The 144,179-nt window shown below is 37.7% G+C and overlaps 1 long non-coding RNA gene across 2 annotated transcripts; it reads left to right on the top strand.

Moving 5' to 3' along the window:
- Nucleotides 1-30,143: 30,143 nt before the first annotated feature.
- Nucleotides 30,144-119,181, top strand: LOC140700064 (uncharacterized). Of its 2 annotated transcripts, none has more exons than XR_012078275.1 (3): nt 30,144-30,277; nt 33,855-33,999; nt 119,078-119,181. It is a non-coding gene; the product is annotated as an uncharacterized lncRNA (long non-coding RNA). The 2 variants fall into 2 exon arrangements; XR_012078274.1 differs by lacking the exon at nt 119,078-119,181 and adding an exon at nt 41,076-41,227.
- Nucleotides 119,182-144,179: the final 24,998 nt, after the last annotated feature.

Raw genomic sequence — 144,179 nt, 5'->3', positions numbered from 1 at the left:
CACTGTCTGCCTTGAGTCTACCAGGACTATCTTCACTACGCCCTTTGTCTACATGTTTACGTCACTCACCACAAGAAACTCCATGTTCCAGGTGACCCCTCCTCTCCCATCAGCACAGCGCATTTCTTCTTCTCACCCCATCTCCCACACACCCTTCACCAAATTCTTGAATCCCTTTCACTGTTCCTTCTGGAATTCAAGATCCATCCTCAGAAAAATCTGCTAATCTTCAACTTCTTTTCTGAAAGTTTCCTTCAGCTTCTGGCTTTACAGAAAACCTGGCTATCTTCTGAGGATGCTTTTTGCCCTGCAGTCTTTGAAAGTGGGGGCTATTTACCACACCCTTTGTATTTATAGACCTGCAATCAGGGTAGATTTCTCTGCAGCTTGACTCTGATGTCATCAAAAGATCTTACTGATTAACTTCATTGGTGGGACCATCTACCTATGCCTGAGCCACTCCCAATTTCTCTATGATTTTAGCTCCTGACTCACTGTCACTCTCCCCAGCACTTTCCCTGTATTAATTTTTGAAGATTCAGTATATAGAGAGATGATATTTCCAACACTCTGACCTCTCAGTTTCTTGAATTCCTTTCTCTGTCTTGCCCGACACCCTATCTCAGCCATCACTCCATGTTGTGACCCGAGAATTTGTCATAACCAGTCCATAAAATCCCTCCATAATCTCCATTTCATGCCTTACCCCAATGGTTGCCATTCATTCCCTCTAGTAGCACAACCCTAGCAATACTTCAGTCTTTCCAGAATCTTGAATTCATTGATCCTACCCCTTTCCCTCTGTTCCCCGTGCCCCCTTACTTAACTTAAACTCCATGACTGTCATTATTACCACTCCCTGCATAATACCTCCAACTCCCTTGCCCCCTCTTCCTTCCTCATATTCACTTGGCAAAACGAATCTGCTGCACCATCCCTCTACTTGTACTTGTACAGCTGAGTGAGCTGACTTCATTTAATCATATGAAATCAAGGCTGAGAATAACAGTGGGCTCTTATGCTCTCTGACCATCACAACATGGAAAGCAGTGGGGGATGGAGGCACGAAGAAATAAGTGAAGAGTCGTGTCCTCTTTGGGGAAAGGGTAACCATATAGATTAACTCTAAATGGTGATGAAAAACAGACGTTTAAATGTATGTTATTTATGAGCAACCACAACGGTTTTTACAAATCGCTCTCCCTTCAGGATGTTACTTTACTCTTAAAGATGAGGACTCTGTTTCTTCATTCTTGAGTTCTAGCAACCTAACCCTCAATAAATGCTTGGGAAATTATTTTTGACCAGAATATTCCTTTGTTATAGGCAGTGAAGTAAATCGACAAAATGATGGTGGGGGTGGGAATGATGGTGATGATGTGAGTGTAGACACTTCTTAAATGTATCTTATCTAAACATCATCCTCTCAGAACTTTGATAGTCTTTAATGTCCTTTTTAAGCAATAACTGGTTGTATGTATGAGGCTAGACTTCAAATTTTAATTCTGAGAATATTGTGAATTCTCCAGTGCAGAAGGCCTAGCTTCTTGGTGAATCTCTGCAGCCCATGGCCCAAATCCATTTTGTTTCTTTCACTCTTGTGACTCTCTTTTATTACACTTTTATTTGTTGGCCCATATTAAGGTATAAAACTACTTTGTGTGCAAGGGATCAAATTGAATAAGAGAATGATAATCTTAGTAATAATCCTTTCACTTAAAGCCTTTCTTTATTAATAATCTGATGTTTTACCTCCTATTAAAATTTTTGGATTAACAACAAAGGTCACCAGCTATCAGGAGGGATAACCAATAAAAAGAAGTAGAAGTAAATAGTCCGCGCACTGACTCCTTTAAATGGCATAGCCTGAGTTATTTCTGAGTTTTTGTCATGTATCTTTGTTGGTGATAGAATGATCTTTCAAACATCCTGATATTGACCTGTGATAGATGGTCTCAGTCTTAGAATTAAGTAAGTACGTAATTATAATCTAGAATCTTATATTTTTTTAAAAAGCCACATAGATTTTTGCATGTGACACAAGTCAAGATTGAAATTTAGCAATGATCATGTATCAATTCATTCAGCACTTATATAATTTATCTAGAATGCATTTGTCTTCAAACTTTCCTGAATTAGCAAGAATTCTAATTTTTTTAGTAACTCACTGAAATATGGAAAATGGTGCAGAAAATAAATGCTAAGCCTTTTGTTTGTTCCATTGTTAAATGATATAGGCTTTGATTATCTCTAATCACATTACTCTCTAAAGAAAGAAATCAGAAAGAAATTATCAAGGCATACTTTTTTTCCCTGTAAAATCTTAGTATTTTACTTCTTATTTCCACATCAGAAATCAAGGTTAGTAATTATTCTGTATGAAAATGTAAAATATATAATACAACATTATACAAATCCATTTAATTCCATTATTTGTCTCCTTTAAATCATAAATCCTCTCTTATCAGAGCTCAATTACTTGATTAATTATTAATTAATCATATTATATGCATATATGATTATTATATGAACATGGATAGCCACAGTAGAATAACTTATAATGAAAAAATTAGAAACAATAAGATCTTGGTAAAGTAACTATGGTGATCTCATGCAATAGAATATTGTGCTGGCACAAAAGTCACATTGTAGAAGAATATTAACATGGGAAAAAGTTCACGATACACATTAAGTAAAAATTGTGGGCCATTGAACTTTATATCTAACTATATAAACTTTTTCCCCGTACAAACTGACAAAACAGAGTCTAAGAACTTTCACCTATTTCTAGGGGCAGGAGAAGAGTGTGGAAAAGGTTGTGAAAATTAATAAAGGGAAACCTCATTTAAAATGGAGTTAAGAAACCCTAAAGGGAGAACCCTCAGGCACGGACCTTCTGTCCCAGCTTACTGCCCATCCCTGAGCAGGAAGAAGCTGACCTTACTACCCTAGCAGGAAGAAGGAAGATTTTTTTCCTTGCCTAGCAACAGCCCAGACAATGAGAACTGCAATAACGCAACCAATGACAAACCATTACCACTCTAAACTCCCACTTTCCTCCAATGAACTTGCATTTCAGAGCAGCCCCTCCCAACTCCCCCTTTTTCTCTAAAAAATAACATTCCTCTCCTTTGTTCTCTGAACTTGCCTATGTTTTGCCATAGTTTGCATGTCCTGAATTGTAATTCCTCTACCATTCCCAAATAAACTCATTTTGCTAGTAAAATAACTTGTTATTTTATTTTTGAAGTTGACAAGGTGTTTAGAATTTGTGATGACTTTTAAATTTTCCTTTAGCTTTTCTGTGTTTTCCAAATTTTCTGCACTGACCATGTGTTATTTCTAAGTAGAAAAAAATTTTTAAACCAAATTGCTCAGATTAAAGTCAGTTTTTGTTTAATTTCATTATCCAAATCAATATTTATAGAACACCAACCTAGTGCAAGACATTGTAGGAAGATATTTTTAAAAGACAATTTTTCCTGAAGTCAAGGAGTTTCCAGACATATTTCAGAAGTATTCGATGTAAAAATATAAAATGTTAAAAAAATCAATAATGTTTAAATAACAAGTCAAGCCAGGAACACAAAGAAGATAAGCACATTTGATTAATTATATTGACAGTTTCTGCTATGGGGAGAATCACTTTTCTGCTTAACATGCCTGCGTTTCATTGATATAGTATAACAAATCCATGCTTTTCTCATCCCTATTTGTACATAAATTTGTACTTAAGCCTAGTCATGTTTCATTGATGACCTCATCATTTGTGGATAATCCTGTCCTTGAGTTCAATTTCAGTGGCATGTAGCAAAGCACAGTTCTGGAACCTCCTAGTTCTTTGACTACAGCTGTTTAGTAACATGTAAGAACTTTACAACATAGTTGTCATTTCAGTCTTTATCCTTTGTCAGAGATTTCAACTTAGGGATAGCATGTAAAACTTTCTTCCTTCCCCTTTTGCTGATGTAGATTAAAAGATGGGGGAGGAAAAAAAAGTCATGTGTTTTTGCTCTGGAGCTCTTGACATATTTTCCCAGCCAAAGAAGGGAGGGTACAGTAAATTAATCTGTCATTTAGTCAATGGCTATTTCTTGAGACGTATGTAGAAATGCACTAATACCAAAACACGATGGTGCACGTCAGTCAGTGAAGTGGTAAAATAAAGAGGGTTGAACTGAGGGAAACTAAATATATTTCAAATAAGACCTAACTTGGTTGCTTTTCTCCCTCAGTATTTGACCATGTTTGCTAATTCTTCTAATGGGGAAGATTGGGAATGAATTATTGTCATTTAGAGAAGCTAATTACACTGGAAAGAAATATATTATTTAGCACTGAAAGAAAATTAGTATTCTTACCTATAATAATGGAAGATGTTGGTTTATATTTCCCTAAATGTTACCTATAGGGTAGGTAAGACAAGTAATGATTGAATCACATCCTTCTGTTACACTGTATAGATTTTCACAGATTTCCTTACAGAGTGATTTTCAAAACCTTGTATGAGAATGTGTATTTCCCCCCAGAGGAGATTTAAACATAGGATAAATTTAAAAAGTGATACAATAAAAGTGATAACAGGGTCTTAATGACACTTCATGCCTGGTGAGCGAGAAAGATGCAGGGATAAGTATTTCCCCACAGCACTTGTGAATGTATTTATCCAATGAAAATTTATATTTTCTTCCTTATCATAGATTTCTCCCTCCTTCCTTCCCTTCCACCCTCCTTTCCTTCCATCCTATTTTCTTCCAATAATTTGTATACACGTGTTTGAAATTAGATTTCCATAGGTACTGCTGAGGAGCGTTTGTGTCTTTTCTCACTGATTTCATGAATACAAAAGCTTATAAATCCTTTTGTCTGGAAACAAAGCAAAAATAGTAAGCCCAAAGAGAAACAACAGTAGCCTCCTGAAAGAGAGAAGCCTATTGAAAGAGAACTTTTCAATGGCTCTTTTAAAACCTAAAAATAATTTATTTGAAATAAAAAAAAAGCATAACCAAATGAGTGCTTTTTTCAAGTGAAGTATTTTTTTATGTAAAAAGAAAATTAAGTCACTGTTTTCCCGGAATGTTGTTTCTCTGAAATAGAAATCTTTTTAAGAGAATGACTTCTTAACACTACACTAACTCTTACATTAGTATAAGCCTGTTAAAACACACAAATTTTTCATTTAGGTGAATACATTATCATTTTCATGAGATAATATTCATTAAGTACTTTTCTATACCTGAAGCTAGAAATTCTGCTTATAAAACTACTGATGGAGAATACAGACTTGTGGTTACCGGGGGGGGGGGGTAGAGGGTGGGAAGGGATAGACTGGGATTTCAAAATTGTAGAATAGATAAACAAGATTACACTGTAAGCACAGGGAAATATACACAAAATGTTATGATAAATCACAGAGAAAAAAAATGTGACAATGAGTGTGTATATGTCCATGAATGACTGAAAAATTGTGCTGAACACTGGAATTTGACACAACACTGTAAAATGATTATGAATCAATAAAAAATGTAAAAAAAAAACAAAAACAAAAAACAAAAAACTACTGATGGAACAGAGCTAAACATTCTCCTGAGTAAGTGATTTCCCCTCCCCTCTCTGGAAGTCACTGTTTACATTATTTACTTGATATGAGGTAAATTTAAGATTTTTAAAAAATGAAATAGCATTTGCTTTTTCTCTGCTGCTTTTGACCAAGCTGAATATTCTTTTGTCTCTTTTGAGTTAAAGTTGATGTATTCGGAAAGATACATAATCCATGGACAGAGTGCAGGCAATCTCACTCAGAAGGGAGAGTGGCCACGAGGTGTGGGAGTTAATTTTTATGAGCTCTGTCTGTAACTTCGTATGCTAACACGTGGGAGGATTATTCCAACTACTTTGGGGAAGGGACGGGAATTCCCAGGAATTTAGCCACTGCCCACTTTTTGGCCTTGTACAGTTAGTCTCAGAACTGTCATGGTGCCGGTGGGAGTGCCATTCACCATGCTAATATATTACAATGAGCACATAATGAAGCTCAAAGTCTACTGGAAGTCAAATCTCCCACTATCTTGGGCCTCAAGGTCTGTTGGGAGTTGAATTTTCTGCCACTTTGGTGTTAATTGCTGTGTCATTACTGGAATGGCTGTGCCCTGCCCCCTTCCTTCCTATCTCATTCCCCTCTCAGAGATTTTACTCCCATAATCTTGTTGGGGTGCAGAAGGGTGGAAGTCTGTCTTCCGTAGCTACTTCAGGGCTGAGTAGGGGCGTTGATCCTGCCTGTCAGGGAGTAAAAATCTCTGAATGCCTAATCTGGGGGCCCCAGGGACAGTACACCTTCTTGTTTTTGACTCAGAGGGTGGTATGGGCTGGAATCCTCGCATAACCATCATTATGATGTGAAATTGTTGTAACCACTCCTGTAACGTTCCTATGAACCTTCTTAAAGATGAAGCATCTTTGTGACAAAAGCTGAATATTCTTGATGTTAATTTTTACCAGAAAATTTTAAAGTCCTGAATAATTTATTAGGGTCTACATTTCCAGAGGACAACAAGAATAGAAGAAGGAAATTCTATGATCTTTCCAAAGGTCCTCTCTGCCTCTTGGAGATCTGAGTGGTAAATGTTAGTTGTGTGAATTGAGGGGCTTGGAAGGAAAAGCACGCTGCCGCCAGACAGTGAGAGCATCAGAGCCGGGGTCTTAGAGAGCTCCTTGCCCCACACCCTCATTTCACACGTAAGGAAAATGAGAGATAAAGGATCCAACTGGCTTCTCGAAGGTCACTCATCCGGCCAATTCCCTTACAAACCTGCACTTCCCGTCTCCCTCATCATCCTCTCCATCACTTGAATAAGTTGGCCCTAAGCTATTTCTCTTGATTTCTTGTGAGGTGAGCAATTCTCTTAAAAGCATGCTTTTTAAAATGTTTTAAGGAATTGGCAGTGTGATCGTGGAAAGCCTTTCAGAGGAACCAGTCTGCTATCCTTCCAGGACTGAACTCCGCCCTAAGTTACCTTTGCAATTCCTATCCTGCTACTTCTCACTCATCCAGCATCCTCCCCTCACCACACTCCTGCTTCTGAGTTGGGTCACTTTGCATGACCACACCTAGTGCCTTGATGCCTTTGTTTGTGCAGTGGCCTCCATACTCATCCTCCTCTGGTCCTGGGAGATGAACTTGCCTACTTTCTGGTATGCCTGGAGAGATTCCTAAGCCTAAGGAGTGGATCTATTCAGGAAGTGTTCTTTCCCTTCCCCGTTCCCCCTAGCTTAAGCGCACAGGTCAAGGTTGTAGGAGAACTGGGGCAAGACTCTAGGTCATCTGTCTCGTAGGCCAGTTAGCTTCCCACACATTCCTTTCAGCCAAGCTCTGAGGCCTCTCACGGTCTTCATGGAGGTTGTTTCCAATCTCCTAGACACACAAGTAGAAGTCCCTTCACTCCGGGTGCTGAGAGTGATGAATCAGAGCTGTTCCCATCTTTCCTTTGCCCATGGAATGAAGTCCACCTCCTTAATGTGACCTAGAAGGCCTGTGTTGACCTCTCCAGCTTTTATGTTTGCTCTTCTCAAACACTCAGACCCGGTCAGACTGACCTAGTCTCAGGTAGCCTGTTATCTCTGCAGTCACAGCTGCCCTTCGTCCCTCACCAGGCGAAGTCATACCCACAGATTTTGTTTGTTTCCACTTCCATGTCATCCTTTTTGGATAGCCTTCCCCAACCTTGGATTTGATGCCCCATATCATAGAAAGTTTCCTAACACTGTATAATAATGGATTATAGACCTATATGAATCCTCCAATCATGACTTCTTTGAATTTTGAAGAGATTTTGTTTATCTCAGTATCTGTAATACCTGCACAACACTTCGCACTATAGTTTCACTTTGTAATTTTTACCTTTTTAATTGAAGTAAAAAATGCATTTCAAAAAGTGCATAAATCATATACAGACACCTGGATGAATCACAATTTAAAGTCATGCTGTAACTAGCAGAAATCAAGAAACAGAACATTACCTCAGAATTCCTCTTCATGCCCCTTTCCAGTCATTAACCCCTCTTATTTCTAACACAGTAGAGTGTTGCCTGAACTTTATATAAATGGAATGATACAGTACTTATTCTCTTTTGTGTCTGTCTTCTTTTGCTCGATATGATGCTTGTAAGAGTCTAAAAGCTTTCTTAAAAAATAAGTAATATTGCAGTGTCTAAGATTTTAATCAACATGTATGAGATGTTTTCCATATCTCCAGTTTGGAAAGAAGGCAGCTATTAAGGGGCATGCGTGAAATTTCTCTCTGGAGGATGCCTGTTCAGCATTCTTTACTGACATTCCTAACAGACCCCACTTTTGTTCCAGTGCCCCGTGCAACCCACGTGACTCATGGTGGGGTGAGCCGGATTGGTAATTGTGCTCCTCCTGCCAGTGATTGGCTGAGGAATGGGATTTTGACCAATGAAGACTGAGGAGAGGCTTCCTCGGGCTCCCAGGAATTTTTTTGCCCACTACTCCAGGAATGCTTGCAGAAATGACCCCCTAACTCTTACTCTGGATGTTGTCACGTGTAGATGTGAGACTCAGACCTCTAAGGATACCCCATTACCAGGCCTGAGGATGAAGTCAATACGAGGAAGATGGCAGTGCTAAGAATCACAAGGAAACAGGCGGGTCTACAGGGTTAACTCATCCTTGAACCTGTCCTACCTCTGAGTTTCCAGTTATGTCATTCAGCAAATCTCATTCTTGTTTAATCCAGTTTGAGGTTTTTCTTGTTTTTTCATCTTTGAGTTTTTGTTGTTGTTGTTGTTTTTTTTGATAATTAAAACTAAGGGCATTTTAACCGACACATCTCCCTAGGACTTGGATGGTTACTTGGAAGGCACATTTAACTGAATGGAGAGTGACGTGAAGCTTCGTCATGGGAATGAGATGCAAGACAGGCAGCCAGGGGTGGGGTGGCATGGGATGGAGGGCTCCAGCTAGAGCATGGGGCTGAGGTGGAAATCCGTGAAGAACACACTATTCTGGCACTGCTTACAGTGCCCTGAGCAAAGGCTCTTTGGATACATTGCTGTAGACTTGAGGAACCGAGTGACTGAAGAACAGTGACGTTCTGGGTGGCAGGGGATGAAGGCAGCTCTGCGTGCCTGCCAAGTAGAGAGGCCTTTCTTCTGCCCGCCCTGTGGCGGGAATGATGGTCAGAGCAACAGCAGTGGTGTAATCCTAGGTAGCCCAAGGGAATTTCTTCAGGGAACAGGGGTTGCACCTGCTGGTAAGTTGCCAGATCTGGGTGGTAGTACATGTCCAAGATGATGAAGGTTCTCAAATAATGGACACGAAGTGTGGCACAGGGATAACCAGACTCTTGATGTTTTCCCAACACCTTAGTATGATAATAAGAGCAATGAGCGTGACAGGAAAGGGCCCCTTGGCTGAGAAAGCAGGTTTTCTGTGTGTCCAACACCTCCAGGAGATAAGAGTAATTAACATTGCCCACAGGAACTGAGAAAGCATGCCTTGGGGTTACTGGAATTACCATGGAGGGAGGGCTCTCCAACGGGAAGGCTGTTCTCTGAGGTAGAGCCTCAGATTGACGTAAAATGAAAATGAAAGGAACAGTAGTTCTTTCTCCCACTCAAGCTGGGGAAGTGGGCTAGATCAGGCTCATTTACATGGGGATATAAGGGAAATTTTGTGAATAAGTAGGCATCGGATTTGACCTGAGAAGGAAAGATAGCCTTTACACTAGCAGTGATAAGGAAGATATTTCAGTTAAAGGGAGCTGAACATGCTGAGGCAGAGGGGCAGGAAAGACAAGAGTGGACACAGCACAGAAGGAGGAGATCAAACTGACACTGCCATGGGATGTATGAGGGTGGGGAGGGCTGAAGGGAGTGGGAGAGAGAAGCTGTGTCAAGACGGAGGAGTGTTGTGAATGCCAAAGAAGAGGTTTGGATCTTATCCTGTAGGTAATGGACAACAAGAAAAGCCTTTTAAACATGTCAGTGACGGAAAATGAAGTGGCCTTCAAGATGATTAGAATCAGAATGGACAGGAAAGGGGAACACAGGACATGGGGAGACCAAATTAGAGCCCAAAGTAAGAGAACAGAGGACAGAGGAAAGGAAGTGAATTAGGATCACGGTTGTAGACTGTAGAGAAGTGGGGGAATTTATGGAGGAGAGCTTGACAGGAGTTGATCTCTGGGTGTGAGTAGTGCATGATTAAGAGGAACTGGATCATTGTCAGGAAAGCTGGTCCCAGAGGTAGAAAATCTTTTCACATCGTGTTACGTTTTCTGCAGAACCATCTTGCTAGTGAAATGATTCCCAATTTACAAGCTATTTTGAGAGCATATTTGTAACAAAATGAAACAAGCAAAAAACAAAGTGATGAAGGGGTACATGTGAAAAGAATCTGCCTGCAAACAGACTCCTCCGTCTCCTGGGGTTAACAGTAGTACTGCTTTTGACCAAGCAAGTGTGTGTTCCAATGACAGAAGAGGAAGAGAAAAGTGTGTTGAGAGCTCTTTGCACCTTCATTGCCCTCCCAGCTCGCTATCAGAACCTGCCAGAGCTGAGTCTCTGATTGCCAAGCAATTAAGGATGTATTTTTTTTTACAGTTTTTCAGAATTCAGTTTATTGGCTTGAGTGCATTCATTTTCTAAACAGGAAAACTGAGCTTGGAACTTGACACCAAAGCATAATTCTTTTTACTATTTAAGAGGAGGAATTGCAAATGTAGTTCTTAAGGAAAGGCTGCCAAAAAGCTTTCTTGATGATAACAGAGGTAACAATACCTTTTAAAGTAATGTTTTTCAAAGAACAGCTTCAATATCTCTCTTCTTGAGGGAAGACCATAAACTCTGTCATAGAGCCTAGTGTCATGATCATACTAATTGCTCCTGCTATAAGATAAATAGCAGGAAAAGACTGTAGCAAACAGAGAAGACCTAAGATGAGAGAAATCCTAAGCAGTGATAGAATTTTAAAAGCTTTTATGCCAGGAGAGCCATCTTGCACTCAGGTAGTTGGAAAATAAATAGATCTTTAGAGGAAAAAAAAAATGAAGAGGGAAGAATGTTTACTCTTGAGGACTCTTTGGTTCACTCATTTATAGGATTTGACTCAAGAGTTGGAATTAAATTTAGAGGAAGATCTCGGTTCCAGAGATTCTAAACAAATTCAATTTGCTCATCTCCTTCAACTATGTTGGACTCAAGGACATTATGAGGACTATGAAGAATCCCCAAGGCCCATCGCTTCTTCCTCAAGAAAAGTCTAGAGATCATAATGATTATTTAATCATGACTTTGGTTGTTTAACTAATTTTGTCAGAGTTACATTGCTTTTTGCACTATAAACTAGAGCTCTAATTTTTTTTAACATTTTTTATTGATTTATAATCATATTACAATGTTGTGTCAAATTCCAGTGTTCAGCACAATTTTTCAGTCATTCATGGACATATACACACTCATTGTCATTTTTTTTTCTCTGTGAGTTATCATAACATTTTGTGTATATTTCCCTGTGCTATGCAGTGTAATCTTGTTTATCTATTCTACAATTTTGAATTTCTAATTTTTTTTAAGTTTTTTTAAAAATTTTTTTTAAATAATTTTTTCCCTTTTTGGGGGGATCATTAGATTTATTTATTTATTTATTTTTAATGGAGGTGCTGGGGATTGAACCCAGGACCGTGCATGCTAACCATGCACTCTACCACTGAGCTATACCCTTCCCCCGAGAGGTCTGTTTTTATGGCATATAGTAGTTAGAACAACTAGCTAGTCTTCAAAGGGTAATCTTGAATATTTGAGTTATATTTTACTTTGTAACCAATCCTGCAGAGCACCAGCAAAGGAAAAGAAGTAGTATTTAATGCATAACAATGAGTAACATGTAATACAAATGAAAATCAGTAAGTAGCAAGGAGATAGTATCCCCCAAACTATGCTTCCAATGCCATCGTTTGCTGGAAAATTTCCAAAAGGACATGGAAATATGAGGGTTATAATTTAGTTGCACAAGGGGGAAAAGTGCTCAACTTTCATAAGAACATGTTTGAGGTAGATGGATTTTGAACCAAAACATGAAGGCAATATTATGTCTCTGGAAATTCTATGTCTCCACCGTGATTTAGCTTATAGGAATCATCTTGGCAAAAGCAAAACATGAATAAGAATCCCAAGTAATTATCATTAATCTGAATTTCAAGCTGTGAGTAAGGGAAAAAGGATAAACTAGCTAAAATTCTCATCCAAGCCAACTGTCCTTTAAGTACATCAAAGCATTCTTAGAAATAACTTCATGAGATGAGGAGCCATCCTAAGTTTGATCTAAAAATCGCTAATAAAAGCTCTTAACTATATAGATTAAACATTTCATTATGTTTCCCTTTGTCACCATTCAGAAATATAATGTAATAGCGAATTGGGTGTAACCTGAACTCCCTTCTTCTCCCTCCATCCTTTCCTCCCTGCCTTCTTCCTTCCTTCCATTCTTTTGAATGGAGGGTTGAAGTAGCCAGAAGTTATCACTTCCGAAAACCAAGACAGTCAATTAAGGATTTTCACGGACTTGCTTGCTGTATCAATGAGCTACTGTTGCATAACAGAGGACCGCAAAACTTCATGGTTTCAAACAACCATTTATTTAGTTCCTAATACCACAAATCAAGCTGGCAGTTTAGGCTGGTCTCACCTGGGCTCCCTCGTGTGTCCGCATGCAGCCATGTGATGGCGTGGTAACTCTGCTTCCAGGGCTTGACTGGCACCTCTTGGCTCTCCCTCATATGATTTATCATCCTCCAGCCGGCTGGCCAGAGTTTGTGCTCAAGCTGGAGGCAGAGGTCCCAGAGAGGAAGTGGAAGCATGAAAGGGTTCTTGGGGACTAGACTTAAAACTGACACAGGCTCACTCTGCCATGTTCTGTTAGCCTAAGCAAGTCAAAAGGCCAACTCAGATTCAAAACGTGGGAAGTAGACACTACCTCTTGATGGGGGGAGAGGCAGAGTCATATTAAAAAGGCATGAAGACAGGCAGGCTGAGAGTGGGAACAGTCAGTGGCCAGTCTACCACACTAGCTACTATTCTTCTAACACTTTAAAACGTTTATTAAGGTATCTTTCTTATTACTATTTTATCAAGATTTTTTATTCGGGACTGACTGTTCCATTTTATTAAATGTCACCTCCCCCCCCCCCCTTTTTCTGCATATGTGACGATGGTCATGGTTTGGAATTATTCTTCTTTGAATCATAGGATTGATTATCTTAACAGATTTTCTGACATTGAAGTTTCTTTGCCTGCCTGGGAAGTACTTTGCTTGATTGTGGTTATAGTCCTTTTACTACACTGATTGATCTCTTTGCTGGTATTAAGATTTCATCTGTATATGAATGGAGCATGGGTTTCTTTTTGTGATACATTTGTCAGTTTTTGGTATTAGTTATAACTCTCTGTTCAGAGCAAAATTTCCAACATAACAGATTTTGTCCTTAAGAACGTTACATCATAGATTGCTAAATTCTGGTTGGATTTTTACTTCTATTTCTCAATCCCTTTATTCTTTACTCGATGACTCACAATTTTTCTATCTCCTCAAACACACCTTTTATTTATTCCTAGTGCAACACAGGTAGTTTCTGACTTGGCCTCCAGAGATGCCCACTTCCTGGTAGTTATGCCTGAGTATAATCCCCTCGCCTTGAATGTGAGAAGGAGCTATGATTTGTTTCTAACCAATAGAATATGTCAAAGAAGATGGAATGTCACTTCCATGATCAGGTTACATAAGAGAGTGACTCCTGTCTTGTCAACAGGAGAGAGTCTTCTCTCCTTCCAGACTCTGATAACACAATTCCCATGTTGGAGAGGTCCACGTGGTAAGGAAATGAGGGTGACCTATGGCCAACAGCCCTCAGTCCAATAACCCTCGAAGAACTGAAATTTTGCCAATAACTGGATCCTTTCTCAGTCAAATTTTCGCATGGGACCCCAGCCCTGGGCAAACCTTAGTTGTAGCCCTGTGAGAGACTGGAAGCAGAGAACCCAGCTGAACCACCCCTGGATTCCTGACTTACAGAAACTGTGACATAATGAATGTGTATTGTTTTAAGCCGCCAAGCTTGTGGTAATTTGTTAGTCAGTGATAGACAACCAATACCCATTGAATAATAGATTCCCAGGGTGTGAAGAATCTTTTTAAAAATCACACAGTTCAACCTTATATTCTACTGTGAATCTCCTCCAAGTGCATGTCTAGCTTATGTTTAAATGGTCCAGATGACAGAAAACTCACTACTATAAATGATAGTCCATTCCATCTTGAGGAAATTATAATGTTTAGGAAATAGTTCATTTTAGTAAGTTAAATATTTGATTCATAGGTCCTGACTCTTAGCTAGGTGTCACGTCCATTTTTTCTTCCACATAAATAAATCTTAAATGATTTTAACACAGCTATTCTTTTTATTTCTAATCTTCTATTCTTGTTTACACTGTAATGAAACTATGAACTTTCTGAGACTGGGAACCAATCCTGTTTTCTTGTATCTCCTGTGCCTATAATCCTTGGCATAAAGAAAATGTTCAACAAATATTGGTGGAATAAGATTCAATTATCAATGTTAAATATTCCCAGCTCTTCCAAAACCCTTAACATGATACGGTGTTGTGTCCTTGCTCATCACCTTTGTCTTCATTTTCTCGGCAAGGTGCCCATAACTGACCTTAACTTTAAGGTTTGCTTTAAGTAGTAAAAGAAACGTGGTATCATCACTTACAGTAATTAATAAACCCACTATTGAAATCACTGTTTACTCATCTTGGACTCACTGTCAAAGAAAATCTTTCTTTCTTGTCTTATATGAGCTGTGCGAAGGCCTGTCATTCCGATGTTACATTTGCTCTGCTTAATTTCAGTTTATTTTATTTGTTCACACCAAGGAGATGATATCTTCCTGGGTGCTAAATAATCACCTCAAGTTGTCTCCTTTGTTCTTAACTGCGCGTTACCCACAGGTTTGATAGATATTTTTAAAACTTCATCTAAGCTTTGAATATAGTGTTTAGATGTGGCCAAGACAAGTCCGTTATTCTGGTTGATAACTATACATCATAGTCTTTAAATAATAACCCTTGTGCAGACTCTTACAATGGCCTTTTAATTGTTGTCTCTACCATTTTCCACCTAAAGTTCCTTCTTTACAAGGCAGCCACCTTATAGTTTTCTATTTCCTACCGATGTCTTCAAGCTTATCTTTTATGTATTTTAACAAAGTCAGCATAGTTCTTTTACTGTCTGCCTCTGGAGTCTTTTGGGGTCGCAAGTCTAGTTTCTTTATATTCCTCATTTTCTTCATATGTAGAGCACTATCTTTGAAAATTATTTGTGGAAACAGTTGGAGGCCCAGATGAAGGTACTCAACTCCAGAGAATTTTTTTCTGCTTTTGCTGGGCTTCTGGGAGCATTTCCATTTAAACTGTAAGTTTAAGTCTTGAGATAACAATTAAATCAGAGGCTTTAATTTTCTTTTGGGCTGTTTCCCTTCTGCTTCGTGCCCATCCTGAATGTGCAGCCCTTTGGAGGAGGGTTCCCAGTTTACTGAAAGGAGGGTCTTCTACTAGATTCTCCACTGTGTCATCTCCCTTGTCCAACAAGGCCATTAAAATGAAGCTTCTGACTTAACCAGACTGGGAAATGCCTTCAGGTCAAAAGCTGTTTCTTTGGCCACGTCCTTTCTGTGTCCATTACCTTCCAAAGTTCTCATTTTCCCTCCATGCTTGGTCTTTTCAAAAACTGTCTTACCTTTTAATGATTTTAAGAAGTTTCTTTTAAGCGTTTTGGTTGTTTCCAACAGGACTATTGATTCAAATATCATAGCCCACTGTTACACACGAATCTGCTTCAAATTCTCACTTTGTTACTTTATAGTTGTGTGACTTTGGATAAATTATTTAAGCTCCATGAACCTCAGTTTTCTCATCCGTAAAACAGGGATAATAATAGTACCTGCATTACAGGATTACATGTCAAGAATGTGATAAGCTGGCACATAGTTAAGTATTTGATAAATGTTAACCATTATTAGTATATATCTTCATACCATCTTATTTATTTCCTTTAGGGCATTTACCACTTTCAAAGATGGCCTTATTTATTTTTTATTGTTGTTATTTTCTCTTTTAATAAAACATAAGCTCCATATTTTAGTATTTACCATCATAAATCAAACAATATCATTTTCAATGAATTAATGAATGTATTCAAGTTTTTCACTGAAATATCATCTTTGATTCATTCCTAATAACCCACAATTGAAAGATAGGCCATTTTTATGTAAGAAAAAGTCTATTCTATAGCATATTCTTTTTAAAATGAGCAAATTAAAAATGCACCTTAATCCAAGAAAAATAAAGAATAATTAGACCAGATTTGACAATGTAATTGCCAAAATCACTTGGATATACAGCATATTACTTCTATGTTTGGACAAACAATGCCCCTCCACAAATTTTAAAGACCAAGATACCTTAGTTCAGGTAACTTTAAAAATTTGCATATGTACTCATTTACAGAATGTCTCAATCTTTCACCATTCATCATAATTCTAGAAACTCTTTCTTCCATGAAGCCATTACTCCATTCATAGGAATTCAGGGATGTTCACCATGTAATTTCTTACATTAGAACCTTTTGATAAAATGACTGCATTATGTACTCTATTCTGTGCCAGTGAACGAAATGGAGTGAACTATAAACATGTCTGATACTGTAAGTGCCTCTCTGTGGATGGAGATGCCATTTATATTACAATTTGGTGGGTGAAAACTTCCCTATCATCTCTGCCTTCTCTCAATTCAGAGTCTCAGAAGGATATGGATATTAGACCCGACATTGTCTTAAATGCTCCTCATTCTCTGACTTGGACACAGATGTCTCTGTTTCATTGTCTATGGGGAGATGATTTCTATGTCTATGTCTATGGCAATGATTTCCTCTGCAAGGAAAGCTCAGGAAACCCCTTCCTCCAGAAAGGCCTCCTCAAGCTCTCTTTAGTTGCTTTCCAATGGGTAACTTTATTGGCTCTGTTTTTTTTTTAATATAGTTCCCTGTGCTATACAGTAGAAAATTGCTGTTTATCTATTTTATATATAATAGTTTGTATCTGCTAATTCCAAACTCCTGATTTATCCCTCCCCAACCCCATTTCCTCTTTGGTAACCAAAAGTTTATTTTCTATGACTGTGAGTCTGTTTCTGTTTTGTAAAAAAGTTCATTTGTGTCATATTTTAGGTTCCACATACAAGTGATATCATATGGTATTTGTCTTTCGCTGTCTGACTTAACTTCACTTAGTATGATAATCTCTAGGTCCATCCATGTTGCTGCAAATGACATTATTTCATTCTTTTTTGTGGCTCAGTAACATGTATATATGTGTATATATGTGTATACGTGTGTGTGTGTGTGTGTGTGTGTGTGTGTGTGTATAAATACCCCATTGGTATGGAGGCTGTAGGTCAAAGCCGTGGAAATGGATAAGATGACTCCTGAGAATCACTGAAATGAGGAGAAGAGGAGTCTCAAAAAGAAAGAATAAGTTGGGGAAAAATAAAGATAAGCAAAAGAAGGTGTGTCTTAGAGGCCTTAGGGGGCAAATTGTCAAAGGAAAAGATTGTTCTAAGAAGGAAGGATTGTCAACAATATTAGGAGTTCCAAAGAAATCCAGTATGATTAAATCCTGCTCAATTCTGATTGGCTGAATCCCCTGCACCTGATTGGACCTGGCCAGTCAAAGGGCACATGTGCAAGAGCAGGTCACACTCATTATCTCTTATTTTTCTTAAATCGATATTAAACAGTTGGAAAGATAGCAAATGAAATTTCCTTGAAAACACATCTCTTCCTAAAAAGTGGCTGAAAATAATATGACACATTTTCTGGTAGTAGCACTATGCATCAGTCAGACCTCTTTAGATTAAAAGTGACCGGATGAAACCAAATCAATTTAAACCAAAAAGGAAATTTGTTGGTCCTCATAATTGAAAGTCTGGGTAAGAGTTTAAGCTCATCTGAACCCAGACACTCAAATCCTGTCATTAGAGATCTGTCTCCACTTCTCAGCTCTGCTGATCTCACTGCTAACCACGTCGCTGCCAGCTTCTGACCAAGGCATGAGGGAAGTGGCAGCCAGCAGCTCCAGGTTTACATCCTGTCAGTCCATGAACTCCAGCAAACAGTGGGCACCTCCTTCCCAGCTCCTTTTGTGCATATCCTGGAGCTATATTTTACTTAATGCAATGGCGAAATAAGGTGTCCATTTCTGAATTAACCACTGAGTCTGCAGGACTGGGCTTTCCCAAGAGGCTCGGCTTATACCACATGTCCACTCCTGAAACTGGGGTTGGGTGTGGGGGTCAACCCCACGAACAGCAGCATCGATACATGTGCTGCATGCCTGTGCTGGGTCAGAGGGTTTTATTTTACAGTTCTGCTCAAGCCCCGTGTTCTCACCAGGCCTTTGCACATGTGGGTGAGGTGGGCCCCTTTTTACCTAACAGTAGATACTGTTCTTGAAAAGGGGAAAGAGATTATAACTGACGTGAAGGAAGTGGCCCCCAACAGGAAAACCAGAGAGACAGCAGAAAAAAGGAAAAGCAAGAAAAAGGAAGCAAACAGTAAAAGAAAGAGAGATTAAAAAACAAAAACAAACATAAACAAATATGAGGATCATTAAACAGCTGTAAAGTTAATCACAACATTTGCCCTGACCGATTCCTGTAGAACACACCCTGCTTTGGTAATAAGCCCCTGAGAATGAGCTGTGTTGACCTGTTCCGGCTCATCCCTGAGGCTGACCTTCTTCTAAGTCTTTTCCTGCTTCCGACTTTCCATCTTCCATCCTTTCTTTACTCCTTCCAACTGCTCGCATCTCTACTAACAGCTTCCTCCTTACGTTTGTGGTGACTGTCTTCCACCTTCTTTTTCCTGGTTTGGCTTCACCTCTGCACAGCAGAATTTTATTTTGCATTCCTCCAAGGAGAGATGGAAAAGAAAAAGATGACAGAGAACTCTGCCAAGCCACTGGCTTAGTGATTTGATTTGCCACGGCTAAGATGGGCTATGCAATTTTCAGGGCCTCTTGTTCAAAATGTATTAAAAACTTCAGGACAGCTGAGCATTAAACGAGGAACCGGGCCCTTCTAGGGCTGGGCTCTGTGCAGCTGTCAAGGATGTGCTCTCGTGACGCTGACCTGGGGCAGAACTCTGCTTGCTTCCCAATTGCCATCCTTGGACATTCCTTCACTTTCACTTGGCCATCCTTTTAAGGAAGCCTGGTCCCATCCTCAAATCTGGGAGAGTGAATTAAGCCAATGGTAGAAATCTATTTCCTTTGCCAGCAACTGGTCGAGGAATGAACATATGATATAGTTCTGGCCAATGAGATCTGATTTCATCTTTGATGAGAAGAGACACAGCAGAAGCAGCAGCTCTTTTCCAGACAGTATCATCTGTGCAATACTGTTCATCTGTGCAATGCTGTAACCATCTTGCTAAATGAAGAAAGCTTTACTGAAAGGAGGCAAAGTGAAAAGAGAGAAGGAACTCATCGATTGGTTACTGAGTTAACTAGCCATGAAGCCTTTGCGTTTTGCGGTTTGTGAAATAATTTTTTTTTAATTAAGCCATTTGGGTTGGGGTTTTCCTCTAGTAGCTAAAAGGAATTCAATTTGTATATCTTAGTAGTCAAAGACATTATTACATTAAAGTAAATTCTTACATAAAAATAGGAACAGAAAAAAATAGACAGAATAAATTGTGGTGCAACACTGAAGGACAAGGCTTCTTGAAAGTACTGCTTCCCCACCGAAGAGACCTAGCTCATATTGGCCACTTTCTCTTTCTCGTGAGATGTTGAGGCACATACATAGAAAGTCTAGAAACAGGAAGCAAAGCAGCAAAACACAAATGAAATGCAAGCCCAGGTTTCAGAAACTGCTTTGATAAGAGAAATTTTGATTTATATGTAAGATTTCCTGAGGGTAACATGTGAGTAAAAGCTACCTACCATTCCAGAAGCAGAAACAATAAATCCTCGAATGTGCTTTTTTGTGTCACCTTTAAAATTACCACTGTTAAGTGACTTATCTAGCTTCAAGAGCTTACTTATTAGTAGAACAGAGATAAACTAAAGGAAAGTCTTTCTTGAGATGTCACCAAATAGGATCTGAAGCTGTTTGTTATAGTCAGGACTTTGTCTGTTGTAAGTAATAAGAAACCTAAATCAAGCTGACGTAAGCTTGCATAGTCAAGGAGGACTGAATTCTGGCCCAGCTGGGTCCAGGTTCACACAGTTAAGGCTCTTTCTCCATCCCTTGGCTCTGCGCATCCTTGAGGGATATAGTGCTCTGACTGGACGGGTTTCCTCACACACCCTGTCCTGGTGTGAGGAGGAGTTTGTCTACCCCAGCCACCTAGACTGAGAGTGGGGGGAGGGTAGTTTCTGAAGGAGAACGTGAGTTTTGTCTAAGAAAACTGGAAAGGATTCCAGGCAATCAAAACCAAGTTGCCTGTGTTACTATTGTGCAACAAATAAATGTTGAAATTTTAGTCTATTAATGGCAAGTATTACAGGAAAGGCAAATGTTACTCAGAAGTCAAAACAAAGAATTCTGAATGGAACACTAATTTATCTTGAAGTTAAGACTTTTTTCTTAACATACCCGTTAAATTTTGAGAATTAAGATTTTAGTCTTTCGTCTTATCATTCCAAAAACTCATTCTATTTCTAAACTGAAGGGAATTTGTGAATTCACACATGTCTAATCTGATGTAAATTGAAAAAGGAGTGAAATTGAAACCCAGAGACATTATGTATATGACCAAATCAAAATGATGACAGATTAGAGATAACAAAGTAAGATTCTTAAGTGAAATTATCTGTTATGCTCCATTCAAGTGGTAATTAAAAAGTCCGGACGCAAAGTCACATAAATTGATTGGGTTCATACCGACATCTCTGACTGCTTGTCAGAAGAGACAGTTTAGTTAAGGAGTTGACTTCATGTATTGGAAAGTAACAATGAGTATCATTCTTCTCTTTCAAACAGCTTGTACTAAAATCTTCCAGTTACAAGATACTGAAAGAGCAGAGTTACTGGAAATATTCCAGAAAGAGTCCCTGTGAAGTGAAAGGCATACTTCAAATTTCAAACGGAGCTTTTTATTTATTGTGAGTTCAGGGATTCACCTTTTTAATAACCAGGCCTCTAGACCTGCACGAGTCTGAGATTGCCTCATTTTCATTGGCACAAAGACAAAGACATTAATTCCTTGTCCCAGAATAACAAGACATCCTTTATTTCGAATAGAGGTAACTTGAAAACATTGCAATAATTTATAGCTACTATGTAATTCTAAGACACCTTGTTATTCCAAAGGCTGAAGAAAAATTAGCTATTTAAGAGGTGGTTTATCTGAGTCAAATTATGGCATTGCTTTGCAAGGAGTTTTCTTACATCTCATGCAAACCCAACTCCTTTTTAAGTTATCACCTGAGGAGCTGTGCAATGTTACAGTCAGTGCAGATGGTAGGTCTTTGGAGTGAAGGTCTCCATCCAACAAAAATATATCTAAAAAAAGCCCAATCCACTCAGAATTATCTTTTAATATCTTATTAAGCAGGCTGTATCCGTCACTAGAACGTACAATAATAGTATGTTACCAAGAGAAAAATATATAACTGAAGCTAAAACTGACTGTGGCCTGTTCTCTCTTATAAGGAAGAGGTGGCGTAACTCATTTCATTAGTTATGAAAATCATAACTCTATAAAAAGAAAAATCATTCACAATAAATCTCTGTGTGGCTCTTTTCTCCTCACAGAGACCATGGAGGAGGGAAGGGGGCAGTGAGACCTGACGCAGGGACCCATCAGTCATAGTCTTTGGCCAGTCAAGACGGGCTTGGTACTGAGTTGGGGGATAGAAGTTAGAGCTGCAGAGTTGGCTCCCACCCCATCAACAGTAGGAAAACCCATTGTTATTGTTGCTTTTTAGTTGTTTGTGGCAACCAAAGAGGGAGGCAGAGCCACAGCTAGGCAACCTGGTGGCGAGTGAGAGACAGTGAAACAAAGAAAGTCTAACATTATGTTTTCAGTTGTCTGTCCTAGAAACCTGTGATGTAGCCTTTTCCCCATTCCTTGGAACCATTAGTGAAAATGGGCTGTACATCAAAATGCATCAGTTTTTTTGAGGGGGAGGGTGTGAGTGGAATTCAATGAAAAACAGCCTGAGTTCCACGTCTAAGGTTGTGTGAATCAAAGAAATGGAGACAAGACACCAGTGAGACTGAGAGCTCTGTGGAGCAGGAATTCAGAGTCACAAATAGAGCCCAAGGTTGGCACAGAAATTCTGGGGAGGAAATGGGACGGTGGCTTCAGTTGACATCTAGGTTACTAAGATACTAATAATTACAAATATGTATTGAGAATAGATCTTGGACAAAGAGCTTACATGTCTTGCTCTTTTGTTTGTTCATTCCCCCCACAATTCTATATGGTTTTAATCAAATCACTTTTCCTCTTTGAAATGAAGAAACTGAGGCATTGAAATGTTAAGTAACTTGCCTAAGGTCATAAATGCTGAAACTAAACAGAGAACAGAGAACTGCAAGATACAAAAGCCCATATTTTTAACCAGCAACTTACACTACATTTCCAGGGTCCCCATCAGCCCCACAGTACTGGTTGGACTGGTTGGCACTCTTAGACCCACACTCCTTTCCTTTAGTATAAATAATTAAGGGCTGCTTTTACATGCTGCTCCAAATTCCTAGCTCTTTTCAGTTTTAAAAGAAATTACTGTTATCAATAACAGTTATTGATTATCTAGTTTGTATGTGTGAGAATTATAATCAAGCTGGATTAAAAAGTATTAAAATAGAAATAAAAAGCAGTATATTGACAGTCCAAACTAAAAACCAAAAGGCTTAGCTAATGTGGGGTACCATAAAGTTATGGAGAAAGATATTGTGAGATTCCCGGGTCAGCTCCTCAGAAGCTGTGTGGGTTTGGGCAAGTCAGTTAACTTCCCTCACTCGCAACTGCCCATCGGCAATATGGAAATGGTCATAGCTTCACCCACCATTGACGTGAGTCTTCAGTGAGATGACAAATGGCAAACTGCTTTGTAAACTGTAAAGGTTTACATCAGTTTTAGTTATTTTAAAGTTCAAGTGCAAACATGACTGTCCCCCAGATATTTAAAAACAGCTCATCTTCTACATCGAAGGTCAAAGGCCAGAAGATAAGACTATAACCAGCAAGTTCAACTGAGACACCACTTTTACCCTGTCACTTATGTGGCGAGAGTTATTGGCAGGAAAGCAGGCAGCAATTGTAGCAAAGAGCATTAGTGCCAGCAAGGAGCGAGAGAAGAGCAAATACAGTCAACCCAAACCCTATCCTCTCCCTCACACCATCCTCTCCTCTGTTTGTTATGGAACCAGGCAGTTTTACACCCTGGATATTTCTCAGATACACCCTTTCTTCCACGCCATCACCTCTGCCTTCCTGCAGGTGCTCGTGGCCTCTTGACTGGGTGTTGCACCAGCCCATCAATCCAATTCTCACAACAAAGATTTTTGTTTTTCTAAAATACAAGTGTGATCATGTCACACTCCAGCTTAAATCCCCAGATTGCCTCCCCGATGGCTGGGTAAAGTGTAAAGTCGAAGCTCAGCAGACCCTTCACAATCAGCTTTTCCCTGTTAGAGCTTCTCCAGTTGCACCTGACAGTCCAACTTGACTCTGTCTTGCTCTTCAAATAAGCCACAATCAAAGCCATACCTTTGCACTTGCTCTTCCACTTTCTTCTGATGATTTTTCACCCAGCCCTCAAGACTCAGTGCAAGAGCAGCCTCTTCTCCACAGCCTTCTTCCCAATCTTCCCCCATCCTGTTATTGCACCCCACACACTCGGAGGAACCTACCCCACCCACTAACACATTATGTGTGTGCCTCTTACAGCATTTCCCACAAGCAGTGTCATTATTTACTTTTCTGTGTCCCCCACTAGACTGCGAACTCCCTGAGGGTAGAGATTTCCTCACATTTGAATCTCTGAACCTAGTACATAACAGCTCCTTAATCAGCATTGAGTGAATAAATGTATTGACACTGACTTAAAAGATTCTCACATTAGTGGTTTTTAAAATGATTGCATTAGCAATATATTATAGAAGCACAGCTTGCTTGTAATTTTCTGTCTCATGTACTCAGCATGGAATTTTTTTTCAATCAGAATAACTGAAGTTGTAATCATTGAAAAGAGGTGACACGAGCTAAATGGATGCTTATGCTTAGAAAAATGTAAGAGAGGGCAGTGATTAACAAAAAATCCCAACAAGACATTTCTTTATCCTCATTTTCATGTCAAATCTCCTTATCTTGGAACCTGCAGTAAAGTTTTGACTCTATTAATTGTGACATTACTGGCTGCTGCTGTCAACTTCAGGGCAATGTCAAAAATGCTGACCTGTGAAAACCAGCAGGGGTGAAGGAGCATGGAAAATGGAATGTTTTAGTATGAGAAACTCTCTAAAGGAAGAAACCCAGTGCCCAGAGACCATTATCTGGTAAAGACATTTGTCTGACTGTGGGTATAAGCCAAAAGCATTTCATTTATAGTGGGCAGGGTAGAGGCAGTCAGAGCAAGATAACTATTTTAGCTGCTTTCTCTGTGTAATGGCAATTCTATAGGAAAAATAAGAAAGATACATTATTCAGTGACTCACCCTCTATGAAGCCATAATTTATAGTAGACTAAGTAATGACACTGAGAGGGCATGACTCCCAAATTGGCCTGGCCTTCTTTACCAGTGGGTTTTTTTTAAAGGGAAACTGGTAGTTTTTTTTTTTTTTTTAAAGGAAAAGGCTTCCGTAAGTAGTGTATTGTACTGAAGCTGACAAGTAAAATCATACTTTCTTATGAAGGCAAGAATTATTGCTCTTTTTAAAAGGATGGAGGAGACCTGATGATGAAAGGGCAGGGCACCTGATGTCTCTTCCCTGTCGTCAGCCTTCAGGACTCTAGCCTGTGCCCTCATCACCCTGGGACTGGACCACTGCACCTGCTTCAGAAACCTCCTGTCATCCCAGCCCACATCACTGGTCCAGCCTTTACTGGGCCACCTAGTTCCAAACAAGTTTACTTTGTAGCACCGGGCACAAGATGCTCTAAGCATCTCTCACTGAATGTTGTGGGGCTTCTCAGATGCGTCAAGGTGGGATGCCTGTGGGACTCTGGGACTCACACTTGTGACCTGAGAGTGTGTTTGCCTGGGGACAGGGTAACAAAATTCCCCTCTCTGCCATCCCTTGGGTAGATAGATCTGAGGCTCTTTCTACACGATTCCATAGGTGGTGCCATTGGCATCAAGCCCCAGTTGCCCACAGTGGAGACCAACTAGGCAACACACCATTAAACTGGATAATACGTAAATATCACCTGCTTTTTCACCCTCCCTGGGTGGTATTTTCCATCTTATTTCCTAGGACAAAAATCCAGGATCTCCTGGTCTAGTAATAGTAAGAGATTGTAGGGAGAAAAAAGACAAATAAGAAAAATATGGTTAAAAAGATTACAAAGATATTATTTTTCAGGTCTCTCCCATCTTTTCAATATCTTCCTACCATTGTCAGCTAGCCCCATTTTTACCATGTCAGTTCTCTACAAAGAAGCCAACAATAGCTTCCAGTTTACTTTCTTTGGTATCTGGTCTGAACTTGTCTTCTCTTCTCCAGCTGTCCTTCAAGTTAGTGTCAATATCCTTGAAGTAAGGGAGAATATAGGGTACCAAAAATTGGGGTAATATTAAGAGAAGGAAATGGGACTAAGGACGTGACCAGAAATAGCCATTCAAGTTTGCCACCATGATACGCTCTTCTTACGTCCTTCACGGGACCTCCTGCAGCAGAAGCAGTGCCTGGTTCAATAACAGAAGTTTGTCTTGAGTACACAGATAAACTACATTTCCCAGCTCCTTGCAGCCATCTGTCTGTGTTCTGGACAATGGAATGTGAGCAGAGTGATTTACACCTCAGCGAGCCTTGGCCCATAAAAATCTTCCATCCTGTCCTCTGTTTACTCTTCTTCTGTGGCAACCTTGGGAATTACACATGGAAGATGATGACATCAAAAGATGGATAAGCTAAGGGCTCTAAATGGTTGGATGGAGATGAATCCTTTATTCTCCCCCCCCCCCCCGCCACCCCCATCACATTAAATTGGGATGTAAATGAATAATTAAGGTTTATTGTGTTAAAGCCTCTGAGATTCGAGGTTGTTTGCTATGGCAATGAATAGTGCTATTTACCAGCCTGCCTTCCTCAGTATTGTGCATACGAATTCTATTACCTAAAATGAGTACTTTCTTCCCTCTGTTTTTCTAATCAAAATCCTACCAATGTGTGAAAATCCACCTGAGGGTCCTACCCAATCCACACACTTTCTGATGACCACTACAGCTCATGGTGACCTATCTATTCCCCTAACTCCTAGGGGACTATTGTCCTATTTGGACCTTAAATAAGTACTGCTTTACTTTACTTTTTGGCTTTTCATGTGCTACTTGCCCAACTAGATTATAAATTACCAGCTGTAGAAGACATTATTATTATTATTATTATTATTATTATTATTATTATTATTATTATTATTATGCCCCCAAAACAATTATCAGCAGTCTATATATGTGGTACACCAGGAATGAAAAGTCAGAAGTCATAAGAGGCTTACAGATGTTCTATAAATATCATTGTATGATTCTAGCTTGGTTTAAATATAAGAATTCAACCCCAGTGATTCTGGCTCATAGGCACAACAATGAATTCTCTGAGGATAAAATTAATTCCTATATATAAATGAGTTGTTCAGAAATACATTTAATTTGCCTTTTTCCCCAAGAGCTAATTACTGTTAGCATTTCCTCACCCTCTCCAATAAAAGCACATTGAACAATATCCCAAATTGTGAAAGGAAGAATTAGTATGTGAGATCTCTTTGAAAGTCCCCACACCACTGATTTTCTTGGCCCACATTTAGCTTCTCATTTAAAAGAAAGTCAGCAGGTTTAGTACCATGTGTGCTGGATTTTATGAGTCTACTTTTTCAATAATACTAACAACAACAAAATAATAATAGTAAATATTTCTTTATGTTCCTGAATTTCCTCTTTCTGACCCTAAATGTTAAACAGTTACATCCATCTTTTTTTCCTCTTTCTTTTTCTAATGGTGATGGAAGAAAAAGCTGCTAAAGTTTATCATGTCAGGTAGCCATGACTTACTTTGCAATTCAGCAAAGGGGTTTGGGAATAACTGTTTTAAGGGTAAGGATTAAGAACTGGAACCAAGAACACATTCACAAATTTTATACAAGCTACTATTTGAAGATGCTGGAAAACATTTTAAACCGGAAAATAAAAAGGTGCCTGTAAATTTAGATGCTGTTGAAATGTACCAGTTCAATAGTGCAGGTACCTCTGACTCCCCCTGTTCCCGGGCTTGGTGCTAGCAATTTGCTTTTCTGTCCAGTCAATGCACTTTCGTTTTGAGCTGGAGAGAATACTCTGCAGTTGTACAGTTCATGCCCTCCAGGCTTTAGTTTCTTTTCCATTGAAACCCCTTGTATAGAGATCAGTGTCTGCTGGCTGTACCAGTGTTTCTAACAATCACACAGCATTCAGTCTCATCCTTTTCAAGTCCTGAGTGCAGCATGTTAATGATGAAGGGTAAGTTTTCTAGCCTTTCAAGAAATAGCTCGAAATGACACAGCATCATGAGACAAAACTCTAAAAAGCAAAGAAACATTTTTATGGGCAGTCTATCACCATTGCATTTTAATTTCTTAGCAGCCATAATTTAACCTCTGGTTGCCAGGAAGGAAAGACAAGAACTAGGATATAAATACACTGGTTCATATATTTTCCTCTTCTAATGTGAGAATTGCCTTTTAATAAGTGGTTGAAGTTTTTTTTTGTGTTTTGTTTTTTGGGTTTTTTTTTTAATATAGCCACCATTAAAGATTTTCCACACAGGTTTTCAAACTGTTTCTCAAAGCCACAGGTTTTCCATGGTAGTAGCTCAGGGCTGCCAGAACTGGGGCTGTGTGTACAGGGTGCTTTTCTTTCCCCCACCTACCCTAGTAGTTTTGCTTTTTATGTTTTACATTTGCATTTCTGTGTAAGATTTACAAGTAAAAAAAATGGATTCTGAGGGGAAAAAATTCTAAAATCCCTGAATGATGGAATCATGGAGACATTTATTTTCTTTCAATCAAAGCGAATCATTGTTCCATATTGAGATACAAAATGTCAGGTTTCAGGAATGTGTGGAGGGTATTTGCCTGGGATCTACTCCCCTTTCCTAGTAGCACCCTGGTTTCCTTTTGGGGAATTAACCTCTTTCCTACTGAATATGATGCTGGTGGATGGTGAATCCAGGGACTTCCCTCCACAGGAGCTGAAGGGACCTCATCCTTCCTCTCAAAGACCCAGGACAGCAAGGGCTGTGCTCCTTCAATCAGATGGTCTCTGACTCTGGAGGGACACAACAAAGGAACAGGGGCTTTATGCATTTCATCGGTGGCACCCTGATCTATTAGGAGATCTTGCTAGGGTCCCTCCTTCTTGTTCTCCCAGAGCTGCCCTGGCGCCTGCACATTTCCAAGGCAGATTGTTCTGCCTCCTGGCAACTTAGTGGCCCCTTGATAATCCTTTTACCTACATGTGTTTTTTGCAGTGTGTCTTCATTTTCCTTGCTGTGGGGCTAGCCCTTAGACTGCCTTACCACAACCCTCCACTGGAATTTGGCTACTGGCTGATCCTTGGGATGGGTCTTTCTCTTCTTACAAGGGCTTTGGTGGCCCACTTACTCTCTGTCCCTCTCTTCTTCAGTACATACACCCACCCCTCTCCCTGTTTTTTGTTTGCTCCTCTGTTATGCTGATATCCACCTGTGTTCCTGATTCTCTACACAGTATGAGTTACCCCAGCAACCATATGAAAGTATGTAGACCTCAGTTGTTGTCTGGAGAGTCAGGAACACCTGCTACCAAGGTGAAAGCGGAGAAAATCAGAAACAACAGGGATGTCAGGAACCTGGAGTGTCACAACACAGACTGAGAGGCAGCAGGTATTAGAGAAGGGGTAGGGAAAAGGCACAAAATCCAGACACAAGGAATTTAGGATCAGGTGCCACTATAATGAGAAATTATTCTGAGGTAATGTCTAGTTTGCACAGGGGTTCTTTGTGTTCTGCGCCAGAATGGGGATTGCTCTGGTCAGGGTGCCTAATGGCCCCCCACCAAAGAAAACAATATGGATTTTTATACAAATTCTATTTGTCTTCATGAAGGCAGTCTTCCATTTTATTAACACAATGGAGACAATACGACCTTCTCAATATATTTTTAAAATAATAATAGCTGTCACTTATTGAGGGCTTACTTTACGCCACGGTCTTTGGTAAAGCGCTTTGAGTAATAACGAGAATTGAGACTGAGGGAAGTTAAAAAACTTGCCCAAGATGACACCCCAAGTAAATGGTAAAGCTGAGATTTGAGCTCATCTTTGTCAACTCAGAGACCATGTTCTTGATCATTGAGCGTCCTTCCTCTAAATGCCATTAATTGGACGGCGTTCTGGAAGATACGCGTTAGCTTTGTCTTCCAACTCCAAGCTTCCTACCTGGAACTTAAAGAGGAGTTCAATAAATTCGTGTTCAACAAACACTTTTGAAGGAGCGTGTTAGCTCAGCGCTCACCCGTTAATCTAACAACGGACTCAGTGGCCACTGTTTGCCCAGAACGGCACAGCTTTCCTCTGGGAAACGCCCCTTCATCTCCTCCCACCATATGCAAATAGGAGCTGCCCTTTCCCTACAGATCCCACTCTCGTGCCTCCTCTGATTGGCCCCGGTGGCCCTGCTTAGAGCTGATTGGAACAGGTTTGAGCCCAGCAACACAGGCCGAGCCAATCAGAGTCCGCCCCTCTGATCTTTCAACTGGGACCATAGTCTCAGTCTCCCTCTGGTGGTGAAACGAGGAGATGTTTGGCGTAAGTGCAGCTGGTGTTTCTACGTTAGGTCTGGGAATTTAAAGTTGATCCGTAGTCAGAAACCGCGGAATTGCGAGAGAGAAACCACAAGGAGCAAAGGAGAGATAGTAAGAATGGCAGAGTTTGAGCTCTAGTATCAAGCTGTTCTCAGGTACCGTTTCCATTCTTGCCTTCACATCCCCTTGCCAACTAGTGGGATTTAGTCACTTCCCACCAAAATAGTTCTGACCAAAGTGGTGTGTTTATAAAAATCCTGACACAGTAAGTTCATGCTTATACTGAGAGAAAGGGGAGAATACATTCTGTCTTCTGTCGCTGCATATGCTTCCTTATCTCTAAACTTAGACTCTGCAGCCCTGGAAGAGATGGTAGTTGTAAGGACTGACGGAGCAGAAAAACAAATTTTTGGAAGCTCACCAATAGCACTCTTGTTCTTTTATATTCTCTCCCGACTGTCAAGACTTTTATATTGCAAGGAGGCTTTCCTGACCATTAGGCAGTGAGAAATAAGTTTTTATAGTATCACATATTTCTGCAGAGATAGCTGGTAATAAAGCTTTTATTCTGAAGAATTTGGGGGCACATAAATTAAGGTTTTTTGCCACCCTGGACATGAGGAAGTGAGCTGAGTTTAATTTAATTCATCATTAAATTATTCTGTAATAATAATTAAATAATTACTATAATATTACTATTAATTATTGATTTTTATAATGGGTAAATTATTAGATACTTCTTTACCTTACAAACAATACATCTGCAAAGATTTGGTTTCAGGATATAAAACACTGCCCTGACAATTTACCAAATCTCCTCTTGTGGGGAAACCAGAGATCATAGTGAGTCCACAATATTTCAATTCACACACAACTTAATAAAAAACATACTTGTTACATGAAGCTAGGCTGCCAAGTACAGGTGTATAGTTTGTGCACTGCCCAATGACACCTGACTTGGAGCACAAATGCGAGCCAAAATCCAGCCCACACTTTTTACCCTGAGCCGTGTGCCCATGAGGCTGCCAGCACTTACTCAATAGCACCAAATAGGCCAGCAGTGGCCCTACCAAAAGCAAAGCAGCCTGCCTGGGACATTGAACTCCTTTGAAAGAAAGAGGCATTCTTCTGAAACACAGAATAGATAATGACAGAAGTAACATTTTTCCCTGTAAAATTTAAGCACATAAATGCCCAATAATTGCTTGTTAAACTAAATGAACACCTTATCCAATAAGAAAGGTAATGATTTCCTTGATAATATGTCAAAAGGAAAGTGACAGCAAATGCCTTAAATTACACGTTCTTCTTTCTTTTCTAGCTTATTTCTTCCTTATAGTTGTTTGTTGGTCCACTCTGCTCAACAGCATGAGGATTGATGACAACCTTATTGTATCCCTTCTCTTGTCAAGTAGGGTCACCAGGAGACTGAACACTTATTTTAACTTTAAAAACATTTCTTATTGATTATCCATGCTTCCCTCCTCCGTCTCTATTCTCATAGCTGCCCTGATCCTCCTGGAACACGGGAACACATGACTGATGGGGAAGTAGCCCCAGTGAGTTGCATAATCACACCCCCATCACACTGGGGTTTCAGTTTATCAGCATTGACAATAAATTCCTCTCTGTGGCTCACCATAGTTTGCTTTTTTATACCACAGAAGGGGCTTGAACATGCTTACGGTGCTTTCTATAAATAACAGCCACACATTCCAGCTTTCAAAGGAGCACATTTTGCTAAACATAGACTGTAGACACAAGCAATCCCTGTTTTTCTTGCTGTATATCATGGGTGCTTATTCAGGTTCAGTTTTCCTTATAACATCTCAACTTGGCCTTGGTTATTTTGGGTCCTTCCCCAGAGGTCACCACATGACTTCTAGTGTCTCATACTTAATACCCAGGCCAGTATTATCTGCAGTCCTGGGATCCTGGAGCCTCACAGCTGCAATCACCATTAACTGGAAAGGCCACAGTCTGTTAAATAGTCTCACGGATATTCCAGTTCAACAACCAGAAGTTTGGGAGTCTCTTGGTAATTACAAGAGCCATAAGCCATTTGAAAGCTGAGGTCTGGATATTGCTGACCTAGAACTTCCCTGGCCGAGGCAGGAAGACAGACGGCCTGGCACAAACAGCTAGAATTATCCCAAGGGCTCTGTGGACTATGTGACTAACACAAAAGGCTGATAGTGCAATTTACTCAGCTCTCCCAGCCAGTGCCAGCCTATAGGATAACACTTTGTTTTTTTCAAATCAATTCAGTGCCAAACTGTATGTGACTGTTGGCCACACTCTTTTTGAAGATGAAGATGGGGCTTCTCATTGATGACTCCGGAGCTAAATGGTTCATTTATGGGCAGATGACCACAGGGCTTTATCTTATGGCTTATAGCCTGTAGCCAAGCCCAAGCAGACCATTGGGTGACTCTCTCCACCCCCTCAACAGAAATTATGGGCCATAATGAAAGCCAATCACGAAATTCTTTTGCCTTCTCTTACCTTACATTGAGAGAGAAATTCCCTTCTTCACTACTTTTTGTGGAAATAAAGGCAAGCAAGCCTGATTTCTAAACAAAGGGGTATCTTTTTGAGTCTTTTAAAATTCTTATTTTCTTATTGAAATGTAGTTGATTTATGTTAGTTTCAGGTGTACAGCAAAGTGATTCAGTTATACATATACATACATACATATATTTTCAGATTCTTTTCAATTATAGGTTATTATAAGAAATTGAATACAGTTCCCTGTGCTACATAGTGGTCCTTGTTGTTTATCTATTTTATATATAGTAATATGTGTCTGTTAATCTCAAACTCCTAATCTATCCCTCCCCTACTTTCTCCCCAGTGTAACCACAGTTTTAAACAAAGGGATTTTAAGGAGAGGCTTTGCTGAAGGCACAAGTTCTCCTATTGCAGAAGTGCAGCCTGGCTTGGGGAGGTGGTACACAGACCTTACTTAAGAACAACAGGCAATATCTGAATCAGGAAAAATCTTTACCTGTCAGTATCATAGGGTTTTAGGTTCCTTATAGGGGATTTTCCTGAGGGCATCTCATCATGATTCCTACAAACTTGTTCTGAAAACTATAATGCGTGGATACAGGTATGTATGTAGCACTGAGGAAGTGCTGGTTCTCTTCTTAATAGTTCAGGATCCATGCACAATCCCAAGCAGGGTAACTCAGAGGAGTTTCGTGGGGGTCCTATTTATAAAAGCATAGACTGGGTACAGGGAGAACCACTGGGGGTGGGAAGTACCCTGGAGCTAGCAACAGCAGGGCCCATTATCAACCTTGGACCTGAGAGGCAGAGGAAGGGATGGTTAAAGGACATGGACTGAGAGCTACAGCCTTCGGGAGGCAAGCAGCAGCTGCCGGTGGAGCCCAGCACTCTCTCCCACCTTCTGATCGGCAGCACCTCCTCCTGTTTACCTCCCGCTGGCCACTTTCTAACAGTAAGGAAGCCCACTGATGCCATTTATAAAGATCTATAAAGCAAGTATATTGGACTCCTAGGGCTGTTGTAACAAAGTACCCCAAACCTAAGAAGGAAAGGTGGTTTAGAACAACAGAAGTTTATCGTTGCACAGTTCTGGAGGCTAGCATCTAAAACCAAGGTATCAGCAAGGCCATGCTCCCTCTAGAAATTTTAGAGAAATCCTTCCTTGCTTCCTTCTGGATGCTGATGATTTTCCAGCAATCTTTGGCATTTCTTGGCTTGTAGAGGCATCTCTCCAATCCTCCGTCTTCAAGTGCCGTTGGTTCCATGGTGATTCCTGTATCTCTGTCTTCATGCATCCTGCGGATAAGGACACCAGGCGTGTTTTTTAGAGGCCCACCCTACTCCAGTACAACCTCATCATAACCAGGTACATCTGTAACAATGCTATTTCCAGATAAGGTCACATTCTGAGGTACTCAGGATTAGGACTTCAACGTATCTTTTTTGGTGAGGACACAATTCAACCTCTGACAGTCATCCTTCCAGGTGGGGAAGAGTGCAGAGCCGACGTAGAGGAACAAGCAGAGGAGCAGCAGCGTACTCTGCTTTCACCATGTCCTCCACCTTTCTTCTTAAGCTTCTAGGTCGTTACTTCCCCACTTCAATTCACTTTTCATTAAAGTGTAAGATATATACAGAACAGCACACAAGTAACAAGGGCATAGCTTGAGGAATTTCTGCAAATTCAATGCACATTTTAAGCAGCATTTGGGTCAAGAAACAATATTAGTTTCCACAGAAATCAGCTTCCACAGAAGCCCCCTTCATCCTCTCCTGCTCTCTTCCAGTCACTGCTTTCCATTAAGGATAACCATTAGTCTGACACCATAGATTCAGGTGGCCTGTTTTTGAACTTCACATAAGTGGAATCACACAGTACGTACTCCTTTTGTGTCTGGCTCTTTTCATACGACGTTGCGTTTCTGAACATCACCGGTGTTGTTGTGTGTAGTTGTAATTAATTCATTCTCATTCCAGTAGGTGATCATACCACACTTTATTTACCCATTCTACTGCTGATGGGCACATGGATAGATTCCAACCAGGGGATCTGATGAATAATGTTGCTATGAACATCCTTGAAGCTATCTCTTGGTGAAAGCCTTTGGTGATAAACGTTTATGCTTGTAACTTTTTGACGCACATCCCCTGGAAAGTCTTGCTCACTCCCTAGTCACAATTATTGTTCCTTGTTGGTGTTCTCAAAGTGAGCCCTTACCACAATATATAGAGGTGCCTGTCTCCCCCTCTACTCAATAACCCTTCTGTAAGTCTGTGAGTTTTGAGGAGGTAAAGATGGTGCCTAACCAGTCTTGTGAGTGAGTGAGTGAAAAAAAAAATGAATGAATAAGGAGGGAACAGGCACCATGAATCAGGATTACAGGATGGGGTAGGGCACGTGGACAGAGTCAGCTCATCTTCAGGAGTCTGACATATTGGCATCATCTTACGTTGTCACCTTCTGGCTTCTACCTCTTTTTCCTTAAGGTCTTGTCACCACTCCCTCCCCACTGCTTCACTCTGGACTTAGGTGTCTCTGAGGAGGTGGTTTCTCCTCTTTAGCAGTGTCTTCACTACACATATTCTTCTGGCCACGGACTTCAGGCATATTGGGCATCCTTCTAATGCTCTCATCTCTATTTTAAGTCTTCTTTTTCTAGTTCTTTCCCTTTGATATTTAGATATAATTTTTCTTTACCATGAAATAATGTTTCTATACTCTATTACTATTTGAAATTTCTATATTTCGATTACTACATGAAATAGTTTTATTTTCTGAATCAATGATTTACATATTTTGTTTCCATCCCATCTTTTCTCTAAATCTGCAGAAATTCTCCATGAATGTCAAGGTCTCTACATTTTCCTGAGACTTTAGGCTGTCAACACTGGAGTGCCTCTTAGTTACTGCCTCTCTGTCCTGTTCTCATCTTTCTTTCCTTCTTACGCAACCAGCTGCCGACTCGTTCAGTACTTTCCCATTAATACCTTTCTTACCAATGCCACAGTCACCACATTAACTAATGTCCTACTCACCTTACACATGTTAGCTGGTCTCCTTAGCTACAGTCTCCCCCATTTCAGTTTATTCTTTACCTACAGAATTATTTTTATCACCTGCTCATGAAATGAAGGAGGCTTCCAATCATCAATCAGAACACTCCTCCTTACTTAGCCTCATATCGGCCCCCACCCGTGTAGAACCAGCTTCTCATCTCTTTCCAGTTGCCATCATCATGCTTTTGATGACTCCTCATTTGACAAGAGCTCTAGACTTTTATGACATAAAATGGACTGGATCCTGAACTGGCCTTCCAATGACAAAACAGAGACAATCTCAAAACACGAGGCAGGAGGGATACTTTGATAACGTTTGCTATTTTGATAGCATTATTATCCTTAATTTATAAAACTTCTCAAACTTAGAATTCAGCTGGTCAAACCTGTTGTTTTGCAACCTTACAAAATATGTTCTAACACTACAACCTCGGCTTTACACATAAACATATTCCCATAATTAGATGACAAATTGAGTTTTAATCATATCAGTCATTTATAAATTATATGGGCTACAGGCTGATTAATGGCCCTAATTAGTAAGTGAAGAAATATGTAGGAAATTAAGTCATTTAACAGTGTCTAAGCAGGTAATCATTTGGTAGAAAAGTCTTAGCTAGCCTAACAACTATATAAAATAACACATCACATGTTTTTGCAAAATTATTTCATTATTAAAAATCAAGGTTAGAACTCAGAGTGTTCTCTTTTGTCATGAATACGTTTCAAGTTTTACAGCAGAAACAAGAGACTGCTTTTATTATACTATTTATGGTAGCCAATTATCTCTTTATAAAAGGAGGTTTCATATAACCTATTTTAGGAAAAACAGTTAAGAGGCTATTTTGGTGTTCAGTGTCCAGAGATTTTGCTACTTCATTTCATATCATAGTTATATATTGTAGTCAGAGTGGGTGTTTTGTGCATGGTTTTATTCAGAGGAAGTTACTGAAATTCAGAGAGGATATTAATCCCTGCCAGTCACCAATATGAATATAGCTCAAGATTGGTCAATGATTCCTTGTACTATTTCTAGGGATAGATTAGAATAGAGCCTGGTGGGAGCAGGGCTGGCTGGGGGCAACTTGGAGACAGTAACTTTACTTCATGAACACTGGGAAAAAATTTAGTATGTGCACATTTGCTATTACTCAATTTTGTAGCCAAACATTGCTTCTTGGATTTCTTGTCTTGTCAATGAAGCCAAAGATGTTCTAGTCTTCATAGATGCTGTCAGTTTGATTCCTGACTTTATCTAAAATTCATTCTAATAATCTCTATCCTAATGTTGGCCTCAGCTGAACTAATTCTTCTTTTTTTTGTATATATATTTTTTATTGAAGTGTAGTCAGTTTACAATGTTGGGTCAATTCCTGGTGTACAGCACAATGCTTCAATCATACATAAACATACATATATTTGTTTTCATATTCTTTTTCACCATAAGTTACTACAAGATATTGAATATAGTCCCCCATGCTATACAGTATAAACTTGTTATATATATTTGTTAGTATCTGCAAACTTCAAACTCCCAATTTATCCCTCCTCCCCCACCCCAGTAACCATAAGTTTATTTTCTATGTCTGTAAGTCTGTGTCTGTTTTGTAAAGAAGTTCATTTGTCTTTTTTTTTTTCAGATTCTACATATAAGTGATATTATATTGTATTTTTCTTTCTCTTTCTGGCTTATTTCACTTAGAATGACAATCTCCAGGTCCATCCATGTTGCTGTAAATGGCATTTTTAAAATATTTTTTAATGGCTGAATAGTATTCCATTGTATAAATATGCCAAAGTTCCTTTATCCAGTCATCTGTCAAGGGACATTTAGGTTGTTTCTGTTGTCTTGGCTACTGTAAATAGTGCTGCTATGAACACTGGGGTGTATGTATCTTTTTGAATTAAGATTCCCTCTGGATATATGACTAGGAGTGGGATTGCTGGATCATATGGTAAGTCTATTTTTAGTTTTTTGAGGAATTTCCATACTGTTTTCCATAATGGCTGCATCAAACTACATTCCTACTAACAGTGCAGGAGGGTTCCCTTTTCTCCACGCCCTCTCCAGCATTTATCATTTGTGAACTTTTGAATGATGGCCATTCTGACTGGTGTGAGGTGATACTTCATTGTAGTTTTGATTTGCATTTCTCTAATAATTAGCCATATTGAATATTTTTTCATGTGCCTATTGGCCATTTGTATGTCTTCATTGGAGAATTGCTTGTTTAGGTCTTTTGCCTATTTTTGGATTGGGTTATTTGTGTTTTTGTTTGAATCAGTTCTTCTTGAATGTCTTATCTTGAGTCAGAGAGGTTACATTAGAGTTGAAGTGTAGTAGCCATGAACACATGAGTCCATGCTAAGCTGGTTTAGGGAAAACGAGGTTGGCTTTCTGAGTATTAAGATGATTGTTCACAGAATCTTGTCTCAACTGAAATTTCTCCATGTGAATGTGTTACAAGTTGAAATTTTAGCTGAAGAATTGAAATATTCTCCTACACTACCATACAAAATTCTCCCTCCTTATTAAAAAATGCACTGTAATGTAACTGGCTTATTGCCTTATTAACAGAGATGTTATCTAAAAAAATTTATAAGTGATGTATTGTCATGCAAACAATAATTATTATTACAACTCTTACCAAGTCAGGACCTCATGGCCAAGATCGTGAAACAAAAGTTCGTATAAGGTATCATGCATAAATAAACACACAAAAGGCCCAGCAGTGTTTAGCAATGTTTCCCCAATTAAGAACACAATGTAATGTCTATAAACAGAGTCCTGGGCCTTCTAGGTTATTTATAAAGTCTGTTTCAGATTGTGATAAAGATACTTCTCAATTTCTGGAGCCTAAATCTCTCAGGACTTGTCCTTTTATTAATCATTTACAGTGTATATGGTGTGTTCTAATGGGTATGCATTCTATCTGACATACTGCTGTAGCCAAAATACTCTAAAAATGTCAATGTATATTTATATTCTCTAGAAGTTGTTCAATGTAAGCATGGACCTAGTTTAGAACCTCCAATTTTTGTAGATCAACTCACCAAAAATCAATACTTTGCAAGACAAGATTCAATTAATTGAATGACCAATTTGCCAAAATCTACTAATTTAGCAAAAATGGTTTTAATATTTGAAAAGGAATATTCAGTTTTAGTTACTGATGATAAAAACATACAAAATTAATGCTGATAATGTCATTTAAAGAATTGGCCAAAAAAAGAAAAATCTAAAAATGCATAGAGTTTGAAGAAACAGAAACTATTACCCCCAAAAAGTAGTCAAAATAATTCCAGTACCTATAAAATGCTAAAAAATTTTGTTTTGAACAAGGGGCAAGTGGAATATGTAGACTTTGTGGCAATTTATTGAAGGGCTTGATATAAAAACCTTACAAAGCATTTGAAGACCCAGAAGGATGTCCAGTGGGAGTACTACAGTGGTCCATGTGATTAGTGTGGATAGAGAAATAAATGAACTAGAATGTGATGGGAAAAACCACATCACCTCTAATGTTGACTACTAGTCATTAAGGAAGTGTTGAAGGTTGATATGCTACCTGAGAAATGGGCAAAATATTTTTAAAACATTACATGATTAGGAAACTGTAAAATGACGTTAAATGAGATTCCTAGTTACTTTATTGATTTTCCCCAAACGTTGAAGTGTTTTGGTCTGTTGTAAACTATATAGTTTTGCTGTTTCCCCTGCGCATTGCACTGAAATGAGTGTAACCCAGTCTCAAGGACACTTCATTCTTTGGCATCCTGTGTTGTCAGCTGCTGTACTCAGCAATCAATGGAATTGAATATTTGTGTTCCAATGTGGATAGTTCTCTCACAGTGGTAACTGTCCCAGAACCCCAATTGCCTACTTCTGGCTTCTTGGGGCTGATAGTTAATTCCTGTAGCCTTGGATGGCTTGGTGACACCAGCTACTAGAACCACCAGTGCTGCTTTTCTTAGTTATTATCAGCAGTATTTATAATTGCTATATAATGTTGTTGGTAGCAGTCGCATTTATAATAGCAGCAGCAACACAGTAACTGCCACATCATTCCAGGGTTTAACCTGAGAATCAAAGTCAGATGGTCAAATTTTGGGTAGGGTAAAAAACTCAAGATTTATGAGTTTCCACTTCCCCTCAAATGCACCAGTGTTTTCACGCCACATTCTGAGTGTTTGGTGCCTTAGTTGGAGATAAGATGACAAGACAGAAGTGCCAGCAGTTATACACAACACATGAATACAGAATTATACAGAACACGTTAATTTGTTTAATGCCTTCAGGGATTTAGACATATCTAATCAAGCATCTGATCAAAAAAGATGGGAAGTTAGCACTGTCAATCATGTCAAATGGAACACCCAATTTTTATTGAAATAATAGTATTTCATATAAAAATAATTAGGTTACATTGATCATATTTCTTTTAAAATATTTTAATGTTTTTAGGATTCTTATTCCAATGTCTCAGGTAGCATTAGTTAATATTTAAAATGTAACTCAAGTTGAATATCATCAGTTACCAAAATTGACAATTTCTTTAATAGTGCCAAGGTTATTAAAACCATAATAGTAAAAATGTCCTGACTTCCAAAAGCACACATAGAAGCCACCAAATGGGTCTGTCTTCTTATTTTCTGTATTTACAGATGATAAGATAAGCGAAGTTAAGGTTGCTCCTACCTGGTGCAGGGTCTGGCATATGGCACTATCCAATAAACGTTTATTGAATTAAATATTGAAATAAATGCTGCTTGGGTCCTGTTGCTAGGTCTTGCAAATGAGTCTCCATTCTCCCTTATAGAGAGACTGCCCTTGTCATCCTCAGAACTACTAATCTGGTTTCCTCTGCCCATCATCCATCAGACATGTCTGGACTCAAACCACAGAAAGTGTTCAGTGTTTTTCCTAAGCAGCTGCTCAGACCCTGTGCAAGTCAGCGGTTCAGAAAGATGGATATTGCCTACTTCCTCTGTTTCAGCCCAGCCAGAAAAACTTGTTACAGATGGAGTGATGCTAACATTCAGGCCTTCTGTAAGGGATAAGAAAAGTGTAATTCTTGCTAAGGATTGTGATTCAGGAAATCAATAGAAATGTGGTTCCAGTCGAGGCAGATGTGAGCTACTGGGCTGTCTTCACAGAGACAGGGTTGGAAACTAGTGGGCACCGAACTGGCTGGTGAGGCCGCCACGGGCACGGCATGGTTAGGCTGGGTGTGGTGGCAGGAGGGACACATTTCCTCACCTGTCGTTCACACACAGAGAACAAGGCCACCTCTGCACAGCCGCTTCTTTTCAACGTGAGAATTTTGAAACCATCTGACAAGCCAATCAGGGAAATTAGTTGATAGTCTTTGCTTCCTTCCCTAGGGTTGAGAGTTTATTAAAGGCCACAGAAAAGGGGCAGAGATCAGGAGAATGAATTTGAGGGAACGTCTTCAGATTGAGAGAGAGCCAAATGGTCCGGACGTTGGGAATTCCAGCAAGTTGGGAAAAGGAAGTGATGCTTTTTCATTTACTGGTGTAACATAAACCTCAATAAACAGTCACATCTCAAAGCAGAATGTACCTTATACTCCCTCCCCACTTCCACTCTGGATAAATATGAGGTGGGGGGGAGAAAGCCAGGGAGTAACCTTTAAATTCTCAGGATACAGGGTACGAATCGTAATCTACTCTATATTTTTATTTTGCTAGAATAAAGGAAATAAAAACTTTTTTACAGTTTAAAAAGTTTAAAAATGGACAAAGTGATTGAACACTAGGGTGGCTTATTGAAGAAAGAGGCAAATTCAGTTATCTTAGGTCAAAGGACCCATCAGGCAGGGCAGATCATAGGCGACATACCCAGATCTGTGAGAATCTCTACCCTTGCAGAAGAATTGTAAGGAGCACTGACCATATGAGCATCAGTCTTTCCAATGAGCTTTGCTGTCTTATTAGGGGAATGAGAATGAAGACATAAAATGTCCAGGACTCTGAGAAATGTGTACCTGACTGTTATGGCTCACATATGACTCCGTTTCACTCTGATGGATCCTGTGGTCCTTGCTAAGGACCCTTTGCTGATCCAGAAGCAAATGCCTCACACCACCCCTTCCTTTCTCAAGATTCATAATTAGACTTGCATCCAGCCTGGCCTCTGAAAGAGACCTGCTGAGCGACATGGGATGTGCAGAGAGCACAGCTGAGAAGCAGATCGAGCAGGTGGCTCGGGTCATCGAGCTCAGCCTTGCCAAGGGATGCACAGGACCAGAGAGACTATCATTTACTGGAATGAATCTTTCTGGGCTGCATGGACTTGATTTTTCAGTGTTTATGAAAGTACCTCACAGGGAGAGGGAAAGCAATTAACTACAAGAGTAATCTTAAATAGCAGCATTTAAAAACTCAGGATAACAAAAACAGGGCAAAGTGGATGTCATCGATGAATCCCTAAGGAAAAAGCAGAAATGAACACACTCTTTTTTTTTTTTTAACATTTTTTATTGATTTATAATCATTTTACAATGTTGTGTCAAATTCCAGTGTAGAGCACAGTTTTTCAGTTATACATGAACATATATATATTCATTGTCACATTTTTTCTCTGTGAGTTACCATAAGATCTTGTGTATATTTCCCTGTGCTATACAGTACACTCTTTTAAAGTGATTAGAAAGTATTTATGAGATGCCTTCTATTTGCTCAACACTTGGGGATTAAGAAACTCATTTAAAACATGATTCCATGCCTCAAGGAGATCGTAGGACTTGTATTTAAGACTTATTTATTAAAGCATTTTAAGATCATAGGATTTATATTTAAGACTAATTTATGAAAGCTCTTTAAGTATATAAGACAGGTATGTTTACAAGTGAGTGGGTTACATGCAGTGGTATATGGGTAAACCAGCTCTCCTGCAAAACAGATAACTCTGATTTGTAATGTTTGTCAATTCCTGTGGCACACATCCTCCCACCATAACCATCACTGAATGCAGAGTTGGAAAGAGATGTGCACGATTGTCTCTCACAAGTCAATCCAAGACAGCACCTCACACATTGGTCATGTGTCTTCATGTACAACATCTTACATGATGTTATTTTATATATTTTTTACTTTTAGCACTAACTTTAAAATTTTTTTTTAGTTGAAGTATAGTTGATGTGCAATATTTTGTGTTACAGGTGTACACTGTAGTAATTCACAATTTTAAAAATTATACTTCACTTATATTTATTATAAAATATTGGTTATATTCTCCGTGTTGTACAGTGCATCCTTGTAGCTTATTTTCTGCACAATAGTTGCACTTCTTAACCCCTCTGCTCCTCTGTTGTCCTGCCCCCTGTCTTCTCCCCACTAGTAACCACTAGTTTGTTCTTTGTATCTGTGCCTTCTGTTTTGTTGTATTCACAAGTTTATTGTAGTTTTTAGATTCCCCATATAAGTGATATCATATAGTATTTGTCTTTCTTTGTCTGACTTATTTCACTGAGCATAATATTCTCCAGGTCCATCCATGTTGCTGCAAATGGCAAAATTTCATTCTTTTTATGGCTGAGTAGTATTCCATTCCATATATATATAAATACCACATCTTCTTTATTCTTCATCTGTTGATGGACACTTAGGTTAAATGGTGTTATTTAGATTGTCGGTGTCCTAGATGTCTGGAACAGGAGGGTCAGCCAGTCAGACTCCTATTGGGAAGGGCTTAATGGTAGAAAGGAGGATTTAAACAGGAGAAGGTCTTTGTATGTTGAACTCTTAAAAGATAAGGCTGTTTGTTTTATTCTCCCCACCTCTCCACACCTTGACACAGCCTCTGGATCTAGTAGATACTCAATAAAGAAATGTTTTCTGAATAACAAAAACAAATGGTTAGACTGAAAGCAATGGGAAGGTTTTTTGAAGCAAAAAATTTTTTCTTAAAAAACAAAAATAAAGTCAGAGAGACCACAGCAAGTATGACCAAACATTAATACGTATTAAAGTTCTTGGTAGATGACTATATCTGGTTATTACATATTTTATTTTCTGCTTTCTTCTATATATTCTGACATTCTGAAATATGTCATAATAAAAGTTACTTAAATCTTTTTTTAAAAGCTGATTCAAAAAGGGAATTATGTGAACAAAGTCACCGAAATGAGCACAATCTGGTGGGTGCTGAGTAGACACTTTGAACTGATCAGAGTGTGGGAGGGGACAGCAAAAATCAAGACTGAGTGTAAGAATGTGGATGAATGGGAGTCTCACCCCAGTTAACTGCTGCCTTCCATACTGCTGCTTTTGGGCTACTGAAGAACTCAACCTATTCTTTATCCTTAGAATCGTCATTCATTTGTTAGATTTTGAACTTCCATATTTGTGGGGGGAAATTATTAACATTAATCAAAATTGTAATTAGATGGGGAGGGAAATAGTTCATCATATTTCATAGGGAAATGGACAGCTTAAATAAAAACATTTGCTAGTGTGAAATGAAATCAGTGGTATCAAGTGGTGTTTATTAATGCAGCTGCCTCCATATTGAATACAATCCAAGTTGTCCAAGCCCCCTTTCCTGCCCTAAATGCACATACATTCTGAAGCAGCCTAAAATAGCGTCCAGTTGGGCAAATGTATAGAATGGAATGGCATAGAGTCCCCCGAATTAGAGTTTAGTGTTCTATTCATTGCCTAAAACAAAGAATAAATCATACATAAATTTACACTCTGTTGGAAGTCTTTTGTGGATAAAATGAAAGAGGCCTTGCTGTAATAATCACAGCAAGCTGGCATTCAAGGCACTGGGAAAAATATAGAAGAGGGCATTCTCCACTTCACTTTGTATATTTCACATCTCTTTGTTAGCATCTTGTAGTATTAAATAGCAGCTTAGAAAATAACCTAGAGCACAAAAGATCTCAGAAAACATTCACTGTATTTTCAGTGCACTCTAAGTAATGCATTTAGCACCCTACAGATATGCCATCAAATTACAGTAATAGGAAAACAACAACAAATGCTTGCCTAAACACAGGATTTCTAAAATTGAGGATGGGGCTTAATTTGTGCTTTCAGGCCCTTATTATCTAAAGCTTGCTTAGATTAGCTACATTAGAATCTGTATTCAAATACAGGCTACCGCGGTAGCTGTCTATAAGCAAATGGGGTCCCAAATTAATCATCAGAAAAAAATCTCCAAAAAGGGGGAATGATAAAAAGTTTACCGAACATACTCAGTATGCATCTGGGACACATTTTAGTGACAAACAGTCATTTGGAACACACTATGCCGTTCTCATGTGTTTTCCTCATAAAGTCCTTGTCCAAGCTGAACCCTATTAAAATGCTCACCAGTCTCCTTTGTACCTTCATACATGGTCATTTCCCCCTTTTTAGACTCTCTGGGTTTGCCTTTATGAAATTTTTAGACTATCTCATGGGCTAGAACTTTTACCAGTTATTATGGAATTTCCAGATGATTTTTCTCCTACCAAAAACTAAATAATGAAAATTTTAAAAGGAGAATCTTCTCTTATTCTTCTCTACGATACTTACCAAACTCGTACATTTTCCAGCCACTGTTTATTTTCCTTTTTCCTCATATTTACAACCTTCAGAGATACATATGAATGAATCCCTAATACATTTTTCTCAGTTAATGTGTTTAATTCTTTTCATTTTATAACCCTATTTAAACCTAGCATCCTTTAAGTGATTCTTGTGTTTCTCTCTGAACTTTGTATTTCTCTTCAACTTTCTGGCACTTGTATCTAATACTATAAAAGAAAAATAATAGAACTTATCTTTAAAAACAGTTTTGGACTGAATACTTAAAGGTAGCTTCTGGAAATACAGATTTAAGTGCAGTATTTTAGATGTGGTCAGATAGGTCATATGACATGATGAGAGAGCTTTCCTGATTGTCTTGAAACAGATGTTCTGACACTCAGCACAGTAAGGCAGCAAAGCTTTCCCAATTATCTCTCCTTCTTGTGTCCCAGGTTCTCTTTGACCTGTTCTGTGGCTACACATCCTTATGTTAAATCATCGTTCTGAAAACATATATCTGCATTTTCAATGCTTTTGTTTTGCTCTTGCTTTTCTCCTAGTTATACACACTTTCTTCAGCTCTCTTTGTTAGGTCCCCAAAACCTTTTTCTCAAAACAACTCTGTATTTGTTAAGATAAGATTTAGCCAGATTTTACTAATTGTGGCATTGCTAAGCTTCAGATTTTGGTGCATTCTCTGACGTCTGGATAGGAGATAACCTAGATATTTCATATACATTTAAATGGAAATAATGTGCCTAAATTAAGATGTGGTATTTGAAATTTCATATTAGGAGATGTTTTCCATTTCTTTGTGTCTTTGCTTCTTGGTAGTCCCATCTTTCAAGCAAAGGGGTGGTATCTGGGTTTTGAGATTTTCACATGTGAAATAGTCAAGCAGTCTCTTTTCAAAAAGCCAGAAGACCTTTCAATTAGGGCTCTTGAGAAATCTGACATCTTTAAAATATGTTTTCTTTAAATGATAGTGCAGTAAGTGTAACATATTTTTACATAGGTTAGATAGAGATTGTTGATAATCTATCTAAGTAAGTATTATGCCAAATTGAAAATTCTAGTTTAAGAGGGATTTTGTGATGGTATATTTTTGATGTTAAGGAATGAAAAGTCATTTAAAAATTGCCATATAAAATGGCGTGTTAATGATAGAACCTGTTCTTATACTGAAATAGTATGACTTATATATTACAAAAATTACAGAGAAAAACACTTGGGAAAGTCATCTAAGAAACTTCCATTAAAGTTCCTTCTGGTCTCTTTCAAACTCATGTCTTCAATAACCTTCACAAGTATTTACCCGTAATTCCCTAATTTGTCTTTCTATCCCAGACTTGTCCCCTAGGCTCCAGGCTATATATGTGCTTGACAGTATCACTTGGATGTCTCAGATACACCTCATATTCTACATGTTCAAAGCTGAACATGAGGTCATCCTCCCCAGACCTGGTCCTCCTCCAGTGTTCTCTGTCTCAGTGGATGGCACCACTCAGTTGTATCATCATGTAGTAGTAGATGTCACATGATATCTACTCTGTTATGCTAGATTGAACCCAGGAGTTAGCCTTGATTTCGTCTCCCCCACCCCATATCTATCTGCTGCATCACTCAGTCCTGTTGAATTGTAGCTTCTAAATATTGAATCTATCTACTTCTCGTCATGGTCACTGCCATCCACTTAAGCCAAAGCCATCATCATTTCCTCTTTATTGATAGGGTGACTCACCATCCCAGTTTGCTTAGGACTAGGAAGGGTTCCACAATGTGGGATTTTCCGTTTTAAAAAGGATCAGTTCTAGTCAAAGCGAGGTGAGTTGGTCATCCTAATTACTAAGCCCCTTGCTTGCAGTTTTGCCTCCCTCCTATCCCTACCCACAATGAAGCCAGGGTGACTTATTTCAAATGAAAATTAATCATAGAGACAGAAAGTAGAATGATGGTTGCCAGGCACTAGGGGTACAAGAGAATGCGAAGTTGTTTAATGGGAATAAAGTTTTGGTTTTCCAAGATGAAAGGAGTTCTGGAGATTGGTTGCACAACAATGTGCATGTGCTTTACTGACCTGTACATGTAAAACTAGTTAAGATAGTAAATTTCATGTTATGTATATTTTAACCACAATTAAAAATAAAATATCTTTTAAAAATTTTAAGTGAAAATTAAAAATGTGAGATATTACTTCATACCTGTTAGAATGTTTAAAATTAATGATTGACCATACCACGTGTTGGTGAGGACATGAAGGAACTAGAATTCTCATACACTGTATATGGGAATGTAAAATGTACTTTTAAGTAAAACACTTTTTTTTTAAACCACTTTGGAGAACTGGTGAGCAGTTTCTTACAAAGTAAACATATACTTACCACTCACACTTAACATTTATCCAAGGAAATGTATGTCCACAAAAAGACTTTTATATTCATAGATGCTTGACTCATGATAGTCCCAAAGTGGAAACAACACAAATGTCCATCAACAACAGGTTAATGGATAAACAAATTGAGATAAAGAACGGAATACTACTCAGCAAAAAAAAAGCATTACTGATACCTACAACAACATGGATGAACCTCAAAAGCATGCCAGTGAAAAAAGCCAGACACAAAAGAGTACATACTATAAAATTCCATTTACATAAAATTGTAGACTAGGCAAAAATAATATATATCATGACAGAGCAGATCACTGGCTGCCTGCGGCTAGGGACGTATCACTGAGACTAGAAAGGGGCATGAGACAACATTTTGGGGCAAAAAAAATATTTATATCTTGATTCTCATGGTGGTTATAAGCATATATACATTTGTCAAAGCTCATCAAGCTGCATACTCAAAGTGGATATGTTTTATTGTATATAAATTTTATTTTTGGATTTTAAAAAATAAAAGTAAATTAAAAAAAAAAACTCTGCTAATCTGATCATGTCACCCTCCTGTTTAAAATACTTCAAATGCTTCCTAATACTTTTAGAATAAACACCAAAATCTAAACATCTGGCCCTGCCTGCCTCTCTGATCCCATCTCATGCCACTGTCCTACGTAACTTCTGTGATTTAATCCCACAAGCTTTTTCTTTGTTTTCTTGGCTCCTCCATACCTCCTACCACAGGGCCCTTGTACATGCTCTCTTTCTGCCTCTTCTTTATACCTGGTTAACACCTACTCATCCTTCAGATAAAAACTCAAGTGCCACTTCCTCCAGGAAACCTTTCGTGCCTCCCATATTGCGTGAGGTCTGCCTATGAAACACTCTTATCACATCTTCTATGCAATAGAAGTGCCTTTATAGCACTTATTACAATTTTAAGTATTTATTTGTGTGAGATAGTTTGATTGTCTGTCTTTCCAGTAGACTTTAAACACCACAATGTTATGACTGTTATACTCACTATTATATCCTCAAACTTACACAGTGCTGGGCTTCAGAGTAGGACTCAATAAATATTTGCTAAATGAATGACTGATCAGTTACAAGTGATAACTATCACTTCTACATTACAATAAAATAGTATCTCAATCAATAGGTCTATGCAATTTTATTACTTAAATTAATTAGTAAAGAAAATTTCAGTTTCAAAGGCTTTTACACCTCACATTAATATTTTTTCACCAAAGCAAAGCAAGTCATTTAGCTACTTAGTTGCTCTATAGGTCCCCAGAAAATTGAAAATTTATAAAAACCAGCCATAGAATAGAATTCAAAAAATCTCTTATTGTTATATTATTAGTCATTTTTGGAACTTGGATTGTTAACCAAAACATCTTTTTCTACTAACATAATACACTAATATTATTGCCAATATAATTTAAGATGCAACTTCCTTGATAACAATTGAAACATGTTCTTACACATTTGGGAATAAAGCACACGTTTGAATAAAGAGGACATATCAAAGTCATTGTATAACCTCCTCAACAGAACTATTACGTTCTGTTAGGAAATCATCTGATAAAAGCTTTTAATGACACTAAACCTAGGTAATCTTTTAAACACATCAGACTTAGTAGTTATAAAATATTTCCTCACGAGCCTTATACATTTTACTGTGAACTATCCTCAGAAGTATGGAACATGTTTTGATTTTGCAAACTATCAGAATAATGAGAACTAAGATATTTTGAACTAATAACAGAAGGATCTTATCTGAAATCTGTTGGACATGTGAACAACCCTGCTACTTGTTCTACAAAACAGAATTAAAAATCACATCTGCCTTGTATGAAGGTGGTTGACCATATCTTTTGTCAAAACATTTGGTGTGGCAAAAATAAATGCATCCTGTGTTGGTGAAAGTGTATCCTGTTTTTGTTGAATTAATGTTGGTCTGTAAGTTACTCATGATGAGTAAGATTTACTTCTAGCAAAAATGTTGCCACTGCAGAAGAACCTTTTTCTCAGAGAACAGTAAAACAAAAATAACAAGAAGTAACCTATGTTTCCATTTTTCACCTTAACTGCCGGAAAACTAGAGCCAAATTCAAGACCCAAGTTTTTTCCCTTTTCAGGTGCTAGGGAGCATTTATTCTTATGGGTCATTTTTATTTTCTTATACTTTATGTTAAAAATCCTTTCTCCAATTCTCTGATAGACATGATAAACTATCGAAGATATAATCCATTACTGAATTAATAAAAATATTAAATAGCTAATTTATATGCTTTTGAATATTTGCAAGTCGTCGGTGAATTGATCTCTTAAGGTGACCTGGAGGATGGGGACTGCCTTCCTGATTGTTGTATTTGTACACACTACAAGGCCAACCAAGCACATTCCTTGACTGTAGTAGGGGCTCAATAAGTGTTGGTTCCAAAATGAATAAAATTATAGAAGAAACTTCTGAAGAACTTTTATAATCCTTCTCTCTTCTACCTGTAGCCCAAATAAGCCATCGTCCAAACTACACTCATGCTTTCTGATTTCGCTAATAAATCCAGGTGGACCTGAATTTTTTAAATGATAAGGTAATCAGCCTCCATGGAAAGAAAACAAAAATGACTTTCAGAACTTTCAAATTAACATCTTTACTGTGGTGGAGTTTGGAATCACGGTCCTAGATAGATCTGTTGTAGTGAATGGGAAGACATTATGTATTTTGAAGCTGAGACTACATTATCCTGCTTGCTGAACTTCAAAATCAAGCAGGCACGTTAGAGCAACAGCATCCTCCTGATTTGTATTCAGTGGACCATTTGGGATGCCCTTGATAAAAACTGTAGAGAATCATAAATCTCAGGATACAGAATGTTCATATACCTGGTGTCTCTTGAAATTCTGCAACTTGGGTCCATATTACAATGGATTCTCACTCCACTGGCAGGACTCGTAAGTGGCCAAATGTACTTGTTTTTACTGGCAATTGTCAATAATTGCCTATTTTTACTCATTTCTTGTAATACCTTGATTGGTTTTAGTGTAACTTTGGTTTATGGAATCATTACTGTGTATACTCAACTTACCAGTCTTCCGTAGATTCCCACTCTCCCATCCCTTCACCCCCATTCTCAGTTATGACCTAAGAACGAAGACCTTCCTTCCAAATATGCACACAGAATAAAGCCATATCCATCAGATCTGGACAATCTTAGACACAGAATTTACATATCTTTCACTCATGTGGATCAGTAGGCAGGCATAAATTACAGAAAGCAAGAACCTAGTCTGTTTTTCAAACATTTCCAGGGAGAGAGAAATTTTCAGATTCTAGAATTATTTGACAGGGAAGTCAAAATGACGACTCTCTCTCTGAGTGTTAAATATTCGTTGAAAAGCTTTTTAAAAACACAGTTCAGTATTTCTTTACTGACTCAAGTAGTGATTGGAGTCCTTGATTCCTTATAATGGCACTTCACATTTGTTATAACCCTAAAACACGTTTAGAGTGCTATGAGCAATTTTCTGGAAATATGAAAATGTGCTATTTCTAATACATTAAGCTACTATTGCTACCAACCATCAGCAGGATTTACTCAATCATTATTTATATATTCGTGCCCAAATGATGTTGATTTATCCACTTTCTTTTTTTCTTTTTATTGTGATAATGAGATTTATTCTTTTGGCAGATATTTAAGTATACAATACGGTATTGTTATCTATAAGCACAGTGTTGTGCATCAGATCTGTAGAACCTACACATCTTGCAAATCTGAAGCTTTATACCCTTGTATTAGAACCTCTCCATTTCCCCTCCTCTCACCCTGAGCCCCTGACAACCACCATTCTATTCTTTTATTTTTCTGTGTCTGTGATTCTGTTTCTGGTTTTTTTTTTTAATTTTTTAAAAATTGATGTATAGTTGGTTTACAATGTGTTAATTTCTAGTGTACAGCATGGTGATTCAGTTGTGTATATATATTCCTTTTCATATTCTTTTTCATTTTAGGCTATTACAAGGTATTGAATACAGTTCTCTGTGCCATACAGTGGGACCTTGTTGTTTATCTGTTTTATATATCGTAGTTAATATCTGCAAATCCCAAACTCCCAATTTATTCTATTCTTTACTTCTAGGAGTTTGACTATTTTAGGGACTTTCTCACCTCAATATCTGCACAGGTTAGGCAAGGATAGCACATAGAATTATTTTTAAAAGCAGCTATACTTGGTCTGGAATTTTAAACTGACGTGTGTTTTATACTGTCCTAGTTTTCCCACATGTTGAGATAGTACACCCGAGAGAAACTATATAGAAACCAGCCAAGTTTGATGACAGAGGAGTCCTCACGTATAGCAAGTCTAAAATTTCATTAAGCGGTGTTTGGGATGCTGTTAATGTCATTACTGTAATACAAACATCAAAGAAAATCAGATCACACACTCAGGGAAATCGTTCTCTGCTGGAAACCCTGTTAGCTGACTTCAATTATGCCGTGCTTTCCCTTGCTCAGAAGGCTGTGTCAGCCCCATTATCTCTCTAAATCGCCTGCTTAATCAAAGTGCATACATTTGAAACTCATCAAATTAAGTAAAATAAAATTCAAATCTTGTTCTTGTTTGGGTTCAGATTGTAGCAATATCAAAGTTACTCTGATTGCTGGAAGTGTGTCTATGGACAGTGGTTAAGAAGATAAATAATACTGAATCAGAATTAGAAACCGAGCCTTTCTGATGGGAAGCTGATAGGCTCTAAAGTAGATGTTTCTTTCAGGATTAACATCTATTTTTTAAAGTACAACCCAGGATTTGTTGAATTCTCTCCATCATATTCCTGAAAGGAAAACATAATCACAGAATATTTGTATCATTTTTTATTTTCAATTTTGTTATGTATGAGAAATGTTAACCATATTGAAAAGTACAGAATAGCGAAGACACACAAACCCATCACAATGGTAAAATAGTTTTTACCATTTGGGCATATTTGTTTCATAAATTTAAAGTATTTTGAAACAGGTTATGAACATAAGGGTGCATCACCCTTAAATACTTCAATATACATCCCTGAAAAAACAGGGTATTTTCCTAAAATCCACAGTTTCATTAAGACACCTTATGAAAGTAACCATTTTTCCTTAATTACATTTAATTTACAAATAATATTCAACTTCTCTCCGTTGTCCCAAAGAAGTTCTTCAGAGCTGGACAGGAAGTACACTTTCAAATATCACCAGTCCAACTTTTAATATAAATGTATTTATGCATATCTTCAAAAAATTTAAGGATACATTTATAACTTTCAATTATATTTAAAATGGGCCAAAGAAAGAAATTCACTACATTATATTTCAAGCATTCTTAGGTTAGATTTATCAAACATTTCTAAGCATTTAATTCAATATATTTTTACTCTTTTTGTTTTACTTTCTACAAAACTGCTATAAGAAGCTAAGGATGGGAGGGTGGGTATAGCTCAGTCATAGAGCATGTGTTTAGCATGCATGAGGTCCTGGGTTCAATCCCCAGCACCTCCATCAAAAATAAATAAACCTAATTACCTCCTCCAACAACAACAAAAAGCCAAGCAGATGATGAGCAGAAATGCTTTCTACTGCTAAATGAGTGGGAAAACTTGCTCACTATCTCAAAATTTATGAAACAAGTTTAGAAACAAATTTGAAAGTAAAACAGCTTGAATGTTGAAACATTATAATCAACCTTAATATAATATATGTCAGTCCAAAATGTTGATTATGGAAGTAACTTGAATAATTCAATAAGTCTTGTGTAGACCCCACTGATTTCACTAGCAGGGACAGAAATGACACACTCGGCTGACTTTGCTGCGTCCCCTGAGAAGTATTCAGGAAAGCCCCACCACTGGGCGGGGCCTCACACCCATGGGGCACGTATATATGCATTTGCCAGGCACAGCTGGGCAGGGAAGAATTGGATGTGTCACCCAACAGGTTCCTCCTAGTGGGCCCACAGCATGAAAACATAGATAGCTATCCAAGGGAGGCCTAGGAACTTGTGCTGCAGGTGAGAATGTTTCCTGTCCACAGCAACGAATTCCTTGTCATTGATCCATTAACTGTGTCAATAGTTTTGTTTCCTTCAAGTCTATAGGTAACCAGATTTTGCAGAAGACACTAAACAAGAATATTCAAATTGTGGTTTTATGTACTGAGATCTTTTATCTATTTGTCATATTCAGTAATGATACGGGCTATAATTCAGAAAAGTGAGGACTTACTGTTAGCTTGGGCAAGATAAATATTTTCTTAAGAAAAGTGTTTCAAGCTTTAAAGTGCTCTTAAATAAGGATATCCTGCTTCTGGTATCATCCTGTGAGATGGTAGAGCAAAGATTTCCAAGTATGAGTTCCTCATAATATTTCAATAACTCCAGAAAAATGAGAAAAATAAGGGCAGGTCTGTGAGTTTTTAAAGTGAACTTAAATTTACTAAAATTAGAGAACCAGCCTCTAGTCTGAGATTTTCTTTTCATTGTGTGTGTATGTGTGTGTGTGGTGTTAAATTTTAGCTTTTTCCATGAGATGACGATAGTTAATGATAGAATTTTAATGTCCACAATTTAAAATTCATAACCCACAATTTAAAATTCATAACCATAACCATATTTAAAAAGTATTCTGTGTTTGGTTATCTATTGCTGTATAACAAACCACCCCACAAGTCAGGGTCCTTAAACAATGATCCTTTCTTTGCTCATGATTTTGTGATTTGGGTAGGACTTGGTGGGAAGAGCTTGTCTCTGCTCTGTATGACAGCTAAGTGGCCCACCTGGGCTAGAGGATCCCTTCCCAAGCAGGTTCACTGCAGTGCTAGGTGCTGGCTGTCAGCTGGGATCTCAGGTGGGGCGGTGGGACTGGCGTTCCTCTAGACAGAGTGGTTAGCGTGGACATGTGACAAGAATTCTGGCCAAAGAGTTCCAAAGAGTTACCCTCTTGGACTGAGGTGAGGTGGGAGTTTCAGGAAGAGTTTATTCACTCCTAAAAGAGATATATAGGAAAAGATGTTTTTTTGTTTTGCTGGATGTTGCCATATCTCCAGGTGATACCTTAAAACCGTGACAGCCGTCATAAAACCAGGAGGGAAATGAGCCTGAAAACAAAGCACACTGAGGTTGGCAGCGCATAAAGATAGAAGGAACTTGGGTCCTTGATGGAGTCACTGGGCTGTTTGAATTAACTATCCTTGGACCCTATCTAGGAACCAATTTTGTGAAATGAATTTTCTTCACTCTTTAAACATGTAGGGTCAGGGTTTTTTTTCCTTTTACTTACAGCCAAAAACATTTCAACCGATAATCTATGTTTTGTTGCTTAAGCCAACACTTAAATAAAAAACAAGAAACTAAAGCCCAGAAACTTCAAGTGTCTAGAATGAGGATAATTTTACAATACTGAGGAACAGGAACAAACCAACATATGAGAGATACATTCCAAGAAGATACTTAAAAAATAGTTGGTCCTTGTTAACTACACTAGATAGTATTGGATCATATCCCCTTTTAATTTCATTCAATCCTTCTATTTGGTCTAGAAGAAATTCTCACTTTAATTCTAGAATGTTTTTAACATCTAAGAGTTTCTTGCCTAAATTTTTAACAAAGAGAGAGTTGGCCTCAGGCTCAAAGCCATAGGCAGACAATGGTATCTGGCTAGAATTTAATTTAGAGTTTAATTAGAATTTAATAATGTCACTTTGCTTTAGTTGAATTTACTTTTACAATTACATTCTATTAATGGCAAATGATACTGGGGGTTTTATGGTAATAACAAAGTTTTCAGGTTTTAAGTAAAAATTATTTAAAGATAAATGTTAAGTACATATTAGAGTAGCTGGGGCATGGATATGGTAAACATTATGAAGGTGGCCCAGGGACAGCTGGAGTTCGGGAAACACTAGCCTAGGATGTTTGATAGTGCAGAGAGGGTGCAGGAGCCCTGCAGATACCGTGGCTGCCAGGTGGAACGTGGCTTTCCATTGAGACTATTTACTGGGATCTTTTTCAAATTTTATCTCAGATGGATTTTCCAGGATGAATTCTCTCTGAACATGGCATTCCCAGCTTATCTACTACATTTCCACAGCTGCACCCTTGTCCTGGCTTTACTAAATCATTTGTTCCCTGGGTTTTGTTGCCTCTGTGACAAAGAATTGGAGTGTCATGCCCTTGCTTGGACTTTTTCTAAGGAATATTATCAGCACCTTTCCTTACCATATACTTCTGCCCTTCACCCAGCTCTACCATTTATTAATTCCAGACCCTTATTCATTCTAATCCCTTTAAACTCATCTTCCCTAACTCTACCCACCAAAGTCCTGCCCATCCTTCAAGGACCAGCTCAAAAGCCAATCTCTCCATAAAGACTTGTCAAATCTTTCTGCAATAAGAATTAATCTCTTCTACCATAGCACTTTTTGAAAGCACTAATAAAAACATATTTCACAACCTGCCTTATGGATCGAGTAGATAGGGGGCTCCTCGAAAATAAGGAATTTGTCTCAATTATCTTCATCTAATTAGTAAATACCTAAAAAAGATTTATTAAATTTATTGGACCAGAATCAAGTCATGTTTTATTTTCTTTTTTCTTTTTCTTTTATTTTTTCAAATCTTGTTTTAAATTAGTTTGAAATAATCTTGTAATTATTTTGAAATCCTACTCTGTCCTTTTTGTACTAATGTTTACTTTATGTTTTCTCAAAAAATGGATCAAAGAATCTCAGTCATGGAAAGAATCTTGAGGCATTATATCACGATAAAAGGATATCATTTTAACTATCCAAGGACAAATTTATTCCATTTTGGAAGACATCCAGAAATGTTGAGTTATCTTTCTTAGAAACACATCCCAATTTTCTGCATCTTTTATTCACAGGAAGCTTTTCCTCACACTGAACCTTAACGTTTCAGTTTAATTTGTTTCTTATTGTTCTAGTCACACAGTCTCCATAAGAAACAGCTGGTCACCATCCACTTCATTTGCTCCCATTGCAACCAAAAGTCTGCAGCCCTAAATATCCTCTAGAAAACACACAGATTTCCCTTTTTAATCAAGAGTCAGTAGACATCCCATACTATCAGGGTAACTTAAGTTTCTCTCTCTCTCCTTCTTTTAGGTGATTTGCATGGTAAACTTCTTTAAACAGAGAGTCCCTAAGATTACCACTGAGAGGGCAGTATCTTTTAGAGAGGAAATTTGAAGAGAGACTATTATACTGTATTCGAGGAAGTAAAGGGATCAAAGTTAGTTTGTAGAAAAGGAATGTGGCAATTTAATGAACTCAAAGAAATGTTCACAGGTCACCATATATGATGTGAAAAAACATGTTGAGGGAGGAACTGCAGAAAGTTTACATTCTCGTGACCCCATAAGTGAAGTGATTCAAGTCCTCAGCTGAAGTTTGGCCCAAGGAGAAGAGGGTCCATTTGAAGGTTAACTGGGCATACATCATTCCTGGACACCCTACCAGCAAGACCGACTCCTCACTGTGATGACAGTATAAGGAGAAAAATGTATGCAAATTAATAAATAGTAATTAGAGGTGGAGCCATACGTAGTCTGCTTTAGTGAAAGATTTTGGGAAGAGTTGGGAGGAAGAGGAGATTAAGTATGAGGTCATTAGAGAAGGAATCAGAGTTGTATACAAAACAGTTAAAGTGAGGAAACACTCTCAGGAGAATGTGGGGAAAGTACTCCCCTCTGACTGTTCTCACTGACTAGTTGAAACCAGTGTAGGTAATAAAGGATAGAGTTGTATATTTATCTGTCTTCTCTCTTCTAACCATTGGCATCATTGACTAGAATGAACCTAAAACAGAAAAGTGGGGAAAGCTCTGTCTCCTGATAACCACTGTAATTTTATTGGGACTTAATGCAATTGAAACCGTTGGCAGTTTAGATCATTTTGCCTGCCCAGGAAACTTGGAACCTCCCAGAGCAGAGGAAGTAGAAATGGGAGTCAAAACAGATGAGTCATAAAAAGAGTGTATGGATAAGAGGAAATAAGAATGTGATCTATCATTTGTTGTTTAATAAAATTATAGAGTTGAACAGGCTTCAAAAATTTATTGAACTGATTTTTCAAATTTGCTTTAAATTTTTCTTAAATATTGTAGGTAAACAATTATTATGTGTTTATTCAATACCCTGGAATATTTATCGATTAACTCATTAGAAGAGTTAACAGATACAATGCTCTTAGAACAGTGCCTGGCACCTGGACTCAGATGAGGTTAGGCATTAGTCTCGGTAGCTCTTATTCAGTGTAATGCATTCGGCTAGATGCTGTGGGATACAGACAGAGGGTAAAAGACATGGGCCTGAGCTTTTGGAGATTTAAATCTAAGGGCTCCATGGAAAGCAATTCTATAACTTCTCTAGTCATGCACTCTACTATAGGAGTCCCCAAAGCATTGAGCTTGACAGCTGTCCACTTTCTCCCTATCATACACCACCCTGAAAGTGGAGAGACTTTCCTAAGAGGGAGGAGATCACAGGCTACACATCTCCCCATCCTATTTCTCAGCAATTTTACAACCACCCTTCTCCCAGCACACACACACACAAACACACACACACACACACACGCACACACACCTCTCCATGCTACTGTTAATCATAAGAATTGGGGAAGATAAAAGATTTTTGTCCAGATTGGTACTTATTTTTTGCACAATACTCAAATTATGTAAATAAAAAGGTTAGGGAAAAAATACTTAAATGCGTTAGGTAGCCTCAAAGACAGGATAATTTTCTCATATACTTTTAATTTTCAAGGAATAGTATGGAAGTCACTTTCCTCATTAAGATGGACCCCAGTTTTTCCAGAGTGGCTAAGGATGATAATCTGAGAAGCCATTCCCCAATCATATGCTTCAATGTAAGATACTAAAAATCCTGACTTCTCTGGGCTAAAGGATTCAGGAATACAGTTAGTTAATGGCTTTAAAGCTTATTTAATGTCAAGAGATTATTTTTTAATGTGTGGCACACCTACACAGAAATAAATAGTTAGTCACAATCTTGACTATGATATAGGAGGCACCCTTCCTGAGTACTGACTCATAACAATATCAGAAAGATATTTGTATCCATAATTGAGACCTATATGGGAACAACCAAATGACTATTGAGAATGAATGAACTGACTCTGGGGTGAGAACCAGATACTTTTGACCATATAGTTAATTTGGATTAAAATATTCACAATGATATGCATCCCATACAGTGGGTTTCTATAGTGTGGGCTCCTTTGACAGCAGAGCCTATGACAAGAATTCTGGTCTCAGTGGTTTATTTACTCACCCCAGGAAAAAGGGGTGAGGAACAAGAGAGTAAGACAAGGAAAAAAGGAGAACCCAATATAGATGGCATTGTAGAAATCACTGCTATGAGCAATAAGAGACTGGATTCCACCAGCAAGTCCACAGAATGTCTTGAAGACTGGAGGCTGGAACATTGATCCACCAGCTTGTGTCCCATATTGTTTGAGGGTTGCGTCTAGGGCTACTAATGCCCCCACACTCTGGGGCTTGTATTTACATGAGGTCAGAGGATGTCACCTCCGACAGACCAGGCCCCAGGGCAGAATGTGACGGGGGGGGTGAGTGAACTGTCCACTGAAGCTGCCGCTTGACATTGGAAGCAGGCCAAGGGGATGTGACCCAAGCACTGGAAAGGTCTGCTGCAGGGGTTCTGTGAGCCGTTGATGGCTCCGCCTCACTGAGCAGTGGGTGACAGCCGTTAGACACCACAGCTGACAGCTGAGTCTTTTCTCCTCTGTGCACACCTTTTCTTTAGATGTCCCACAGTAGCCACAGTGAGATGTTCACTATGTACAGAATTCTGGCCCCTGCTCTCAGCCTCTGCTTATGCCCTTCTCAAAAAAAAAAAAAAACAAAAAAACTTTGATTTCTGACTTTTTGTTGACTAATGTGGATGAAAAGTCTTGAGTTTCTTTCAAAGTGTTCTGTAAAGTACTAGTTTCTTACTTATAGCTAGAGGTGGGGAGGATATAGCTCAGTGGTAGAGTCCGTGCTTAGCATGGTTGAGGTTCTGGATTCAATCCCCAGTACCTCCTTATTAAAAAAAGTAGTAAAATAAGTTTTATTTTTTTAAAAAAAATTCTAAAAGATGTACAGGACTCCATATCCAGCCCTCTCTGAGAATATCCCCAACAGTGTGTCAGCTGTGTTCTTTTTGCTGCAATCAGCCCACTCCATGCCCTGGAAGTGCAGCTATACAGGGACAGGGTTTTAAATTCCTTCAGGAGAGAATGGTAACTCTCCAGTAGGGATTCAAGCTGAGAATGGATTTAACTCTTTGAGAAACACCAAAACAATATTTTATGCTCTGATAAGATACAACCTAAGCACATTGCTATTTAACTATTTCATGTCTATCACTGTGTGGGCTACAGTTGCCTAAAGCTAATGTGAACAAATTTCTATAGCAATGACTTCTGTGAACCTCGTAAGATTTATATAATTAACACCATTCTTTGACTCTTTGGTGATCTTGAGTAAGGCACAGAATTTTGCTTTTTAGACATCAAGTCCATTGGTTCTCACTGGAGGTAATGTTGCTCCGCTCTCCAAGAGGCTTTTGACAAGCTCTGGAGACGTTTTTGATTGCCATGATGACATCTGGTGGGTAGAGGCCAGGGATGTAGGTGAGGAAAAAGTGATTCTCCTTCTCTCCTTCTAAGTTCTCTCTGGGCCCCATAACAAAACACAGGTTAACAGAAAAACCAAAGTCAGTTAACATGTATACCTCATGTATATACAGAAAATGCCCAGGGGAAAATGAGTAACTCTCAGAGGTTTAAATTCAGGCTTAAATTCTATCTTCAGCTAAGACAAAAGAGAGATGGTTGTGGGGAAGGCCAGTTATGGGGAGGTGACCAGGAAACCAGGGTAAATGAGAGTAAAGTTTGTTAGATTTAAGTCTGTGCCTTCTCCATGCGTAAGAGATTCTGGTGATTTAGTCGTCTGGTGCAGAGAGGGAGCCACCTTCCATGTGGGGATTTCCTTTGTAAATATATCGTTACAAAAGGGTAATCTTCTCTGTCTTCATAGTTTCTCCTGTGTCTGCTGTTTATCAAAATAATCAGCTCAAAATAATTATGCCAAAGAGGCACGTTTTAGAGTGGCATGTTCCGCCCTCCTTCACTGCTAACATTCTACAGCTCACAGGACAGCACCCACAACAAACAAGGAATGGTCAGGTCCCCAAGGTCCACATTGCAGAGGCTGAGAAACTTCAGTCTAGAAACATTGAAATTTTACTTCTATTGATTTTTCGAAGATTAATGCAACTCTCCTTTGTGACTTTACTGAAGCTGTTTCACCTTTCGGGGCCTCGGTTTTTTGTGTCGGTGAGAACGTTGTACTAGATGAGCTCTAAGGTCACCTCCAACCCTGACAATGGGTGATGTTCTGAGTCTGCTCCGTCCATTTCTACGTTGGTCTCCTTAAGTCTTGACATCCTAGGATTAGCCTGTTATTGGAAAAGTGGAATGTAAATTAGAATTGATTGTTTAACATTTACTCTCAGCCGTAGAAAAATTAATTATTGAGTTGCTGTTGAGATCACAGTATTACTGATTTAACTCTGTTGTGTGATGAATTTTAAAATATGTAAAAGATTAAAGTCACAGCACATTTAAGACAAGTAAGAAATCATTTTTACTTTCCCAACCTCGTTACCCTTTGGCTGTGCATATCAGCGGGCTCTGTGCATGGTACCAAGACATAGATTCAGAAGGTGCTAGTGTGCTTCAGAAGAAGCAGGCTTGGGAGGGCATTGCTCCTGGAGTCTTCAGACCAGCATCCTGGTGGTCTATGTGCACGTATTATGGTGCATTTAGCAAGAAGGGACCCTGACAAAGCTCAGTGGATCATTTTCCTTCTACCTCGCGATAATGCATGTTCCTCAAAAGGAGAAAGAAAACCTGTCCCAGGAAGTGCCATTCAATTACTGTAACTAATAGTGTACTAATAGTGTAAATGCAGAGCTTATTTCCTTCTGTTAGAAAACCCTCCAATGAACAAGATCACCTAAGAAAGTGTCCTTGTAGTTCTTGTTGATAAGATCCAAAATATAGAAGACATAGTAACAAGCCTCATTAAGTCTGTGAATTAGTCCAATATAAGGAAGCACTAAGAAATAGGACAAATGGCAGGTCGGAATTGTCTAGCATGGGATAGCTTCCTTCAATAGCCAAATTCCTCATCATCACACTTACCAGGCACATGTGGAGGGAAGACCCAGTCCCTGTATTGCCTTTCCGTTTTCCAAGTCATCATTTCCCCTGCTCCTATGAAGGCCCTTGGAAGTGATGAATGCTCTTGTTGGTGGTTACAGTTTTCACTCCAACAGTCCTAGCAATGGACCACTACACAAGGAATTAGCCACACTGGGTTAACCCAGCCCTGGAGGCACTGCCGCACCTGTGCTGCCCGCTTCTGACTCATGCTGGTTTCATAATGCCCGCAGATGAGCTTTAAACTCTCAATCTGCAGTGTCATGTCTGTGAAATTCTAAGATTCCAAAAAGTTTTGACAGAGCCTAATGCCAAGCCAAAACTCTTAAGATAAATTTTAACAGAGATGAATGTAAAATCTTGCATTTGGACCACCACCACCAGCAACAAAAACCCGACCATATAGAGAATGGAGCTCCAGTTTTATGGCAAAATATATGAAAAAGGCGTGGACTTAAATCTTAATGTGTCCAAAAAATATGATGAAACAGATTAAAATTCATGCATTAGGCAGTATAATTAGAAAAATAATTCTCAATATAACGGAGATCAAGAACCTACTGGTCAGATTCACGTGCTGTTCAAGGATTTTCATTTTAATAGGAAGATTGGAAAAGGGAGAGGTCTTAATACAATATGAAAAGAAGAATTGTAAGGATACTGGGAGGTTTATCCTATAAAGTAGGGGACTACGGGGAGGTACAACAGCTGTCCCCCATTAGCAGATGCTTCCAGGGGGACACTTGGAAGGGGAACAGCCTATCTGGTTTTGCTTCAGAGAGCAGAACTCTTGACATTAGAAAGGTATAGGGACGTAGACTTTTTGTCTTAAAATGAATTTTCTAATGATTAAAACTTCTCAGTTATATACTTAATTACTTCACAGAGTGGAAATTCCCTGTTACTAGAACAGAATAAACAAAGATATTAGCAGAATAAGCAGTCACATATAATATACACAAAGCTCATATGAACTAATTATAAAGAAACACGGTGATTGTTAGCGCTCACCTGTAATTATGACTGCCCCACTTAGAGAATGAATAATAAGGATTAGCTCAGGCTCTGGGGTCAGACTGTGTGGCTTCTAATTCCTCAAGACCCCCTTTAATAATTGGATGAGCCTGGAAAAGTTACCTTACCTCTATGAACTTCAGTTTCTTCATCAGTGACGTGGAGATACCCAAAGTACTTATCTCATAGAGTAGTTTGAAAATTGATTTAGTTAATATCCATAAGTACATAGAGCTATGCCTGGCACAAATTAATGTTGTACAAGAATAACTGTTAGAACATATGACTGAATCCTCTAGGACAAGTGGACGGATTGCTCAACCATGTCCGTGTGGTGTATCTCTCACCAATTTTCAGGCTGTTTGGAGAAATTCCACCTGCATCTTCATCTGTTTCTCCACAGCATGACAGATGGCATTCAGATGGAATTCCATCTTTTTCCTGGGCCAAATTGTAGAATGTGTACTAAATGTTTTCTTGTCCAATTACGCAAATTTACTGCCTTATTGGCAGTCAAATCCTTGAGGGGTAAGAGCTACTTGGGGCCATGTATATTTTTAGTTAGATTACCAGGTCATAGGACCTCTGGGCAGTGGTCACCAATTCTGTCTGTTCTGAAGGCTAACTGTTTAGAATGCTGTCTCTGACTTAGCAGATCTATATGTTCTTTCAAAATTCGCTAAAATAGTATGAAACAAAATAGGCTAAGGATAAAGCCCTCATTCTGTTGTTAGTTAATTCAAAGCGATAGAGCTGATAAAATAGTGATGATTTACAAGTAGCTAAAGATGTCTTGTCTGTACAGCAAACCATAAATTTATTCCTGTAAGAGCCAATTAAGGTGTATTTTTAACTTTTAAGTACCCTACTGACATTTCCCATTCACTTAAGTCTTCTCTGTCTTTGTTAGGTCAGCTCTTCTCTTTTAAGGTACAGATTTTCTTATGAATTATTCTACTCCATTATTCAGCTAAATCAATAATACTTAAAAGCTGCATATATCCCACAATATTTATTTCCTTTACCCTGAGATACTAAAACACCAAGATTCTGATGCAGCTCTCTTTTATCATCTCTCCAAATGAGGTGACTTTATTGACACTTCATTTGGACCTTGTTAGTAAATGTTCCCCCAAACATGATGGATGAACAGGAGATGCTGAATCAAGAGACTGCTGAAGGCTAAGCTGCCAAAAGTATCAGATCTTATTGGCAGTTGGCACCTGATAGAGTGAGGGTGGAGGTGATGGACTGAATGGGACCAGGCATAAGCTTTCTAAGCTATTTGTAAACAAGTTGATCAGTGTCATCTCCCTAACTTCTTTGAGTCTTTGTGACTTACAAGTAATCTTGAAGCAAAAAAAAAAAAATGTGGCTATAACCTTGCACCAATGTTTTGTCAGTGTTAATCATTAACTTTCCCACTTAGAATCTCAGGAGAGTTTTTATAAAAGACTATATATTAAATTGGGACAAAAGCAGATATCAGTCCAGTGGTATGCTAGTAAATGTTTAGCAACCAGCTCATTGAGAAAAACAATTTTTGAGAAGCCCTGACTTCTAGCTTTTGCTGGTTGGTGTGATAAATACTCCCATGATGGCGGATTTCAAGCTACATGACATGACTGAATATGGAGTTGGTAAGAGGTGTTGCCCAGTCAGCACTGGTGAGCTGTATCAACAGCTGAAAAATGCAAGTCATTGGGTATCATTCTGGGTCTCATCAGGAAACATTAAACTTATTATTTGGGGGCCAGTGAGACATACTTTCAAATTATGACTTAAAGTCAAAATAATGATTTTCCTAATATATGGTATCACGTCTGAATAGATAAGCCACTATATCAGATTAATATCAGGTTGCTAAAGGCTCTGGAGTAAGATGGCCTAGGGTTTGGGTCCTGGCTTTATTGCCTGCTAGTGTGTAATCTTGAGTAAGTCACTCAACCTCTCTAAGACTAGTTTAAACATACTATTATGGACTTAGCACAGCACACAAGTAAGCAGTTGGAAGAATGTATTTTGTGCAGGATGTATTGGTCAGGGTTCTCCAGAGAAATAGAACCAATAAGATATATGTGCATAGATACATTATGAGAAGATTTATTATAGGATTTGACTCACAGAATGATGGAGGCTGAAAGGTCCCATGATCTGCCTTCTGGAAGCTGGAGAACCAAGAAAGCTGGTAGTATCATTTAGTCCAAATCCAAAGGCCTGAGAATTGGGGGAGTTGGAGGTGATGGCGTAAGTGCCGGTCTGGGTCCTGAAGACTGAGAAGCAAGAGCACTGATGTCTGAGGGCAGGAGAAGATGGATGTTCCAGCCCAAGCAGAGAGAGGGCATTTGTCCTTCTTTTTGTTCTGTTTGGGCCCTCAACCGATTGGATGATGCCCACCTGCGCTGGTGAGGGTCATCTTCTTCCCTTAGTCTGATTTAGTGATACAACCAGAAATGATGTTTTATCAGCTGTCTGGGCATCCCTTAGCCCAGTTAAATTGACACATAAAATTAATCATCACAGAGGACCAGTGTGAGACTATTTCAAGTTTACAAAACTCATCTTGAAGAAATTAACAGCTCTAGGCTCTGTTCTTCCTAAATTCTCTTCTCTCTCTGTTCTAGGATCCTTTCCTAGAAATATTCCTCAAATCATCCACTCTACTCCAACTCTGAGTCTTTCTCCAAAATAGTCAATCAAAAACCTTACAAGTTTAAAAGTGTTTTAATTCCATAAATGCATTTCCTGAAAGTTTTCATGCTACTTCTATTGTTGTATTAGTATAATTACACTGTAGTCATAAGAACAAATGATTTTTCTTCATGTGCCTTTCCCCTAGTTTGTTATATTGCCATAAATTACTCATGGTTATAGTAAAAAATGAACCCTCTTTATTTTTTAATTCTTAATTATTTTTCCACTTTTTTGGAGAAATAACTGACATACATCACTGTAAAATTTAAGGTGTACAGCCCAATGGTTAGACTTCCATGTATTGTGAAGTGATTATAGCAATAGATTCAGCTAACATCCATCATCTCGTAGATACAATATAAAGAAAGGAAAGAAGAAAAGAAAAAAACTTTTTCTTCTTGTGATGAGAACTCAGGATCTATTCTCTTATCAATTCCCCTATATATTATACAATAGTTTTAACTATGGTCATTATGTTGCACATTACATCCCTATAATGTACTGTAAGTACTTATTTATCTTATAACTGGAAATTTGTACCTTTTGACCACCTTTCTCCAATTCCCCCTTCCCCACCTTCCGCCTGTGGTAATCTGCTGTCTTTTCCTATGAGTTTGTCTTTTTGTTTGTTTGTTTTTAGATTCCACATTTAAGCAAGATCATACAGTATTTGTTTTTCTCTGTCTAACTTATTTCACTTAGCATAATACTTTCAAGATCTATCCATGTTGTTGAAAATGGTAGGACTTTCTCATTTTTTGTGGCTGAATAATTTTTCATTAAAAATATGTATACCACATCTTCTTTATTTATTCATCCATCAATAGACACTTAAGTTGTTTCCATGTTTTGGCTATTATAAATAATGCTGCTGTGAACATGGGGATGCAGATATCTTTTCCAGTTATTGTTTTTGTTTCCTTTGGATGCATTCCCAGAAGTAGAAGTAGAATTGCTAGGTCCTATGTATGAATTGTATGATATTTCGTTGTGTTTTTTTGAGGTTTTTTTTAATATAGTATTTCTATTTTTAATTTTTTGACAATCCTCCAAACTGTTTTCCATAGTGGCTGTACCAATTTACAGTCCTACCAAGAGTGCACAAAAACTCCCTTTTCGTCACATCCATGCTAGCATATGTTATCCCTTTTTTTTTTTAAATGATGGCCATTCTAACAGGCACGAGGTGATACCTCATTGTGGTAATTTGCACTTCCCTAGTAGTTATGCTATTGGGTTGTATGTGTTCTTCATATACTTTGGTATTAACCTCTCATCAGACATATGGTTTGGAAATATTTTTTTCCCATTTCATAGGTTCTTTTCTCACTTTGTTGATGGTTTCTTTTGCTGTGCAAAGCTTTTAGTTTGATGTAGTCCCACCTGTTTAGTTTTGGTTACTTGTGCTTTAGGTGTCATATCTAAAATATAATTTCCAAGGCCTAAGTCAAGGAGCTTTATTACTATATTTTCTTCTAGAAGTTTCATGGTTTCAGGTCTTATATATGTCTTTAGCATGGTTTAAGCTTAATTTTTTGTGAATGATATAAGATAGGGGCCAGTTTCATTCTTTTACATGCGAATATTCCAATTATCCCATCACCATTTATTGAAGAGATTGTCTTTTTTCCACTGAGTATTCTTGGCTCTCTTGTCAAATATTAGTTAACTGTATAAGCTTGGGTTTATTTCCGGGCTCTTGATTCTTTTCCATTGGCTTATTTGTCTGTTTTTATGCCAGTACCACACTGTTTTGGTGACTATAGCATTATAATATCATTTGAAATCAGGAAATGTGATGCCTCCTGCTTTCTTCTTTCTCAGGATTTCTTTGGCTATTCAGGGTCTTTTGTGTTTCCATACATTAAATTTTGGAGTGTTTTTTTCCTCCTTCTGTAAAAAAATGCCAATGGAATTGTCATAGGGATTTTATTGAATCTATAGATGGCTTTTGCTAATATTGACATTTTAACAATATTATGTCTTCCAATGCATGAGCAAGAGTTACCTTTCCAGTTATTTTTTATTAATTTCTTTCACAATGTCTTGAAGTTTTTGGAGTAGAGATCTTTCACCTCTTTGGTCAAATTTATTTCTAAGTATTTTTACTGTTTTTGATGCTATTGTAAATGGTATCAATTTATTTATTTATTTTTCAGAAAATTCATTGCTAGTGTAAAGAAATGGTACTGATTTTTGTATGTTAATTTTGTATCCTACAACTTTACTGAATTCACTGGTGAAATCTAGCTGTATTTTGGGTGAGTCTAGGTTTTTCTATATATAAAATCTTGTCACCTGCAAATATAGTCAGTTTTACTTCTTCCTATCTAATTCGGATAACTTTTATTTCTTTTTTTTTTTTTTTTTTTGCCTGGTTGCTCTAGCTAGGACTTTCAGTGCTCTATTGAATAAGAGTGATGCAAATGGGCACACTTGTCTTGTTCCTGATCTTAGAGGAAAAGCTTTCAACTTTTCCCCATTAATTATGATGTTAGCTATAAGTTTGTCATATATGTCCTTTATTATGTTGAGATGTAGTTCTTCTATGCCTAATTTATTAAAAGTTTTTATTATAAATGGATGTTGAATTTTGCCAAAGCTTTTTCTGTGTTTATTGAGATGATCATATGATTCTTTTATTTCATTCTATTAATATGATGTATTACATTGATTGATTTGTATATGTTGAATCATCCTTGCATCCCAGGGATACATGTCACTTGATCATGGTGAATGATTTTTAATGCACTGCTGAATTCTATTTGCTAGCATTTTATTGAGGATATCTGCATCTATATTCATCATGGATACTGACCTGCAGTTTTCTTTCCTAGTAGTGTCCTTTTATGGTTTTGGTATCAGGATAATGTTGACCTCATAAAATGAGTTTGAGAGTATTTCCTCTTTTTTGATTTTTTGGGAGCACTTGAGAAGGATTGGTGTTATTTCTTCTTTAAATACTTGGTAAAATTCACCAGTGAACCTATTTGGCCCTGGGCTTTTCTTTGTTGGGAAATTGTTGAATCTCCTTACTAGTAATTGGTCTTTTCCAATTTTCTATTTCTTCCTGATTCAGTCTTGGTAAGTTGTATGTTTCTAAGACTCTTTTAATTTCTTCCAGGTTGTCTGAAATGTCTTTATTTAAGCATGCATCTCTTTAAGAAAACCCAATACAGATAATTAAAATTAAATAAATTTGAGTGATTATTTGCTGTACAAAATATATTCATTTTAATGAAACTGGTTCTTTAAACATCTAGCTTATTCATTAAGTAAACAATTATTGAGTACTGTTAGTGTCAGCCATTATTCTTATGCTACAAAAAGTGTTGAATGAGAAAAACATGGTTCCTACCCTCATGGAATATACTATCTAAACTTTATGTGTATTTAAAATAAAACTTACTTAAAAAGAAATTACTTCAGGAACATATCTATTGAAAAAACCCAGAATATATAGTGGATATAAACCTTAGGCCACAAATTGAATTGTGCAAGACTTTGACTGTATTTAGTTTCAATTATTCAACCAACTTTCTATTTTAACCCTTAATTCCACTTAGATAGCAGCACATTAACCTTGTCAACTCATTGTTCCCTATACCCCCTTCACAAGGGGAGGGGTGGTCTTAGTTTGAGGGCCTTCACAATGCCAGGACATGGGAGATGGCACAATCTGGGACATCCAGGTCACCACTGAAATGCTTTCTTCATTTCCTGTTCCCCTGAAAAATTATCAGGACCATCAGATGCTAGATCACACTAGATAACACTAGATAACAATTTGAAGATGCAGAAATATTTCTACTGCTGTGTCGCCGTGTGAGGCATGGAAATTTCTATAAAGCTGTCCATGACACATGAACCTGGAAGCTCATGCATTCATTCCTTATCTGGGTTTTTCTTTTGCAACCCTGGACTCTGCCCTAGAAGGAAATGGATCTTTTTTTTTTTTTGGCCTATATTCTAGTCTTTGATACTCTCCCTCTTCCCTTCTTCCCCAAATATACACATATTCACACACTTGGCAAGGAAAATATGATCTTCTTGAAAATGAGATAATACCTCAAAAGGGAAAAAAATTTAGTTAATATCACAAAACTATTTTCCCATATATAGTATCCAAACATATATAGTGCCTATGATAAAATTATTGTGAAGCAAAATGCTTGTGTGTACATCACTTTGAAAAATGATCTGCATAAGCTAAAACTTAAAAAGAGATGTGTAATAAATAAACATGCCCATAACTCTTCTTCACTGCCCTCTACTTTACTCATAAATAACAATACTCATAAAATTTCATCATGAGGAATTACAAACATTCCTAAAGAACTAGCATGCAGCACATTTCAAAAAAAGCAAGGCATCAAAATAAAATGAAAAATGTCCTCCTCCCCACAATGAATCTCAAATAAAAAATAGAAAACAAAGTATAAAAATGTAATATTAAAAACAAAAGGCAGGGGGAGGGTATAGCTCAGTGGCAGAACTCATGCCTAGCATGCGCAATGTGCTGGGTTCAATCCCTGGTATTTCCATTAAATAAATACATACATAAATGTATTTACTTACTCCTCCCCTGCCAAAAAACCCCAAAACAAACAAACAAAAGAAGACAAAAAGGGGGGAAAACCCCATAAGAGAAAACTATTTCAAAATGCTACTCTGTGTGAGTGTAATTTATCAACGCCACCTCTTCCCATGGGCTGCCACCAGTGATTTTTTTTTAAGGCAGCCAAAGGGTCTATGTAAGGCCTTCGTGTGATTCTAAATATATTCAAAACTCAGGAGGAAAAATCTTTCTAAAAATGGTATCAACTCCAGAAAAAAGGTACAGCAGAATTTTTTTTTTCAACTCTCTAGCCTTATTGTAGTAATAGACTGTGATCCCAGCCTAGCCTGCACTGAAGAATGCAGACACTAGACTCTAAGGCCGGAGCTGCTCTCAGGGTCTCGAGTGCTGTGTGTAAAATCAGATTCTGACCCATTTTATGTCAGACTGAGCTCTCAGTCACTGCCTCTTATATTCCTCCTAGCTCACCCTGTCACCATCAGTCTGCTCCAGTTAAGCAAAATGCAATAATTGCACATTCTGTATAGGACTACACTTAATAATCCAAGAATAAACAGAACAGTATTACTATAGTTGTACCAGAAGAATTTGATTAAACGTGAGGCTAACAGGAGGGAGACAGAAATTCATGAAGCAGCAAGTGTGGCGGGGGATAGCCCCAAGGCCTTTCTGGGACCGGGTGAATCCTGACCATGGATGCCAGGCTTCAGGCTGGACACTTTAGCCTTTTGTCTGGTGAAATAAAAAACAAAGCAGCATATGTAAATACCTCTTTTGTAATCATTAGGAAACTCAATGATTTTAGGAGTCTGCTCCTAGCTAATTTGACCTCATGGTAAATGGACTCTGGGACAAAAATAGCTTCTCTAAAACGGCGGGAAAATTGCCTCCCCTTGTGCCCTGGATTAAAGCAGGATCTGTGTCTAGTGTGTCTTTGGGGTGGACTCCTTGGTTTCAGGAGGGAGCTCTTTAGGGATGTGATCCTCTGTGATGACCTTGGGGTGGTCCTATCAGGGGTGATCTCTGCCCGAATAACCTCACACCAGGCTCCCAGGCTGTGAGTATCTGTTCAATAATATGAAAGGTATGGTTGGGATAGGGGAGTGGGATGTGAGTGTACAGAAAAGTTTTGGGTTGTTTTCCCTTCACTGGTCCCTCCGTGCCTCACCCATGATGGTAGTTAAGTTCTTGGGGGAGGACTCTGACAGCTCTGACCAGTCCCAGGGTATCTGTTTAGGCAAACTGAGAGCAAGGCCTGAGGGAGGCAGCAAGGATTACTCTCGCCTCATCCATTTCTCTTGCTTCTATTGGAAGGGCATTTTGCTGCTCCCCTCCTAACAAGGAACCCCAGGTCTCCATCCTTCTGTGTCTCTTAGGAAGTGCCAAACTCCCGGTCATCTCTGCACTCAGGGGACAAAGGAGAACAAAAGGGAAATCGCCATTCTAATAGGAGCTCGAGTTCATTTGACACTTACTACGTGCCGCACACTGTGCAGGGGACTTCTGCATTGGTACCTTGTTTCCTCACATCCTGTTGAATGGACAGGCTAGTGACTATCCTATTTCATTCTTGCAAAGAAGGAAAATGAGGTTTCCCAGAAAGGTTAGGTAACTTCTCCAGGGTCACACAGTTCACAAGTGGTTGGCTGTGACTTGAACCTGGCACTGTGGCCCGAGAGTCCCCCTCCTAACCACACATGCTGTCGCTGACTCCTTGTTAGGAAATGAGGAGGGGGAGGAGACTCCTGGGATTACCAGGGACATTTGCTGACCCTTTCATTTTCTCTTTTATCATTTGCTTTATTTTTATTTTTGGGAGGATGGGGAGATAATTAGATTTATTTATATATTTATTTATTTATTGGAAGTACTGGGGATTGAACTGAGAACCTCATGCATGCTAAGCAGGCACTCTACCACTGAGCTATACCCTCCCTCTATCATTTGCTTTTAAGTTCACAAACCATTACTGAGCTCTGTGTGAGACACTGTGTGCTAGGCTCTTGAGGTATAGAAATGACAATGTAATTTATTTCTCTATATATGAATATAAAATGCTTTCATGTTTCCTTTTTACAGTTTATAAAGAGGTGAAGTAAGGCTAACAGAGGGTAATATACCATTAAAAAATAGAATCCTAATTACATAATAATAATAGATTACTAATTAAAGTCTAAAAAACAAATATTCATCAAAATTAAATTAGTTCTTTAGAGCCTTCATTACTTTTTTAAAGATTTGATTTATTGAGCAATAACATACAAACAGTGAAATGCACAGACGTTAACTGTAACTTGGATGCATTTTAACAAATTGCATACATCTGTCATGACTATTTTTTAATACAGAATAAAATATAAAATGCATACAACATGGATGCCCTCATTAATTAATTCTTTTATCCAGAAATATTCATTGAGTGCCTACTATGTGCCAGGCACTCAAAGGAATAGAGCAGAATAACAGACAGTCACTGCCATTACAGCTGTGACACTGCAATTACATTCTACACAATGGAAAAAAAATAAGCAAATGCAAAATATGTCAAGAGCTGGTAAGCACAACAAAGAAAAATAAAGGGAACAGAGTGTGATGGGTTGGGGGAGGTTGTGCTATTTTAGATAGAATACTTGGAAAGGTCTCATTGGCAAAGAGACATTTGAGCAAAGCCTGAAGGCCATGAGGCATGCAGATGTCTGGGGATGACAGCGTCGGGCAGAGGAGACAGCAGTACAAAGGCGCTGCGCTTCATGCCCAGTATGGCCAAGGACCTGCAGGGAGGCCTGTGTGGCTTACAGAGTCAAAGACCCAAGAGGCGGTTAAAAGCCAGACCCTCTCTAGCCTTGCAGGATTTGATCCTAAGTGAGACAGAAAGCTTCTAGACTATGTTAAGGAGAAACGTGACATAATTGACGTGTTTTACAAAGGTCACTCTGACTATTGTATTTGGTGAATTGACTGAAGGGGAGGTGGGGAGAATGCAGGGAGGAAACTACTGAAATAGTCCCTGCAGGAGATGATGGTTGCCTGGACTAGGGTGGCAGCAGGGGATGAAAAGTAGTGGAATCTGGCATGTTTTTAAAGCTGAAGTCAACAGAATTTGCTGATGGAGGAGATGTGCTGTAAGAGAGCCTCCAAGGCCATTCCTGCAGCTTTTGGTTGCAAATCATAATAAACCCAATTAAAAAGGGCTTAAACAATTAGAATATTTATTACCTTAATTACGGTAGGAGAACCCATTTTTTTCCATCTTCCTACTCAGCTATCCTCATGTCTACTAGCTTTCTTTGTGATCAGAGATGGGCAGATAGGTCCGTCTTCACTCACCAGAAGCAGAAAAAGCCCTTTTCATCCTTATGAATCTTTGTCAGCAAAGAAGCCAGAAGTAATCGCCATCAGATTCCTCCCATGGTTCATTTGCCAGAATTGTGTCATATTCCACTCCTAAGCCGATCATTGGCAAAGGAATAGACCCCCATGATGACTGGCTTAATCAATAAAGATTATTTAATACACATTACTATATATAAAATAGATAAACAATGACCTACTGTATATATAGCCCAGGGAACCATGTGCAATTTCTTGTGTTGAGCTATAATGGAAAATAATCTGAAAAAATATATATACATAGTATGTATATGCATAACTGAATTGCTTTGCTGTACACCTGAAACTAACAATGTAAATTGACTACTCTTCAATAAAAAATAAGAATTAAAAGGATAAGGATTATTTACCCAAATCGTGTGGGAAAGGTGTTATCAGAAAAAAAATGTTAAGTCAAAGTAAAAGGTGGGGGGAATAGCTGTTTGTTGGAAAACCAACAAAATCTAATACTAGGTGATAACAATTCCAATCAACACAGTAGCTGACTACACTACCAGTTAGTCATATGTGTAAAGGAAAGAACACAAGATGGCAAATCAGAAGCTCTCTATTACTTCCAAGTAGCTGGAGACCCTGGGAAACCATGGATGTTTTCTACATCTTTATTTCTTCATCTGTAAAGTGAGGGTGTTTGAATGCAAAGACTCCATTCTATGTTTTTAGACTAGCACTTTGGACTATTAGAAACACAGTAAACAGAGTGGCTTACAGATGCAGTAGAAATTTAGAGAACAGAAAAATAGAATGAACTGTAAGGGTGCAGGGAAAATAGGCAAGAACACAGGGTGGGTATGGGAGGGGTGGAAGATGGGGTAAAACTGGCCAGAAATAACACAGAAATAGGTGCTGGGGGAAAAGCGAGGGTACTGATCTAGAGAGGAGGCTGAGTATTTGATAATGCTGTCCAAACATATTGAGTGTGGTTGTATTTTTTGGAGTGTTTTGAAAAGCTGGCTGACTTGGTTCAAAATTTTAAGGGCAGAGACATGATAATATCTTTAAGAAGATTAATCTGACACTGAGCATTAGATATACCAATTGAGTTATAAAGGAGAAAAAACTAGAGACAGGAAAAGCAACAGAAAGAAAGATGCATAATCCAAGAGTGAAATGGTGAATTCATGGTATTTCAGAAGAAGGGAAGAGCTAGAACATGTCAAGTCTGATTTTCAGTTGAAAGTTACCCTGAGAGACAATAAATGGTTGAGAATCCAGGCTCAGGAGTCAAATGGACCCAGATTAGAACTCCCGCACCCCTCTCCCTGGCTGCTTACAAACTTTGGCAGATAACTTGAACTCTGTGCTCTGATTTTCTTGTCTGAAAAATTGTAATACTAATATAATCCAGCCCATGGGGTTATTGGAAGGATTAAGTGAAAAATGACTACATAGCACTAGTACTATGTTTTGGAAATAATATATACTCAGTAAATAATGATGATTTTCATGAATATCATTATTATTAGTGTGGGTGTTGTTTTTATCATTATTATTAATGAGCAGCAAAATTCTGGACACATCATTAAATTGAGAGCTTGTGAGCTCCTAGAAAAAGTCACTGTAAGCCAATTTTTTTTAGGTTTGTTTGTTTGTTTATATTGAAATATAGTCAGTTTACAATGTTGTGTTAGTTTCTGGTATACACCATAGTGATTCAGTTATACATATATATTCCTTTTCACATTTGTTTTCATTATAGTCTATTATAAGGTGTTGAACACAGTTCCTGTGCTACATAGTAGGACCTTGTTTATCTGTTTTATGTATAGTAGTTAGTATCTGCAAATCCTGAAATCCCACTTTATCCCTCTGTTACCCACTTTCTCCCCTGGTAACCATAAGGATTTTTTCTATGTCTGTGAGTCTATTTCTGTTTTGTAAATAAGTTCATTTGTATCCTTTTTTTAGATTTCACATATGAGGGATGTCATATGGTATTTTTCTTTCTCTGTCTGACTTACTTCACTTAGTATGATAATCTCCAGGTCCATCCATGTTGCTGCAAATGGCATTATTTTATCCTTTTTGTGGCTGAGTAGTATTCTAGTGTGTGTGTGTGTGTATGTGTATCTTACAACTTCTTTATTCAGTCATCTGTCAATGGACATTTAGGTCCCTTCCATGTTTTAAGCCAATGTGTTTTTCATTTCTTTCTTTGGTGTTTTTTATATTCATCATGCTGTACATTACATCCCTAGTACTTATTTACTTTATAACTGAGTGTTTGTGCCTTTTTGCTGCCTGCATCCAATTGCTCCCTGCCCCACCGCTTCTGGTAACCACAAATCTGATCTCTTTTTCTATGAGTTTGCTTGTTTTTGTTGTTGTTGTTGTTTGTTTGTTTGTTTTTGAAGTATAATTGACCTACAAAACTATATTACTTCCTGGTGTAGAAATATTGAATCCTAGTGATTCAATACTTCTGTACATTTCAAAATGATCACCATGATAAGTCTAGTTACCTTCTGTAACCATACAAAGCCCACACTGTACACTTCATACCTATGATTCATTCATTTTGCAACTGGAAGTTTGTACCTCACAAACTCCTTTACCTCTTTGGACACACCTGGATCTCATCCACCTCTCCTTGTCAGGACTCCCATCGTGTTTACCTTTCTCTTGTATTTCCACCACAGTTTTACCATAAATGTATACATCTGTAAACAACATTTTATTTAATTTTGCTTGTTTTTGGACTTTATTAGAATGAGGTTATACCATATGTAATTTTCTGTGACTTACTGTTTTTTACCTTTTTTTTTTGCAAAGGGTTGCAATTTATTCATTTTTTTCATTGTTTACAATATATCCTGTTGTATGACTATGCCTCACTTTATTTATACATTTCTCTACTATTGGACATTTGGGTTGTCCCTCCCTTTTTTCTTTTTTTTTTCTATTAATAACAGTGGTACTGTGAACATTTTTGTATGTCTACTGGTGTGTATATGCAAGAGATTCCCCCTAAGGTATATACCTACAGCTGGCACTCTGGGCTCATGATGCTGTGCAACCTTAGATAACACCAATGTTTTCCCTGAGGGGCTGTACCAATTCAAACCACTACAGCAATGTATAAAAGTTTTCACTATTCCATATTTTCTCCACCTTTGTGTTATCAGACTGATTTTCCCCAAATCTATGGGATATAAAATATATCTCTTATGATTTCAATTTGCATTTTCTTTTATTACTCAAGAGATTGGACATCTTTTCATATATTTTAATAGTTTTCATGTTTCCTCTTCTTTAGAAATGCTTAATCATGGCTTTTCCCCTTTTTCTTATATTTGATTTCTTGTTTCTTTCATCATGATTTGTGACAAGTCTTTGGATATCAATCTTTTATTCATTATATGTGAATTTGCTGTATTTTATATGCATAAATACAGTTGATGGCTTTTTAAAAACTTCATGATTTTTTAATAAAAAGAAATTGTTAATGTTATTATAGTCAAATTTATCAATCTCACCTTTTATGGTTAATGCTCTTTTCATCTTGTTTGAAAAATCTTCTCTACTCTGAGAGTTTAATGATATACTCCTTTATTTTCTTCTAAAAATTCTGTGTCATATCTTTGGATCTCTTACTGTTTTTTGTGTATTGTGTAATACAGAAAATTCTGTTTCACTTTTTCCCATGTGGATTACTTATTGTTTCAGTATTTATTGAATTGTCTTTCCTTTCCTCAGTATATACAATGCCGTCTCTTCCATATTTCAAGCTTCTATGAAGTGTGAATCTGTTTCTGGGTGTTCTACACTGTTTCAGTGGTCATCTTGGCTCTCTCTGCACCTAGGCACATAATCCATTACTATCACTTCATAACGTATCTGCACATCAGGTGGACTTTGTTCTTATTCAGGAGTCTCTTGGCTAATTTTTAGGACCTCATGGTTGCTTATAAGATAATTGAGCTACTTAAAAAGAAATTATTGAGGTCATGAATGAAATCTCATTGAATCTATAGATTAAATTGGAATTAATTAACACTTTTGCAGTTGTAAGTTTCTTTTCCAAGATTTTTCATGATATATTTCAACAAAGTTGAAATTTTTCTCCATAAAAGGCCTTACATATTTATTCTTACATTTATTCCTAAATATCTTATTTTTTGCTACTATTATGAATGATATGTGTTTTTAAAAATTATTTATATTATATTTTCTGTGTATTGCTGGTATATAGAAACCCAATTAATTTTTGTAGACTTGATCTTATAGTCAGCCACCTTTCTAAACTCTGTTATTAATTTCAAGATATAAATGCTTTGGGATTTTCTGTGTCACCACTCATCTCTGTGAATAAAGACATTTTTTTCCCCTTCTTGCACCTTTCTAATATCTTTCACTTCTTTTTTTGTCCTATTGACCTAAAATACAATGTTGAGAACAAGCAGTGATGGTGATGTTTGTCTTATTTCTGATTTTAGAAGTTACATGTCTAACATTTTATCATTTAGGTTAGTATTTCTTATAGGTTTCTGTTTTATACTTTTTTTTCCTGATCAAAGAAGTTCCTTTTTATTCCTGTTTTGCTAAAAATTCAAACATTAGTTACTTTTAATTTGTTAAAAGTTTTCCTTATCTATTAAAAAATCAAATAATGCCTTTTCCTTTAATAAAATAATACAGTGAATTATATTTATTGATTTTTTAATGTAAAATAATTCTTGCATTCCTAGGATAATTCAATTTGTTTGTAATATATTATTTTGATTTGGTTTGGTAGTATTTTTCCTTACAATTTTTTGCATCTGTGTTCATAAATATAATTGGCCTTTATTTTCCTTTTTCATGCTGTTTTTATCTGGGTTTGTATCAAGATGATTAATAGTCTCATAAAGTGTTTCACTATCACCTTCCATCTAATGTTGCTGATGAGAAGTCTGGCACTAGTCTTTTAGTTCCTCTTTCCACTCTGGAAGTTGTTAGGGTTTTCTCTTATTTGTTGATACTCTAAAATTTTATAGTATGTCTAGATATAAAGAGTTTGTTCTTGGAGGTGGTAGTGTTTTCTGTTATATTTGGAATTAAAAAAAAACTCTTACTTGGCACTTGATGGGTTCTTTTAGCACAAGCACACAAGTCTTCCTTCATACTGGAAATTCTGTACTTATATGTAACAATATCAGAAGAGGCCTTAACATTTTTCTTTTCATTCAGATTTACCATCTTTTTATCCTTTTGCTGCATTCTAGAAGAATTTCTTGTCTTGATCTTAAACTCATTAATTCTTTCTTCAGTTACAGCTATTTTGCTACTCAAGCCATCTAGTCTTTTCTGTTTAAAGTCTTTAAAAATATGTGATCTCTAATTCTTTCATATAAATATGCAGTCTCAGTTTTTCTGATAGTTTCAAATATATGAGCAAAAATTTGGATCAGAGATATCTAAATACAATAAGAGGCAAAAAAAAAAGTGAGGGGAAATAACTAACTAGAAATTGTGCAAAGTACAAAGCATGGAAAAAAATTGGAGAAACAATTCTCAACATAATCAGTAAATCACAATATGAATGTAACTAGCTTGTTAAAGAGACTAAAACTCTATGAAATAAATTCAGCTACAAGCTGTTTATAAGAGAGATATTTATAAAAATAATTCAGGAAGTTTGAAAATAAAGATATAAAATAGATATCACATGCTGTGAAAATAGAAAATTGTAATTACCATTTATTTTTATTTCATTCTTGATTAAATGGCAATTTAGTGAAGAACCTTGAAAGTAAGGAAGACTATTAACAGATGCTTTGAAAATGAATGCAAATTGCTGAACTAAACAAAGCCTACTGTAATATGAATAAATGTAAAAATTTAAAGTAATTTCAAAACATTTACTTCAAGGGCACTAAGAAAATAAATATTAGTCAAGTTAAGGTGAACATCCTTTCTTGTCAGGTTTATGCTTACTGTACATCTTGCCCAGGTAAAACAGTTTCTGAGGCAGGGTGGGTAACTCAGTGGTAGGGCATGTGCTTAGCATGCATGAGGTCTTAGGTTCAATTCCCAGTACCACTAATAAATAAATATATACATATAAATAAACAAACAATTTAATTGAGTCTTTTTCTAAGTCCATTTACAACAAGAGGCAAAGAGCTGTCTGATAATGTTGAGCAGTTTGTTTTAATCACCCCAGAGATGCTTGAGCTATGACCTTGAGACCATGAGAACTAGTGTATTTGCTATAGGAACAGACTTGTCAACATGTTAGTCATAGAAAATCATGCTTGCTCACCTAATACTGTGAACTCTGGTTTAGGCATAAATTTTAGTCACTAATCTTGTAATAAATAGCCCACTATTGGTATCTCATTGTTGCTGCTAAAACTAGCAACCATTATAATAAAGACTGTGCAGATTTTCTCAGGATTAAGAAGAGAAATAAAGGCAGTGCTTTTTTTTTTTTTACAGGTAAAGTAAATAAGTAACGTTTTTAAAAAATAGGTAAAAGCCTATTTTCATAAGTAAATAAGTGACTCAGGTTAACTTTTAAAATATTTTTAATTAAAAAGTTTTAATAGATAGTACATATACAGGGTTCCACTTTTATTAGTTTTGTATGAGGATGAATCAGGGTTTGCCTTGGGCTTCAGTATTCAGCCAACATGATTTTCAGCTTTTGCTTGGGCCTCAGTATTGTGGAAACTGAGCAACCAAATACCTATTTCTATGTCATTTATTATTCTATCCTAGGGAGGTTTCTGAAATTGGTGTGCATAAACGGATAACTGACATGAGTTGGAAAGTCAGAGGTAATTTTATTATCTTGAAAGACATCTTTGAAGTTCGAATGCTACATTTCTAGATTCAAAATTGAATGACAAGTTTTGTCTCAATTGAGTATATTAAGAATAAAAAATATAAGTAAGGGTAATAATCTGAAGTCTGTATATAGACTTCGTGGGACTGCTTCGCTGCTAATGCATCATTACCATTGACCAAATCTCAAGTCCAGGAGTTGAAGAGAAGCTGTCTTCATCTTAGTTGCATCAGGGAAGAAGGCGAAATTAATACAACAGTGGCAATAGCATCATTTGCAGGACCTTACACTGCCAGAGCTGGCCAGGAAGTTCTCTTGCTCCCACATTCACTTCAGTTGAAAGAATGAAACTAGTATTAAAGATGTCCAGTATAATTTCCCATAGCTGTTGACTGTGCTGAAAAAGAATTATTGTCTCTGCACTATGATGTCAACTGGTAAAATGTGACTAATAAATTTTAATAATAAAATTGTAATTATAACATAAGTTCAATTATATTTCATATACTTATATCCCAAAAGGTCATTCTGCGATGATAATATTTGGTGTTGGCTGTGCGCTTAGTCACCTATTGATTTTTAACATGCAGCCATTCAGCATTTGGCCAAAATGGGTAGTCAGTGCATCCCTGCTTTCGTGTGTACTCTTCTAATATTTTTAAATGCAAATTCAAGCAAATTTTAGTATATATTCTTATTTTTCCCTTTCTAACATATGTACCACTCTGCACTTTAATATACTAGTTTCAAAATACAATCCAGAATCTTAATTTTCCATGACAAAGGCAAATACTAACTAAAAGAAAGCTGTAGTAGAATACACGTCATGTCAGACATAGTAGAATTCAGTGTGCAAAGTCTTAAAAGGGCAGAAAAAGAGATGTTTTATATTGGCAAAAAGCATAATTAACCCATAAGAAAATAGCCATGAATTTTTATGCTTCTCTAACAACATGGCTTCAAAATATGCTAAATAAGAGTTGGCAGAGCTACCAGGAATAAGAGACACAGCCACAGTCCTACCATGAGGTTCTTGCATACCTCTCCCAGAAAAGAACAGATGAAGTAAATGAAACATAAACAAGAATACAGAGAATTTGGATGACCCAATTACCAAATTTGCTTTAGTAGAAATGTAGGGAAAAAGCATTGTACCCAACAAAGAAAGAATACACATTCTTTTCCAATACACTTGGAGCAGTCCCCAAAATTGCCAATGTACTGACAAAGAAAATATCAACAAATTCCAAATGTTTATATTACCTAAGCCCCATTTACAGACCACAATGCAATACCTTTGAGATTCATAACAAAAATATATTCAGAAAATCCACATCTCTAAATTAAAAGAATAAAAACACTTCTAAATAAGTATTAACTGAAAGAGGAAATCAAAATGAAAAATTCAAATGATTCAGAACAGAACAAAACTAAAAGCTCTAAATATTAAAAGTAATATATAAAATCAATGAATTAAGCTTTCAGCTCAAGACACGGATACATGTAAAAGGTAAGAAGAAATTAATGAAAGAAAATTAAAAGTCACTAATAATTAAAATAAACTAAAAGAAATAACAAAAAGAACAAAAATGAGAAGTGACTACAGATATAGGGAAACATTTTTAATTATAAGAGAATGTACTTTTATGCCAGTAATTTAAAAAACCTAAATGGAGAGTTCTTACAATTTTTTAGGAAAATATAAACTTCTAAAATTGGCTCAAGAAGATACAGAAAACCTGAGTATTTTGAAATAATAGCCTCTCTTCCCCTGCTCTCCCACTGGTGGAACCAGGCCCAGGTAATTTTAGGTCGTTTCTACCAGGCCTCTAAGGAACAGACAGTTCTTTTCTTCCCCAGCAGTTTTAGAGCACAGGTAAACAGGGGAAGCCACATAACTCATTTTATGAGGTATAACCCTGATAAAAACAGCCCTCAAAGAAACAATAAGCAAATAGTATCCTATATGGATATAAATTAAAAATATGTGAAAATATTAATAAATTAAATCATATAAAGTATTAAAAATGGGATTTGTGTCTCTTAAAAATAGGACAAGTAGCCTTTGTTCCAGGAATGCTAATAAGGTTCAGCATTAGACAAGATTTGAACCAATGTAATTCATTTCAGAAGAGATTAAAGGAGGAATTCATACAAACTTCTCAAGAGAAGCTGAAAAAGCTTTTGATTCAATTCAACATCCATTTATGAAATAAACTTTTGTAAAAGCAAGAAACAACCTTAACCTGATAAAGATTAGTGCAAAAACCCAACAGCAAACACCATACTTAATTTTGAAATTGGGCGGGGGTTAGGATAAGGCAAGTGAAGCATTCACCTCAGGCACAGAATTTAAGGGGGCACCAATAATCTCAGTAAACAAGATGAATAATATTTTAATGCAATTTGAAAAAATCAATGTTAATACAAAAAAAAATCCATGATGGTTTTAGACTATGAAAATTTTCAATGAAGACCAGGGCAGGACCAAGACGTGCTGGAGTCTGAGGTGAAAGGAGAACTATGTGCCCCTATATAAATGCATTTATGTGTTGTTTTTTCAGTGGTTAATTTTTTTCTCCAGAGCAGTAAATTTTGAAAAAAATCAAAAATTGAAAAGTAGATGTATTAAAACTCACAATATTATTTTGTTTAAATATTTTATTTACACCAAAACCAGAATCCCATAATTTTCCTTTTCTAGCTTTAAAAGAAATCAGCATACTAATAATATTTAAACTCTTTTGCTTTGCTTCTCTCATTTTTCAGTTGAGAGAATTGCCATTTTTGACAATTCTTCTTAGCCAAGTGGCAATCTTAAATAACCACTATTAGGATAAAAAAATTGGATGCAGAATTCCTAAATTAATAGAAGGGGGAAAATGTTCAAGAAAAAGTTGAATCTTCACAGAAAACTCAGAAAAGAAGGAAAAAGGAGAATACCAAAAAAAAAAAAGGCATCAAATAAGATAACAAGAATCAGAGTTAACATGCTAATTCTGTAACAACTGTAAAATGGCTAATTTCTTGATTAGCAAAGATTACCAGGTTGAGTAAATAAGGCATCCTGTATGTACTGTTTGCAAAAGATATACTCGTAACTAAAAGATTCCAAAACATCGTCAATTGATTGATAAAGAATATCAATAAATGTAAGCAAACAAGATAGCAGGGTGGCAATAATAAAGTGAGAAAAAGTAGAGTTCAAAGGAAAATGCATCAAATGGGACAAAGATAAAATCTAAACGGAAACTATAATAGCATTTAGCTTTTATTCAACTAACACAGAAGTGAAACATTAAGCAAAATATTTCTTAAAAGGAGCAAAGGGAAATTTCACACAAGTCACAATTACAGTGGGAGGCTAGCACACTTCTTTTAGACTTTGGTGGATCAAGTAAACCAAAATATTTTAAAATATAGAACTATTAAATAATACAACTAAGAAGCTTGATATATATTCTACTCAAAGTCTATAATATATTTAAACTCTACAGAGGATATATATACATAATTTAAACTCTACATATATTTATTTAAATTATATATTTAATATATTTAACTCTACAGAGGATATATATTCTACTCAAAGCCCATAAAACATTTACAATAGTCAGTAGTTCAATAAATTCTCAAACCAAACAGGACACATTCTCTAACACAATATAGTAAAACTAGAAATTTACAATAAAAAATTAACAAGCACACAAGACAGAGACTTTAGCAATATTGTGCTCTTCTAAATAACTCTTGGATTAGAGAAAAAAAAATCAAACCTAAAATCACACACTGTTACACACAACTTTGGGTACCGAGTGCCAAGCACTCTTGTGGGTGCTGGGAGTTCAGCAGTGAACCGAGTTCCTCAGGGGTTTTTATAGTCTCCTGGGGAAGACAAACAATAAGCAAATAAGCCAATATTTTTATGTGAAAGATAAATGAAGGAAAGTTCCATGAAGAAAAATAAAACCAAGTACGAGTAGACAGGGATGGTGGTCAAGGAAGGCCTCTCTGAGGAGTTAACTTCTGACCAGGGACCCAGGAATGTGCAGGAGCAAGTCATGGACCTATATGGCGAGGGCACTCCAAGAGAAAGAAGCAGCCAGTGACCATCCTGAGTGGGGACCACCTGGACTAGGGTGCCGGGTTAGCACAAGTGAACATGGGGAGAACGGCTGGAGAGGAGACAAAGGGCAGCGCATAGCCCCTTGTGGAAGCTCGGGTTTTATTCTAAATGTGACAGGAAGCTTATTGATGGATGTGATATGGGGAGGAATGTGATACGTATACATTTTTTCAGTTTTTTTTTTTTACTTTATTTATTCTAATCGAGGTAACACTGGTTTATAACATTCTATAAGCTTCATGTGTACAGCATTATATTTTCACTTCCGTATACCCTTACAGCATGCTCACCACCAAAAACTTAGTTTCCGTATGGCTGCCCCCTCCCTTTACCCATTTCAGTCCCCATCGCCACCCCTTCCTCTCTGGTAATCCCTACTCCTTTCTCTATGTCTACCTGTTGTTTTTGTTTAGTTTGGTTTGTTCATTTATTTTGTTTTGTTTTGTTTTTTTATATTCCACATATGAGTGAAATCATAACATGACTTGTATTTTTAAAGAGCTTTTTCCGTCGGTACGGAAAACAAACCACAGTGCAATCGCCGTTGCAATTGCTGGGCGATGGTTTGGACTATGGCGAGAACAGTGGAGAGAGTGAGTGGGCGGATTTAGGCAGTGTTTGGAAGGTAGAGGTGACATGGACTGGGTTACCTGGTGAGAACGAGGACAATTAAGGAGGAGCTCTATGTTTGTGATCTAAGTATCTGAATGAAGAGTAATACTGTTCACTAAATTAAAAAAATTAAAAATTTTAAAAGGAGAGTGGGGAGGGGACCGAGGGGAAAAAGAAGCAGTAAACTGAGAGTGATGTTTTTATTTGTATCCCTTTGGAATTTTTTTTTTTCCTCAGTGTGAGGCTCTTCGTTACCGCTTTAGTGATGACCATGAAAAAACATGAATGTGCCTCAGATATCACCCAAGAAGGAAGAGTGGGTTTGAAAAATAAATAAGAAAATAAATAAACAAGAAAAATAAATCATTTACCTAGAAAGCAAGGACTAAGCCCTGAGTCACTTCAGCAGTTAGAGGGTGAGAAGACGAACAGGAGTCAGTAAAGAAGTTGCCAAGCAGTAGGAAAATTAGGAAAAGTGATATCCTGAAAGCCAGTGAAGGGAAGTTTCAGGATGGGCAGGGGTGATCAAATTCTGCTTCATCACAGGTGAGGACTAAAAATAAATGACCCTTGGATTTAGCAAAATGAAAATCACTGGTGATTCTGATAAAGGTAGTTTCAGCGTAGTGGTAGGCTAAAAAGCCTGACTACAAGAGAGAATGAAAGGTGAATAATTGGAAACAATAAATATGGACAACTATTTTGAGGAATATTGCTATAAATGAAAGCAGAAAAATGGTGAGGTCACTGAGTATATAAGGCCAAGAACTTCATTTAAGATAGGAGATACTACAGCATGTTTATTTTGCTGTGTTATGTTACTTGGGAATGTAGTTAGGACAAAAATTGATGAAGTTATTTTAAAATAGTAATAATGAAATTGCAGTGTATCAAATTCTGTGGGATTGGGATAAAGCAGAACTCAAAAGAAAATACTTTAGTATTTGAAGAGTTATTATTAAACATAAACAAGAAACAGTGAAATGAATTAAGTACTAAACACAAAAAGCTAAAAAAGAACAAAAATAAATAAGCTGAAGGAAAGGAGCAGAGAATTACTAAAGATAAATTGAAATATTGAGTAATTTAAAAAGAACCAATAGATTAAATTCAAGAGCTGATTCTTTGAAAAGACCAAGAAAATAAACAAGCATTTGCTAAATGTTCCAATAAAGTGAGGAGAAATATACCATATTCAGAATTAAAAAGGAATAAAATCACAGATATAAAGGAAGTTGTAAAAATCATGGACAAATAAAAATACAAAATACAAAATATCACTTGCCATAAGCTAGACACTGTTTAAATCTTACAACAACCCTGTGAGGTAAGTATTTTCCCAGTCCAATATTAAGATAAATTGAGCTGGGAAGAGGTTAAGAAATTAGCCCAAGATCACCTACCTGGTAACTGAGAGGCTGAGATTCAAATCTGTCTTGTGCTTTCTACACTAAAGCATGTATGTATGTATGTAGGCAGAAGCTTATGCCAACAAATAGGAAAATACAGATTTCTCAGGAAAACAAACTACTAAAATTAATTAGAGAAAAGGTAGAAAATCCCCAAAGACCAATAACCTGGGAAGAAATTGAAAAGTTAGGCAGTTTTGATGATGATATGGCTGTTACTTCTTTTTGGGGAGGGTTTGATATTTCTTAGGCCTTTTGTCTATTCTGATAAAGGAAGCAGCCATGGAATGGTAATCTTCCAAAGCAATATTTTTAGAATTTCATGATCCATTCCTTTTACTAACCAACTCACAGCTTCTCCCACCCTCTCCCTCAGCTCCAGCTCCTAACTCAGACATCAGTTGTTGGTGGGATGATTAGAGTTTCAGATTTAGCAAATAAAAATACTGAATGGATGTCCAGTTAGATTTATATTTCAGATAAACAATGAATTTTTTTAAGTATGTGTCCTGAAATACTTCGGACATACTTATCCTAAAAAGTATTTATTATCGGAAGTTCCAATTTAACTGGGTATCCATTCAGTATTTTATCTAATAGAACTAACGCTGATCTCAGGTTTTAATTTTGTATCTTAAGCCATGGCTAGTCACAAAACTGAAGACTTTTCAGTGTCAATTTTTCCTGTCTTACTGACATTTCATCTATAAATTCCAGTTACACAGTGAATCTAAGATATCTGGTTTTATCCATTCATATATGGATCTAAGTTCTTAAATATGGACATGGATATAATTAAATTTTATTTTATTCCTGTCCATCAACCAATAGAATATCTTGATTCTATATTCTCTATAGTGTATTCTATATTCTGTGTCCTACATTCTATATTCTAAATTCTATATTCAGTATTCTGTATTCTATTTTCTAAATTCTGTGTTCTGCATTCCATGTTATAAATTCTGGGTTCTATATTATCTATTCTCAGTGTTTTAACTGGAACAAGTAGACAAATAGGTTTTTTTCTAGAGGCATGAATTAGAAAGACAGGATTACAGCAGATGCATTTTCTGTATAGGCACCAATAACAGGGCCCAGAGAGCAGGAAGTGCTCCTTTTTAAAGGACTTGTTGAGTATGAAATTAGGAAATGTGTCCTTAGGTGGTGCAAAGTGTTTATGTCCTTACCATTCCATTTTAAAGGCTTGCGTTTCCCAGGACTCTCATGTAGAAATTCCACTGATTTGAAAAAAAAAAGTCTTAATTGGTACACAAACCTAGTTATGCAAATAGACTCTGAGGTTTAAGAGAAAGAACATGGCCTTTCATTGCAGTAAGGCCTGAATTCAAACCCAGGTTTGACTACTTACTAGCAGTATAATTTTTTTAATATATATTTTTTAATTTCAAAATTTTTCAAACCCACAGAAAAGTTGAAAGAATGGGACAAAAAAAACTCATATACTCTCATCTATATTCACTAAGTGTCAACATCTTTTCTCTGCACACAGACAACACACTCACACACCCACATTCCTCCCTTTTGCCAAATCTTTTCATTGTAGACTACAGACATCATGATATTTCATCTCTAGATACCTCAGTATGCATCTCCCAAGAACAAGAACATTCTATAACCAGCCATAACACTAAAATCACACCTAAGAAAATCAACATTAGTTCAATGACATAATTCAACATACAGCCCATACTCAGATTTCCCCAATTATCAAGAAAGTGTCAGATTATAGCTCTGCACTCCACCCTGTTCGGTATCAGTCAAGGTCCATGTATTGAATTGGCTCTTTTTGTCTTATTATGCTCCCTCAATCCAGAATAGTTCTCTGCTTTGCTTGGTTTTTTCCACAACATTGAATTCTTTGAAGAGTTCAGGTCATCTGTTCCAAGTAATTGTACCACATTCTTTTTTGGGGGTGTGTGTGTTAGGGGGTGGTAATTAGAGTTTATCTATATGGAGGTACTGGGGATTGAACCTAGGACCTCATGCATGCTAAGCACACGCTCTACCACTGAGCTTTACCCTCCCCCCAGTACCACATTCTTGATTGTTCTGATTCTTTATGAAAACTTTCCAGCATGAATACAGTGAGGAGAAGTCTAGTATCTCTTACCACATCATGTCAGGAGGCACAGATACCATGGTGTCAGGCTTTCCATTATTGGCACTTTTCACTTGTAAAGAAATATTTTCCCTTTGGTGATAAGTAAGTAATTTGTGGGGTAATCATTTGAGATCACGTAAACATCCTTGTCTCAATAAATTTGTGCCCCCATGACTTAACTATTCATTAATAATTCATGTCTGACTGAGCTGTTATATTGTGTGTTATAAAATGGTGATTTTCTCATCTTATCACTCCTACATTATTAGCTGTCATTCTACTATAAAGGAGAACTATCTCTTTCTCTCTTCCTCTCCTTTTTTTCTCATATTACCATAAATTTGTGATCTCTCTCTTTTTCAAAATTCACTCTGTTATAATGTATTACCATCATTTTTCTTTTTGATGCTGAAATTGTCCCCAGTTTGGTCAGCGGGTAGCACTTCATGCTGGCTCCTGGGTCCTTTAGACACATCCCCATTAATCTTTGAGCACTTCGGTGCTTTCTGGCACAAGATGTTCCAGGCTCATCTTGTACTTGTACTTTCCTTGCCTCATACCTGGAACCTTCCGTTCCTCCAAGGAGACCTGGCTCCTTTTAATAGGAAGTAAGTTTTAGAAATCAAGACCTGGATTCTGGATACAATTATAACAGGATGTTAATTTTCTAGGCTCCTTCCCCGAAAAAAAATGTATATGTATGTGTGTGTGTGTATAGATATATATATCTTAAAGTCATGATTTCATATTAATATGTACAATTGAAATCTAATACCATAGGATCCTTTTTCTTTATTGTTTTCTTTGTATCTGCTTGTTCCTGAGTAAAAATCCACTGAGGTTTCCAAAAACATCAAAATATTTACTCATTAGTTCTATGCAACATACACACAAAACAGAGTTACAACAATACTACCACCAATAACAAACCTAATAAGTAAAATTGTAAAATAATTTGCAATGCCCTGTATATGTGACAAAAGTACACAATCTAGAGTATGCTTAAAATTTACTTGAATTACTTTTTTGTCTATATGGATATGGTATTAATTTCACATACTGCTGAAATCATTTGTTTCTATTTGTATTTCATTTTAGTGCTTGATTTTTCACACTTTTTAATTTAGTTTTATTTTTTAAAAAATATATAACATTAACTGAATCACTTTGCTGTACACCTGAAACTAACATTGTAAAACTACACTTCAATAAAAAATTTAAAAAAATTTTTAATATATAACATTGACATGTTTGATAATCAAAACTATATACAAAGCTATGCTCTTCACTAAGTCTCTCCAGGTCTCCTCTACCTTGTTCCCACCATAGATAGACAGACAGATGACAGACGACAGACAGATAGACAGACAAATAGATAGATATTCATGTGTATTAGATCATCTTCTCTCCTGCACAAAAGGTAGCATACTCTATACATTCTTTTGTCTTTTGTTTTTTTCACTTAACATTATATTCTGGAAATGATTCCATGTCAGTTTATAGAGGTCTTTCTCATTCTTTCCATAGCTAGTATGTATGTATGTAAGTATGTATGTATGTATGTATTAAACCATTATTTATTTAACCAATCTTTTATGGATTGGCATTTAGATTGTTATCATATTTTGCTATTACAAATAGTGCCACTGAATAAACTTGTGCATATGTTCTGAATCTGTGGACGTGTATATTAAGGGTAGATTCCTAGGAGTGAAGTTTTTGTGGCTTAAAGCAAATACCTGTTTAATTTTATTAGATGCTGCCAAGTTTTCCTTCATAGGAGTTATAACATTTTGCATTCCCACCAGCAATGGATGAAAGTTTCCTTTTTCCTACTGCCTGGCCAGTGGAGTGTGTTGTCAAGTTGCCCAATCTTGCAAGTGAAAAATGATAAATTTAAAGATGTTTTAAATTTAGAAGTGTAATCATGAGCAAGTTATTGAGCTTCTTTGAGCTTTAATTTCCTAGTTAAGTTAAAAATGCACATCTTCAAAGTTTGGTTTGATGACTAAGTGTCCATAGTAGATTTATGGATACATTAAAAAATCTATGACTTGGTACATAATAAATACTCAATAAGTGTTATTTATTATGTATTACTCTGTATTTAGTAGGCAGTAAATTTTGAAGTAACTTATTTATCTTAGTAAATAAGTCTTGGTGACTAATATGGAAAACTATCATTCTTATGATGGTAGAGAAAATAGAATCAGAGGTCTTAAACATCATTAGCGGCAAATAGTTATGTCATCTTCTTTAATTGCTTGTTAGTGACTTCTAGAGTGTTACATTAATAAGGATTACGATGACAAATCTTTGTCTAGCAGGTAAGAATACTTGACTGATAAAGTTTTACCTCTTATGGGTATGAGTGCGAGGAGTGCACACACGTTTCCTATCACTAATTTGGTTAAATTCATTGATTTTTATAGTGAGGAACTGAGGGCAAATATATTGGGATATGTTACAGATGATACAGCAAGTTAATATCAAAGTCAAGATTAAAAAATAAAATTCATAACTTCTAGTGTCATGCTTTTACCATTGTACTATAGCACCCTTCCTCCCTCGTTTTTCTCCCTCCTCCACCTTTCTCCTTTGGTCTGTCTCCCTCCCTCCCTCTCTCTCTCTCTATCTCTCTCACACACACACACACACAGACATACCCTCAAGGTTTTTTTTGTTTACACAGTTGAGCTCTCTTTTTCTGGAGTAAAACCCTAGACTAAGAGTGTGTATGGATTTTATATTTATAAAACTTTGTCATAATATGGTTTAGGCTGGGGTTTGCCTTGTGGTGGTTAAATTGTGGGCAATCGTTGGCAGTTTGCACAGGGAGGTCCTTCCATGTTTGTTATGGCATGATCACTCACCAGTCAAGTTCCTGTCCCTGGAAATGAGGAGACAAGCCATGGAGTCAAGGAAGGGAAAACGGTTCTCAAGTTCATGTTTGGGTGATGTAATGTGAATGGAAAACTGAAGGGTAAACAGCTTTTCAAATGGATAAAACTGATCATAACAGGCATCTTACAGGCCACTGAAGCATTGATTCTGTTCATTTTTACTTTTCCAAAGCATGAGGTCTGTTTGTAAGCAGAGGCAGTAAGTTGACATTCACTGTGTGGAAAGCAATATAGTGGGCGGTGAAGGTTACATGAAGAGTAGTCCAGATGCAGAGGCAGAAAGTGAAAAACAAAATGACAAACATTTCTACCAAGCAATACATCAAGTGCAAGTTAATACACAGTTACGCCTTATCAAGCCATCACTTATCTGCCGATCTCAACTCTGCAACACAGCCTTAGATCCTGAATATGCAAAACAATTTCTGCTCAAATGAAAATACATGTTAGAAAATGTATGCACCTTGCCAGAACCAGCTTATTTAGTCACAATTCAGAGTACTGTGAGGACTTTGGCTTTTATTCTGGGGTAAAGAAGACATTGCAGGGTTTGGAGCCGAGGATTAATATGACTGCCTTTGACAGATCACTCTGCCTGCCATGTTGAGAAGAGACCATGGGTAGAAGGGGTCAGAGTAGAAGTGAGGAAAGCAGGAGGTTATTGCAACCATCCAGGGAAAGGTGATGGAGGCTTGGATTCACATGCAAAGAGTAGAGTTGGTAAGAACTAATTAAATTCTGGATATATATTGGAGGTAGGGCCAACAGGATTTACTATTAGAATGCATATGGGAAGTGAGAGATGGGGACATATGAAGGATGACTCCAGATTTTTTTGCTGAGCAAATATAAATATGGTGTTCTAATTTTAAAAAAAAAGGGGGGCGAAAGACTGTGGGAGGAGCAGTTTGGACAGAAAGACAATGGCTTTCCAATGATGGTGCCTTGGCATGAAGATGAGGTTAATTTATATTCAATAGGCGTGGTTATACAAGGCATAACAAATAAGTGATATATCATTACAGAAAGTTTACCTTTAAAAAAGAATTTAGGTGACTAACCATTGGCAGTCAAAGAGATAAGCTTATGCCTGTGAAATGTTTCCCTCGTGTAGAACAGATCGTCCCCTCACAAAGCCAGAATAGTGAAAATGTTTTCATTACTAAGAACTGAGAGAACACAAAGTAAAGGAATAATCAGATTTAATTGGGCTAATTCAGGGAAAGTCTCCTGGAGTAGGTATTGTTTAACCTAGAAGAAAGATTTCTCAGAAGAAAGAAAGGCAGAGGAATCTTAGAGATGGAGTGATTCTCCAGCTTGGAGAACTCAAGAAGCCTCCAGCTAAAAACCAAGACTATTGATTCAGAGAGGTGAGAGAGAAAATGGGTCCATGAGAGGATCTGAGGGAAGGAGGTAGATTGAACTGATGAGACACAAGAAAGAAAAAGAATAAATAGGCATCAGAATTGACTTGTTGGGCAAGTGCCCACTTCCTCTCCAGAAGCGTTGACCAAATTGTGTTAAAGTCACCTTCATGCCTCAATTAAAATTCTATCATTTTAAATGAGACTTCCTCTTCAAGCCTAGGAAGGGGTTATTATTCAGAAGGTATGAACCAACTGTTCATCACCTCCAATAAGGACCGGATGTGAGGAAAAAGAAGGATAAGAATTTCTTGCCTGTTATTAAATCTCAGAATGAGGTCCTGAGAACAATCTGCCACCAGATTAATCTTCTTAAGCACCATTTTGTGTCACTGGCCTTTGCCAAACTCCCATGGTTTCTTATTGCTACCAACTTGAGTCTCACCTGCTCAGACCTCTGTGGTTTGGCCCCAAAGTGTCTGGGCAGACTCGATGTCCACCCCTCCTATCCACATGACTAAAGGTCCAGCCAGTCTGGCTGTCAGTCTCGCAACATATGGCTGTGCTCACGGTGGTACAGTCTCTCCTTCTCCTGGCCTGTCTCCCATCCCAGCTTTTCCTTCTTCCATTCCTTTCAAGACCTAGCAATGCCTTTTCTTGTAATGCCTTTTCAGGGAGAAATGATATATATACATATATGTAACACACACACACACACACTATTTACTATATATAGCATTTATATCCTGCCTTGTGGCTTTATTACCTGAACATATTCATTGATTCATTGACTGTCTCTGGTGCACCTAATGTATCCCTCACAGCATCAAGGAGCCATAAACAAATGGATGATATTCTCTTGATACTTTCAGAAAATAAGGCAGAATGGTTTCACATTGGTTTGGAATAATATAAAGTCCTGATTAAGAGGCAAGGAAAAGATGAAAAATATTACACCCAATTAATGTTCACCAGTTTTTCCAGTTTGATATGCATGTTCAATCTTCCTGTTGAGTGCCCAAGGACAGGTTTTATGGTGTGATATGTGCTGATTAACTCCAGATACCAATTTTGATAGAGAGTGTTTTTGTTTATAGTACAGAAAACCAGCCGAGATGAAAAAAAAATCAGGTGCACAAGATATATTCTTTTAGGTTATGAATTCTCATCACCAAATACTGCATCTACAATATACCAAACAAATGAGGATCATTTGTATTAATAAATCAGCTGAAATTGGGAAGTAAGGAGGAAAGAAGGGGAGAGTAGGGAAGGGCTGGAGAGGGAGGGACGAGTCCCGTGAGGCTTCCTGAAACACAGGAGAGAAATGATTTAGTGCCCGATGAGAACTGAAGGCCTCCTACTTTATAAACCACAGTTTAAAACATGAATATATTCCTCAAGCTTTAAGAAACATTTGATTAAATGTTGAAAAAGTGCTCTTGTTTCACTCTGGGAAGTAAGAGGGAGATGACTCTGGTAGCGATGGCAACAAACCTGTACGTCATTAGTGAATAGTAACAAAATACGAAGACACAGAATTTCAAATCTGTCCAGTGGGCAGAGTGATTCAGTTTATTGACTGTAGCAATATGTGCCTAACTCTGCATGGCAGTAAAGTGTATTAAATTAAATTCCATTGGCTTACGATGTGAGATCCCTACACCAAAAGATTTCTCGTCTAACTAACCACTTGAGCATTTTGCATTTCCTCAGCGCTGGATGTTTTATAACCAATCTGTATTAACTGTGGTCATTTATGATAATTCATTCAGGATGAATGGTCACTTGGTAAAATCATCTCGTTGGAAAAAACACTGATATTAATCACCTGATTCAATGCAGAGGAAAACGGTATTATCATAAACATATACTGGCACTCCTTTCTTCTCATCGAGTTTTGAATTCCTAACTCTATGGCTAAGACCCTATATTTAAAAAGGAGAAAAAAAGAGGAGAAAAATAGTCACATGTGACAGTTTTTTTTAAAAATGCTGTGAATTTTTAGCATTTCTGTCTTGAAACTAGTCTAGAACATTCTCATCATTTTTAAGAAGCTCTAAATCCCTACTTAGGTAAAAGTTTTTATTTTTATTTTCTTCCTTTTTCTTCCCAGAGTTTCAAACCATTAAGTTAACTAATTGACAAAATGTAATGTTTTATCATGGAAAATAATAGGATCAGTAATGGAGTAAGGGAAAAACCTAAAATATTCCATTTCAAAAAATCAGTCTACCTTCTCTATGGTGGTTATTCTTATGAGGATTTTTTTATCCTTAAGAGAGAGAGCGTGTATATGTTTAGATTAATTTTGCATTTTTGATGTTGTTTAATCTTCAAACCAGATGATTATCTTTGTTATCTGATGGGGTATTAATAGAACTGTTTGGTGACTACATTATAAATACTGAACCATAAACATGCTAATCTCACAAAGACTATTTAATGTGCAAATAACATGAATGACTAAGTAAAAACAGTGCCTGTATTAGATTTTGCACTAAGTATAAAATAATTTAGTATCAGATCAGAATTAACTTTTCCCTCAATTAAATTCCCATGGCACTTAGTTGTCCATGGGTATGTATTACTGGCTGTCTCATTTCCTAGCAATTTGGAGAGCCCTGGGAAAGGCTGGAGCCCTACTGCTAAGCCAGCTGAATAACCACTCAGCCTAGAGCGAGTTTCAGTTGGGCTGGAGAGGTGAGGAGAACTAAGTTAGTAGTTGTTTTCCTCATAACGAAAAGGAGAAGAAGAAATTCTCACCTAGCCACAGAGGCTGACAGTGAACATGTCAGCTAAGCAGGGCTAGCCACATAAAGCCTTGCCTATATAAAGGGGTAAGACCCGGAGGGAGGCAGGGCTTAAAGGAAAGCTAAGCAAAGATGTTAAGAGAGAATGGGGTGGACAGACAATGAGAAGAGGACCTAGAGAAGTGTGTTCTTACCATTCATGTTTAATCCAAGCTGTATGTGTATTAATTCATTTAGTTCTGTGAATAAGACGAAAGTGATTAAAGAATGAAAAAAAAAGTTCCTAGGCAGTTATGGGTTCCCTTGGACATTTAGATAACTTTAATTTCATATGATTTTAAATTGCCATTTAGACAAATATTTGTAGAATTGGAAGAACCAAATTTAAAAACTCTTATGTTCAACCTGCTTAAAGCTGAATATGTGTGGTGCTGGCTTAGCCCAGTTGAGAACCCTTAATTAGTAAGCTTGATATTTGGTTTCCTCTGTTCAGTGTGCCACTTTTATCTCTTGAGCCTCGCTTGGAAGCTCAGACGCCGGAAGCTAGGACGCCAGAACCTGGGGTGAATCTGTCTTCAAGAATCAAGGCTTTCAGTCTCCTAAATCACTATATCCAGGCTCTGTCTGCTTAGTCTGCTTGGTTGTTACTGATCTTTGTTCTCTCCACCTAAAACTTAATTAATAGAGTGAACATCTGCCCAGTAAGATGCATCTTCCTCATAGTGAAAACCTGACTCAGTTTCTCCTCATAACAGTTTAATGTATATTCTGTTACATCCTGTGACTTAGCAGGAACATGAAAATTAAGAGTAGCAGGATGGGATAGAAGGAGAGATACTGATAGAAATTAAGGAGTCAAGGTGCAAGCAGGGAAGCAGTTCCAACTTCAAACGGCAGGAAACTCCACCAGGTGCCAGTGCGCTGCATCCAGAGAGCACAGTCCTGGCAGGCACTGGCTGTCCTCAAGAGAAGGAAGACCCAAGGAAGGGAGGGAGAGGGAGGCCATTGCTGTATCTAGAACATTTCATTTCTCATAAAGGGAAAAAAGATGTAATATACATACAACAAAATGTAGATATTTGTTAAGTCTGGGTGGTGGAGGCACGTGTATATACTAAACCAGTGGTTCTCAAGATATGGTCCCCAGACCAGCAACGTCAGCATCGCTTGGAAATGGATTAGAAATGCAAATTCTCAGCCTCCACCCGAGACCTACTGAATCAGAAACTCTGCAAATGGAACCCAACAACCAGTGTTTTCACAGGTCCCCCAGGTGATTCTGGTGCATGCTAAAGCTTGAGAACCAACGTAATGGAGTATTCTCTGTACCTGTCTATATGTTGTTTTAAATGTCACAGTGATGATGGGGGAGCCCTGACAGGGGTGCTAGTGGAGGGCAGCTGTGGGGAGAGGTCAAACTGGTCTGGTCGTAGGGCAGAGTTTCAGGAATGGGATCCTGGTGCCCTGCAGAGTAGGGGATGAGTGGTGGGCAAGGCTTGGTTTAGAACAAAAGTAAAAGGCAAGACGGTCATTTACAAGGAATGTTTGTTTAAAAGAAAAAAAGGGATGGTGCTGGGCAGGTTAAGCAAGACAAAGTCTTAGGTACAGGATAAGGCAACGACCTTGTTAGCAGAGGACATCAGATGGAGGCTTAGACTAAGAACATGGGCACCTGGTTTTAGCAAACGGGGCCCCTTCAGCACTGGACTGCTTAGCTGCAGCAAAGCCGACTTGGTGCTTAAATGCCCAGGCTGCTAAACTCCCCTCCTCCCTCGCCTTCTCTTCTCCCTGGTTTCTTTCCCACCCAGGCCAGACCACAGGCAAACCTGCAGGTGGGGGTCCAGGGGCTTTGCAGCAATTGAGGGGCTAGGCTGGCCAAGGTAAGTCAGATGGATGCGTTAGGTAAAACGTCTCTCTGTAACAAAACTCCCCTCTTTCCTTGCTTGTTCCAGACCTGAACAAAAAGAGCAAAGTTAATTAAAAAAAAAACCCTTTAAAAATATTATTTCAACTGTGTAAAATGTAAGTTTTAAAATGCACAGAATCAAAGTTTTCCAACCGTCACGGCCATGAATTAAATTTTCACAAAGCCTCCAAGTCTTCAGATTTGGCCTGAATTAACCTGGATGTTTTTTCTCATCCTTTGAGTTTCTCTTAAGAGTTGCTCCTCTCGTACGTACTCCCTCTTTCATCCCAGAAAGTTCTTAAAGCTCTTGGAGTTCAAATAAATATGCTGACCTAACGCTCCCTGCCAAGACATTAGTACTAATGGCCTGGTCTGAAGAGGTTGCTGTATTAAGACACCAGAGCTTGCTGCTTCAGTCGTATTTACCTTGGTGAAGAATCCCTTACTGTTTGCCTCAGACAGTGGATGCTGAGAAGGAAAAAAATGCAGGGAGCTTGACTTTTTTTTTTTTTGACAATGTCTAAACCTGATTTATTTAGATACTTGGTTTTAAAGGCTGTCACATTTGGAAAAGGTATCACACAAGGATGAGTACATCAGAGTGGAGAAAGTGCATCAGGTGGTGCTTACTGAACATTGCTATTTTTTATTTCTCAATTAATTCCATACACCAATCATATAAAGGCACATCATACACATACAGCATACTTGATATACCAAGAATTAATCTATATAGATAAGATTAATCAAACTTACTTTTTCCTATTTTATATAAGATAAAAATAAATTTTAATAGATGTTCTGTTACTTTCTTCCGTGACCCAGTTGATTATCGTATGTGCCCTCTGTGGTTCATACACAATATACCCATAGAATTTACGTGACATTTTTGAAAGTCCTTGCATTGTAGAAACTAAGTGTATAGTTTCCCCATAAAATGTAATAGAGTATAACAGAAAAATGGAAATCATTTGCAGACCTTTAGTGGTACTACAAAACAATGAAAGTCATTTTTTTAAATTATTTTTAATGGAGTATAGTGGATGTAAAAATTACAAAGTTTCAGGTGTGCAACATAGTAATTAACAATTTTTAAAGGTTATGTTCCATTTATAATTATTATAAAATATTGGCTATATTCCTAATGTTGTATAATATATCCTTGTAGTTTATTTATTTTATATGTAATAGTTTGTACCTCTTAATCTCCTACCCCATCTTGCCCCTCCCACTTCCCTTTCTTCTCTGGTACTAGTTGATTCTCTATATCTGTAAGTCTGTTTCTTTTTTGCTGTATTCACTAGTTAGTTTTATTTTTTAGAGTCTAACTTTTTAAAATTACTTTTGAATTGATCACAAATGGCACATCATTGACAACTCACTATTTCATCAGTCATACACCACACACTGAAGTTTGTAGAACCTGGTTGAATTAAGTGTTTTATTCTCTCACAGAGATTGATTTAGCACACCCTGGAAATGTTTGTGTTGCAATTCTGTCATTTACAAAAGTGTAGGAATAATATCATATCCCCTGACAGGGATGTCTAAAATCTCTGAGATCTACTAAAAGGCAAATGATTATCATTATACTGTATTAGAGTTATAGTCAAGAACTGGTACTCATTTCTCTTTAGCACACCAGTAAAAACAAAATTCCCAGGAAGCATGTCATACACAGAAGATCCAGGGGAGATGAAAACATTCCAAAGTGAAAATTCTAATTTTGTAGCAATAAAAATTATTCTGAACATGAACTTATTGTTATGTTTGGTAGGCAGAATAATGCCCCTGCAAAGAAGACCACATCCTAATCTCCAGAATCTGTGAATATGTTAGGTTACAGGGAAAGGGGATTGAAGGATGTTGATAAGTGGATTTTAAAATAGGGAAGTTATCATAGATTATCCACGTGGGTCCAGTTTAATCACAACATCCTTAAAAGGGGGCAGGGAGGTGGGGAAGGCAGAAGAGTGAAAACCAGTGAGAAGGCAGCATGAGGGTTCAGCTTGATGTTGCTGTCTTTGAAGCTGGGAAGGGGCCACAAGCCAAGGACAGTAGGTGGCCTCTAGAAGCTAGAAAAGGCAAAGAAATGGATTTTCCCCTCAAGCCTCCAGAAAGAACATAGCCTTGCCAACACCTCAATTATAGCCCAGTGAGATGCATTTCAGACTTCCAACCTCCAGAACTGTAAGATAAATTTCTGGTAATTAGTTACAGCAACAATAGGGAGCTAATAAGAGCTGGTTTCTGGGAGATACGGTGGGAGAATCAGAATCCCCATTATCTAAGACTGACTTTGGAAACTCACCCATCTTGCACACTGCTAAGGCAGAGGGGGAGTGGGTGGGCTCTCTGGGGTTATGCTGGCCACGTTCTCCTCTCAGTCTCCCTCATCATGAGTCTTCTCCTTCTAGAGAAAATTCTGAGGGAGAGAAGAGTTGGATTGGGGGTTGAAGTCTGAACCCTGACTTCTTAATTTGTAAATGAGGAGATGAGATCAGATCATCTCAAGGGAAAACCAAGCCCATCTCTGAAATGCCCCAGTTCCATTAATGAGGAGATATGAATACGTAACTACATCCATCACTTCAAATACAGAAGCCTCAAAACTTAAATCTGTATGTTGTCTGATTCCAAAGAGTGAGGATTTTGGATATGCTGCTCCATTTCACTATGTCTGAAAGGCCAGTGTTTTCTATTTTAGAAAATAGCTCCTGTGGTTGATGAATAATTCTTCAAACTTAGGGTTAAAGTATAACTGAAGTGAAGCTCAGCAGGATGAGACTGTGTGGCTGGCAGTCACGGGTAGGGGGCGGGATATCTTCACGCAGATGGAGTTCTGGTCTCTAGCAGCCCTTCAAGTGATTCTGCTTCTGCAGATTTCCCTGTGCCCCAGCCACTGTACTTATTGAAGAATGAATGAATAAGTGAGTGAGTGAGTGAATGAGTGAATGAATATGCTGGCTTTTTGCTGCTTGCCTTATTTACCCCAGTGTCCATACAACCCATAAGGGAAGTGGGAAAACACAGTGGCTGCCTTTGGCCCAACACACACCTGATTTGCTTTCCTCTAGCCATGTTTTTTCTATCATATAGTTGTCCTTTAAAAAGAGACTTACATATTGCTTTAAAAAATATCATTCTAAACAAATTGCTTTAAAAATATCATTCTCATATGAATGAGATGAAGTAGAAAGTCATAAATCTATTTGAGTCTTACATCTAGAACAAATGAACATTTTTAAGAAATAAGGATTGAAAAAAATCAACCAAAAGAATTCTGCTCCAGACTTTCTACCTCAGACTAAGTTATAACAACATGAAAAACTGACTCAGATGATCTGCATTCTCTCTCTTCTCTTGCTAAGTGCATTTTCCACTTAATCTTCTATTCGTATAATTATCTGCATTCTGAATATTGACTCATGTGTCATGATTTTTTTCAGTGGCCTTTTGTTTGAGTAAATTGAGATTGGCTGGCTAAAATGCATTGGCTAATACCATAAAGCATATTTTTATTTTCCCCCACCATGTGAAACTAATATTACATCATCAGTTGGCCTTGTTGGATAATCATAAAGAATAATGAGAAAAGAAAGCAGAGAACTGATTTTCAGATATCAGTTATTAGAGGATTCATTTCTTCCCCCCAAAGGACTGAGGTATTTTAATATAAAATTTTTCTTAAACAGAGTGTAAATTATTCGTGAAATATGACTAACAATATATAGTGTAAAAATAATACTTCCTAGTTCAGTTTAGATCACTTGACTATCTTCCCAAAGTAAAATACAGCCTTAGGAAGAGCTCATTCTTTTTTTCCTATCTTGAAAGTTACAGCCAAGTTAAGTGGAATCATACATTTCCTACTTTCCATTTCCCATGATGCTGGACTGTTACACAGGAAATAAACATGATTGAGTCTGTTTGTTTCCTAAAACCATGAGAAAAATGTGAACTGCTTGGAAAGTTACACTCAAGGGAAAAGACTCATGCTGAGATCATTGATGTTGTGAACGTGTTTGGTTACTTTTCTCAAGAGTCCACTTCTCATCACCAGATTGGGAAGCCTGCAGCTCATAGAGAAATAGCCCCTCCTGTCCAAGGTCAACAATTGAGGAAAAGGACCAAGTTTAATAGATCTCTTCAGTGCCCAAGGATGTTGACTGTGACAGAAATATTGCATCGATCTTCCACCTCTGTCAGCTTTACAGGGCATGAATTATGATATTTTAAGTTTAATTTACTAGATGCCTTCAAACCTAATCAAAGACTTGGATTAAATTTCTTCTACTCCTCAAGCCGCCTTTGATTACAGCTATGGCCCAGATCTTGTAGAGTTAATTCTTTGCTTAGCTTGCAGTCAAATGTATAAGTAAAGTGGCAGGCCATAAAGGGTTTTTTGGATAACTGCTATCTTGAGGAGAGGGAGTTGACAAAGAGGAAGAGAGGCGTTAGCAGCCTGCAGGGCAGTAGACAGAACGGGGGAACGATGTGAGGAGGAGAAAGGATTGGAGAGCTCAGTGTCTGAGACGTGTCCTAGGAGAACACGAGGTAGGTGAGGGAAATCCACAACCAAAACAGTCAGGATGTAGAGCTATCGCAAGGCACAGTGGAAGAGGCCGGGTATATTGCTGGATTATTTTATAAACATGGCTCACAGGACTAAAATTGGAAACTGGCTGAGATGTTAGCTGGTTGAGAAAGCAGAAGCTGGGGAGAATCCTGACAGTTCAAACAAGACCTCAGCATTATATTTCAGTATAGATCATACTTCAGCATAGATGCTATAGGCCTTGAAATGAAAAATGAGCGGCAGTAAAGAAGGGTTAAAAGAAATACTTTACATGTTGACTTGGGAAATAAAACCTCTTGAATCTTCTTCCTTCTCTTGAGAAAGCTTTGTTAGCTCCTTCCTTGCAGTTTCCTTGCTTCTCGTGACGCATGGCTTTCTGAGTCTGGCTTTGCTTATTCGGAGCTTTCCAGCTCCAGCTGAGACTGCTGTAGCTCTCCGGGGCCCGAGTCCCTTTCTTGTGAATGTTGACTATCTCATATCTCCCTGTTACCTTGATCAGGTATCCTCCGCCTGCTGCTGGCTATTTTCTATTTCATAGAAAATTTCATAAAGTTAGAATCATGGTGCGTTGTATTCACTTAACCACTCATGATGTTACAACAGCTCTAGAACACAGTTTAGGGATATCTAAGAAACTAGTTAATTCCCTCAATAACTGTTGAAAATGCTAAAGCCCCTCAGTCTCCTTTCCTTTTTATCATTGTCCAGAGTTCTTTTTAATATTTTTTATCACAAAATGGAGGTGAAGGGGTCCAGAATAAGCCACTGCGGCGTAAGAATTAATGTGCTGAAGGCATTTGAGAATCGTTTTTTCCTGAACTTTCTTATCTGCTTAAAAGCAGAGCCTTCCAGAGGGACTTCATTGTCTTAAGTCTTCTCCCTGGGAGGTTCCCAACCAAGGAAGGTTGGCCCTGATCTCTGGGGAGAAGTCACACACTATACATCACACCTAAGCAGACAGTGTCCTTAACAATCACTGTCCCCATCTGCTCTGCTGAGGGCCCACTTATCTTTCCTAAAAGTCATTTGTTTTCTCTTCTCTTCTCCCTTTCCTCTGTTAAGATGATATGTAAGTCCCATATTCTCCCCACCTCCTTGATTCACATTTTTGTGTGAACTTTCATGCTTAGATGAGTAAATTTTGCCTTTTCTCTTGCTAATTTCTTTTGTCAGTTTTATTTGCAGGTCCCCTAATATGAACCTAAGATGGTAGTTTTTCTGTATCCTTTAACTGTCCCTTGTCATGGGGGTGGGGGTGAGTGTCCAATGTCAGCTAAGTGAATCTGCCTGCTATTTGTTATGAGCACACTGTTTGATTTCCTACCTCTATTCCTTTCTGTTTTTACTCAGGAATTGTCCATCTCTTCTCTCTTCTCCTTTTCATTCTCTTCTGAATTCCAAATTCAGCCAAAGTGCTATCTTAACATGAAACCTTTCATAAGCGTTTATCTAGCAATGACATTGTGTTTGAACCTCGATACACAAGGATTTGAACTTCTGACCCATTAACTAGGTGGATTTGAAAAGCTTAGTTGTCATCTCAGACTGCTTCCCTGTATGTCTAATGGAGGTAACACCTATCTAATAGGGTTGTTGTAAGGATTAAATGAGGTAATTGCTTATGTAAAAACATCTGGCATTTAGCAGTTGGTAAATAAACATAGGTTAAATTTCTTTTATTCCTCTACCTTCATACTAGATATTTGCATATGAGTTTTACCACTTACTGGATTTGTTGAAGTCGAGACATATGATACATGTGTGTGCATATATATATATGCATACATAAATACATATACCTGTGTTTATATGTGTATTTTACATGTATGTATACATATATACACAGATGTGTGTACATGGAAAGTATCTTTTGTTCAATAAATATCCAAACTAAGACCCAGAGAGAGGTTATGACTTTAACCTAGCTAATTTGTTGGTTAAAGTCGCTCCCTTTTCTTTCACTTGAATAAAGCTGTTGTATATATGTATCCATATATAACCTATACCCTGAAGATATACATATAATGTGTTGACTGAACACCAAGGCCAGGAAGTTGGTACCATACTGGCACAAACTCTTGCTTCAAGTGTACAGACACACCACCAAGCCCACACTGTGGTCTGCCCTTGGCTTCAGCTGGGCTGGCTCCACACTGCTGCTGGCCTGGGTCCAAGTAAGTGATATGGACACCGGGGCAGAGCAGAGCACCTAGGTTAACCTGGGAAACCTAGGTAGGGGTAAACATGGTTTGAATCCTCGTTCTCCCATTTCCAAAATAAGGACTTTGACAAAAGTACTTAAGTTCCCTGTGCTTTGGTTTTGTCACCTGAAAACGAAGTAATAACAGTGCCTACTTCATAGGGTTACTGTGAGTGTTAAATGAGCCAGCACTTTAAGACCCTAACCTGGTATATAGTAAGCACTTAATGTTAGCTGTCAGCATGGTCACCATCATCATCATCATCATCTACTAGGTGATTCCACTTTAGGATTAGAAAGTTTGCTCAGGGTAAGGGTTTGATGTATTATCTTCTAGGCAGATACTCATATTTAATGAATTTATTTTAATCATCATTTGGCCTTTCATCCAAGAAATATTAAATCTAAAGTCATGAGAGCTGATATCTTCTCACAGAGCAAATTTTGTTTCATCACTTTGACTAACCAAATCTTAATTCATTTATATATTAAAAATATTTTCCCCAAACGTCTGCTGTATATCACATAACCTCCAAAAGCAATGTTACTGAATCTTTGACTTCAATTCTATAAAAATTTTTGTGTATTACCTAGAGCCATAGATATCGTGGACCTAGTAAACAAAAGTAAAAATGTGACATGAGATTTAGAAAAAGATTCTTGATGGAAATACAGCATCCTGTTAACATGTAGCGCTTATGTGTTTTAAATGGACTCTCAGTGAAGGTCTAAGACAGTGGTCAGCAACTTCAGCCTACTTCCTGCTTTTCTGCAGCCTGCGAGATCAGAAAGTTTTTCACGTTAAAATGATTGTGGAAAAAATTTTTTTAAAGAATATTTCATAACATGTGAAAACTATATGAAATTCAAGTTTCAGTGCTCATTAGTAAAGTTTTATTGGAAGACCATTCTGCTCACTTATTAAATATTGTCCATGGCTGCATTCACACCACAACAGTGCAGTTGAGCAGTCGCAACAGAGACTCGATGTCCTGCAAAGGTGAAAACATTTGCCAACTGTCCCTTTACAGAAGAAGTTTGCTGACCCCTGCTCTAAGAGCTTAAATGACTTGCTCCAAATTGCACAGCTTGTCAATGATGTTAACAACTCGAATCCAGATCCTTTAGCTATCTCAGAAAATAGGCTCACTGACTAGAAGTCTCTCTGCTTTTTAGACGGGGAAAAAAAGAAAAACAGGAAGGCAGGCTTCTTAGCTTCAATTTCAATTCTAAAATGCTTCAATTATGGAAGCACGGTAAGCACAAGACCCCCAGAAGCAGCCTCCTGAGTGCAGCTGACAGGAGCGCCTCCTCCTCGCCACTAATCAGACAGCTCCCCTCCTCTGCCCCACGCGCTGCTCAGAGCTGAGGTGTGTCACCTGCAGGTTGCTGATCTCGTCCCACAGCACCATGGTGAGACTTACTCTCAGCCTGACCCCAGCCGTAATACTCGTCATGTATTACACCCCTTGGTGCTCTCGTGACTAAGGAAAATCTACATAACGTATTATCAGTTGGAAAAAAGAAATTTCATCATCATATCATACCTTGATAGTGGCCTCTCTTTAAAATCTTTTTGGTGTTTACTGACAGTATCTGCCCTGCTTACTGTACATACAGAGAATGCTTTAGAAACCCAACTACTCACCTTTTCTGCTTCAAAACAGGATTTAATGGTAAGCTGACAATAACCTGAAAGACAGACTGGTGTTCTCAACAGGAAGCAGACCGTCAAAAGGATTTAAACAGGAGTAAGATGGCCAATCTGGGCACTTTCCCAAATTACTGTGTTAGGCCGTGGTATCCATTATTTTCTTTTTCTGTATGAATTCTCAGAAAATTGACAGCCATATCCCAATATAAATATATACACTTATTAAAAAACTCAGTTAATTTTTGATCACCCTAAATTTTTAAATAAGGCCAGTTCTACCCTCTTGGTGTCAGTGCTGATAGCCAAGAACTGATCTACTTTAGTGTTAGAAAACATGGTATGTAATTTCTTTCCCAAATATTACATGGAATACTAAGATCAATCATCCATTAGGCTTTCATGTGCTATAATTTCTCATGTATATTAATTATTAATGAATTTGTCAAGAAAAAAAGGCAAAACACACATACACTACAATAAGATCTCTAAGTGATAACAGCTATAAGACAATTTATTTCATCATCATCATCACTACTAATAAAAGCCTATTAGAAACACACTGGGCTTGATTTTCTACTAAGCTATCAGGGAAATTTCTGCCAAGGTAGTAATTAATAGTAGAGAAAATCCGTGTGACAGAGATTGTTTACCTGCATTAACTTTGTTTGAGTAAATTGAGATTGATAAAAATCAAACTTTGCGCCAGGTCATGAAGCCTTCCTAATATGTACAAAGTGTCCTGTGATTTATCTACCACTACAGATTCTGATTTTAGGTTTTAATTTTGAAATAATTTAAGATTTATAGAAAAGTTACAGAAATACTGCAAAGACAAAAAAATTTCCACATACCCTTTCCCCAGATTCCTTACAAGTTAGCATTTTACATTTACTTTATCATTTTTTATAAATAAAGATAGATGGGTATAATCGTTTTTTTTAATTGAAGTATAATCAGTTACAATGTATCAATTTCTGATGTACAGCACAATTTCCCAGTCACCTGTGTACATACATATATTCATTTTCATATTCTTCACCACTTGAGAATAAGTTATAGACACAGTGCTCCTTTGTCCCTAAGTGCTTCAGTGTGTACCTCCTGGAACCAAGGGTATTCTCTGTATAAACCCAGAACAGTTATCAAAATCAGGAAATTAACTTTGATACAGTTAAATTGGGAAATTAACTTTGATTTACAGATCTCATTCAAATTTTACCAGTTGTCTTACAAACATCCTTTATAGGAAAAGAAAAAAAAAGATCTGGTTTGAGATTCAATCTAGGAAGCCAAATTGTGTTTGGTTTCCTTCCCTGTTTTGATCCCCTTTAACCTGAAATCTTCAGTCTAATGACTTGACACTTTTGAAGAGTCCAGGCCATTTATTTTGAGGAACATCCATTTGTAGATTCTGGCATTTCCTCATGATTAGATTCACACTGTTTTGAGGTGCAGGAATACCACAGATCTAGGTTTGGCCCCATCTCCGTGCATTATATCAAGGAGATACAAGATACCTATCTGTCCAATTATGGATATTAACCTTGAACTCTTAGTGAGGTAGTATCCACTGAGTTTTTCCACTGTAAATTTTCTGTATTTTCTTTGTCTTGTGTGGAGTTACATTGAGACTATATAGCATCCTCTTTCTCATCAAACTTTCAACCAGTCATTTCTTGCCAGAAACAGTTATTAATATAGAGATTGCCAAACGGTGATTTTCTAATTTCATCATTCCTTCTGCATGTATTACTGTATGGAAGAGCCTTTCTCTCCTTGCACATTTATTTGTTTACATTAGAAGCAGCATGAACTCTTTATTTTATTTAATGACTTATAAACCATTATTATCATTGCTTATTTTGATGAATAAACTGTTCTAGTCTTGGCTAGTGGAAACCTTTCTGCAACTTTTTGAGGTGAGCAGAAGGGTCATCTGAACTGCTTGTAGTAATTCTGGCAGCACTGTAAAGGGTGGCTCAGAAATATGAGATAGGAGTTGGAGATAAACTTTGAGAAATGAGGAGAGCATTGGGTATGGAAATGATCGGATGGATTTTAGTATCTCTGGGGAGGGGAGTCAATAGGATTTGGAAACTGGGTGCAGAGGTAAAGGAAAAAGAGGTTTGGGTCTGGATAACTGGGAAGGCAATGGTGCCACAGGCAGAAGCAGAGAATACAGAAGCAGAGGGGTTGCAATGAAGACAAGTTTAGCTTTCAACTTGTTGAGCTCAAGTCTGTAAGGATATATACATGTGAAAATGCCCAGCACTTGAAAATAGAGACCCAGAGCTCAAAAGAGAAATAATCATAGAGGAGTAGACTTGGGAATTGTCAAAGACTGAGGCTTTGGAAGTTAATGAGCTTATGTAGTAGGAGGGTAAAGCCAAAACAGAAGTGAAGAGGGCCAATTTTAGGGGATGCCTACAATTAGCAAGTCAGTGGTGGAGTAAGGGAAACACACTACAGAAAGTAAGCCTATCAAAGAGCGCTTTTTGATATGCCATCAAAACCTAGATAAAAAACAATTTCCAAAAGGAAGGAGTAGTACATGGAGCCAAATTCTGAGATTGAATAAAGGATGAGGCCCAAAACTTGACATCAGTGTCATCTTTAAGAGATCTCAATAGATCAGTGTGGATAGAAACCAATTTACAGGTGAGTAAGGTTCAGTGAGAAACTAAAACAGTAAATATAATCTATAATTTTAAAATGTTTGGCTGTAAAAAGAAGGCAGTGTCTTGGATGAAGCACGAGGAAGAGGATTTTTCTTAGGATGGAGGATGTAGCCATTGCTTTAGTCCAAAGGACATAACAGGGCACAAGATAAAGAATACAAGGGTTTGTATTTGGAAAGCAGAAAGATGGGTGGATGGATAGGTAGATAGGTAGACAGAAAGATAGAAGAGATTTACTATACGAAATTAATTCATGTGATTATGGAGACTGAGAAAACCAAGACCTACAGTCAGCGAACTGGAAAGGAGACCCAGGAGAGCCAATGGTGTAAATTCTAGTCTGAGTCCAAAGGCAGGAGAAGACTGGTGTTGCAGATCAAGGACAGCCAGGCAGAGGGAGAGAATTTTTTCTTACTTAGCCTTTTATTCTATTCAGGCCTTCAGTGGATTGGACGAAGCCCACCCGCATTGGTGATGGCAATATGCTTTACTCAGTCAACTGACTCAAATGTTAATCTCATCCAGAAACACCCTCACAGAGACACCCAGAAATGTGTAACCAAACATTTGGGCGCACTACGGCCCATCCAAGTTAACACATAAAATTAACCATTATGGTTGTCGACTAAAAATCTGAGAGCATAAAGCTCTATGAATAAAATATTTGAACAAGCAGCACTTTCTTAGACTCTTCCTATGAAGATAATTTCCTCTTAGATGGCTTTAACATAGATGGAAATAAAAATTAGACTTGGATAATTTACACATTTTCAGAATTACAAGGTTACCTAAATGAGACCATTAATAAAGGCAAGACTGTGAAAAAGACAGTACTTCCCATAATACTCAGTGTCCTTAATGTATGTAAAAGACATGAAGAGTTCAGTGACAGGCAGCAACCTCCTGTGTCAGGAGAATCATCTTGGTTCTGTTTATATGTCATCACCCATCAATGTATGAGCAAGTGGACAGAGACAAGAGATGTCCATTTTCAGCTAATAGGTTTTGTCATTTTAGAATACATTCAATTTTTTTCTAACTCAGTGTTGGACTTTTAAATTTATTGCTCTAAACTCAGTCCTGTTAGGCAATTTTAATGTACTCAACAACTTTTGAGTAGTAAACAAGTAGGAACCATTGAACTGCTACTCTATGCCTTGTCCATGCTCTGTATAGGGTCATGTTCAAAGAAGCATAGCCCTAACCATGCCGCCTCCAATCACTTCCCAGGTGTCGGATTTTTGTTTTTAGCAAGTGGGTACAAAATTCATCTGAAACTCTTCTTTTGGAAAACGTTTAGTCTTCATTTAGAAAATTCTGTTTTCACGTTTTTTAAGTAGGCAGTTATGAGATTTTCTTAACAAGACAACAGTCACCTTATTTTTGGTTCTAAAGGTAATGTAAGTGGTGATATTTCTTCATATCTGTTTTCAAAATGTCTCTGAAAAGTTCTTTTCTGATTCATTTTTTTTCAAACATCACCTTTCCTTTGGCACAGATGGATTAGACTTTTTTTAAAGTAAGTGCTACAGTCAGGTATGATTAGATGTGATTATTTTAACCTCTTCAAGTGGCCCAGGGAAGCCTGTGCTACAAGTGAAGGATTTCTCTCTGACATTTTGTTTTCATTCACTTGTGCTTGTTATATGGATTATTTCTATCTTTGATCTGAGGCTTCTCTGCATGAATATTTTTGCGGCCACCTGTCCATTTTATGAAGACTAGTTAAAACTAGAGGATGCAATCTATAAAGCCACTCATTTGGGCACACAGAAAACTAAACTTTGCATGTGCTGCAAACAAGTATGTGAGAATACCAAGTTGCAGCCTTTCTCCCTGCCCCCCCCCAAATGATCCTACCCTCTCCTCAGGATATAACCTATACCAGACCTGACATAGAGCCATCCGACAGAGAACCAGAGACAATCTCCATGCTAAATCGTAGAATCACTTATTGTTTTCATCCCCCGCCCCTCGCTGGGAATTTAGCTTCATCTTGGAGTCACTGGTGGATCCATCCCTGTGAGGCCAAGGAAAATTCCAACTGTCAATCACAGCAGAGACACTTACCCGTCACACCCTTCAGAGTGAAGCAACATCAGGGCCAACAAGCCGTCCTTTGTCTAATGTTGCCATCGTCTCGTAACTGATGCACAATTTTGCAGTGGAACCTCTGTCTCTTTACTCTGCCTTACCCAGAGCTCTCCGCCTACATAGGAGTGGGTGGTAGGAAATAAGGACTCAAGGAAAAGGGAAAAGAAAATCCTGTCCTACCTCATCATCAAGGCCCAGCATTTAGCATGTGCTCCACATTAAGTTGTCATAGTGATGTGCTGTTGACCTTTTTTGTGATCTCATTGAATGTTAGGTCCCTCTTAGTCTGTGGCAGGCACAGAATCAAATTTGGCCTGAAAGACCCCCCTCCAGCCCTGACATCCCTTGATGCTATGAATTTGCGTCCTTGGCGAACGCTGCCCCCACTTGCCTGCAGTACTGTTCCTGGGTGACGTGCGTGGGTCCAAGTCCTCACTTGCCCCCATGTCTCACTCTATCTTTTGCGGGATACAATGAGCACTTCAAAAGATGAGCCTGAAAATGGATATTCGTGAGAATTAGAAACAAATCACTGCAGGGAACTAACAACATAAAAAGACTTCAGACTGTGAGGAACTGAAGCAACAGTTCCTGTTGTGATGTACACAATGGACACAGCATGTGAGCAGCTATAAAAAACACTGGAGGAAAAAAAGGGTATCTATGAAAAACAACTTAAAAAATAACCACAGAGCTCTCAAATGCCTCATGCGCAGAGAGTATAACCACCACAGGAAAGTCTCTGGGGTCAAGAGAGGGAATCTGTAGCATATACGTTCAAAGTTGGAGCCCAGAGTAAGCTCTGCCGGGCCTTGCCTGTCTCATGATGACCACAGATCCCTCTCAGTGAGCCCAGAGGGCTTCTGGCTTCTCTCAACCCCTGAGAACTACACGGCCAAGGTTTCTGCGTCCATCCCAATGTCATTTAATGGTAGAAAACTGGATGAGGAGGATGAGCAATCCAGACTCAGTCCTCCATCTAAAATAAGGCGTTTAGATTTGCAGATACTAACTAAGATACATGAAATAGATAAACCACAAGTTTATATTGTATAGCACAGGGAACCATACTCAATAACTTTATAGTAACCTATGGTGAAAAAGAATATGAAAACGAACATATGTATGTTCCTATATGATTGAAGCATTGTGCTGTACACCAGAAATTGACACAACATTGTGAACTGTCTATACTTCAGTAAAAATATATTATAAATAAATTAAATAAATGAATAAATAAATAAGGCATTTACTTCTAGACTATAGTGTGTTAACAAAGTCAAACTTGTGACATTATGCATAGAGCTGATTAATAAATCATTACATTGTCACCATATTATTTTTCAAATGTAAACCTACCTTGGCATCCTAAGACAAGATTACTCTGAATTGAGTGAAGGATGAAAATAAAAGTATAAGCCTAGAATCATCATTTAATATCATGTATGCCAATCCTTGCTATAAAGTGGCAGGGAACTTGGCTGAATTCTTGTTTTGTGGAAGATAGGACTTGTGAGTGACAAATTTGGATATTTATTACAGGAGACTTCTTAAAATTTTTAATTAAAAAAAATTATTGGGGGAGGCAGTTAGGTTTACCTTTATTTTTTTAAAGAAGGTACTGGGGATTGAACCCAGGACCTCATACATGCCAAGCAGGCACTCTACCACTGGGCTATAACCTCCCCACCATTATAGATGATTTCTAAGCAAAGTATTGAAGGTGGGGCTTGAGCCTCCTTAAAAAAAAATAAGTTATATATGCCAAAAAGAGGTTATTTTAATTAAGGATCACATTCCTCTTGGGAAAAACTTTTTTTAAAAGTCACATTTAACAGATAAATCTGATAGTGATCCAGAACTTCCTTTTGCTATTGAAAGAATAGCTCTTCCCAATTGGCTAACTAATAAGAAGTTTATTACACTGTGAGCTGGCCTTGAGATGAGTTAAGGCCGTGGGACCCAAGGCCACGGTCAGAGCCTTGAGATGAGTTAAGACCATGGGACCCAAGGCCACGACTACAGACCACGTTTGTAGTATGCAGTAAATAATTGCTCCACGCATGCGTCAATTATATAAGATTTAAAACAAAGAAAATAGAAGTACACATGTGCTAGAGATATTCTGTAAGCCTAATGAACAAAGAAGCTCAGACTGCACATGTGCTGACAGAAAACAGATAGAAGCAGGACAGGTGCATCATAGGTACGCACCTCCCTGTGGCAATAAAGTGTTGTTAACCCCATGGTGTCTCCGGCTGAAGTCTGTCCGGCGGTATGGCAACTCCTCGTGCATTTTTTTCATTTGGGCCGCTCACCTCCTAGAACCCCACGTCAGCCTCCCTCGGCTGATGTACACTCAGTCTGTTTTATAATCATTGTAATCGTGACCTCTAGATTGTAAAGTCCTGGAGGGCAGTACCTGCATATTTTGTTCAGTGATTTAACAATGTTCAGCTGTTATAGTATTAAATAAGCTGGTATAGTATTAAATAAGCAAGGAATTTTTATATCACTTAGAATGTTTTCAGCTGGATTTAGTAGAAAGCTCATCTCAACCTGCTCAAGCATTAGAGATATGTATTATCTCACATAACAAGTAGTCCAGAGTTAAGAAGTTATCAAGTGGCTCAATCACATTATCAAAGACCCACGTTCTTTCTTACTGTCCTCAGAATGTCAGCTTTTACTCAAAGGCCAGCTCCCTTCATGGTTGTAAGATGGCTACCAAGTCCCAGGCATCATGTGCAGATCAAAGTCTGATAGATAATGTGGCCATGTCTTCCCATGTATCTCTTTCTTAGAAAGAGAAGCATTTTTCCAGGAGTCTCTGTGTTACTACAAACCAGCCAAATATCAGCCCAGACTCAGGAATCTCAGCACTTGGCAGCTGGGCTGAGAGAGGAATGGCCAAATGTAGTGCAGATCTGAATCGCCTCCAGTCTGGATCTACTTGAGACCAGCACCATGGATTTGAGCACTTTTACAACTCAGCCCTGGGAGCTAGGGACAGTGAGCACGCTGCTTACCAGTGTATCCCTCATGTTCCCTCGTCTGTTGAATGCACAGTACCTTTTTGGTTTTTACCAGTTTGCCATTTTTCTCCATTCTGTCATTCCTGGAATGCCTACGTTCCACCTGTTCCCAGGTGTCTTTGTTCACTGCTGAGTCCGTGTTGCCTGGAATGGTGCTGGCCAAGTAGGAGAGGCTCAGTGATTGGGTCACTGTGGCTTCCAAGAAAGAGGAGAGGTAGCTTATGCAGAGAAATGAAGTGAGGGGAAATCTGAAGGGACATCACTGGAATTCTGATGCTATCCTGAGGGAAGGCATTCCTTGTATGGAAATCGGCTCTAGAGGACAGCACCCCGGGACGTCCCATTCTCTTCTCAAATGGCAAGATTCTCAAATGGAGAATCTTAGTTAGCCAGGTGTGGTAAGAAAAGGTCAGTGGGTGACTCATGCTTTTGCATTCGCCTCAGTTTTATCTGTAAACAACAGTCAGTTCTTTTTGACAGAGGAAGGAAATTGCCCAGCTCCTAGATAAACTGGACTGCCTTATTCTCATCCCCAACTGTTTCCTCAGCTCTGCCAGTGTGAACAAGAACCCCTCCCCTACAACCCTAACATGTGCTTCTCTTACTCCGTCCTCATCAAGTGCACTTGTCCTTGGACTGACAACTTACTGAGTCATGTATTGCTTTAATGCTTTTATTCTGCTCTATGTCCACATCCAACTGTCTCAGATTCTAACTTCCAGGAAAGCAAGAAATGAGTCTACATAGCTGTCATCTTAAGCAGCCATGCAAACACCAGGTACAGTTATGCACTTCACAGGTTTTTAAAAATGATGGTGAGGGACACTGAAATCCGAAGCATAAGGTCATAATAATAATCACTTCTCTAAACAGGGATTCTTTATCAGGGATTCATAAACTTGAGTGGGAAAAAAGTTACATTTTTTTTTTACTATCTCTAACTGAAATCTATTAATTTCTGCAATTAATAATGCAGGCAACAAGTCACAGAAGAATCAGCTGTACATGGGACTTTGTCTCCAATAGAGATGACAGATCCTTTCACATCACATTACAGTTACTGTAGCTAGTTCAAAATAATGTTTGCGCATCACTACTTTCAGAATTCCAGTGGAATCCATATTTTACCAAAATAAATAGATTTCAGTAGTTATTATGCTTGCCACTAAATCTTGCTATTTGATGTGTTAATAGAGAAGTATATGCATTATAAATTAGTTTTTTAAATATAGTTTGATAACTATGTTTACTATCATTGAATATTTCCTTAGAAATTCTATGTATTCTGTTTTTCAAAACATATTTTGAGAAGCAGTTTATAAGCTTGGACTGTCAAAGTGTCCATGGCACACACACACCAGAAGGGAAGCTTCCCTTGATCTAAGCAATGTGCTTTACATAACTATTGAATCCTTAAAATAACCTTGTGAGCTAGAGATTATCATTCACCATAGTACAGGTTATGACACCAACCCTTAGAGCGATTGGTAATGTACCCAAAGTCAAAACACACACCCAAAAGGCAGCAAAGTCGGAATTAATCAGTTTAAGTCCAAAACCCATGCCTGAATCACCACACTATATCATATTTTCTGGGTATGGTGAGATTTGTGTGCAATTATCTTATTAATTAAGAGAGTGCTAATTTCTGGTGTGAAAGGAGAGCTTAAACATACTATCAGTATAAAAAGTGACTTGTTATTACTGAGACTTAGAAGTTACACTTCAGATTACAGAAGTGATACAGGGATGAAGTGGTAGAACAAAGCAGGACCACAGAATCTTGCTCCTCTAATATCTAATTAAATGAATTAAAAATCAGTCTAAGAGTCAGGCAGTAATACTCATCTCTTGTTATGCAGCAGATACTGGTCTAGGCTCTGGGGCTATGGCAGTAAAACCAGAGTCCCTGCTCTCATTTCACACCGGCCCCAAATTCGACCTGCAGCAAGTGAATAGGGAAAGAGGAATAACCTCATGGAACAAGCTGGCTCTCCAGGAAAGAAGATCCTGCTAGAATGAGGTTCATTCAGACTCCAGACCCTGTGCCCACCCCCTAGAAGTAGTGCTCAGCACAGAGGATGAGGGTTCTCCTTAAATGGTGGCTGGAAGGTTGAGCAGGCAGGTCTGGGAAGTCCAAGAAAAGACCTGGTGACTTCGGCTCCTACGTACCATCATAGGACCTCTAACTGGCACTGGGGTTCACCATTTTTCAGGGCACAAAAAAATGCTTGAGTTGAGGTTTTTGCTGCTTCATTCCTTTGACAAATATTTCTAAAGCACAGACCCAAATGATAAACCATTTATTCTAGGATCAGACAGGAGAGGTTTTAGGCTGAGGAAACAGGAAGTACAAGAACAGATTTGAAGCATATGATGGTTAATTTTATGTATCAGCTTGGCTGGGCTCTTGGCTGGGCTGTAGTACCTGATTATTTAATCAGACACTAATTTACATGTTGCTGTGAAGGTATTTGGCAGATGTGATTAACATCTACAATCAGTTAACCTGACGTAAAGGAGATTACCCTGGAAAACGTGGGTGGGTCTCATCCAAGCAGTTTGAAGGCTGGGAGAACAAAAACAGGTTTCCTAGGAAAGAAAGAATTTTGCCTCAAGACTACAGTATTAACTTCTGCTTATGTTTCCAGCCTGCCCTATGGATTTTGGACATGTCAGCTCAGTTGTATGAATCAGTTCCTTAAAATATATATGAACTGAGAGATTCAGAGACAGAGAAAGTGAGAGAGATGTTAATATATGTTTATAAATACATATACATACACAGACACACACTCCATCTGAGCATCTACCCAGCACCTGAAGAACCCAGCCTGTAAGAGTTGCTGCCTAGGGGTAGCATATCATATCGATTGTTTCTCTGCAGAACGCTTACTGATACAGAGGGTTTGAGGAACAAAAGGAAGGCCATTGTTCCTGGGGCACAGTGAAGGTGGAGTGGGGGTTGTTGTGGGACACAAGAGGCGGCCCACACAGGGACATGGTGGTGCGCACAGGTTAGTAAAAGAATTTACCAGAGATAAAATACGGGAATAGAAAGGAGTCTATTAGGGTACACTGTCATAGACAACAGAGGGTCACACAGATGTGAGGTGTCTGTATGAGCGCCAAGGTGAAGAGCAAGGGAAAAGTTCCATAGTTACGCTGCTGTAGGCAACAGCGGGCCACACAGGTGAGGGGTGCCTGCATGCACACCAAGGGCCGGTTGATGGGGTGTTTTGTAAGGTCGGGTCACAAGGTGCCTGATTGGCTTGTGCACAAGTCTGATTGGTTGCAGGTGAGGTAGAAGTTTAGCGTCTGTGAAGGGTGGTGGGGTTTTGACTGATAAAGTAGGCTGAAACAAGCCAGCCTGAGCATTACCTAGGGCTATTAGTTTGTTAGGGGAAACATGCCCAGTAAAGAATGTTCTTCATCTGTTGAGGGATCACAGGCAGACATCTGAGAGCCCAGAAATGGGGGTTGTTGGACTTTGAAGGACATCAGTGGGCCCAACAGGGGTGTTACCCCAAAAGGTAAAAACCTCTGTTCTTGTCATACCTCAAAGACAAGTTTACAGTCGGGAGATGGTACGTTGTGTAGTGAAAGGTTTTAAAAGATTCATTTGAGAAAAGGAAAAGTGCACGTCCAAGAACCAGAGGCAGGCTGATGCAAGGGAGGAAAAGCAGTGGGTTTTGTCTCCCCTTTCTCTTACACCCTTGCTTAGAGGTGGTCTATTGATAGATTGACGGCTCTTATCCCTGGAGTGCTTAGTCATGCTTAACCCCTTTGTGCATGTCCTTACCGGTGGTGTGCATAGAAAACCCAAAGGGGAAGCCTAAATTGCATTATAATACAATGAGCATTGGGTCCTGCCCGGTTAAGCCCTTTCTGCCACCATGCAGTCGTGGCGGTCACGTTCTAACCGGTTTCTTGCTGGCACTCATTGAGAAGTAAAGTCCCTTTATGCTGGAGGCGGGCATAACGCCATCTTCCGGACCATCCTCCCTCTCCTTCACCTATCTGCCCGGTGCCCCCATGTATCTAACTACCTAATAGCGTAATGGCTTGGTGGGAGAGTGATACGCGATGACAAAAGAGAGGTAGGGAGCGGGGCCAGACTACCTCAGGCCTTGTAGATTCCACAAAACAGAAATCACAGGAGAGAGAACGAACAACAGGATAAGTGAGGAAAGAAATCAGACTTTTACAGGTCTGATAATAAAATCAGGTTTCTTGCCAACAGTCCAAAGGTTGACAACCCACTTTGTTGGTGAGGCTGTGTGAAAAGGAGCACTTTCACATATTTCATGTGGTAGGGAGTGTGAGCCTATCTTACAAAACTGCATGTGTATTTATCCCTTGATCAAGCACTCCCAGTTGAAGGAACTTACCCTGAAGACAAACCTTCATAAATATGCAAAACATAAATTATTTGCAGCATTATTTTTTGTATATATACTTTTTATTGAAGTATAGTCAGTTTACAATGTGTGTCAACTTCTGGTGTACAGCATATGTTTCAGTCATAAACAAACATACATATATTCATTTTCATATTTTTTTCACCATAAGTTACTACAAGATATTGACTATAGTTCCCTGTGCTATACAGTAGAAACTCATTGCTTATGTATTTTATATATATTAGTTAGTATCTGCAAATCTCAAACTCCCAATTTATCCCTTCCTACCCCCTCCCCCGTAACCATAAGTTTGTTGAGTTTGTTTCTGTTTTGTAAATAAGTTCGTTTGTCTTTTTTTTAGATTCCATATATAAGTGATTATTGTTTCTAATAGCATTATTTTTAATAGCAAAATATTGGAAGCAACCTCAAGGCCTATCTTAGGAGATTGGTGTATAAACTAGTACATGCACACAGTAGAGTTCTATGCAGCTGTTAAAAAAAAAGGAAGATTTCTATATATTGATATGGACTGATTTCTAGGTTACTTTGTTAAGTGAAAAGCAAAGGACAAATGAATATAGATAGACTGCTACCTTTTGAATAAGTAGGAAGATAAGAGTGTGTGTGTGAATTTGTTAATTTTTGCCCAAAAATGCAGGCAAAAAAAGCAGGAACTAAGAAAATATATATATTTTTTAATGGAGTCAAAGGGGTAGAGATGGGAATAAGACTTCCTTGAGTATAAATTTTTACTTTATATTTAAAGCTTTGACTTTAAATTATGTAAATATTTTAAATAATCCCAAACATAAAATTAAAACAATGTGGTAAATACTGAAATGTGCCCCCTGGATCTTCTTTCAAGGAAGCACGGCTGCCCAGCTGTGGGGAAGGCAGACCACAGACAGCCTCCAGCTGTCAGTTTCTTCAGGGTTTGCCTCAGCGGCAGATGAACCGCCAGTCACACCCTTCCTGGGCGACCACATCCTGTGACTGAGCCACAGGGGATGCGGGTGAGATGTTAAAGGTACAGAGCTCCCCACCCCCTCCCCCAAAGCTGAGGCTTTATTTGGCTTGTGTCACAGTTTGTCTTCTCACTTTTCCTAAATCCTGTTTCCTCTCCCTTCTCTTCACAGGTATTGATCTCTAATAAACACCCTGCACCCTAAACTCCATCTCAGCGTCTGTTTCCCAAGAACCCAGCCTGCAATTTTTGCAGCCAAGAGCTGGCTGGTAACGAGGACCCCTTCACTGGTGGCAGGTGGAGCGCAGCAGCCCCTGGCACAAGGCAGTGGTCCAATTGTTCACTGGTGATGAGTTGGAGGGGTGTACAGTGGAAGGAAATGTACTAACAGGTGTTCTGGATCTCCTCTGAGACGCATAGAGGAGACAGTAGCTCTGAGGATTGCAGTGCTGGGTGGTATTGTGAGCTCCACTGATGCTCAACAGAAAGACAGTGAAGAGCTGAGGGCCAGTTAAAGATTTAAAAAGCCTCTAGAAGCCCAGAGGCCTCTTTGTTTACATACAGATAAGCTCAACTCCTATAGGGAGAGCAGAGAAAGTTGAGGGTCATGTTCAGACTTTGCAGTCTGAGAGGCTGAATTTCAAAGTTAATGTCCAACAATGTCTGTTACACCAAAGTCAGGGCTTTGGTGGGGAAAACTTGGGCAACTGACTCTGAGATGGAGACATCTGGGCTAATGCTTCTAAAGATTTTGACTCCCCTGAACCTTCTGAGCCTGTTGAATGTCCCCACTCCTCCCTATTAAAATCTAGCACTGCAGCCACTCTGGAAGAAATCACAGAGGCTTCTCTCCCACAAGGCAACAAGCACCCCCTCGAGATCTGCCCCCATCTCTGCTTCTGGCCTGTAGGCCTATAATTAGGGTTAAATCACAAACTAATACAGCTGGGAATGGGTGGGGCCTGATAAGGGAGGCCAGAAATGATACCCTAAAGGAGCTGCAAGACCATTCTAGTAGGTATTGGAAACTGGGAGGATATGTATTGACTGGATTCTGAACATGCTGACCAAAGGAAGAGTATACTGACCAGGGAACATTCTGCGAAGATACAGTATCTAATAGCCTTCAAAGGCCCCAGAGATGGTGTAAGCTTGCTCCTAAAATGACTCCTAGAGCCATAGAAAAACCTGCCCACCTGATACCCATATCGTGGGCCACACTGAGCAGAGTTAAAATCCAGAGTCACTGTGGTAGACAGGAGAGGAAGGGACTAAAAAGATAGGGGAGGTGAGCATGCTTGGATGGATTTAGTATGATGATGAGAAGTCTTGGCAAATGATTATGTTCCACAGGGAGGTCGAGAGGACATGCCATTTACTAAGGCTGTGGAAGGAACTGGGGAGAGGGCCACCAGCATCCACAAAAATTTTAATGGAGGAACCTCCTCTGTAGGTCAGGGCTGCTGGGAGGAGAGGTTGTTATAGAACTTAGCTCACTGATAGGAATGAGGATGATAGAATCCCAAAAGAATAGAAGGCAGGGGGTGGCACTTAAGAGCCAGAGGACAGCAATTATTGTAATGGCAAGCAAGGTCAGGTTGGAAGCCAAGGGAAGTTAGAGATTATTAATAGAATCAAACACCCCCAGGGGTAAACTATGTAGCTTATACCAGCGGAAGCAATGAAGGATAGATGACCAAAGGCTGAGCAATATGATTACTTGCCCAGTTCTGCACTTGAGCCAGGTTTCAGATGAAAAACTAAGAGGTGTCAGGGTCCCTGGGAGAAAGGACCCTGTAACACCATGGCAAATAAACATGGTGACGATTTCCCCAGTCTCTCCCTGAAGAGACTTGTGGCCATTTGTTTGGGTAGTAGACACTTAGGAAAAGGAAATGTCCAGGTATTCAAGGTGTCTAGGTGACATTGTAATCTGGAGTGCTGAAGCATCATCATGGTCCCCTGTTAGGGCTGGAAAAATATTAGGGACAGTTAATGAAGTCCCGGTCAAGACCAGGCTTACACTGCGTTCTCTCAGTCCCATTGGCCCCATTGGTTCACATTCATTGGTCATTTCCCCAGTCCCTGAATTGAGATTGATATACTTGGCAGTTGGTATAACCCACACGTTGGCTTCTTGATCCGCAGAGGAGGAGTAGAGAAGACCAAGTGGAAGCCTCTAATTACCACCCCACTGCTGAGATCACAGATGTCAAACACAGTATTGCTTCCAAGGACGGCAGAAATTAGTGCTGCCTTTAAGACTCTAAATGATGTGGCAGTGGTGGTCCCCATCCATTTAATTCACCAGTCTGCCCTGCAGAAACAAGACTAGTGCTGGAGGATAATTATAAACTACTGTAAGCTCAACCAACTAGTATCCCCGATCACAGCCACCATGCCAGATGCAATATCTTTACTGGAGAAGATTAATATGGCCTCACATATATTGATTTAGTGAATGTATTCTTCTCTATCCCAGTCAAGAAAGAGGATCATATGGAACAGTTTTACCCCAAACCTCTGTGAGCTTTCTTATTCTCTATCATAATAAAGCCTGAAGAGATTTGGACCATCCAGACATTCCACAGGACATCACATTGATCCATTACATTGATGGCATTATATTGATAAAACTACATAAACAAGAAGTGGCTAGCATGCTGGAAGCCTTCGTAAGACCCACGTATCCCAGAGGGTGGATGATAAGCAGTGTGCAGTTTCAGGGGCATACTATAACTGTAAAATGTTTAAAATTTCAGTGGTCAGGATTATGTTGGAATATCCCCTCTAAAATAAAAGTCAAAATATTGCCTCTTGTACCTCTTTCCGTGGAAAAAGAAGTGCTAGGAGGCTTTGTGTTCTAAAGGTGAGATTTCCCTGGCCCTTACACTGAGTGATGAATGGCTGCCAGCTTTGAATACAGCTGGGAGCAAGAATGGGCTCTGCAGCAGACCCAAGTTGCTATGCAAGCAGTTTGACCACTGAGGCCACATGATCTGCAGAACCTATGGTGTGAGGATATTAATGATAGGAAAGGATGCTGTGTGGAGTTTGTAGCAAGTCCCAGTAAGGAAATCACAAAGCAGAGCCCATGGAGTTTTAGAGCAAGGCCATACCATCTGTAGCAGAAAGTTATGTACCTGGACTGAAACATGGGCCTTATAGAGGTGAAATGCCTGACCATGGGGAACCAAGTGACCACACATCAGGAATTGCCTCTCACGAGAACTTGCAAATGCGTAAGATTGAGCAGGCCAGCACAATCTCTTGTAAGATGAAAGCGGTACATCAGCACTGTTGAGCACAGTCAGGGCCGGAGGGTACAAAGCAAGCTGCATGTTCAAGTAACCCAGACTTTTATGACACCCACCACTTCTCATCTCTCAGATGAAGGAGGAGGGGAAAAAACATCTGATCTTGGTTTATGGATGGGTCAGCTCTACGTGTGAATGCAAACTGAGATGGAAGACAGTTGCACTAGAGCTCAACAGTTTTGAGGGAAAATTATCTCAATGGGCAGAGGCCTCAAGAACAATGGCTTGGCCAAGACAATCAGTGACAAGGAGGTCTGGGTTAGAAGCAAAGTGTGAAGAGTTTTATATCACACCTTAATGCCCCCCAGAGAGCTTCCTCTAGTAGAGAAAGCGATTTGGCCAGTCGATGTTGTCCAGTGAGTGCCCACCTAAGTACTGGTGTGACAAGCACAGGTATCAGTATGATATGTCTGTTTCCTGTCACTAACCGCTGAAATGACCTAGAAGCAATAATCCTGCTGTAGCAATGAATACGTCTAATTCTCAGATCTTGGTTTTTAAAATACTGGTATCTATTAAAAAGGAAGCAGGAATCCTTGGAGAAATGGTTGACTCCAAACCTGGGACAGCAAAGGTAGAAGGTGAACCTGGAATATTTTTTCATACCAAAAAAGCAAGACTGCTCAAAAGGTCACAGGAGCCAACTTGAAGGAGCTCCCACTGACTAAACTTGGGACAATTGAACGTCAAATTGAAAAATTATGCTAATGAATTATAACACATTGAATAAATGACAATCATAAGTCCATAGTATTCTTTTCTATATATGAGGGAGAGGAGAGGAAAAAGGGAAAATATTTTTATCTACCAAAAACCACAAAACAATAGATGCAGTAGAAATGGTAAGCAGGAAAATCACCATTTGCAGCCACTGCTTGACACAGGTGGGAATCAGGCATGGATGCTAAAATTCATAGGTAAAAAGTTATTGGGGAATAGGATATTCACACAGTTTTCAAATATCATGCCACAGATTACTTATAAATTAAAAAGAGAGAAAAAAAAGATGTAATTTTATAATGGAGAGATCTGGTGGACACCAGGATAACCAAGTAATGTGTAACTGCCTCATCAGTAATGGAGTAGCTGATATTTTTGCCTCTTGTTGTGGTGTACTGAGAAAAATACAACATCACTTATGCTATGCTCTTGCCAGAATGTTTTGTTTCATTTTATTTTATTTTATTTTTAATTTTATTTTATTGAGTTATAGTCAGTTTACAATATTGTGTCAATTTCCAGTGTAGAGCACAATTTTTCAATCATACATGCACATACATATATTCATTGTCACATTCTTTTTCACCGTGAGCTACCACTAGATCTTGTATATATTTCCCTGTGCTATACAGTATAAACTTGTTTATCTATTCTATATATACCTGTCAATATCTACAAATTTCAAACTCCCAGTCTGTCCCTTCCCCGCCCCTTCCCCCCTTTGCCAGAATGTTTTATCTGAATACAACCATGAGGAAACAAATCAGGTCAATCCAGATTATGGGACAATTTTACAATAGAACAGGCCTTCCAAAATGTCAATGATTAAAAGAATAAAAAAGTGCAGTATCTCTTCTATGTTAAAGATGATTAAACTCTTCTATAGTAAAGAAATGCAATACATGATCTTTGATTAGATCCTGGATCAAAACCAAAAAAACATCTGGAAGGCATATTTTGGAGACAATTGGAGAAACTTGAGTGATTGGACAGTATATTAGATTAAAATACTGTGTTGGTGTTAAATTTCTTTGGCATGAGGATGGTATTGTGACTATGTAGCAGAATGTACTTATTCATAAGAGATACTGACTGAAGCATTTGGGGAGGAAGTATCCTGAGAGATAAAGGGAATGTGGCAAAATGCTAACAATGGGTAAATTAGACTGAAGGATAAAATAAGTGTTAATTTCATATTTGACTTTTCTATTGGTTCGAAATTTTTTTCAAAATAAACAGCTGGGGAAGGTGCCAAATTTTCAATGGTAGTATGATGTATTCAAACACCGCAGAACCGATTTTGTGCTATTGATACACAAAACAAAGCAATTTTAAAAGATAAAAAATAATTATGAACAGCAGTGCACAGTGGAGACAAGACTGAAAAACAAGTGACTGACATGGAGGAGAAGTTTCCATCAGTCCCAGTGATACAGGGGAGAAACACAGAGGTAGACAGGGAGACGCTGCCTGTGTGGCGCAATAGAATTTTCTGCAGCTAGAAGGAAAATGATTCAAAAAAAAAAAAGAAAAAAAAGAAGAAAAGTGATTCACAGAAATTATATGAACAGGACTCCCCCTAAAATTTAAACCATCTTCCCAGGCAGGGCAGGGCAAGAGGGTGAGGGTAACGGAGGGTAAAGGGAAGGAAAAGGCAGAATGAAGTAGTATGTGACCATGACTACCAACATTCTCTGCTCCCCTTACTAGTTTGCGTAATTGCAGGGAAATGGTACACAGACTCACTCATACTCGTAAACCTTTTGTACATCCTTGGGAAAGGAGTGTGATCCTGAGGTCATCTTGGGACCTCAGTTGTCTTGGATTTTCCTAAATAACTAATCACTCCAACCATATTGCCACTAGATGTTCTAGAATTATCCTTTTCCCTTAAAGTTGTAGCATGGTCCTTCCTCAACAAGCCCTGAAGATAAACTCTGAAATATAAGTAGTGCATGCATTGGATATTGGAGATAAATTATTGAAAAGCCAGCATTTCCTGAGCCATTATAACTATGGAATTAAGCTTTAGAAACACGTAGAGCTTTCTCTTGACAGGAAAGAAAATAGGACACAGAAAGAAAATATATAACTTTATTCCTGTTGCATAAACATTTTCTTGTTATTAATATTTCTATCTCAATAAATCAAGGTGGAGTCAATAATGTAAACCTCTTACTATATATAAAATAGATACACAACGAGGGCCTACTGCATAGCACAGGGGCCTATATTTAATTTCTTGTAATGAGCCATCATGGAAAAGAAACTGAAACTTTATGTATGTACGTATATGTATAACTGAATCGCTTTGCTATACACCTGAAACTAACATAAATCAGCTACACTTCAATAAAAAATAAGAATTAAAAAAAATTAATGTAAACCTCTATGTTTACCTGCTCTGGGGACAGTCATGGATTCCACTATTGGTCTTCCATACTGAGGAGACTAACTCTTTTTAAAGAAAATGAAATTTTGTTTTCAAACTACCAACCATGTCATTTTTTTGTGCTTTTCCTTGTGAATATGTTTATATATTTACACACTGGCTCTGGTAATTGCAATTATATTCCTTTAATGTTGTTGTGCATAACATTTCTCCACCACTGCAGAGAAAAAGAGTGTTGTTCGTCGGGTCTGTGGAATACACGTGGCAAATACCACTAGCTCAGCGGTAGTTGTCCTTAAGGAGTTTCACCTCAAGTTTTAGGTGGGCTCATGTCTTCAGATACTTAGCCATACGTTACACTTCATACCTGGGATGATAAAGGATGCTGGACTTCTCACTGAAGTGAAAAAATAGATCCCGTCTTTTACATGCTGTTTGAATGGTTGTAACATCACGCATTCTTCCTCTTTTACGTTTCTTTCTACTCCCTCTCCTTTCACCCTCTGCATCACCCCATTTCTAAGGAGAGATGAGTCAGAGCTTTGGAAAGCAAGCGGTTCCACGTTGCATCCTATGGTTCTATTGCAGTCGTGCTTGAAATGTTTGGTTCTAAATGGAATCTTAACTTATGCTAGTGAAGGTATTAAACATGAGTGATAAAACTCTTATTTTTTTCTTCAACAAGAATAAACCACAATTAGGCAGGAAAAGATTTTGTAATTAAGGTTGCCAACAGTTGTCTGTAGGATGGGGGAAAAAATCACCACTTTTGTCTCACATTTACATATACTAATTACCGTTTTAGCAAAATGTTTTGTTGCCATCTAGAGAATGTCTGACTTTTTAAAAAGTATGTTTTGATTCCATTCAGAAAAAACATCCAAGTGAGTTATTTTTTTTAAATTAATTTTTCTCACTGGAGCACAGAACAGAACTATGGAGGCTGAAACTCAGAGGAAGAATATCAAGATCATAAGATGTTAGAGCTACAGCGGCCCTGGAGGTCGTTCAAAGCAGCCCTTTTTTGGTTCATGAAACCCGTACACAAGAGCCTCAGTGAGGTCAAGAACTGAATTGAAAATCCATCCAACAAAAATGGTACTAGAGAGTACTTGTTTTGCAGAGGTCTTGAGTTAGAAACTTGCAATTCTCTTTTGAAAACTATGGAAAAGGGGGAGGGTATAGCTCAGTATTAGACTGCATGCCTGGCATGTATGAGGGCCTAGGTTCAATCCCCAGTACTTCCACTAAAAAACAAATAGACAAACTTAATTATCCACCCCCCCAAAAAGAGTATACATCTATATATTATATATATATGTTATATATATATATATTTTTTTTTTTAAACTATGAAACTGAGTCTGAAAACAGTCATTGGGACAGTATTAACAAAGACAGCACTAAGAAGCCAAATTCCTTTTTTAAAACAAAGTAATTTTCTTTCTTAGTTAGTCTAACAGACCTGTTAGACCTTGCAAAACAGCCAGAAAATGCTTTTATTAGAAGAGCAATGCAACTCTTATGCATAAGAATGAAATACTCCTATGTCTGCTTGTGCATTTATAGTATTTATTTTTATTTATTTTTCAGGTGCCTAGGGGGCAGGGAGTTGAGCTAATCTTACTCCTCATTTCTTAGCACATTATCAGTATCTGTCCATATCCTTATATTCTTCTCTCACTTTAGGTCCCCATTCTAATTAAAGACAATTACTAGGACAAGTGTTTGTGTATTTATCCTTGTAAAATATATGGTACTAGATGCAGTGCTATTTTGATGTGTATAGCATTGTGCTATAAATCTCATTCTTTATTTAACTTTTTTTATTATTTTTGATACCTATAAATTTGCTTTACATATGGGACCATCGTATGCATCTATCATATTTCACATATCCATTCTTCCAGCTTCCAGCTCCCTACAATCACTAGCAATGCCACTATGAATTATCTTCAGTAATAGCCCATTAAGGACTTGTGAAAAGATTTTTCTGGGTTGCACCAGAATGAGATCACTGGGCCACAGGTTGTACACATACCAAATTACTTTGAGCACAATCAGATTGTTTCCAGAATGACCAGCACCAGCTTTGCACCATTACTCACCAAACCTCAGTATCATTCATCTTTCAATAACATGATAGTTTAACACAGCTTATTTTTAAAAATTTCCATTTCTCTGGTTACTAGTAAATTCGGGATTCTTTTGTTATGCTTGTTGGACATTGGGCTTCCTCTTCTGTAGGTGCTTCTTCATGTCCTATGCCCATTTCCCCCTTACAGTCAAACTTCAAATTATACCTTCACTTGGTTTTTATGGTCCCTTGTTTTGTTTTTTATCTTGATGACTAGCTGATTTTCAAATATCATAAATATCTTTTCTTAGGCACCTGTCTACTGAAGTTACCTGTGGTGTCTAACCCTGAACAGAAATTGTTAATGTTTTCTTTAATTTCAATGTAGTCAGCATCCGTTTTTCAACTTACTGTTTGCCTTCAGGGTCTTGTTTAGAAAGCCTGTTCCCAACCAAATATCATAAATACATCCTCCTATATTTTCTTCCATTAGCTCTATTGTTTACCTAGAGTCTACCTATTTATATAGATAAGGTAGAAATACAGTTATTTCTTGCTACCATCCCAACACTCCTGAAAATAGGCACTTTCATTTCTCCATTGTTTTGGGGTGTGAATTTCATACATCAGTTTACACACACACACACACAATCTATTCTGTTTTGCCGGCCTATTTATTTGTTCCTGTTCCAGTATTGCTTTGTTTTTACTAATAAGGCTTTGATTTAGTCAATACCTAGTAAGACATGTGCCTGCTCTTTCCTCTTGTTTATTAAAATTGACTTGGGCATTTTGGGTATTCTTTTCATCAATATAAAATTTATAATGAGTTTGGTGAGTTCCTCATACTGTCAGCCGTGTTTATTGTGGAGCAGGGGGAATTGCATTGAATTCATATATTAAATATAATTCATACTATGCTAAATTAAAACATGAGGATAGCTATCTCTTCACTCACTCAGATCTTTTATATCCTTTAAAATTTTGTTCACAAAGGTTTATGCAGTCTTTAATGCCTCGTTCTGTTAATGGTCTTGTTAATGGTGTCCTATTTTCTGTATTTCTAGTTGGAATTGTTTAATGTAGATATATTATAATATTTATATGTTGTGAAAAACCAAGACCACTGCTTTCAAAAGGAAACTAATTTTTATAGTAAATTCATGTTTGTAAAGTGAAGACACTTTAAAGCCATTGTGTGTGTAGGTGTCTGTCTCCTTCCATGGGAAATCCCACACCCAATTCTAATCTCCAATTCTACTCTGCTTAGGATCTCCATTCTAGCTTTTTTTCCCCTCAGTATTAAACATGCCCTTTAAAGAAACTAAAATGATAGAAAGTCTTGCATAACCTCCATATTCACATACTTTTAAAGGTTTTCTTTCATTTGGATTCTTCTTAAATCTGATCCTTTTCCTAACTCAAAAGAGAGGGGCTTTCAAAGTGCTTTTGGACCCAAAAGCATAAAACCTGATTTTACTATCTACCAATATTTGTGTCAGCTGCTAGGGAGACACTTAGTTTATGTAAACTGAGATGCATCATGTTATAAATTGTTGGGTTTTGTAAGAATTACTATTATACTTCAGGGAAAAAGTGGCAATGGACTGCTTCTGATAGCTGTATGAATGGGGTGATAATTCAATTACATGTTATTGAAGTGGGAGTTTATGGAAGAGGAAATATGATTAGCATTCAATAAAAGTGTACATTAGAGAATATATCCTTGGTGTATAGTAACAAGTAAACAAATGACCGTACTTTGTTCTAATGAAGATGTGACACTGATCTGTGACCTTGGCATTATTTAGTATGTTCCATAAAAATTGCTGTTGAGAATTATAGCTATTGCTGAAAAGTTTTCAGTGGTAAGATGGGCAACATTTAAACTTAATTGGGACAGAGGAAAAATTTTAATTCCTTTGTAATACTAACTGAAATATACATTTCCTGTGCCATTAATAAAGTCAAGAGTGTAACTTTTGCTGTTACTCACCTTTGCTATTACTCAGAACTTTGATTCTGCTAAGGAGAAATGATAGAAAACTTAAGTCAAATTTAGGAGATTCATAATTTTAGTTTGTCTGTTTGTTAACTCAGCAAAAATAGAGTCAATGCTATAGGTTTTCTGTCTAGACAAGCTCTCTCCTAAGGTTTCTGTCTCAAAATGTCTATCCTCCAAATAACTTACACTTTCTCACAGATAAATTGTACTCATATTCCCCCTACCTCATTTTGTTACAGACGAAAAAGTTCATCATTTAGTTGCAGTTGCATTTTTTCAGTCTATGGAACATATCCCCATTTTGAAACATTAACCTCTCTTGGCTTCCTTGAGAAGTGGTCTCCTTCTCACCCTCTTTGCCTTTTGTCCCATTTTGTCTGAGTCTTCTTTCTCTGTCCCCGTGATGAATTCTAGAGAGTGGTACAGCTCAGTCCTGAGCTACCCTTTAATCTCATGCCCTACTTCCTTCCAGGGTGATCCAATGTACTTTCTTGTCTTTAGTTATTAATGATATGCAAATGACTACCAAAGGTATATCCCTAGTTAGATGTAGAAGATCACCTTAAAAATGAAAACACATCGAATAAACTAAAGAGTCAGATTTTTATTTAAAGACACAAAGAAGTATGAATGAACTAAGTTCAGAGAGGGACAAGCCCTTATGAATGAGCAGAAACCTGGTGCTGCTTCCATCCTGGGAGATGTTTGCTGAGCCTTGAGGCGCAGGAGGGTGGAGTAGCAAGTTTTCCATAGTCAGGAATCTGCTGGGACAAGGAGAAACCAGTTTTTAAATTTGTTTTTCAAGCTGTTTTATTAAGAAGAAATCAGTACTATTTGTCCATTCAAAATAATGTGATTCAGTGGTTTTTGATATACTCACAGGGTTGTGCAGTCATCATCACATTCTAATTTTAAAACATATTTGTGGTCCCCACAAGAAACTCCATTCCCATCAGAAGTGAATCCCCGTCCCCCTCCAGCCATAAAAACCACAAATCTATTTTCTTTATCTATGAATTTGCCTATTCTAGATATTTCATATGAGAGCTTTGGTAGTTTGATCCAGTTCATATAAATTATCAAATCTCTGGGCATAAAACTGTAATACTTTCTGTTATCCATTTAATATACAATGGATCAGTAGTTATGACCCCTCTTTGATTTTTGATACTGGTAAATGTATCTTCTCTCTTTTTTTCTTAGTTAGCCTGGTTCAATCGAGGTTTATGAAATTTATTGATCTTGTCAATGAACCAGTTTTTGGTTTTGGTTATTTTCTCTAATGTTTTTCTTGTTTCAATTTTATTGTGTTCTGTTCTAATTTTAGTATTTACCTACTTCTGCTTGCTTCCAGATTAAATTGCCCTTCTTTTTCTAATGTCATAAGGTGGAAACTTAGGTTATTGACTCTAGATATTCCTTTTTGCTAATGTTGTTTCAGTGCTATAAGATTCCTTCTAGTCACTGCTTTTATTGCATCTCACAAATTTGATAAATTGTATTTTCATTTTTACTAAGCTGAAAATATTTAAAATTTTTCTTAAGGCTTCTTTTTTGACCCATGTGTTATTTAGAAGTGTGTTGCTTAATTTTTAAATGGGGTTGGAAAAATTTTCCAGCTATCTTACTGATTTCTAGTTTACTTCTAGTATGGTTTGAGAGCACACATTGTATGATTTCTGCCCAGGATTGGATCTATCTTGGTGAATATTCCATGTGAGCTTGAGAAGAATGTGTATTCTCCTGTTGTTGGATAGAAAATTCTATAAATATCGGTAAGATCAAGTTTATTTGTCATGCTGTTTGGTTAACTATATCTGTACTGATTTGCTGCCTGCTTGGTATATCAAGTAATGAAAGAGAATTCTTGAAGTCTCCCTTGAGTTCTTTGAGTTTTATCTCAATTTATTCTCCTGCTGTTTTCAGGGGTTTATACAGATTTAAGATTGTTATGTCTTCTTGGAGAATTGACCCCTTTATCACTCTAATGTCCCTTTAATCCCTGATAATTTTCCTCATTCTGAAATCTGCCTTGTCTGAACTTAATGTACCTACTCCAGCTTTCTCTTGATTTGTGTTAGTGTAGGATGTCTTTCCTCATCTCTTTACTTTTGATGATTCCAAGTCTTTATATTTAAAGTGAATTTCTTATAGACAAGAAGTTGAGTCCTTTTTTTTTTTTTAAATCTACTCTGACACTGCATTTCTTTTCTGTATTTTCACTGGTGTGTTAAGACCATTCACGTTTAAAGTGATTATTGCTATAGTTGGACTAATAACCATCATGTTAGTAACTTTTTTATATTAATTGCATTTGTTCTTTATTTACCCCCTTCTTTTTCTGCTTTCTCTGGTTTTAATTAAGCACTTCATATACTTGCATTGGATCTCCTCTCCTATCATATCAATTATACTTTAAAATATGAGTGGTTTCCCCAGAGTTTCTAATATACATTTTAAACTATTCTAAGTCCACCTTCAACCAATACTACATCACTTCACACATAGTGCAAGTACTTTATAAAAGTATTTCTGATTTCTCATCCTATTTTTATGACATTACTGTCATTTTTCACTTATTTATGCATATGCTATATTACCGAACACACAGTTCCTATTGTTGCTTTAAACAAGGTATCTTTTAGATCAATTAAGAATAAAAAAAATGCTTAAATTTACCTTAATTTATTCCTTCTTCAGTGCTCTTCTTTTCTTTATGTAAATCCAAGGTATTGGTCTACATAATTTTCCTTTCCCCTGAAGAACTTCTTTTAATATTATTTATAGAGTAGGTCTGCCAGCAATGAGTTCCCTGTTTTTGTTTGTCTGCAAGAGTCTTTTTCTTTCACTTTTGAAGTTTAATTTTCCCTGAATATATAATTCTAGGTCGGGGGCTTTTTCCTTTAAACATTTAAAATATTTCAGTCCACTCTTTTTTTGTTTACATGATTTCTGATAAGAGGTCTGTTGTAATTCTTATACTTTTTCCATTTAAAGATAAAGTGTTTTTTTCTCTGACTTTTTTCTAGGTCTTCTCTTTACTTTAAGTTTTCTGTAGTTTGAATATGACATGCCTGTGTGTGTGTGTTTATTTGTTTTTGGTATTTATCCTGCTTGTTGGTGTTGTCTGAACTCCCTGGGTCTGTGTTTCGGTGTCTGTTATTAATTGTGGGAAATTCTTAGCCATCATTATTTCAAATATTTCTTCTGCTCCATTTTCTTTTTTTTATATTGCAAATACATCTATTTTATACCTTAACCGTTTTTGTTTTTTTTTTTTTAGTTCTTTGATGTTTTGTCCTATTTGTTTTCTTTCCTTTCTCTCTTTGCATTTCAGTTTGAGAAGGTTCTATTCACACATCTTCAGGTTCACTGATTCTTTCCTTGACTACTTCCACTTTACTGATGGGTCCATCAAAGGCATTCTTCATTTCTGTTACAGTGTTTTGGGTTTCTAGAACTTAAAAAATTTTTTTCTTAGAGTTCCTATCTCTCTGCTTGTAGTATCCATATTGTAATATAATATGTTGCTTCATGTTGCCTACTTTTTCCATTACAGCCCTTAACATATTAATCATAATTATTTAAAATTCCCTGTCTGATATTCCCAACACCTGTGTCAGCCCTGTGTTGCCGGGCCTGCATGCATGGTGGAGAATGATTTCAAGTCGGCCTCATGTCTTGCTCTGATTGCTCCTAAGCAGGTGCAGCGCAGTTGATGTACACACACCTTCCCAACCCCAGAGTTGTCTGTGATCTCAAGAAGGCTCTTCTTATCTGCCTCTTTCTCTGGCTCTTTCAATTAAACTTCTGGCTGCTGTGCTATTTTGCTTATACAAAGATGAACTGCCTTTTCTTAATTGTTCTCCACCAAAATCTCAGTTTTCAATAATGGCCTTAGGCATGGAGTGCTCCTCTCTCCTCCCAACAACGTTCCTTCAGGCAGAGCTGCAGAGCTCTTTGCCCTCACGGACTGCCTTCTCCCCAAGGCAGAACCCCTGCAGCATTGCAGTAAAACTGTGGGCAGGAAACTGCTCACACCCACCACTGGGGTGGGGGCAGGCCCTGGTTTTCTCAGCCTGCTCCTCCCAGTGTGGGCCCTCTTCCCTACAGCCAGCAAGGGCTGGTATAGGTTAGAGACTTCATGTTTTCAGAGTGCCTTACCTGAGTTAGGGTTTCTGTCTTTGAGGGGAAACTGTGTCTGGGAAGACAGATCCTGTCTGCTACTCCTGCCTGGAATAGAGCTCCCATGGTGGGTCTGGGAAGGAGAAGAAGCACCAGCTGCTTGACCTTCTTGTGGTCACCCTAGCCCCAGACTGGGAGCAAGGGAGAGAGGAATCTCACTCTTGGTTGCAAATGCCTGTGGTAGTGCTTTTATAATATGGAACTGAGGGTGTGTGGGTAACAGAGCAGATCATGGTTCATATATCTCAGGTTCTCACTGTTCTTACCCAAGATTTAGTGTAGTTTCTTGAGTGAATGTTTATTTGCTGTATGTCCTTGGCACCATTTCCAGAGACTTAGAATGATTGGTTTTTAAAGTTGTCACCAGTTAAATCATTGGTTGGAGAAGGGGTCTTCTGAGTTCCTTACTTCATCATTCTGTAAGTCCTGCCCTAGCCATCCCCTGGCCCCCCCTTTTTTTTAACTGGGGCAGGCATCCAGTGAGGCAAATTGAGGAGCCACAATAAAGGATTAGTCCTCACTACCAGGCAGGAGCCAAAGAAAACTGCTTCCCCATTTTCTCTTCCAGATGGATGATCCCAAGGCACATTTCTTATAGCCAGCTTTTGGATCTGCTCCATCTCTCTCCTTGCCTTTCTTCTCCTTTACTTCCTGGTCCAGTGCTTGTTCTTAAGCCTCTGCCTTTGGTTCTGTAAAACATATGCCATGCCTTTTATCTTATTTCCTGCTTGATAAATAACATAGTTTCGGCTAAGCATTGCATTGCATTATTATAAGTTAATGAAAACTAGCAAAAAATTATTCTTTGGCTTATAGATTATTATTAGGATAAAAAATTTATATTAAACTATATGGTTTTAATCTTGATGGCTTTACTGTATTGGTATTATCCCTCAAAATGCATATGAACACATTCATTTGAATTAAAAATTAAGACTTTTACTTTTTTAACAGGAAGTCAGTCTGAGTTGGCTAACTGGGATAATAATGAAGCCTAACTTCACTAATTAGGTTCAGAGTAGACATTTTCTAAACAAGCTTAATCTGAAACTCTAAGGTTTTGGCAAAACATATTTGAAGCACATAGCATGATAAAACATTTTATCAAACATATTATATGGAAAATGTGCTGAAGTTAATATTTCAATTTTCTCTTTTTTTGAATATAATGGGTTAAGCAAGGTGACTACATGAAAAAAATATATAGTTAATATCATTTGAGTAATTTTGGTAAATTCCTTTTGGAATAAATGACTAATAACTAGAAAACACATCGTTTTGCAACTCAAGAGGTTTGTGATTGGTTTCTAATTCTAATTCATAATCAAAGAAATAATTTCTGATAATAGATTATAATTTTTTTGGCACATAACTCTGAAGAAGTTCAAAGAATTAAGTGATATTAATGTAATAAAACTTCTTTCATCCCTATTTCCCTCTTTCTATGAGCAAGGTTTCTCAGAGCCTACATGAAAAAAAAATAGGAATAATCAGGTCTCCTTCAAGCAATCAGTAAGCTTTACCCACAGATGTACTGAGAAAAACCACATTTTTCAACAATAACAGATACATTTTCAATACATTTTACTTCTTGTGTAATAAATTTTGTCAAAGTTTATAAAATAATTGTTTTGGTTAAATGACTTTCACTAATTGCAATTATAATTCAATCCAGAAAAAAAAATTAACTCTTACAGCTTTTGTCACATGAAATTTTAGGAATTAAATTTATATTTATTTTGTTGCAGAAAAGAAAGGTGTTCAAGAAAAGACTATTAAGCATTAAATATATATTATATTAGATAACATTCAGCAGGGGAAGTTGGTGAAATTACAAGTTCAGAAAGAAAAAAATGATGTAAAACTTTTAACTGTTAAAGAATTTGTCCATTTTTATTTTTAAGTGGATGATAGTGGGTGTAAATGACTATAGTATTTAGATCCCATTGAATACATTTAAAAGAGTGGTATAGTTTTATTTTTAAATGTCAGTATTTATGCTAGTCTGGAAAATTGCATCCTTTGCAAATATCTAAGCTTACAATGAAAAATTTAAGATGTTATGGTGTGAAGGGGTATGTTGCTTATGAAATCTTTCGGGAACACAAGAGCAAGAACATTTGAAGACCATTGACCTGGACCTAGCTGACCCGACCTAGTTCACCACTTGGAATTAAGTGTCAAAGAGAAGGCATAGGAAAAAAAGCCCCAAACCTGCAAGGTGACCTAGAACCTTGAAACAGCCTTCTTTCTAAATAACTCCTGGAGGAGACAGGAAATAGCCTGAACCAAGATACATAGTGAGCCTTATAGAGATTGAAATACAGTATAAAACCAATTGGATTACAACTCTTTTTCAAGAGTTTTTTTTTTTTTTTTACCTTTACTGTACCTAGGTTTTTTTTTTATTTTTTATTTTTTACATTTTTATTGATTCATAATCATTTTACAGTGTTGTGTCAAATTCCAGTGTTCAGTACAATTTTTCAGTCATACATGGACATATACACACTCATTGTCACATTTTTTTCTCTGTGATTTATCATAACATTTTGTGTATATTTCCCTGTGCTATACAGTGTAATCTTGTTTATCTGTTCTACAATTTTGAAATCCCAGTCTATCCCTTCCCACCCTCTACCCCGCACCCCCCCCCGGTAACCACAAGTCTGTATTCTCTGTCCATGAGTCCATTTCTGTCCTGTATTTATGCTTTGTTTTTGTTTGTTTGTTTGTTTCTGTTTTTTAGATTCCACATATGAGCGATCTCATATGGTATTTTTCTTTCTCTTTCTGGCTTACTTCACTTAGAATGACATTCTCTAGGAGCATCCATGTTGCTGCAAATGGCATTATGTTGTCGGTTTTTATGGCTGAGTAGTATTCCATTGTATAAATATACCACTTCTTCTTTATCCAGTCACCTGTTGATGGACATTTAGGTTGTTTCCATGTTTTGGCTATTGTAAATAGTGCTGCTATGAACATTGGGGTGCAGGTGTCATCCTGAAGTAGATTTCCTTCTGGGTACAAGCCCAGGAGTGGGGTTCCTGGGTCATATGGTAAGTCTATTCCTAGTCTTTTGAGGAATCGCCACACTGTTTTCCATAGTGGCTGCACCAAACTGCATTCCCACCAGCAGTGTAGGAGGGTTCCCCTTTCTCCACAGCCTCTCCAGCATTTGTCATTTTTGGATTTTTGAATGATGGCCATTCTGACTGGTGTGAGGTGATACCTCATTGTAGTTTTGATTTGCATTTCTCTGATAATTAGTGATATTGAACATTTTTTCATGTGTTTTTTGATCATTTGTATGTCTTCCTTGGCGAATTGCTTGTTTAGGTCTTCTGCCCATTTTTGGATTGGGTTGTTTATTTTTTTCTTATTGAGTCATATGAGCTGCTTATATATTTTGGAGATCAAGCCTTTGTCGGTTTCACTTGCAAAAATTTTCTCCCATTCCGTAGGTTTTCTTCTTGTTTTATCTCTGGTTTCCTTTGCTCTGCAGAAGCTTGTAAGTTTCATTAGGTCCCATTTGTTTATTCTTGCTTTTATTTCTTCTAGGAGAAAATTTTTGAAATGTATGTCAGATAATGTTTTGCCTATGTTTTCCTCTAGGAGGTTTATTGTATCTTGTCTTATGTTTAAGTCTTTAATCCATTTTGAGTTGATTTTTGTATATGGTGTAAGGGTGTGTTCTAGCTTCATTGTTTTACATGCTGCTGTCCAGTTTTCCCAACACCATTTACTGAAGAGACTGTCTTTATTCCATTGTATATTCTTGCCTCCTTTGTCGAAGATGAGTTGACCAAAAGTTTGTGGGTTCATTTCTGGGCTCTCTATTCTGTTCCATTGGTCTATATGTCTGTTTTGGTACCAATACCATGCTGTCTTGATGACTGTAGCTCTATAGTATTGTCTGAAGTCTGGGAGAGTTATTCCTCCAGCCTCATTCTTTCTCTTCAGTAATGTTTTAGGATGGCTTCCCACAGAATTTAGCATAAATTCCAAAAACCTGATCACACACTACAACCTTGATACTCAGCTTTGTTGCATGGAACAGCAGCAGCAGTGTCACCTAGGAGACTGTTGAAAATGTAGAATCTCAGATTCCACCCCAAACCTTAAAGCAGAATCTGTATTTTAAAAAGATCCCCAGGTAATTTGTAGGTATATTAATGTATAAGGGGCACTGGTATACATGATTGTAATGTGTCATAATTTAGACAATTAGAGATAGGTCCTCTTCGTCTCCTACATAGGCTTCATCACAAAGTATACGTTATTTATTAATTTTACATTTTTTATATTGAAATAATTTGACTCGCAAGAAGTTGCAAAAACAGTACAGGAAGCTCTGTTCATCTCTAACCCAGCTTTCCCCACTGACATCTTACATAACCATATTACACTTTTAAAACCAGGAAATGACATTGAGACAGCAACTTATAAGTTCTTATTTGCTTATTTTGTCTCTAGATCACACCATTTAAAGTTAAACCCAGTCATTCTGTATCACATTCTCTTGTTTGATTTCCTTCTTTGTACTCATATCTTCTACTCACTGTCTAGAACTATCTAATTTCTTTGTCTACTTGGGTGTTGTCTGTCTCCACTCCTAGGACACTGAAGGCAAGTAATTTGTTCAACACTGTATAACCAGCACTTACAACAGTGTTATGATTGTTAAGCGAAAGCACAGTAATTGCTTAATAAATATTGATTTGATAAATGAATGGATGGAGGGAGAGATCCAATTCCAAATTAATTGTATGTAACCAGTAGATAAAAAGTTCTAGAGATCTAATTATAGCCAACAATATTGTATTACATGCTTCGAAATTGCAAAGAGACTAGATCTTAAAAGTTCTCACCACAAAAAAGAAATGATAATTATATGATGTGATAGAGGTGTTAGCTAAAGCTATGGTGGTAATCATGTTGTATTATATAAATGTATCAAATCAACAAGTTGTATACTCTAAACTTACAGAATGTTGTATGTCAATTGATGATACCAAAAAAAATTATAGAATTTATCACTTCTGATGACCACATTTTATTGTCATCATATGTGAAATAGTGGGAAGGAAACATGTAACTTCTGTTTCTTTGTCTACAAGACAGGAAAATACAGTAATTCGGACTTTGAAAACTCTTTTCTCAAGTCTGTAATATTATCCTTTGTTGACATATTGTGATTAAATAAGTGCAAAATGTCTTTAGGAGGAGGATAGCATACACAATACTTGTGTAAGAAGTTTTTTCCAGGAGATAATTTTCAGTTCTGCCTCTTTTTAACTGGACATGGGCAGCTACTTTTTGAAATTGTATCAGAAAGTTGCTTTTTTCAGACAAGGAGGAAATGACACTGATAGGGAAGAAAAAGCGTTTCAAGGAAAGTAAATTATGGTCATTATGCTAGTTAATATTGAAAATAGTGACTTTTACTGGCTTTGAGTTTTACTGCTACTGGAGGAATCCGGTGTCTCTGCAAAGATGAATATTTTTGTTTACATCTTTATTTTCATAAATCTTGATACAGTGTCTGCACTTTGGATTTCGTGATAAGTCTGACTGCATTATAAACATTTTCTACTTAAGGCTTCATTTGAAAACTCCTTAACAAAACCAGTTTTCAATAGCTAAATACCAGGGCATATGTAGGTGTCAGTTTTGCACTGCTTTTTACATTGTTTTTGAAAGACATCTGCTTTTATCTCTCTGCTATCCTAATTGTAGATTGCCATATCTTCTTGTGAGGAACAAATGAATTGATGTGTATAAAGAGCTTAGGAAAAATATATTGGCACATGCTAAGTGCTCAGTATGTATTATGAAAATTAATCAAAGTAAACCTCACTAAAATGTTATCAGGAAGCCAGAAGGGGGAGCTCTCACACACATACCACTTGACATCAATACACAGGGCAACAAGAAGGGACTTTGCATCTCTGGCAGGAAGTGACACTACTTTGCTACCACCAGTAGGAGGAAAAAAGACTTTGTCCTTGTCTGGCAACATCTACGCCAATGAGAGACTGTCACAATTCAGCCCATGAAAAGCCATTATACTTGGAACTCCCAGTTCCCTCTCATACACTGTTTGTTTAAATTCTTCTCTATGAAATAGTTTCCTCTCTGCTTTATTAGACTTACATGTGCTTCACCACTGTTGCATACACTGAACTGCAATTCTTTGCTGCTCCTAAATAAATACATTTTGCTGGTAAAAATAACTGGCTGTTGTATTGTTTTAGGTTAACATGGAGGTCTGACCAAGATCCAGAGAAGAGCCACAGTGGGTACAGGTGTTGGTACCCACAGAGTCCAGTGAGTCCATTGCTTACTTAATGACCCTGGAGTTTGAGGGTGAGTTCTTCTGGATTTGAGCTCTGATCTTTTTGAGTTTTGAAGTTCTCCAGGATTTAACTGGAATTTGTTTAATGGCATTGTCCTTTTTTGTTAAGGCTTTGTTTTGTCTGTAACTACTCATTTGACATTTCAGCCTGACTCTTTTGAATCAGGCTGGAACTATGCTAACTTTCAGTCCAACTCCTTTTGGAACCAGGCTATTCCTGTTAGAACTGCGCTGTTCAGCCTTTGGCCTGACTCTTTAGGGATCAGGTTGCTCCTATTGGAAGTGTGCTGGTATTTGACCTGCAAGCTGTTTAAGAATTATTATTTTGCTCTAGAGAAAAACCTATGAAAGATGGGATCCTAGTCATCTAAATGTTTTGAGGGTGCACTCCCTGCCCTCTTCAGGGAACCAGGTCAATTTTATGTTTAAAAACAGTAGTACCTCCTCTTGTGCATTTCTAACTAAATGGACCAACTTAACCAAAAGTAATTTAGAGCATCAATGGGGAGCTTTGAACTCTCCAAATTTACCTTTCATAAAACTGTGTTCATTTGACAGCTATAGTTCTGAAATCCTCAAAACTGAATTGGTCAACTATTTTGATTGGTATTTTGAGGCTTCCAAATGTTATCAGGTCTAAATTTGCCTCTCTGTAACATACAGTGGTTAAATTACCTGAGGCAAACAAACAATTAAAGAAGGACAAAATGGCTTCCAAAGCCTCATGTTTGTCTCCACAGGCTTCTTTGTCTCAGGCCCTGTCTCCAGGCCATCCTCCTCCTCCTCTGACTCTATCAGAACCTTCCCCCTTTAATATTAAATCTTCTAAATAAAGCCCAAATTTCTTTTTTTAAATTAAATCCAAATAAAGCCCAAATTTTGTTTTTTTTAATTGAAGTATAGTCAATTACAATGTGTCGTTTTCTGATGTACAGTGTAATGACCCAGTCATGCATATATATGTTCATTTTCATATTCTTCGTCATTATACGTTACTACAAGATATTGAATATAGTTCCCAGTGCTATACAGAAAAAAATTGTTTTTTTAATCTATTTTATATATAGTAGTTAATATTTGCAGAGCTACAGTAATCAAATTCCCAATTTATTCCTTCCCACCCTGTTTCTCTCCAGTAACCACAAGTTTGTTTACTATGTCTGTGATTCTCTTTCTGATTTGTAGATAAGTTCATTAATGTCTTCTTTTTTCTTTTTTTTTTCGATTCCACATATGAGTGACATTATATGGTATTTTTTCTTTCTCTTTCTGTCTTACTTCACTTAAAATAACTATCTCCAGATCCATTCATGTTGCTGTAAATGGAATTTTATTCTTTTTTATGGCTAAGTAGTATTCCATTGTATAAATATACCACAGCTTTTTAATCCAGTCATCTGTCCATGGACATTTAGGTTGTTTCCATGTCTTGGCTATTGTATACAGTGCTGCTGTGAACATTGAGGTGCATGTATCTTTTCAAATTAGAATTCCCTATGGATATATGCCCAGGAGTGGGATTGCTGGATTATATGATAAGTCTATTTTTAGTTTTTTAAGGAATCACCATACTGTTTTCAATAATGGCTGCACCAAACTACATTCCCACCAATAGTGTAGAAGGGTTCCCTTTTCTCCACACCCTCTCCAGCATTTATCATTTGTCGACTTTTGAATGATGGCCATTCTGACTGGTGTGAGGTGATATCTCATAGTAGTTTTGATTTGCATTTCTCCGATAATTAGCGATATTGAATATTTTTTCATGTGCCTGTTGGCCATTTGTATGTCTTCATTGGAGAACTGCTTGTTTAGGTCTTCTGCCCATTTTTGGATTTGGTTGTTTGGGTTTTTTGTTGTTGTTGTTGTTATTAAGTTGTATGAGCTGTTTATATATTCTGGAAATTAAGCCCTTGTCAGTCTCATCTTTTGCAAAAATTTTCTCCCATTCTGTAGGTTGTCATTTTGTTTTACTTATGGTTTCCTTTGCTGTGCAAAAGCTTATAAGTTTAATTAGGTCCCATTTTAAAATTTTTGCTTTTATTTCTATTGCCTGGGTAGCCTGTCCTAGGAGAACACTGATAAGATTTATGTCAGAAAATGTTTTGCCTATGTTTTCTTCGAAGAGATTTATTGTGTCTTGTCTTATATTTAAGTCTTTAAGCCATTTTGAGTTTATTTTTGTGTATGACATAAGGGAGTGTTCTAACTTCATTGATTTACATTCAGCTGTCCAGTTTTCCCAACACTACTTGCTGAAGAGACTGTCTTTTCTCCATTGTACATTCTTGCCAACTTTGTCGAAGATTAGTTGACCATAAGTCTGTGGGTTTATTTCTGGGCTCTCTATTTTGTTCTATTGATTCATATGTCTGTTTTTGTGCCAATACCATGCTGTTTTGATTACTGTAGCTCTGTATTGTCTAAAGTCTGGGAGGGTTGTTCCTCTAGCTTCATTGTTTTTCTTCAGTATTGCTTTGACAATTCTGGGTCTTTTGTGATTCCATATGAATTTTATGATTATTTGTTCTGGTTCTGTGAAAAATGTCATGGGTAATTTGATAGTGGTCACATTTGATCTGTTGATTGCTTTGGGTAGTATGGCCATTTTAACAATATTAATTCTTCTAATCTAAGAGTATGGGATATCTTTCCATTTCTTTAAGTTATCTTTAATTTCCTTAATCAGTGTTTTGTAGTTCTCCATGTATAAGTGTTTCACATCCTTGGTAAGATTTATTCTTAAGTATCTGTTTTGGATGCAATTTTAAAAGGGAATGTTTCTTTACTTTCTTTTCCTGATATTTCATTGTTAGTGTAAAGAAATGCAACTGATTTTTGTATGTTAATCTTGTATCCTATACCTTGCCAAATTCTTTTTTGTCAGCTCTAGTAGTTTTTGTATGGAGTAAAGCCCAAATTTCTTATGTTTCCTGAACTAAGGCCAATTTGTGAGCCATAATTAAAGCACTTCCTAAAGTAACTGAAGACTCCCTTAGGTTTGCTGAAAGCCTTTAATATAGTTATTTAAACCTACTAACCTGGTTTCTCAGATTTATATCACTTGGTGCACATGCTTGTTGGTGAAGGTTAAGCCAAACATTGGGTGAAACTAGCCCTGTGGGAACATCCTGGAGGGGATTAGAAAAGCAAACCCCTACTGAAAACCTCACCAATCAAGTACAGTAGCCTTTCCTAAGCCTGTTATGGGAACAAAATTCAGGCTTGCACACAAAATTCTGATGAAACTGTCCATGATTATTGTAATCAACTTCAGATTATCTTTAAAGAAAATTCTGGTCTTCCTTCAGTGGTTGGTTCCACTAGGGTAGCTTTTAACTCCATATTTATTAACAGGGTGAAGTGGGATGTTTCTCTTTTAGTTAAAAGGACCAGGATGAATAGGAAACTATGTCCACTCCAGATTTAGTTAATTTGGCAAATCAGGTCACTCACACCTTAGCTGAGTCACCAAAAAGAAAGACTACTAAAATTCTTAATTTTCAGCTTGGTAATTGAAGGTCCCTAAATAAAACACCAAACCTTCTAGTTTCTGCCTGTTGCAAAGAGCCAGGACATTGGAAAAAACATTGTTACAAATTTAAGTGTTTCATGCCCTCTAACTAGCCTTTGCAATGTTCTCTTAATTCCCAATGAGAGTGCCCTAAGGAACTACAGGGGCTCTACCCAATCCTCCCTGTTAATCATCTCAGAGAAATAACTCTCCATATTAGGAATGAGTTTCTCTCTGTCCTAACTGACACCAGAGCCACACTCTTGGTGCTCAACCCCACTGCTATAAAACAGCCCCTGCCTTGGAGTATTAAAAGAGTTCAAATAGTGGGGGGGGGGGGTCTCTAATAAAACTCAGCTGGTTCTTGTCTCTGACTCTATTCCCTTTCATTTAGTCCATTTGACAATAGCCATCAAAATAGCCAACCAGGTG

The sequence above is a fragment of the Vicugna pacos genome, chromosome 2 (genome assembly GCF_048564905.1).
Source record: "Vicugna pacos chromosome 2, VicPac4, whole genome shotgun sequence".
NCBI lineage: Eukaryota > Metazoa > Chordata > Mammalia > Artiodactyla > Camelidae > Vicugna > Vicugna pacos.
This window is presented reverse-complemented; position numbering and strand designations above follow the sequence as displayed.